The sequence below is a fragment of the Camarhynchus parvulus genome, chromosome Z (assembly GCF_901933205.1).
Source record: "Camarhynchus parvulus chromosome Z, STF_HiC, whole genome shotgun sequence".
Classification (NCBI taxonomy): Eukaryota; Metazoa; Chordata; class Aves; order Passeriformes; family Thraupidae; genus Camarhynchus; species Camarhynchus parvulus.
Genome location: NC_044601.1, coordinates 9,876,361 through 9,991,429, shown reverse-complemented (window position 1 = coordinate 9,991,429; position 115,069 = coordinate 9,876,361). Strand labels below are relative to the sequence as shown.

The following is a 115,069-nucleotide window of genomic DNA, read 5'->3' as shown; positions in this document are numbered from 1 at the left end:
TGTGGTTTGAATATTTGTGTTTTCTCCAAGTACCTGATATCTTATTTTTTTCTAATTAGCACCCACAACCTGGGCTGGTAGTGGTAGTTTCAATTTGCAGCCAGTCAGAAGATGAGAGAAAATCAAGTCTGGTCATGCCATGCCTCTGGCTGTCCAGAGGCAAAGACAATGACCATGAGCTCATAAATCAAGGTTTTCCCCAAACAGTTTAGAAACAAAATACTAAAATCCAATGAGATTTTTTCATCTCTTGGCCTGAGAGGCAGCAGGGTAAGAAATAGTGCCTGTGGCCAGACACCCAGGGGTAACACTGAAACCCTCTGGGGTGTACTGGGGTGGGTGGTTAAATTGATTTCTGGAGCTGTGGGACCATTTCTTAATTCCAGGTTGGATTGTGCAGGAAGATTCGATCACAAATTCCTTTCTAAACTGTGAGAGGAGGGGAAATGTCATAATGGAGAAATATTTCCAGAGTTTTGTGGGTTTCTCCAGCACTCTTGTGATAATGAGTCCAGAGAAGGGCACCAGAGGGGTGGAACACATCCCATACAAGATTGTTCAGCCTGGAGAGGAGAGGGCTGTGGGCAGACCTAATCCCCATACCTGAAGCAGCCAACAAGAAAGATGGAGAGAGAGAATTTACAAGGACCTAGGGTGACAGGGCCAGGGGAAATGGCTTCTCACTGGCACAGGGCAGGGTTAGATTAAGCATTGGGAATAAAATTCTTCCTTCTGAGGGTGGTAAGGTCCTGTCGCAGGTGGTGGTGCTAGAGGGGATAAAAAATGTCTTCAAAGTTAACAATCTTCATGTATTTTAGGCCAAAAAGAAATGTCACAGACAGAAGACCCGAAGGAAACAATGGCAAGAAGTTGGAGGGGGAAGAAATACTTCAGGCCCCCAAAACAATAATGGACCAGCTAGGGCAACCACAAATAATACAAGTAGAAGTTGCATTTTATCCATCTCCATGCAGGGTGGGGAATTAGATGCATCTCTTTAACAATTTTTTCTTTGAAACAAGGCTTAGAATTTTAAGGGAGGCATTTTTGCCTGAGCAGTTTTCTTCTGCCACCAAACACAGTGTTTCCTTACACTTTACCCCTGAAGCATAAACCAAGAGTTAGCCTCACCTGGCCACCTCCAAAAAGCACTTACTATCTTGAATGTCACAAGAAATAGAATATTAACACACTATTCTTGCTGCTCCAGGCGTAAGATAAGGCTGTTTTTGTGGTTTTTTCAAACAATAGCCGGACCACAACACTTTAATTTATTTGCAGTGCCAGATGAATGTATATGTAATGTCAGGAGGCAGCAGCTTGTTGCATTCTGTATGGAAGAAGGCTTGGAAGTAGTTAAAAATTACACAAAAACTCTTTCTGAGAAACCAAGCTAACCAAATAACAGGAGAGGAAGAAGGCCTTTATGACGCAGTAAATATTCTTTAAGCTGGCTTTGAGAAGCAGCTCTAATGTGCAACTCAGCGTGGCTCTGGCACCAGCTAACCCCTCTCCCTGGGCAGCTCCAGGTCACTGTGCCTTTGGAAACCCTTTTTTTGGGGTGGTCAAACTAAATCTGCAATCACCAACCTGGAGCCTTCCTGTGTTTTTGGGGTCTGTAAGCAGACAAAGCAAGGAGTGAGTCACAAACTGCCTCAGCAGGCTCTTCATTGTGCAGGCTTTTCTTGCATGCATCATTCCTTTCTTGGTTTTTCCCTATTTTGTCCCTATTTGGAGAAGGCCGGGAGCCACCAGCACAAGCAGCCAGCCAGGGGGAGGTCGGTGGAGCAGCAGAGAAGCCTCTGCGAGCAGGGCATGAAATAATCTGAGAACCATACACTTCCCCGGTTTTCCACCCATCAAACTACCTGGAAATGGCTGAGCTGCCTGCAGGGAGTCGCTGTGGGTGGGCTGGAAGATCATGACAATGCTTGTTTATCACTTCATTACCTCGATGAGCAGCAAAGCCTCTGAAGTCACTCTGCTGATGGCTCGTTTGTCTTCGGATGCAATTAATGCAGCGTTTCCATCACAACCCAAGAAAACAAGGTTTGTCAAGTTCCCTGCTTCCCACTAACAGCTTCTGCAGCCTGTTTCGTAGGGTTCTGCTGCACAGCAAGAGCAGAGGGCTGGGCAGAGGACAACAGGCTTTCCCTCAGCTCTCTGAATCAGCCCTTGCACTGGAGGAGGCACAGTGAGGTTTTATTTGTGTGCGCGCAGAGAAAGCTGTGACTATCAGATCTGCTTTATTGTTTCTACTGTAGGCTCTGCACCTATTTGAATTTAAAATCTGCACACAAGCACAGCTCTGTGATAAGAACTGTGTGTTATGTACCTACACTTAGTATAGCAGAGCTTTGATTCTTCATGGGTTTTCTCGGTAGTAATTTCCAGTTAGAAACAGGGGAAAGTAAAATGTGTTCTGAGACTTGAGCAACTGATTTTTCTCCCCTGGAATTCCCATTGAAATCCATTTCCTTTCTAGTTTTATACACATATTGTAGTTTTAACTTCACCTTGGCAACCAACCATCACACAGCCACGCACTCACTGCCCCACCGGCTGGATGGGGGAGAGAATCAGAAGCATAAAAGTGAGAAAACTTGTGGGATGAGACAAAAAAACCCACAAACCCTGAGATTTGAATAGCTCTTCACTTAGTGCTACCTTCATGCCCAGTATAAATATGGTGTCAAATGAGTGTTTGAATCTTTAAAAATAGTATTTTTATCATTTAAAGCACTCCAAGTCAGTGGTAAAGCTGTCGCCAGTGGAACTGCAAGGAGGGAGGAAAAGAGTTTAGTGAGATTGATGTAAAACCCACAGTCATCACTTAGTGCATCATAAATCAGGATAGGTGGGATGAAACCTTTTTGTCCTCAACCCCAGCTTCACATCATCAATGTGACAGAAAAACTTGGGAGTCTGAACCCTTTAAGGACACATCCTGTACCAGGTAGCAGCGTGGCTGTCCTAGCTCTCTCCCCACCTGCTCCCTGCAGCCTGGAGTTCAAACTTTGGATATTTCTGAGGGGAAGGGAAAAACCCCAAAAACCAAAACCAAACAAACAAAAAACCCCAAAAAAACCAAAACCCCAAAAAAACCAAAACCCCAAAAAAACCAAACCAAACCAAACCAAACCAAACCAAACCAAACCAAACCAACCACCAAAAAAATAAAAAACAAAAAAACCCCAAACCATCAACAACAACAACAAACAAACAAACAAACCAACCAAACAAACCCCCCCACCCCCAAAAAAAAAAAACCAAAAAAACCCCCCACACACAAAAAAGGAAATGTGGCATGGAGCACTTCCTTTGTCAATCACAGCACTTGGATTTGGAAGTTTTGCTGTTTGCCTGGGTAGAAACCTGATTCCTGCAAGCACAGTGATCTGGACAGACAGTGGATGCAGGACAGGCTGGCCCACAGGAGCTCCTGGAGGAGAGAATTTCTGACCTGGTGTTGAAACACAGCCTCTTCCAGAGGACATAAACATCCTGCCCCTTGCAGATTAATTTTGTGGGTTTTTGTTGAAAACACCTGTACAGGCTCCTGGTACTCCTTATGTTCTTACAAATCATTCTTACAATTAAAAATATTCCAGAAGAAATGACAGAGAACCATAGCTAAACTAATCAGTTAGACGCCTTGTGCTCTCCAGAGCACATTTTATTGGTTAAAATCCACATTCCTTTTCTCTCCCACTTCCCTAGGTTTCACACTCTGGATATTGACACCATGCATGACTTTCCCTTGAGCACCACACACCATTTCACACCCGTTTTTTAAGTCAGCTCCTTTGTCAGACCCTGGTCCCCCTTTGAGACAAACTTCTACCATGGCACCAGAGGTGTCACAGAGCCCCTCAGGGCTGTGCCTGGGTCACAGTCCTGTTCAGAGTGGTAACAAAAACTGCATGTGGCTGCAGAGGAAATAGGTGCTGCACGTTTTGGGTACATCCAAGCCTGCAGGAAACAACCTTCAGTGCCACAAGGTGGTACAGAGCTCATGGTAGCCAGGACTGAAAGAAAATAGACATTCTCCATCCTTGAAAATTGGCCTGGCATTAAATTTCGTGAGCTGTGGGGATAAAAGGGAATATCCAAGCCCAGCAAAATCAGTTCTGCTTATGCCATGCATTGCCCTGTGCTGCTCTGGTATCACAGCAGTGCCTTGACAAGGCTTGTGCCATGGCTGGGACATGGCCCTGCTGTGAATTTCTTTTTCCTACTAATCATTCCATTGGGTAAGTTTCGAAGGGACCCGGTTCAGTCGAGTTTGGCCTTCAATTTCACTTAACTACTGTGAGTTTCTTTCTTTTCTGACCCCTCTCACTGTGTGCTGTGAAACGGCTTCAGCAGTTAAAGATTTGGGTAGTGGGAGTGTGGTTCATCCCAGAGTGTCTGAATGGTCAGGCTGGAAAATTCCTTTAACAACCCCTGAGAGAGAGAGGGGGAGAGAGAGAAAGAGAGAGAGAGAGAAAGAGAAGCTCTTAGGAGAGAAAATATTTGTATAAATATTTCCTTTATAAATAGGATATACCTATTTCCTGTATAACTAGGATACATCCACATACATGGCTCAAATTAGGCAGAGCCAGAGGAGTCCATGAGAGCTGCTGGAAAGAAACAAAAATACTCATTCCATGGACAGTGGTCAGGAGTCACCCACCCATGAAGCTGAAGTCTAAGTCCTTCAAATCACATTGCTTTGTCAGTTTCTGAAGTTTTCTTTTGCTCTCATGCCAAAGCAGCTCTTGGAATAAGCTTTGACCCACCTCAGAGGACAGGGAATAAGTGCATTTTCCTAGCCACTGCCTGTGAAGGCTTGGCTCAGAGCCACACAGTCAGAAAATCACTTTACATTTTAAAACCAGGTTTGAGATGCCCTGCAGCCAGACAGCAGCAGAAGGAAGGCAGGCAGTGAGGAGATAAACTACAGAGGTAACAAAAAGAGGGGAAAAGAAGAGAAAGGGAGTTTGTTGGTTTTTTTTACCTGGCATAATAGCAAGCACACCTGGGGAAAAGGGTGTGCAGCTGCCTGGCTTTTTCATGTAGCAGAAGGTAAGAGGAGAAGAGAAAATAAGAGCTCTCCCCTTCAGGGAGGGATGTGCTGGCATACTCCAGTGGAGAGGCCAGTTGTGGTTTGGAAGACAAGGAGCACAATTAATGAGGTTTTCAAGGCTGTCTGCACTTTTTGCTGGGCTATGCACTCAGCTGCACTCCTCTGGCCATTAAAGATTAAGGAATACTGCTTCTCCAGCTTGTCACGTGGACCTCCCATTGCTTTTTCAGAGGTCCCAGAGCAAATTGTGGGCAGAAGCTTTTGCCTCCATGGCAGATTGCTGCTAGGGCCAGGGCCACCACTGATGTCACTGATCGAACCCTGGCCAACAACTGCTCACTCACTGTCCCTGCACCAGGACTGGGGAGAGAATTAGAAGGGTAAAAGTGATAAAACTCATGGGACAAGATAAATACAGTTTAAGCTTAAAAAAGTTTAAAAGTTTAAAAAAAAAGTTCAAAAGTTTAAGATAAATTCAGATTTTTTTTTTCTCCCCTGGAATTCCCATTAAATTCCATTTCCTTTCTAGTTTTATACACATATTGTAGTTTTAACCCCACCTGGCAACCAACCATCACACAGCCACGCACTGACTGCCCCACCAGCTGGATGGGGGAGAGAATCAAAAGTGTGAAAGTGAGAAAACTTGTGGGATGAGACCAAAAAAAACCACAAACCCGAGATTTGAATAGCTCTTCACTTAGTGCTACCTTCATGCCCAGTATAAATATGGTGTCAAATGAGGTTTTGAATCTTTAAAAATATACACAAGGAAAGCAAAATGAGGAATTCATTCACCATGGGCAGGCAGTGTTCAGCCATGTCCAGGAAAGCCAGGCTCCATCAAGGTGGCTTGGGAAGACAAAGGCCATCCCTCCAAACACAGCCCCTTCCTCCTTCTCCCCCCAGCTCTGCCTGCTGACCCCGACACGATATGGTCTGGAATATCCCTCTGGTCAATTGGGATCAGCTCTCCCAGCTGTGCCTCCTCCCAGATCCTTGTGCATCTCCCCCACTGGCAGGGCGGTGTGAGAAGCAGGAAAGGTTTTGATGCTGTGCAAGTTCTCTTCAGCAATAACAAATAGATCCCTGGGTGTGGAAACCTTCCCTGAGGATCCCTCTGATGGGGAGACCCCTAAAAAGTTCTGTGCCAGGATTGAGAGATGGATGGGACTTTTGGTGGGTTTTTTTTTGGTCTTCAGGTTGTTGTTTATTTTTTCTCTTATCAACAGTTCAGCACTCCATGGGCACACCAGACGTAGTGTACAAGGAGAAGGGGATCAAAAGTCACAAGACACACATGTTCAAGGTCTTTTAAAACTATTTTGTCCAATTAACTCTTATAACATATTTTGTTTCTACCTTTCTACCAATAATTAATTTGTTTGTTCACGCAACATGTGCATTGCAGCTCTTTCTAACCAATTACTCAGTGCTCCCAACACAGCAGAAAATGGAGTAGATGAAGAATCTTGGGGTCTCTGCTGGTCAGAGTGACCCCAAGAAGTGTTAGAAAGTCTCTTTTCCCAGCCTGGCACTCAAAGAAGGAGTCAGAACTCTTCATTTCTCGGTCTCAAGGTTGTTGTTCCCTATCTGTAAAATTCTCTCTCCTGTCCTGCCGAGGTCCGTCCAGCAGGACAGTTCCAGGCACACTGCCCGCCTCAGAGGTGGTGTTAGCTTTTTGTATTAAAAACTACATGTACATTATTGACCATAACTTCCCAATACCTATCACCCATGTTAGACAGTGAGTTTCTACTCTAAACCAATCTAAGACTGCCAGCATCACAGCAGAAGATGGAGGCCAAGAAGAAGAAGGAGAAAGGCTGGACACACCCAGATTCCTCCATCTTGCTCCCTGAACTCCCATTCTAAAAACCCCCAAAAATCTATTTTTCACCCCGTGATAAGTTCACTATCATTCTGCTTAAACTGTCATGGCTTGTAATTCTTCATATAAACGTTGGTAATTGTTTTTTCCAAGGGCTAAATCAAAGGCACAGGGGTCTTGGGCTCTGTGCCAAGGTCTCTGAGCCCCCTGACAGTGTTTTGAGTCCTCCAGGGCAGCCAGAGGAATTTCCTGGGTTCCCACAGAAGAACAAGGAGATCAGACAACACCCAAAGTCCTCCATCTTGTCTTCTATCTACCTCTGTATTAAAATCCCAAAGCTCTAAGTTTTTTCACCCTGTGATAACCTATACTACAATCTACTTCACACACTCGTAGATTCCAATTCATCCCAAAGTCTTGGAAGCTTTCTCCGTGGATGAAGGTTAAAAGCAGTGTTCACCTGGCAGTCAGGACTTCTCAGGACAGGCAGGGAGACACTCCCTGTGCCCTGGGTTCCAACACCTGGGCTGTCAAGACTGTTTCCAGCACAGAGCCAAAACCAGCCCTTCCCAGCAGCCTAGAGGAAAATTAACTCAATCCCAGCCCGAAACAGGTAATAAATGCTGGTGCACCTTGCAGGACACAAGGTCCCTAAAGCTCCTTTGCAGCAAGGATTAGCTGCTGTCCTCTTAATGGGCTCAGGAGCTGCTAATCCTGGTTTTGTGCTGGCTTGCTCTCCTCACCCGGGGCGGGCACAGGCTCTGCGGGTGCTGCTGTCTGTGCGAGGAACTTCTCCAGGGAGGGGATGCGGTGGAGTGAGCTCCTGCCACCCTTCCTGGCTGGAAAAGCGCTTGCATGGTGGCTGCCAGTGCCCAGCTGATGGCACTGTGTCCCTTCAGTCTGCCCGGCCCGAGGATGTAAAATACAAAGCTGTGTTTCGTGTCAGGTACATACAGGCAACGTGTGTATTTGTGATTGTGATATGTGCAGAGACCAACAATAGGACAGTTGCGAATTCTAATAATAACTGAGGAAAGTAAAGCATGGAAGAAGGCCTTTGAATCTATCTCTTGTTTGCAATTAACCTTGGTTTATTTAGGAGCACTGGAATTAAAGCATTAAGGATGTTGCTTTTTGCTTGTAGTTAATCCTTAAAGAGCTCTGCAATAATAAACTTTTGAACTATACTTTTAGGATATTGCTGTATCCTTGAAACTATAGCTTTGGAATATAAATAAAGGAAATATGCTTATCTCACACCTTAATAAAGCAGAGAAAAACAGCTTGAGATAGGAAGATGAACATCACCTCAAGGATTTATGGTTTCGACCAAGGGAAGCTGGACATCACTGTTATGAGATTTATAATCCTTGCAATCAAAAGCTGGACCCACATCTGGAGAGCTGGACCTCACCAGATGGGATGCTTCTTCCTTCTTTCAGAAACCAGACCACCACCATCTGGGAATACTCCTTTCTGGGATACATCCTGAGAAAAACTAAATCACAATAGTGTATAGAATTGTGATGTAAAAATTGGGAATAAAAACTGCTGAGAAAGCTTATGAGTACCCCTATAAATACCTGTAACCCTCAACTATCAGTGTGCAGTTGGAGGGAAAACTTCCCCCACTGTACCCAGCATTGTATTGCTCATACTTTACCATATTAATTAATAAATTGATTGCTGCTTGCATATTGGCCTAGCTTCTTATTCTTATTCTTATTCTTATTGGTCAAGCTTCTTATTCATAACAAGGAGAAGGCGATGCATCTTTTTCCTGGATGGAAAAGCCAGCGTGTCTTTTGCTGGCCGAACGAGCCGCAGGGTTTAATTAATCCGCCGGGAATTTTATTTTTAAAAGTGTTTTTACCCCGATCCTCCTGGGGACGTGTGGCTGCAGCACTCTTCGCAAGAGAATTGCTGAGTCTTAAAAAAAAACTGCTAAAAAAAGTTTCTAACAACTATTTGAAATTAATCAGGTGTGACAGTATACAATTATCAGGTACTGTTGAGAAAATCTCTGGAATGCCATGGCCACAGCCTTTAATTGAACCACTTGGGCCAAGGTTGGCTTGTGGCTTTCCAGTACTTTGAGCTCTTCTGAAGTAGTTGCAGTTTTGCTCAGGCCAATAGAAGTTGTTGGGCACATTTGGACGACTTTGTCAAAGGTCTGAGGAGCAAAGACAAGCCAGAGAAATGGAGGGTGTGAATTTGCCAGCATTTCTACTGGCTTTGACATGGCCTGCACCATCCCAGGGATTCTGCCACATCACCACAAGACCTGAGTCTGGATTTTGCCTCTGAATGAAAACGTAGACAAAGTGCTGCTTCTATTTGTGTTTTTTGTTGTCTTGTGGAGAATGCAGTGCTAACAAGTGACCCTGCATCTTCCACTTCCACATTCACGGTACCTGAAGGGTTAAGTTCAAACCCACCCTACATAAGAGTTCCTTGTTTAAGTAATTTTAAGGTGGGATGGTTAAAACTACTTGAAAGTGCCTTTCTGCCCTCCCCTTTGTTTGCTGAGGGGGTCAGAGCCAAGAGCAGTAGAAAATCCCACCAAGACATTTTATGGATTGGCACCCCTGGTTTCCTCCACAGAGAGAGGAACTGCAGCAGGGATGTGCAAGGAACTTGCACCCACTTTAACTGTTGCCAGCAGAAAGCAAGGAGATTAAAGCTTAAAACAGCTGCAGAACAGGTCATCGACTGATCTCACAAAAGGCAGGGCAGAGATTTCAATACATTTCCCCATCAGGGCAAGCCAGAGTTGGAGACAGCTTCCATTCTTTTTTCCTTTCTCTCAGGTGATGTTTAATCTGTGGGACAGACAGATTTTATATCTGGCTCGACAAATGACAGAGAGAAAGAGAGAGAGGTGGAAAGGCGAGGAACTTTGTCCCAAGTTTCAGGAGCAGAGCTGGGGTGCGCAGCCGTGGCTGTGTGACACCTCAAGTCTGAGATGGAGGAGAAGTGACCTGGGGGAAAAGTCGGGGTGGAGGAGTGTCAGAACCCAGGAAATTCCTCTGGCTGCCCTGGAGGACTCAAGATCATGTCAGGGGGCTCAGAGACCTTGGCACAGAGCCCAAGACCCCTGTACCTTAGATTTAGCCCTTGGAAAAAACAATTACGAACCTTTATATTAAGAATTACAAGCCATGAAAGTTTAAGTAGAATGACAGTGAATTTATCATGGGTGAAAAATAGATTTTTTGGGGTTTTTAGAATGGAGGTTCAGGAGACAAGATTAGGGAATCTGAGTGTGTCCAGCCTTTCTCCTTCTTCTTCTTCTTGGCCTCCATCTTCTGCTGTGGTGCTGGCACTTTTAGATTGGTTTAGAGTAGAAACTCACTGTCTAACATAGGTGATAGGTATTGGGAAGTTATGGTAAATATTGTACCCGTAGTTTTTAGTATAAAAAGATAACACTGCCCAGGGGCAGGCAGAGTGCCTTGGACTGTCTTGCTGAGTGGACCACGACAGGACAGGAGAAAGAATTTTATAGATAAGAAACAAACAACCTTGAGACTGAGAAATTAAGAGCTCTGACTCCTTCTTCGACTGCCAGGCTGGGAAAAGAGACTTTCTAACGCATCTCAGGGTCTCTCTGAGCAGCGAGAGACCCTGAGAGAGGAGAGGTGTGGATCATACATGGTGCGCAAGTCTGGGGCCATGGACTTGGTCTTGGAGGATGATGGGGCAGCAGAAAAGAGAGGGAGGCACAACCAGGTGAGAGTGTGGGAGAGAGAAGGGGCTTAAGCCAGATGATGGAGAAGGAAACTGTCAGCAGAAGGCCAGGCTGAATTTTACATGTGGCATGAGGACTTCCTGCGCGTTCAAAGAAAAGAAAAAATTAGGACTACAGTGACTGAGGTAAGGTAAAAAGCAAAATTCAGGGTGTGTGAGCCTGGGGGACAATAAGAGGATTACAGAAAGGTTGAAAGTTGCATTTCTGCACCTCTGCAAAGGCAGTGTTGTGTGTTCTTGTGTGCCCTCTTAGAAAAGCAGCAGTGGATGATGGACCTGATGCCTTGGCTTGCCGGATTTTGCAGGGCTAAAGACTGGCAGCAAGAAGAAAACTCCACAGTATGGTTGGGCATGATAAGGTAACACAAATCTGGGGAGCGAGAAATGGGTGTTCTGACCCTGTCCTACTCTTTATGTAAATGAAACAGGCAGATGAGCTTTGTGCCAAAGGCTGATTCTCTGCCATCTCTTGGAGAGCAGTTTGGTCACACAGGAGCCTGGAGAGATCCTGACTCTGGAATAGCTGAGACACAAACTTCTATTCTTCCTATTTCTGGCAGCACTCCTATATTGGAATTAAATACCAATATAGCCAGAAGAGAAGTGCCTGGGCTTGTCTGGCCCTTGCTGCTTGACCAAAAGGCAGCAACTGTGGTGTTTTCACTTCAGAGACACCTTTGGCTAAACTGGATGCTGCAGCTGGGCGCTAGAGACAAGTCTAGACATGCAGGAGCTCGGGTTTGCCTTGGCAGAGAAGCTTTAAGGTGAGGATGAAGGAAAGGAGTCGATCCAGAGCTTTATTCCTGGCCCACAGGCCTCTGAATCCAGTAACAGCTCTAACAGAACTTCTCGAACTGCATGATTGCTGTTCCTTTTAACCCTGGGGAGAGGGGGAGGAAAGGGGCAGGGATCCCACCAACCAGGTAGGGGGGAGAAGTCTCAGGGGACAAATGACACCAGGATGGCCCCATGTCCTCCAGGGGTGTAAGGCATCTTTTGAACTCTGCCAATCACTTGATGCCCTTCTGGAATGCCAGGACTGACAGACAGCACTCAGCAGGGGTCAGGGTGGGGGAAAGGAGAGGTGATTGACACACCTGGGGAAAAGAACCGGGATAACTGAGACAGGCTATTACATCGCACCACAGCACTCCTGGGCTGCCTGCGTACCAGGCACACTGAGTCACACAGCCCACCTCACTCAGAACAGGGCTGTCCCCAGCAGCAGCTGCTCCAGGAAATGCCTTTGAAGACTGGAGACTGATTATTTGGATTATTTTTTTGGTCAAAGATACCATGTCATGGGCTCTCAGGGCACTAACAGCCCTTTGCTGGTTTGTTAGAGGCCTAGAACAGATGTAAGAAAGAGCAGTGGAGGGAAAAAACCAGAGGCAGAAAAAAATGTCACTATTTCCTTTCAGAGAGTTGTGCTCAGTCTCCAGTTGGAACAGTGGGAACACCATTGCTGTGGGGCTTCCAAATCCAGGGGCTGCTATGTGTCCATGCATGCTGTGGGAAGCAGTTGTACACTGCCAGGATGTTAAATTAGATTCACTAATGAGCTCTGAGCTGCTAGCAAGATCCAGCAGTCCCAGAAAACTCAATTTTCAAGGATCTGCAGCAGAATGAGCAGGTCTGGTTCAGTTTCCTGATCATGCATAGGGTAAAGAGCAGGCCAGGAGTGTCCCAGAATAATAAGTATGGGTCAAATGCAATTATTTATGGAGGATTTTACAGAGCTGAGCCTAACACTGGGTGGCTGCAGATCCATGTGGGCAGCCTAAAACCTTTGCAGGCGGCTTTTATAACTGTGTCCTCCTGGCTGTGCTAGGACAAGGGTTCCACACAGAAAGTTTGGTCTTCATCACTGGTCTGAGCACAGCATCCTTCAGGGAAATCCCTCTTGCTGGCAGCCCACGATGAAAATTCCTTCCTGGCTTCTTTGTGACACTGCTCAGATAAACACTAAGTGAGTTTCAGGCAATATGCTTTTGCTGTCATGCTGTTTCCATGCCAAAGTTACTCAGCAGCCTGTTTAAAATGGGGTTATGATGAAGCATTACCATACTCATTGGTTTTGTTTGCTATTTAGTCATTGTGTATTTCACAGCCACGTCACAAAGGGTGGCAGTGTAGATTATATTTCCCATTTCTCGTGGTGGTAAATTCCTCTCTGTAATGAAAAATTACTTAGTGATATAATATTATTATCATTATTTTATGGTAGCTGTGGAGCACCAAAGCCTGCTGAAGCTTTAGCATATAAAGACTCCTGGAGAAAGAGTCAGGTTTGGTGTTTTGTTACTATGACATAGATCCATAGCAAGGCAGGTGCCATGGATACCAGAGGGCCTATGAACCTGTAGACCAGAAGGTCAACGTTTTAGCATTTCAAGGGAAATTTAAAAGATATCAGCAATTAAATAAATAGTCCTTCTTATTTACAAGTGAGGGAATGTATTGTGTGACAGCCAAACTGTTGCGGTAACCCTTTATATAAAGTTAATTTGCTTTGATATTATCTTTTCCCCCCCACAGCATATTTTAACAGGTCATTGGGAATTGTTTCTCAGAATTTGAGGGGTTGATGCTCCTGAGTGCCCCCATGAGCCCTGACCCCAAACTGGAGAGCTCAGGAGCTGCGTTTGTTCTCCTGTAAGAGGAATTTATTAACAGAGACTGCGACAAACGGCCCCAACAACAGACAAACACAAAAATATTTGTAACGGGCAACACAAAAGTATTTATAATGAACAAACAAACAAAAAAGCAAATATATCAATAAGCAAATATACCAATATACCAAATATACCAATATACCAAATAAGCAAATATGCCAATAACCAAAATTTCATAGCAATAAACATAAAAATATTTATCATGAACAAACAAACAAATAAGCAAATAACCAATAACCAAAACCCAATATATCAATATACCAAATATACCAATATACCCAATAAGCAAATATACCAATAACCAAAATTTCATAGCAATAAAAACAAAAATATTTATAACGAGGAACACAAAAATATTTATAACAAGTAACACAAAAATATTTATAACAACAAACAAACAATTATACTAACAACCGAAAAAGCATAACAATAAACACAAAAAATATTCATAACAATAGACAAAAAAATATTTATAACAGCAAACAAACGCAAACCCAATCCTAAATACCCAATACACTAAATACCCAATCCTAACGCTAAATACCAATCCTAACACTAAATACCATCCCAAACTCATCGACAAGCCAGCCCAAGCTGAGGTGCATCCCCCATCCAAGGGAACCCTTCCTACAATCCCAGCTCCGGCGTTCTCCCGGGGCGCTCAGAGGATGGAGAGTGCCCGCCGCCCGCGCCGGCTCTGCCCGCGGAACTTGCGCAGCTCCTCCTTGAACGCCGGGTGCTCCATGGGCCGATAGTCCCGGGGCTCGCAGTGGCCCTGCAACCCACGTCCCCGTCAGCGCCGAGATCCCTTCCCACGGCAGGGAAGATGCTCTGAGCCAGAGCCGCCCCTCCCCGCTGCCCTGTGCCCCCCATCCATCCCCTCCCAACTCCTGCCCTCCTGCCATCGCGGGGACACCGGCAGGGAACTCACCGGGAACTGGAAGAAGAACTCGCGGTACCCCCCCTTCAGGACGTAGAGCTCGGGGTAGTGCAGCTGCGGGTACTCGTGGCGGGAGCGATCCCTCTCCCGCAAGAATTTGCACCTGCGGCCGGGCAAAGCCCACGGCATCAGCCCCGGCCGGGGGTGCGGGGGGGTGTGGCAGGTACACACACACACCCCTGTGGGCCCCCCGTGCCCTCACTCACATTTTGGGCCCCCGCTCGACAGATAACTCGCAGTGGAAGATGATGATCACCCTCTTGCCGCCCTCCTGGGGCACGATGGGGCGCTCCAGCAGGAATTCCTCCACGTCCCGCTGCAGCGGCAGGTTGACAGCGCCCTGGGGAGGGACACCAGGCGCCTTTTCCCCTTCTGCCTCCAATTTCATTTTCTCCAGGGACCCAAGAACATTGCCCCCCAGCCTCCCCCACCATCATGCTCCTCGTTCCACTTGGGAATCAACCCTTTGTGGGGAGGCTTGGCACTTTTCAGGGGCTGTTCCACCCCTCCAGGTGACTCGGGACCCTTCATGGGGGGCTGCTCAACCCCTCCGGGGGCTCTGGAGGGGCTGCTTCACTCCTGTCTGAGAGCTCAGCATCTTTGGGGGGGCTGCTTCACTCCAGCTGAGAGCCCAGCATTCTGGGGGGGCTGCTTCACTCCTCTCTGAGAACTCAGCATCTTTGGGGGGGCTGCTTAATCTTGGAGGTTACTCAACAGATTCTGGGGCATCCTGAATCCCTATTGTCTCCACACCTCCCAGGATGGGCTCAGCACTCTGGGGCTGGTTGGAGGTTGGACACCCCCCTTTCCTCCCAGCCCCGAGGCCATGGGGTGGGGTTCTGACCTTGACATGGCCTCCCTCGTACTCGTAGGGGTACCGGCAATCCACGACGACGCTGCTCCCGATGAAGCTGCTGTAGTTTCCCGACAGCACCGCCGCCAGCTGCGGGGGAAGTGGGTCACCAAGGGGGGACACATGGGGCCGGGCGGGGCGGGGGGACAGGCGGAAGGGTGGCTGTCCTCTTACCGTGCCAGGGGAGATGTACTTCAGGCCCGGGTCCTTGCCCTCCACCGTCGGCAGGAGGTGAGGCTGGAGGAGACAAACCCTGGGCTCAGCTCTGTCCCAGGGGGTGGGACTGTCCCCCCAGCCCAGGAGCCCCCCGTGGCCGGTTCTGCATCCCTGGGCGGGGAAGGGACAGACGAATGTGCCTGTGGCACGGGCACGGAGCAGAGGAGCAGTGAGGGGGCTCTTCACTCCCTGCAAGGTCACAGCCCCAAGGCCCCGTGTCCCCAAGCAAGGGCCACCAGCTCACTTTGAGCTCTCTTTGGCGGCACTGCGGGGCTCCGATGATGGTCCCTGCTCAGAATAACGGGGACAGCACCCCCGGAGCTGCCCCATCCTGGTGGCCCTACCTTGGAGAAGTCCCCAATGAGCTCCTGGTCATCGTTGGCCAGCAGGTTCTCCATCTCCTGGAGCTGGGCAGACCTGCAGGGCTCCAGCCGTGCTTCCTGCGGAGGCACCAACCAGAGACAGCCCCAGATGTCAGCAGGGGCCCTGGCACAGTGTCCCAGTGCTGCCAGGAACAGGCTGGCTCTCCCCCCACACCTTCGCCATCACCCACCGGCTCCAGCGACGCCTCCTGCTCAGGGCTTCCGGCCCCCCTGCTCTGCCGCTGGGCATTGGCAGGGCTGTCCCTGTCCGAGGGGGGTCCCGGCTTCGGGAGGGGCCCGGCGACACTGCCGGGAACCGAGGGAGAGAGGAAGAGCTGCCGGCCCCGGCCGCGCTTGCCCGGACGCTGTGGGGAGAGCCCGCGCTGCTGCCTAGGGGTCTGGCAAGCCTCCAGCTCCAGGGCTGAGGCTGCTCACCGAGCTGCCCCCAGCCCAGGGACCCCCCTTCGGAGCCCCCAAGAGGGGACTGTGGGGCTCCATCCACTGCCAAAGGTCGCCACGTACCAGCTTTGCCTCCTCCTTCTTCATCACTGGCGTGGACACCGGCTTCTCCATGCCCTGGGGCACGGTGGCATCGCTCTGCCACGGCGGCAGCTGGGGGAACTTGGGGAAAAAGCAGAGGAGATCGTGAAGGGGATTCCAGCTGCTTCCCACCCCTCGGTCAGGGACGGATCCCGTACCCAAGATCCATCCACCTCCCAGTGCCTCGCAGCTTTGGAGTCAGGGTGTCCCCCGGGTGACCCCAGGGTGACCAGCCCACATGCACACGCCTCCAGGGCAGGTTGGAGCAGCAAATGCCAATTTGCCCGTGATCACCCATCCGTGACTCCTCCTGATCGCTCCAGCCTCTCTCACCAGCAGCTCTGGAGCGCCGCAGGGGCTCTTGGCAAGGAGATCCCTCCTGGCAGCCCCGTGGCCGGCGGGCAATCGGCTCCGCTGGCCCAGCCTCTGCAGCTTCTTGGGGACAAAACCTTCCTGCAGCGGGGGGGGGGGGGACGACACGGCGTCAGCACCCCAGTGTCCCCTCCCTGACCCCCACAGGTTTCACCTGGCGCCCCTCACCTCATCCTCGGGCTCGCTCTGGCGCTGCTGCACTCTGTCCCTGCGCACCTGGAGCTGGGAGATGTCCTTCAGCACCGGGCTGGCTTCCAGCTGGCACTGCTGCGGGACAGCCAGGGGATGAGCGGTGCTGCACAGCCCTGGCTCCATCCTCCTCGTCCCGGCTCGGCCGGAGACCCGGCAGGATCCTGGAGCACTCACCGGCAAGGAGCTGATCCTCTGGCCAAGGAGCTTCCTGATGCAAGAGCCGGGAAAGGGAAGCATCGAATGACTGCAGGCGTCCCTGACCGCTGTGTCCCACCCCTCTGCCATTGTCACCTCTGTCCCCTATGTCTCAGGGTTGGGTAAGACCTCCCCAGGGCTGTTCCCCAAAGGGACCTGGGGCAACAGCACTTCCAGGCATTGAGCGAGCACCAATGGCCTGAGTGAGACACCAGGAGGGACACGGGGACAGCCCGGCTTTTGGGACAGGGACAGCCTGGACACGGGACAGCCTGGCTTTTGGGTCTGGGACAGGGACAGCCTGGACACGGGGACAGCCTGGCTTTTGGAACAGGGACAAGGACAGAGCACGGGGACAGCCTGGACACGGGGACAGCCTGGCTTTTGGGTCTGGGACAGGGATAGCCCGAGCTCGAGGACAGCCTGGCTTTTGGGATAGGGACAGCCCGGACACAGGGACAGCCTGGCTTTTGTGTCTGGGACAGGGACAGCCCGGACACGGGGACAGCCTGGCTTTTGGGACAGGGACAGCCTGGGTACAGGGACAGCCCGGCTTTTGGGACAGGGACAGCCCGGACACGGGGACAGCCTGGCATTCATGTGCCGCAGGGACAGAGCCCCCCGACGTACTCTTTGAGAGCTCTCCCAAACTCCGCGATGGTTTTCTGGAAGCTGTGGGGAGAGCAGAGATGGGATTTACGGGGGGTCCATCCGCGTCCCCCCCAAGCAGCCCAGGTTGTCACCCCCAGACACAGATGGGGGTCACAGCCAGATGCGCAGCCCCCAGCCAGGCTGAGACCGAGCCCTGCTGCTCCGGAGAGGCGAGGCAGGGACAGCGGCTGTCTGTCTGTCTGTCCCCGGGGGGACACAGGGATCGGGCCACTCACTCTTCCTGCACGGGGCTCTGCTGCGTCTGGGAGTCCGGCCCCGATCCTGCGGGGGAACAAGGGACAGGGTGTGGGGATGGGATCCCGGCCGCAGCCCGGAGCTCCGGGCAGGATGTGGCCAGGCCGGGAGCCGCGAGTGGCAGCGCCGTTGGGAGCAGCGGCGCCGCACGGGATGTCGCGTGTCACCCTGAGCGGTGTCCCCAGGGGAGCGGTTCCCGGCAGAGCTCCGGGTACGGGTTGCTGCCCAACGCTCCCCAGGAGCTTCCCCGCCACCACCCCCTCGGCCAAGCCCTGCCGGGACACCCCCGACCCCTCTGCGACACCCTCGGCACGACTTTGGGGACGGCCGTGGGGCGGAGCGGCCGCATCCCTCACCTGCATCCCTGGGCTGCCAGGACACCGAGTCCCGGGGACGGGGACGGTCCGAGGCCAGCGGCTCCGGGGCCAGCGGGTGCCACAGCCGCCCGTGTCCCCTCCTCGGGGTGTCCCGGTACCTGCGGGCGGTCGGGACGGGGAAGGGTCAGTGGCCCGGCGGCTGGAGGTGAACGAGAGCATCCCCAAAAGAGCCCTCGGACACTTTTGTGTCCCATGTCCCATCCGGGGAGTCCCTGGACAAAGCCAGCCCGATCCCTCCCCGGTCACCCCCTCACCTGTCCGGGCTCTCAGCCCTGTCCGGCGGCAGCGGCGTGAGCGGGGCCGTGCCCGGGGAGGGCAGCGGGGACACGGCCGCCAGCCCGGGCAGCCTGCGCAGGGACATGGCCCGGGCGAGCGAGGGTCGAGCTCCGGCAAGCGAGCGGCGACAGGGGACAAGGAGTTGACAAGGAGCGAGCGGTGAAAATAGGTAACGGGTGAGAGATGAGGCGTGGTAAGAGGCGATAAGAGGCGGTAAGAGGGGACAAAAGGTGACCAGCGGTGATCAGCGGTTACCAGAGCTGACCAGAGGTGACCAGAAAAGACCAAAGGTGATCAGAGCTGACCAAAGGTGACCAGAGGTGACAGAGCTGGCAGGTGACACCGCTCCGCTCCTGTTTACAGCAGTAACAGCAATAACAACAACAGAGGCACCCGCAGCCAATGGGAGGCCGCGGCGGGCGCGAGCCGGCGCCGCTGGCCAATGGGAGGTGCGCGTGGCGCTTGAGGGCGGAGGTTTCGGAGCTGGAAAAGGGGCGTGGTCACGCGAAGGAGGCGGGGCCAGTGGGGAAAGGGGCGTGGCCGGAGCGTGTCACTGCAGGGGACACTCGGCAAGCCCTGGTGGCTCTCGTGTGTCACCTGCAGGGCCATGGAATGCTGCCTTTTATCCGCCCCTGACAGCCAGTGCCACATCCAGTCCCAAAAAAGGCTGAAACCTTGGAGGTTGGTTGGGTTTTTATTGGTGGAGTTTCTGTTTTTAAAGGCACACTTGCTCCGTTTTTCCTGCTGAAAACTCTTATTTTTCTATTGAATTTAAACCCAAATCTGTTAATTGCCATTTGTGCTTGAGGGCACTTGATTTCCTTGCTCTTGCAACATGCCCTTGACATTGAGTCCCTGGTGTTTATTTCCTGTGTGCTTCCAGCCTGTCTCAGCTTCCTCATGGCTGTGCCCAAACAGTTGGAATTTTAACAGAGGTAAAGACTGAAGAGGGGAAAAAAAACCCCATAATCTAGAATTAATCCCAAGCATTTGACTTGACCATGCCTCCCTTTTCTCCCACCTGGAGATCAAGCCTGCCCAAGGAGTCCAAACCCTCTCCCTGTTGCACTGCTGAGAGCCAGCAGGTCTGACAAAACCCTGCAGAAAGCACCACTTCCTCCTGCTCATGCCAAATTCCATGCATTTTTAAATATATACATATATTTATATGTAAATCAGGAATTCTGAGAAAGCTCTGCGTCACGCCAGTGACATTTTGTGCTATTCAAGCATTGTCAACTGCTGCTTTTAAAGCATCTTAAGAGCCTAATGGGGAATTTGACAAAAACTCAAATTGCAGGTGATTTTTCTGCAAGGTCTTTTTTTTGTCCCCTTTTGTGCATTCACTTCTTTTTTTGAGCAGTAAATGTCATTTCTGCTTTCTGCTTTTAACTTCTCAGTTCTGAGGGCAAAATTAGGTGGCCTTCCTGGTACCCCAGAGCCCTCTCTTATTATTCCCTCCCCACCCTTTAACTTGGGATGTGCCTGTTCTCCCAAGTGCACTGCAGCCCTCCTACAGAAGAGATGGGACCTCACACACAGGTATTTCAGGACCTGTCAATTTATCTGGGCACAAACAATTTCAGTGAATTGCATCTTGCTCTTACAGCTGCCTCCCAGCATGGTAGCAGTTAAAAAGTTAGATTTGCTCTTGGTCAGCTACGATGCAGCTTTGAAAGGCAAAGGAAAAGGGGCAAAAAAAAATGTAGCAGGGTCTTGCTGATCTTGTGAAGGCTTTCCTGGAGCCACCAACATGGAAAGTGTCACCAAAATGTAAAGAAAGATGGATTGGGCACTGGAAGGGGCTGTCCAGGGAGGTGGTGGAGTTGCAGGAGGTGTTTAAGAAAAGGCTGGATGTGTCACCCAGTGCCATGGTGTGGCTGACAAGCTGGTGTTCAGTCATCGCTTGGACCTCATGATCTCAAAGGTCTTTCCCAACCTACCTGATTCTGCAATTCTGTATTTTGCAGGATTATTTTTGAAATGTTAGATTCAATTTTAATATGCTAACATTTGTGAAGTTTTTTTTTATTTCTAGGCTTTCTTCTGCCTGACAGCAGCGGTGATGAATGAAAAGCCAGGAAGGGCACAGTGCATCCTTAAAACCTTTATTGGAGTGGCACGGTGCAGACTGCAAGTACAGTCACGAGTCAAAATATCCCCAACTTCAGTCCCTGTGCCATCTCTGCCTGCAGAGCCCGGGCTCTGCTGCCAGTGGCCTCCCCTTGCCAGCCCAGGGCAAAGCTGTGCACGTGTCAGGATGAGCAGAAGGACATTCTGCAGGGCAGGGAGGCGGAGGAAAGCCCACGGAGGCCCGTGAGAGGCGCCTGGCCGTGCCTGTCCTTGCAGGGAACAGCAGGAATGGGGCTTTGCTCCCTGCAGCAACACCTTCAGCCCCATCCCCTGCATTCCCTGATGGAGTGCCAGGAACAGGAGGACTGGAAACAGTGCAAAATAAGATAAAAAGGAGCCCAACACTGGACCTGAGCTTTGATCGCTGCTGGGGCTCGCGCCCCTCCTTTCATTCCCCACCCTCTGTGTTACATTTGTGATTTGTTCAGTCCAGGAGACTCCTGAAATTATGAGATAACAGTACAGATACAATTGGAAATAATGGTAATAATAATAGTTAAAAAAAAAAAAAAGAAGTCCTGCCCTAGTGTGTTTTAACTACTGCTAAAGGCAGCATCCCAAATACCTGCTTGATGTCCAGACGTGCTGGAAGAAGCAGCTAATCCCCAATTTCTCACTCTTTAGCCACCCCACAGCTGGCCTGCAGCTTCCCACCAGGAACTGGCCTGAGCAGAAGGCTGCACAGCCCAGCTGAGAGTAACTAAAGCTCACTATGTTCCAGAATACTTAATGCATCCACTGCAACGTTAAAAAATGCTAGCACATATGAACTCTTCAGAGATTTACAGGCACTATGTGAAGATTATGTGCAAAAGTCTGCAGATATTTTTTCTCTTTTTTTTTCTTTTTGGCATAGCTCTTCATTGATGCAATATATTTCCTGCAAATAGAAAGCATTCTTTCCCCCTGAATGCTGAAGGAAATTACAACTAAGTCAGACTATGTGAGTCCAAATAAACTGAATTGCTGGGGGAAAGAAACAAACCTGAGTCTACTACTGGGAAAAAAAGAAAAGATGAGGAAAAGTCCAGCAAGTATCACTGTACAAAAACCACCCAGAAAAACTATGTGCTTTTGCCATCAGCTTTTGTTCCTCAGGAATAATCATCCACCCACAGAAAGAAGACATTTTACACGATGCAGCAGGATCCTGGTGGGGGGAGAAAACAAACAAACAAAAAAAATAAAGTCAGAGTGCTCATCTTCTGTTAATTGGAAATAAAACTCACAATGTAAATCTGGGAAGAATTATGGAAACTAAGCCTCCAGATGGGTCCAGAGCAGAGGTAATGACACAAGGTCAATATCCTAAAGATCAAAACTCCCAGCTGAGATCCTCATTACTCTGTGAAAATGTCTTAGGGAAGCAGCATGTTACACCTTGGAATGCTTGGAATTCCACCAGCCTAAAGGAGTTTAGTTCCGTGAAGTAGTTCTGTAAATACTGAATGGATAATGGGTGTGAAAAAGCTTTCCTGCCTGGGAACCCTGAAGTGCAAAGTCATCCCAAGCATTCTGATTTAGCAGCAGTTTTAACCATGTCTTGGTTTGGCTCAAAAACTGCTAGCAAAACTCAGCTTTAATTCACAAGCATGAAATTGTCTTTGTGGTAGCCCAGGGAGCAGGGAAGAAGAAATCTCACCTGGCAAGGTTAACGTTTAGCTTGTTTTCTGCTTCTCAGATTTGCTGCTGGAGGACTGTCCCTTTGCCTGAAGAGAGGATGAGACAATGAGAAACTGAACCAAGTTAAACCTGAAATCAGGCAGTGACAAGACACTCGTCAGAGTCACAGTTCATACATAAATACAAACTGCGCCTGAAATACAGATAGTTTAGCAAGAGTATTTGTGACTCCTACTGTGTACAAATATTTTCACCTTTTCACCATCAATTGCTTTCCTTCAGACAGGGTGGGTTGTGCCTGACCTCATCATTCCCTGTTCCTAAACACCCTTTTATCCACAACAGTGATCAGGCCACAGCTCAGAACATCCTCCTGAAGAGGAGATAAAGACACCCCTCAATTTTACACTGAGAGCTGCAAGTCAGTTCTGGGGTCTCAAAAAAGGCACCTGTGGTGATTTAATAATAACAACAACCAGAAATCCCATCACTGACATGTGAAATGTAAAACTCCCAGGACAGATGCAATCATCTGATTCAGGCATCTACTGCACATACCCTCTGTGAGAACAACATGATGGAACAAGCTTCACCCTGACCTGAATCAATTTTCTCTACTTCTGGATAAAAAAAACTAAACAACCCTTTTTACCTTCCCCTTCTGCCCCCCCTTTTTTTTTTCCTTTTTTTTTGAATATAGAAACAGCTGCCTACCTTTCCCCACCATGTTAATTCATACTCTTTTAATGAAAGTATGTAGGTCTTCATTAATTTTAAAAAATAATTTATTATAATAACTTGGGAACCTGGCTGTAGTTGTTGGAGCACTTTTTAATCACTTTTGGGACGCTGTTACTCAAAACTGTCAAGAAATGAGAGAGGTGGTGGGGATCCTGCCCAAGGCAGCTATAGACATGCAAAGTGGGACTCTTAGATCTACAAAGGGAAGGAGAAGCCTGTGGAGCACTGAGCAACCCCCTCAGAGGACAACACTCTGTCTGAAAGATATGTATATTTTTGCCCCTGTTTAACTGCCAATTTCTCTTGAAATAGAGAGGGGCCTTTCTCCTATATGCATATTTACAAAAATGGATCAAATTCAACATATTGATGTAAAACTCCCCCCAAAATAACAACCCTGTAATTTGAGCCCAAAATCCAGCTGCTCCTCTGCCCCTCTTGTAGTATGACTGTCCATACTACAATAAATGTGTTTGTACCGTTTTAGGGTCTCTGGGCTTTCCTTTATCCTTGGAGCCTGGTTTAGTGGTCGTAGATTCCTTTCCACTTTTGTCCTACACTCCAAAGAAAAAAAAATAATTACAGTTACAAGGAGAATAGAGCACTGGTGGCTCCTGCTTTGACATCTGCCAAAACACAATCTTTTGAATGGGTCTGGCAGCAGCACAGGCCGTGCTGACAGGGGACTGCATCAGAAAAACCTGGTAGAGATGGGCAGATTTTGTATTTACCACCAGCAATAATGCTGCAGCAGCAGATTTAGCCCTGGATTTCACAAGCAGATGAAGCAGCACTTGAAAGACCAATGGACCTTCCTTCAGCTGACTGAGGGAAGGCCCTGGGGGAAGCACTGCAGTGGCCAGCAGAGCTCTTTGGAAACAGCTCTTTCCTCCCAGGAATTCAGCTGATTTGAACCTCAGTTTCAAAGCTGCTGCTCCTTTTCTCAGTTGCAGGGCCTCTCCAGTCCATTCCTTCTCCTTTCTTCTTGTCAACTCTACTGTTTTCCCTAACACATCTGAAAGTCTTTGCTGCTCCCTGCTTTTCTCTCTACAAAACCCTCTTGGGCTGTGTCTCAGCTCCAGCCAACAACCATTGCTACACAGTGCCTCCTATCATTGAGCAAAGGTTTCTCTGCCTCTCTGCAGTTTATGAACACTTAAAAAACTGTTACCACATTTCTCTGCTCAATTTACTTCTCCAAGCCTGTCTGAAAGGCTATAATTACCACAAACATTCCTTCTTCCAAATATTTAGAACACAAAAATACATCCAACAATATTTAGTACACAACAAAGTACATCCAACTTCCACTGCAGAAATGACACAACCCCTGCATCTGGACAGGCTTTCTGTAAACCTAAAATGAGCTACTGCAAGGAAAAGCGAGGAGTGAAAAACTGTTTATTTTACAAGTTATTAGCAGAAAATGTCCTACCTTTGAGTGCTGGGGTGCAGCAGGAGCCTTTGCACAAGTATCAAAGTCACCTGATAAGGCATCAATAGCTGCACTGTCATCCATAGGTTTCTGCAATAATTTTAATTTTGAAGTTACAAAATGTGCAACCCAGCTTCCTACAGTCAAAATAGTGCTTCAGGAATTTATGTCTGCTTTAATTATCCCTTTTCTTAAAGAAAAGCACACCTGAACTCCATACATATGTTAGAGATATCTATTTGAGGCTCCCAAGAGGCATGATTTCCTGAACATTCATAATGCTGTTGTACATAAAAACTGCATTTTTGTGAAGAGTTACTCCTCAAAAAAGTTTTACTGTCCACTACTGCTCCTGTTCCTGCCTTCATTTATGAGTATTTGCAATTAATCACCCCTTAAGCCTACAGTGACACAACTTTGAAACAAAATCAAAGACCACAGCATGAAAAAAACAGAGAATAAATATCATAAATATAAAAAAAACCCCTCAATAAACCCCATCATAAATGTTACCTTCTTTCCTTTGTGTTTCACATCATCCTTTGCTGTTGGCTTTGCTGGTTTACTCTTGGGAAGGAAAAAAAAAGCAGTTCCTCACTCATTTTGAACCAGACAGATTAGTTTTAAAATACAAGTATTTACATATGGCACTAATGGGTGTTCAGAGCTTGCCAATGAACCTGCACCATTCTGAATGGATTTCTTTAGTAGTTCAAAGTGATTTATTTGTTCAGACTGCCCAGGTGAAAAAGAAAAAACCACCAACAAAACAAGACCAAAACTTTTTTTTCCCTCCCTTTTGTTTTTTGATTTATAAGCATGTGATGATAGAGCTACTCTCACTGAAGGATATTTCCATGTTTTTTAGCATAACTCAGTACAGACACTCACTTATTCCACTTGTAATCCCAAAGAGGACAGACTGGCTCAAATAGACTAAATTTCCTCCGTTGCAAATAAAAACTAGGGAAGTTTTTCCTTACCTGCTCACCTGACTCCAGAAGTTTCCGATAGTCAGGTGGGATTGTTTCATCCCTCTCTCCAAGCTTGTCTCTGCGCTCAGATTTAGCCTTTTCCTGAAAAGTATTTAGATTTTAAAAACTTTAATACCCATGTTAAAAATACTAGCAATCAATAAGTCAGAGGGCATATCACACTCAGGACAGATATCCTTTTTACTTTAAAATTTTAAAACTACTGAGAAATCCCCCATATATTCATTTCCCTATGAAGCGTGTTTTATGCCTGAAAGTTTTTAAAACTCCATTTATTTTTCAACTTATGCTGCTCTGATTTTTGGCAGCATACCAGGAACACACCATACACAGAACACCACAAGGATGTTTTTCAGCAGACTGTTAAAGAACATTTTTGTCTTTCTTAATGCAGACATTTTAGTATATCTTTTTTCTTTTTTCTCCAGCTAAGATTCCAGCCTAAACTTATGGAAAGCAGTATATGGTGATTTTGATTTTCCCCAGTAATGTACTTTACCTTAGCTATTTCAAATTACAATTTATTACTACTATTACTACTATTATGCAGAATTCTATTTTCTTGTTAGCAGAAGGGCCTTTATAGGATTTTATGAGAGACTAAATGAAGACAAAACCAGCAGAAACAAGGAAGTTTAAAAATGTGCCTGATTAAGTGAACTTATGGTTATGAAAGTCAAAGCTTGACAAAAAGAGGGCCAGAAAATCGATTTTAGAAACTGAGGCCTGAGAACACACCTGAAAAATGATGAGAATAATGGCAATGAAAGGCACTGAACTAAAATTATTTCAAATCTTCCATAACATTTCAACACTTGCCTCAAGTGGCTGAAGTATATTAACCAAATCATCATTTTTCACAGAACACAGGTAATCCAGAAGACTAAAAAGTGGTTGATATATCTATACGTAAGAGCATGGACTTTTTTCTCCAATAACCTTACTCTTACAACATCTAAAATCCCAATGCCATATACTCCTCTGAGCGTATGGGAACCATTGCAGATTCTGGGGGGTTTGGAGGTTTTTTTTTTGTTGGTTTGGTTTATTCCCTCCCACCCTTCTTCCCAAATTGCTTAAGTTTCAGAATGTCTTTTCTTACCTTCACTTTATCCACAACTGGTTTGTTCTCATCAGGGTCAGGTTCCCTCTGTCCCAGGGAATCAGACAGGAGATCCAAGGCTTCATCCATCTCTTTTCCTCCCTAACAAAGCAGAAACACATTTGTGAAAGCACATCTGCTGCAAAAATGATGTAATTCATGAATCTACTGTAAGTACTAGCTAATGAACTGTAGAACTTGAGTGAACAAAGAGCACTCGTGTTGTACTTGCAGTGTAGCACAATATCTGGGGAAAATACAGAATATTTCTGACCTGCAGAAAACATAATTTCAAGAAGGGCTTATGGAATTGTCTTCAATGGTTTTCTTTTTTTTTTTTTATAAATAAGCCTAGCTGCTGTAATGAGAACAGATCTATGAAATAATTGGCAATTGTGTGGCAATTATTGTTTGGCAGTTACCATGGATTTTGCAATTTTATACAGAAGTTGGATAGAAAAAAAGCCCTTAAAGCCAACACAGGTAGGAGCTTTATATTCCCTTTCCAAGCCAGGCTGGGAGCACCAGGGGAAGATCCCTCAGGATGGATCAAAATGTGTGAGCAACATTACAAGAAACACCAGGAAGGAAAGTTCCCCTGGTATTCAAAGGGGGTCATGGCACTACCTGTGGAACTCTGTTGAAAATGGAGTGTCCACTCATTCTTTTTTTCTCCATTTTTTTTCCCCCAGGGGAACATTTTTCCTTCTCTGCAATAGCCATTTTTAGCAATAAGTTATTAAATTCTGCAACAGTCCACACTGGTCACACTGTCCAGATCATGGGGCTGCCTCTCCTCACTAATCAGTGCCTTGTTTTGGGGTAAGAACCTACAGGAGAGGTTTCTTACAGTGGCAGAAGGTGCAGGGGCTGCTGAGTGCACTGAGGAAACTGTAGCAGCAGAGATCACATCCGAGGAACTCGCAGGCTTGGCACCACCCTTGGATTTCTGGAAGAACAAGGCACACAGGGGAACAAGAGGAAAACACTCATTAGACCCAAAACCACATCCAAAACACAGCACCCACACAGCTGATTTCTAGGATTTAATTTCTTGAGAAGCTTTGCTTATTTCAGATTGAAACACATCCCCCACACTGTGCAACTGTTCCTCATCTCAGTTTGTTCTTCCATCTCAACCACTGGGTTAAACCTCACCACAGCTGAAGTTTAAACAGGTTTTACAGGACTCTAAAAGAACTAAGATCTCACCAAGCCATCTAATATTCCCAAAAAACACTTTTAAAATCCTCAGCTGGAAAGCAGTACTCATGCAAGCAACTAGTAAAAAATATGTCACATAACTAGTTTTTGTTTGTTTTTTAAAGTCCTGATCTTCTATTAACTTACTACAAGACGTATTTTAAATTTTTAGTTATTGGATTTCATTTAAGGAACTTGATATGAAGAAAACATAGAAAATGTCATGATTATTCAAACAACTTGAAAATAAAACCAGATTTCAGAAATCTAACATACCTTTACTACAGTTGATGTAGGTAATGGTGCAGGTGGTGATGGAGAACAGGAGAATCCTTCTGTCAAACCCTCTAAAAGGTCATTTTCACTCATAGGCTGCCATTGGAAAGAAAAAGAAGAAGATTATAAATCTCTTTATCTTGTAAAAAGTAAGCATGTAATGTATGCCATTTTTAAACTGAACACTGCTGGCATTTGGTAAGCAAGTCTTGAATGAAACAGTTGTTTGAAATAATCACTTTTTTTACCTGTGACTTCTCTTCTGGTTTTGGTAGGAGTGGTTTTCCATCTTTATCCTATAAAGAAAAAAAAAACCCCTTGCATTAACCCTTAAACAGCCATGCAATTCAAGCATCCTGGGAGCATTCTCTGAGCAACAGAAAGTGTTACAGGGGACAGGGACAAAACCAGCAGCTTCTATAGCATCTACTGCTGCTACTCAAAATGCCACTTAAAACATCCAGGTCCTTGGGGTTTTCTTAACAGCTTTAACCAATCACAATTTAATTATTTCTAAAGTACCAGAAGCTACAGAAAAACGCCAGTGGACTAATCTCAGAATTATTAATCTGCAGGTACCTGCATCTAAACTACTTCTGTGCCCATGCAGGCATCCAATGATAGATGACAGATATTTGTGGGAACTACAAACCAGAATTTCTAGATATTATAAAAATGGCTGAACCAAAACATCAGCGTTTCAAAATGAAATGGGAGTCTCAGTTTCACCCACAAGTTCTGAGGAATGAAAGGGAAGACTAAGCACACTAAATAAATTACTTTGGCTTCTGTTAATCTGTACTCTGGAGGAATTGTTTCTTCTTCTTCACCCAGTTTTTTGTGTTGTTCCTTTTTGTTTTTCTCCTGTGAAGGAAAAATAAGAATCACAGTAAGAAAAACAACTACCCATAGAAATTCACATGAGCAATCTTCCAGCCTTCAGTCCTCTGATTCTAGCTGGTCTTTCTCATTCAATCCAACCACCACATACAAATCTCATGAAACTTAAAAGAGAGCATTTTCTCATTCCCCTGCCTGTTTCTTCCTCTGTGTATTAGAACTAGCTCTACCTATTTCAGTGAAGCTAGCAGAGGCAAGTGAATAGGCAAGGGTCAACCAAAACCAAAAACACCTCTGAGTCTTAATTCTTGACATTTTTGCAAATTCACTCAACAGCTGTTGGGGCTGCATGCAAAGGAAGGTTGAAGAGAGAAGTCAGTGGCCCACTTCAAAAATTATTATCCCCATACAAGTTATGCTGGGAAAATGCCAACTAAGAGAAAAGACTAAAACCAACTTCGGGAACTTCTGCCTGACAGAGTTCCAGCCTCTAGAAGGGCTGTTTCTGACTCCAGCCAATTCCATCTGGTTTAGGGTGGCACATGGGGGCATTCAGTCTGTGCCTATGAACAGCATTACCTTGGACAGGATTTCAGTGATTTACTTATGGCTCCCCACTTAAAATACATAAACCTCAAAAGTTTTGTGCATAATTCCTAATTTAAACCCCTCGTCATAAAGCTGTTTCCTGCAGAAAAAGAACCATACTGCGTGGTACCCATGATGTGCATCTTAATTCTACTTCAGTTCAGCAAGACACAACAAAACACAGTTTTCAGAAACTGAGGGAACTACTGCACTGAAATAGTCAGAATTATTATGAAAGTGTATTCATTGTGCTGAAATCCTTCTAGTACTTCCTAATCAGAACAGAACTGCTTTCAACAGTACATTTTGTTTGTAAAGAAAGTGAAAATGTAACATCTACTTTGTTTGTGACCTGAGGAAATGGAGTAGCGCTGAAGGTAATTACATCAACAGTCTATTTGTTGAGGTCTGTTTTTTTTCCTCTACCTTAACTTTGTCCACAGCAGGCTTTTTCTCATCTGGATCAGGCTCCCTCTTTCCTAGGCTACTGGACAAGGCTTCCAGTGCTTCATCTGACACAGGACCAACCTGAATGGGTGTTGATACAGGAAAAAACAATTTTTAGTTTGAAGAAACCTGGTTTTGTCTTCTCCTGCAGTCCCTACTAGGTTCACAAACAGCATCCCCTTTAGGGCAGTAAGAGCACAGGACACCGCAGAATGATCAGTTTGGCTCCCTCTCTGGGGAAGGTCACTGATCATTCAGTTTGTGCTTGACCTGGGTTTTTTTTAGGTTTTTTGGGGTTTTTTTGTGGATTTTTGGTTTTTTTTTTTTTGGTTTTTTTGTTTGTTTGTTTGTTTGTTTTTGTTGTTGTTTTTTTTTTTTTTTTTTTTGTTTTGGTTTGGTTTGGTTTGTTTTTTTTTCTTTTGTGAACCACTCAGCCTTTGTGGGTTACCACGATGGAGGAAGAACATGCAATAATGAAATGAGCATCCTGACAACATGCTCTACCAGTCCCTAAATAAAACATTGAATTTTGCTTCAGCTCCGGCTGAAGGGGCTCCACTACTTACTGAAGGCACAGAAGCTGCAGACTGCACAGTGCAAGCTGTGGCTCGGGGGACCACCTTATCCTCAGCAGCTTTTGCAGACACAGAATCTGATTGCTTCTGAAACAGAACAATTTACACTGTATTTTAGTGAATATGCTTAGAAAACATAAAATGTGCCCGTTAAATGGCCTATTTTTTTCTAAATACAGTACTAAATGAGAAAGAAAAGTCTGAATTTAAAGGCTGAAGAGACTCAATAAGGAGCTGACTGCCAATACTTATGTTCCACTAAAGGCAATTGGAAGGGTAAAACAGGAAGAGAAGAAAACGGTTTTTTTTGAAAGAACAGTAGCACTTCCCAGTATTAGCAAAACTGTCAGTGTCAGCTTCTCCAGTGAACCAGAAAGACTTACTTTGGATATGTTGTTGGGCTTTGGTGCTTTGGATTGTACTGCAGGCTGTGCAGGGCAGGCAAAGTCCTTTGAAAATTCATCAACAAGATCAGATTCACTCATAGGCTGCAAAAAAACCCCAAAAAACAAACAAAAAACGTGACACAGGTGACTCACTGCCTCTTTTTAATTTACTTTTTCAAGAACTGTATTACAGCTACTCATAAAGCAGGAAAACATCTGTAATTTACACTGAAATAACCTTTCACAATTATGTGCAACAAAACAGAATTAATTTTGCAGTGCATAAAATTAAGAAAAACACTTCAGATTAAGTTTCTTTGTTATCATAAGTCAATATAATGTTGAGAATTGTACATATAATATAAAACATAATATAGAGAACCAGACATATAATGTTCAAGACAGGGCTACTGAAAAGGAAAATACAACTCCTTAATTAGGAAGAAAATGCTAATATTTACTAGCAGAACTAGAGCTCCCTCAAAGTTCCCTTAGCCGGACCACTGACTGCTGAAACTCAGTTGTTTTCACTGTGTGTGTTTTGGTGAATAAAAATTCAGTTTTAGTTTCCTGCTGTTTGTGATATATTACAATCTACTGATGCTATGTGAACTAGGCCTCTGCAAGCCATATATCCTTACATCCATTCATCTGAAGTTCCTGGGATCCTCTAAATTGCTGTTCAAAGCTAAATGTTTAAATCTTTGCTAGCAGTGATGGCCCTTCACCTGCTGCATGGAACTTAACAGCTTAGGGACAGACTCATAATGCATAAAATGACATTTCTGTGAGAGAAATCCCTCCCTCATTCCCTTTCCTTAATCCTTTATCAAGTGTCTCACACTTGATAAAGTCTGAGACACTTGATAAAGACATAAGGCCCCACTTGATAAAGACATAAGGCCCCAAATAAACACATAAGGCCCCACTTTCATAATGCCTGAAATCCTCCTTCAGACACTAAATAAGAAAAGGCATTTAGGTAGTAAATTTTATTCACTAAGAGTAATGCCGCTGCTTAAGGCCACACAGAGGGGAGGCCCAGAAAAAGACAAACACCAGCTGAACTCCTGAAGGAAAGACTTTGCCTTCACCAGAAATCATGGAAGAACGGCAAGTGGCTGATGGTTCCCAGCTATTAGCAAAGCTTTTAACATAGCTATTAACACAACTTTTCCAATTTTGCTGATTTTGGTTTCACTGATCTCAATACTAGTGGTGATCCCTGGCAGCAGGGCCTAGTTCCCCCCACAGCAGAGCTGCTCCCTTTTCCTCCTCATGACAGGCCTGGTAGGAGTTCCCTTCTGTCCAGCTGTCAAACATCCACCACTCACGACAATCAACATGTCTGAGACCTGAAATAACAATTTTCAGAGACCTAAAGTCTTTTTTTTCCAGCACTTTGCCCACACTTTAACCCCAAACTTCATATTTCAGTCCAGAAGGGACTCGAACTGGTCCTGACCTTCACCCTCATTTCAGGAGAGCAGAGATTTCCTTTGCTTTTCCAAATTTTGGCAGCACTCTCGAGCTCACAAAGTGGAGCCCTCAGTTTCTTCAGTGCACAGTTCCTTTGCTTTCTTTCTTTCTGTGCCTTTAAAATTAGTATTCACAACTGTCTTTTTCAGTATTTGAATCCTCTCTTGCACTTTCTAGGCCATGATGGATACTCTTTTCCTAATCACAAAGAACAACCTGGACTTTGCAAATGTCCACAGCAGTTTTTTTTCCTTCTTTCCAGTCAAATTCCTTTATATTTGATCACTAGCAAGAGGAAACTGCAAAGAAAACAAAAGATTTCCCTGCTTCACCTCTCTCTATCCTTAACAGCTCCAACAGAAGTCTATAGAATACTTTATAGTAACTCCTCACACAGCCTTTTTTTGAGTCAGCAGTAATTTTTGTAAATCTCTCCTGTCCTGAACTCTCTAAACTTTCTCCTTACATGAGCTCTTCATTCACAGACAAGTGAATTTCAATAAAACCAACTTCCACCTGATGCTTCTGACCAGCAGGTTTTGTGCAAGGAAGTAAAAACACACAAGCAGACCAAGAGACTTACATCACGGTACAGAGAGAAGTGATGACAGAGAGGGAAAAAACAGGATATCTAGCCACACTCCTACAATATTGTCAGTTTTCTAACCTTTGGTTTTTCTTCAGGTTTCGGCAATATTGGTTTTCCATCTTTATCCTAGAAGGAAATTAAGTATTATTGACATTTTTCTCTTGTTACAAGAAGTGCCATACTCTGTAATCATCAGCAAAATAAGGTAAAGTAAATCACATACTCAAGAATTAATCAGTGACAGGAATTCCCCTGACTGGGGAATTTTTTACATGGCCAGATATGTCAGATATGTAGATCAAAAAAAGCAAATGGGATGTCAGGACATTACAAGAGACCAAAAAGTGTTCTGCTGTTGTTTTGGTTAACTTTGACTCAATCTCCATCACTTTGGGTGACAACCCAAACAAAAAACAAAACAAACACACACAAAAAAAAAAAACAAAACAAAACAAAACAAAAAAAACCAAACAAAAAAAAAAAACCAACCAAAAAACCCCAAAAACAAACAAACCACAAAAAAAACCAAAAAAAAATTGCAATTTTCCCATCAGTTCCCAATAATTTCCCACTATATGACATCAGTGCTTCAAGGTTACATTGCAAAGTGATACCAAAGAGCACTACTGCAAAAGGATGGATTTTACAAGGCTGAGATTTAATGTCAGAAACACGAAACATCACTCTTGGAGAAGGAATGGGTGACTTTGCCATTTGAGATTACTCACTCATCTCATGGATAAGATGAGATCTTTGCCCAGAGTGCCTGAAAAAACAGTGGTGCCCACAAAGGAAGAGGAGGAAATAAGAGGTACAGGAATCACCAAGGAGAAAGCCATTGATTAAATACTAGTTTAGTTTGTTTTGCCCATGTTCTTTCTCTGTAATGAAAGAAAGGGTCAGGCACAGTGCCTTGCCTGCAAAGCAATGGAGATATGAAAAACTTACCAACTCTGGTGTTAACCTGTACTCTGGAGGTATTGTATCATCACGTTCTCCAGCCTTTTGTTCCTTTTTCTCTTTGGCTTTTGCCTTGAAAAGAAACAACATTAAAAAACCAAAACCACTCAAAGAAATTAAAATAAAAGTTCCTTTTCACAACTCCACTATCAGGATTATTCTGCCTGCTGTACAAAAGGATTGGCAACAGATGAAATTATTCTGTGTAGCAAGATACTAAAATCCCTCAATTTATTCTTGTCAAACGTCTGCAGTAATATCATAATGGTTTAAGATTCAATGCCATGTGTGAATACAGCTAAATTATTTTAAATCCTAAAAAACTCTAGACAGTATTCAGAGCTCTTTGTGGCAGCCACTTTTAGAATTTTGTGTGTACAAAATTGTCAGGTTTCTTGCACTTCAGCACTCTGATTACAGAACCCATAATTCTGTGTATTTTTCCATCACTGGCACCAAAGCAAAGTATTTAATTCTCTGGGCCTTCTTAATGAATAAATGCAACTGCTAAATTATCTGAAAGCCCAGATTGACTAAATCTGCAATACAAGAAGCTCTTTTTTAGTCAAAATTTAGCTCAACAACAGAAGAATTTTTTTAGTATTTCCCCATTGTTTGCTTGGTCTGAGCTATAAGTGAAGACAGAAAAAACCTGCTCTAACTATTGTTATAGATAGAGTTTGAAAAACTAAACCAAAAAGTTAAAGCTTAACATGCAAACACAGGGTAACTGTTTAAATTCCATCTGTTGGGGAAAAACAAAACTCTCAAAAGACAGTGAAGGCAGGACTCAAATTAGAAAGATAATGGAGTTTGACGGAAAAAGGAGCACGCACACTGGAAGTCAAAACTCAAACAGCAAATATGTGCGAAATGAAAGCTTGCTATAAATTGTATAGAGTGCTGTGGGAAAAAACCACAAAACAGAGCTGTATCTACCCATGAATGTATGTATGTATATATGTATGTTTGCTTGTATAACCAAACAAATTACATGCTCATAATTTTCCAGACCGCCTTACTGTGTTCTGCTCTACCTGTATCCACTTGGGATTCTGAATGTTTTTCATTTTCTTAATCACTGAAGGCTCACACGTTCCTTAGGCCTTTGATATCAAAGTCACTTTCTTGTTATTTTACACATTTTTCCAGTGTCTAACAAAGAAACTTAGGATTCCACAGCCAGAGCCTGGAAGCCAGGGTAAAAAAGGAGTGAGGTGTTACCTCTGACACCTCCACAATAGGGGTAAGATCTTCTTCAGGTTCAGGTTCAGGTCCTCCAAGAGTATCAAGAAGAGCATCCATTGCATCATCTTTCATTTCCTGTATTTTAAGAAAATGTGCAAACCACTTTGTAATTTCTTTAAACTGGCACAGGTTTTTACCTCAAGTATTTTTATATTGTATACAAAGAAAATAGCCAGCACCAGATTGGTCATTTTTGTTTGGCTTTTTGTTACGTGAACCCAGTTCACTTAACACCAAATTAAGTGACAGAATTAGCACAGTTTTAGTCAAACATTAGGCTTTTCTTAAGAGGAAAGAATGAAAAAAAAAAGGAAGTAAAAACCCCCCCCAAAAACCACAGTGTCACAATGTCATCTAACACAATTCTCATATGCTTTGACTTGGCAAACTGAAAAAGTGTAAGGTCACACTTGCTCTTTTCTGTTTTCAGAGGGAAAAAACAGAAAGTTCATAAACCATGAGAAAGTTACATCATATCCAAGTTTTAAACACAGATCACAGAGCTAAGAAAATTTTCCTACAAATATTTCTACTCTACTTCCACTAGTGAGAAGAACCATAGTAATTTCTCAGAATCCAGAAGGAAAATCCTCTGATACACTAAAGTAAGATCTTTAAGGCACAATGGAATCTGGGCAATGGCATTTCATGTAATTCCTATATTTTCTATAATAAAGAGGATTTACAATTGAAAATGAGAATGATGAGCATCTTTATGGGAACAAAAACACATGACAGCAGCATATGCCTGTAAATTTTAATTATAAGGTAACCAGTGAAAGAAGGATTACGCATACCTCTGTTGATTTTGTTTTCTTCTCCTTAGGAGGAACTGAGGTCTTAACTGAACTTGCTGCTTGTGCTTGCACAATTTCTCCTTCTTTATTTGGTTTCTACAAGTGACATGAAATTACAGGCAAATTTGCAAATACAGAAAAGAAGCAGGAAATTTTACCTACTTTAAAACGAAATATGATAACAGTGCCAACTTTTCCACACAATAAATGCATGCAGTGGCAAGGAAAGTGTCAGTACCTCTGTCAGACTTCTCTTCTCCTGAGCAGAATCAGCACTGCAGGTGAAGTCAGATGACAGGGCCTCGGCAAGCTCATCATCCGTCATTGGCTTCTGAGCAAGGAATTGCAAACCAAGTTATGACCATGAGAAACTTCAAATATCATCATGGGTCAAGCTCAGTTTACAGCTTGAGTGTGTCCCACAATTACTCACACAGCAACCTCACTGGCACAAGTTCCTGACACAACAAAAAATAAAGGTGCTTGCCCCCACTGGTTGATTCATGTCTCAGATAAGCTTTTATTTTTAGTATGTCAAACTTCCCAAACAGCAAAATAATGCTGGCTGACAGAAATCTCTGGCCAAGTGTAGAAAAACAAGTAGTCTTTGCTGAAGGCATTGCAGAGAGACTCCTGCTTGCACAGTATTTCTCCCCTTTGTTATTTGTATGCCCAATATTTCTGTAAACACTTATTTGACTCATTTCAGCTTAAGCATTGCAAAATTCCCCACAGCTTTATTAAAAACATCTGTGCCAAGTTCTATTTATTTTTATCAGTAGCTAGGTTATTTGGCATCCCACATCCCCCTGCCATTGCCTGGGACTTTTGGAGAACAGGTAACTTTATATTTTCCTAAGAATTCAGTGATAACTGGGTTATTTCCCCTGGGTTACTTTCACCTTCCAATATATTAAAAAAAAAGTCTTACTTCATCTTGTTCATTCGGTTTCGGTGGGACCACGTCTTTGCCATATCCTTTGCTCTAAAATGAGAATTAATTTTGTAGTAAATGGGAAGCAGAAATATCCAATATTATAGAAAACACACACGAAGAATGTATTAATTTTTAACTCACTCACCTTCAACAGTTTAACATACTCTGGAGGGAGACTACCTTCCCGTTTGCCCAATTCTTCCAAGTATCTTGAATATATATCTTCCTGTGAAAATAATTCCCACATTAATATTTGTGTACTGCTCTTTATCAGAAATAAGTTTCTGATAGAGCCACCTACAGTGATATCACCAAAAAGAAAATGCAAATATTGACTGGGGCACTCTACGGTGTCTTTCAGTACCTACTGTCATGCACATACTTCCTCACCTGCTTCAACAGCGCTCATCATCCAGCAGAACATTCCCAGATTCCTAATTTAAGCCATTTCTCTGTCTCAGACCATATGATGTATTGCTGAACCTAGATTGCTTTTTAAATATTTATGTATTCCAAAATTTTGTCATGTTTTACTGAGCCATTAAGCTTGTAATCTAATCCTTTTTACATGATTCTCCCATTCACACTCAAAAAGTTATGCATTCTTCAACAAATTCTCAAAACTGTGTCATTTCCATATTAACAAAACCAACATAAATATGTAACTGTGCACGCTCAGTTTTAACTCTTCACAGATCACGGGTACAAGTCCTGGATCAACACAGTAATGAGCAACTACAGATGTAATTTAGAGATGAATCTTCTAAGAAATAAGAATGTGAAGTGTAAAATACCGTAATTTCTGGGCCAGTGTAAACAGGAGTAGTAGGCACGTCTTCCTCAGGTCCACCAAGGGTATCTATTAGGCTATCAAGCGCTGACTCATCCATACCAGGCTAAAAAAATAAGCAAACAATTACAGCAGTTACAAAGGTGTGCACAGGGGAAAATGAAAAACTGAAGCATTTGGTGAATCTGTAGAATACTCCTAGAAACAAACCTAAAAGCTTTCTTTTAGCAGGATGTGTACTTGCCAGATTTTTCAGTGAGAATAGTTCTAAACTCAATTCTCCAGTGTTATTAACAAGGTATTTAATTTATTTATTTAATTTATATTTTTATTTGTGTATCAGTGGACACACATATATATTCAAATATAACCGAAGACAGGGAGTAACTGATTTTAAGCTTGTGTAATTCTGAGCTACCTTCTAAAGAAGTCCTATTTAACAAAACACAAATAACACACCAGTTGTTTTTCACCTCTTCCTGCAGATGGCTCTCCACCACCATACATACACTGAGGATATATCAGCACTTCAGCAGTTACCCATTCATTTTTTTTTCCTGAAAACGAAGTATTTCAGAGAGAGAAGCACCCTCTGAGACATTATTACAAGCAAATCCTTTGTCTGGGGCTATGTTTACCAACCTCAGTACTTGATTTGTCAGCAGCAGCAACCACACTTGCACCAGCTGTGCCTGTCCCAGCAGCTGCACCAGTCACTGTGGACATCTCCTCGGACTTTTGCCGGAGAAGAAAAAGAGAAAAATTAAGAGATAGTTTATCACAATGTTAAAAGACAGACAAAACAAAGTAAAAATCCAATGCTGAGGCTGTGCACAATGTTTTTGACTCAGCAACTGGCTGGTTCTAATGCACAGCACCCAGATATATAATAATAATGCACAGCACTTGGGCAGAGTGAGCTACCACCATAAAAGCTCTGTTTCCAGTGAGATTCTGCTATGGGAAAGAAAGCTTTCTATTTTAAGCACTCTACCTCCTTCTTTTATTCTGCCAGTGAAAGAAATCTGCAGGGCAGGAAAGACTTTGAAGCCCCTTCCAAGTCTTTCTGGAAAGCTGTCATTTACTTCTGGTAGCTCTCAATGCACCATTAAACCCCAGCAGCAAAAGGTGCTCAAGCAAGTGGGGTGAAAGCTGCTGCAGGCAGGGAAGTGGAGAGGCAACACCACGACACAAAATGCAGACTTCTGCATTACTGACACTGTCATTTACTGCCAAAAATATGGGTGTTGGAGCAGAGCTGCAGGAGCCCTTGTGTTACCCCAGCCTTGTCACCAGACATGTGCACCCCAGCAGACCAAACATCCACATCTTGATGCCACCACATGCTTTTCCTTCACATTTTTTCTCCATTTACCCTGTGGAAATTACCCCTTCCCAGCTTTTTTCCCCAGCTTTCACCACTTTAATTTTTTTCAGAGCCTTGCATTCAGGGCTGACTTGCTACGTTTGGAGCCAGCATTGCAGTGAGGGGGCAAGGGAAGAGCCTGACAAAGAACCAATGACAGCTGTGAAGCTACAAGGAACTTAAAAAAAAAAACACTGAGAGAAAAACAGAAATGCCCCCAACACACAGAAACTGTCTGTCTAAAACTGTGATGTTCTTACTGTTATTTCCTTGGCCAAAAGCTTAACTACACAGTGATTTTTGGGGGCCCAAAAGTCTCACTTGACAATACTCAGCTAAACAATCCATATTGATGTGGATTCCTAACGCTCCCTCAATAAAATAATAAAAAAATAGCTTAAATAATAAAAACTGGTTGTGTTTCTATGATACCTTTGCTGTCTCTGTGGAGGTTGCTGGTGGAGGCTGGCCAGCTTGAGTTGTAGTTACTTTTCCTGTGTTATTTGGTTTAGAAGCTGTTGACACAGTAGGTGTGGTTTGGTTTTTTCCCTGTGTAGAGATAAACTATTATCACTAGATATGGAGGGCTAGTTTTTGGTTTTTTCAAACTATTTCTTTTAAGTGAAAGACAGAAGTAAAGTACGAGAAGAAACCCTTATTAAAATTAAAGTAAAATACCAGAAGAAACCCTCATTAAAAAATTCAAAGAGAGACAGAGATACAGACAGAGAGAGAGGGAGGTAGAAATTACACAACTTACATCATTGGGTTCCTTTTGCTTCTCTTCAGACAGCTGTTTATTTTGAGAGTCTGTTGGCTGTCATAAAATAAAATATTGAGATAATTTACCATTTCCACCACTCAGTGCTAGAGAACGTGATCCATGCTAGTCCAAACAAGCACAAGACAGATCTAAAGATGTTTAAGAGGACACTTCTTGGGCTGTTCTGAAGTTTATGCACTGGTCACACACCAGTTTCATGTGACACAGAAACAGCCAAGAGTTCAGACTCTTTTTTTCAAAGTTAGTAAAAGACCAAAGTGCAGCAGCTCTGCAAAGGTGAAAGGTAGGTATTTACCTTGTCTGACTGGGTGTTTTTTTCAGTTCCTGCTTTGGTTGTCGGTGTGGACTGAAATATAAACAACATTTATGCAGAGATTAATATGCATGGTTATTTGCAGAGGATCAGATTATGGAAAGGAGAAGATCAGATAGGTTCACACTTGTCAGCACACATGCTAACTACTACACACAAATCTTGCAGTTCACAACATCCTAACAGAGGCTGCCAGTGATTTAAGAGCACTCAAATGTGTGCAAACATCCACACACAAACACACTCATTCCTCACGCAGGGGATTGAGAGGGGAAGATGTTAAAATATATTAACCAATTTGATACCAAACCCAAATTGCCAATAGTAATTTCTGAAATAGCCTCAAATATTATTTGGATTATATGGATGAAATGGATTATTTTTCACTAATTTATCAATAAAATAATTATAATTGCAAAGCAAGTAATTATAAAAAATATATGTAGTCCTGATGGAAAAGACATAATTACTTTGATTCCAGAGCACATACATAGGGTGGGATATGTTCAGTTAATATCCTTATACTACACAGTAGAAATTTTGTATTTTTTCTTTCCTCTGTAACCTTCTAATGCTCATATTTTACAACAGAGCTGGGCAACCTGGCTAGGATAATATTACATGACTGCACTTCCAGGGTTTACACCTGAAAATCTTCTGCAGCCATGCCACAAAACCAATTCCTGTGATTCATCCAGTCAAAGTACAGCAAGCAATAAATTACAACAGTAAGAACTGAAAAAGAAAAATTATAGAATTGTTATGTCTGTTGAGAAGAGAGAAACCCAGCCTCCTCACCAAATTTTTCTTCCTATTTTTTTCTTGCTGCTTCAACTGCACTATAAGCAAGACAGAAAGAACCACTAGCCTGCCAAACATTTATTACCACTTAGAATCACCCAGCTTCCGTTTTCTGGCTGACCACACAGAGAAATTTGCTAAGTTTGTTTACATTTTGTTACGCAAGTATTCACACCCCCACGCTGAACTGCAGACACTTGGCTGGGAACCCTGAGCACACATTAAATGCAGATGCCTGGGCATAATCCTGGCAAAGGTCTTCAAGTTTTGAGGGACACACCTCCACACACAAATGGGGAAATACTGATGGAGAGGGAGAAGCAACAATTCTCAAACTGAGAAAAAGATATTAAAAGTAAATATTTCACTTAAGGTCACAGATTCCCATCTTCCCCCCAAATTCCCTGCTTTATATTTTGCCTTGATGCCTAAAACCTGATTAAAGCACAGCAACTCTTTAGTTCAGTCATGCTTTATATGCTCCCATTTGTGTGTCCTTATTAATGACAACTGCTAACTCAAAGACACACATCCATGTTTGCACCTGTACACGAAATAATCCTGTAATGAAAGGACAATCCAAAATTTTACTAGTTTATAAGATAAATTAAGGTTGGGTATGTTTCTGTAACATCTATAGCAAACAGTCAATGAGATGTGAGGTGTCCTTCAGCAGCAAGACGCAAAAAATGTGACAGAAGTGCAGAGATGAAGTAGAAAAAATACAGAGTTTGACTCTTCTTGCTCTGTGACTACTGTTTACTCAGGATTCTAAGCACCCTGCTGTTGGAGTACAAATTCAGGTTCTTCTTACCTGCCTTTCAGAAGAAAACTAAACACACCTTATTTTTGCAGGACCATAAAATACATGTACTTGCACTTTGCCCACACCCAATAACACCTGTACAGAACATTGAATACAAATTCTCAACCTGCCAAACCAGTTATGAACAACTGTGAGTCTTCTTTTTTATACTGTAAATGTTATTTTTATGTTTACTTTATGCACGTTCTGTGTGAGGTATGCATCATTCACTATCCTTTTGTAATAAATTTAAAAATATCGAGAATTGACCATACTATAAATTTATGTTTGGTGATGCTGAAGAATAAATAGACCCATATGGGCAAGGATTTTATTCAAGTCTTGCACATGAAAGCTGAGGCCACAATAAAACATATTATTATAAACACCTGCTCACACAGAGGACACATCCATTTAGATATACTTTTAGCAATTACAAAGTTCAAATATAATTTTTTTTAAAAATCAAACAAAAAAACAGGTAATCAAACCAAAAATTTTAGTATGAGACTATCCATTCAGAGGAATTGTTCAGCCATCCTTTAAACAGAGTCAGCAGTGTGCGCTGAAGCCATGGCATCAGCTGATGGTGTGCACTGAATTTCTGAGGAGAAAAAGATGTTCCACCTCCCCTTCAACTGCCTACTTCCACCTGCACTGTGCCAGGATCCAACAGGCTGCATTTCAAACTGACTGAAATGGTCTGGAAATGAAAAATAGCAATTTTTTCCACTGGTTCCCTGGTTCACAGTGCAGTTGCACAAACGTGTGCAAAAGGAAGGCAGATGAAGGGGACGTGTTTGTGACAGTGCCAGTGGCAGCACCCTGTTTGCTCCAACCCTGCCAAATCCGCAGAGTGCTGGCTCTACACCCTCATCCTCCAAAACGTCCACCTAACCTCAGGCTTTGCCCACAGAACAAGAAATTCCACATTCCTTCCTCTGCCACAGTGAACTCAGGGCTTGCTCAGAGAGGACACAACTCTGAGGGTTCATTGGAGGCAAAGGATACACACACAGAGAGAACTGAAGGTTAAGGAGGGGTCCAGAGCATGTTTAAGAGCAGTGACACACTAGAGAGACTTCAAGAAGGACAAATGAGATGTGGTTATAGCAGGCAATTGGGAAAGATCTGTTAATTTGCAAGAAATTTAGGACTAGAAATTGAAGTGACTCAGCAACCTTACTTCTTTTGAAAGAAGTCTACTGTCAAAAATGCAAATTACTTGTTTAATCCAGCAGGAGAAAGACATTAATAATTCAACAGACATCAAGAGAAAACATTAATTATGTTGCACATGCAAATGCAGGCCACTGTTTCAAAGGGATTTGTGTTTACCAGTCTTACAGTGCTGAAGCATGCCTCTGCTACTCTATTTTTGGCTCATTTACCACATTCTTCTGAGAGTTGTTTTAAATTTCAAATAGGGAAAGACCATAGCTGTCTGGGTTAGACCATATGGAGAACCACAGCAGTAATGAACATGACACAAATGAGTTTGCCCACAAACACAACAGGGAGGAGAAACCAGATGCTGGCAGATGCCTCCATTCGTGAGTAATGATGATGGTGCACAAACAGAAAATTTGTTTAATTGCCATTCAGCTCTTAGATGTACATGTGCATGGAGGAAAGGGGTTTTAAAAGGCTGAGTGAAATGTAATGGCTAATGCAGAGATGGGGATGTAGGCCAGAATGAACAGGAGGAAAAGGTTATCACAAAGCAACTTCCCATTTCACAAATGGAAAAAAAAAATTATCACTGTGAAGGTAACCAGACCTCAGCTCTGACTGTGCCAACACGCTGTAGGGTGCCCAAAAGGTGCCTGGCAGGGCCTCCAGCAGTGCCATTTACCTGCAGAGCTGGCTCTGCCTGCACCAGAGCACCCACAGGGACCCCTCCCACCCTCACCCCCCCATGCACTCCTTTTCTGGCATTTACACAAGGTTCGGGCAGCCCGAGCCTTTTCCACCACACAAGTCCCTGCTGGCCTGCTCTGGCATGTAGCTTTTGTTGGTTTTGCTGCTATGGCTGTGGAAAATGGAAGGGGTGGGGGGAGAAGCATTAATCATCTGTTTGAACAGCACAGGTAACTCCTGTTGGGCAACGTGAGGACAATGACTCTCTCCTAACAAGCAAAGGACAGGACTGATGACACAGCCCTGACACTGAGGAAGCCTCAGTCTTAAAACAAGACAGAACAAGCGTGAAGAGCAAAGGCCGGGGAGCTGTCAGACAGAGAAACACAGGAGATTAATGAGAAGATGCAACTGTACGTATAGAGAAAGCTGAGGCTCATCCTGGCTTTGTTGAGTATGTGAAAAATCATCACCAGGTAAATAACCCTGCAGTTACACTGGAGGGAGCTATACACATGTCACAAAACTGACAGAGCAAAAATTTAACATTGCAATTAATTGTCTTTTTATTGCTGTTGTAAAAACCTCTGGCTGCTTTGAATAGCCCCTTTTTAGGTTGGCTTTTTTTGTTTTTTTGGTTTTTTTTCAGAGGAAACTAAGCTACAATAAGAAATATGGGTAAAGTTACTCAGTATCAAAGTGTTAAAAATTAAATTCCATATGAAGCCACTCCATGGCATAAATTTATGTTTGGTGATGCTGAAGAATAAATAGACCCATATGCTAAAAATTAAATTTCATGGCTTCATACATGTGCCATGCAAGCATTATTTCTTTCTGAAATTCTTACCCTAGTTTCAGATGGCTTCATAATTTGTGGTTTTGATGCATCCGCAGAAGGAGACTGCTTCTAAGAGGAAAAAAAAACCAAACTTTACTTCTGTAATAAATACTTGTATCAAGCAAGCATAAAGAATCCGAATTCACTTGTTATCCAGATGAAAATTAAGAATGAATAATTTCTGAAAATTAGAGTTATTATTTGACATCTTTTGCCTGGCCTGTATTTCTACAATGCATTCATGTAGAACTTTGACAGTTTGATGATGTCCACAGACCTTCTTTAAGCATTATTTTTTCTCCTCTGACATGCACTGACAGCAAATTTTCCAGCAAGTACCAAGGCAAACTCAAATCCTGTTCTCACTCTGAAGCACATATACTTACTTTGCAGGATTCACCCACACTTTTTTAATTTTTTAAACAAAAATTGCGCCTTTGGATTTACTGGTTTGTTACAGAAAACTTTTAATACTAAAGAATCAAACTCAGATATGTCAAGACAAAAAGAAGTAGTTAATATGTGAGCCACACATGTCCCCCTCAGTCTTCCTATATATCATCTGACCTTTTTGGAACCCCACAAAGGATATGGTCTGTTCTCCTGGCTTCAGGGATGTCAGTCCAAAACCACCATGGTGTGTTGCTGTTGTGGCTATATCAAACTTCAAAGCCCAGAACATTCTAGCTGGCTCATCAATACTTTATAAAGAAGTAACACTACGCCTCTATTCCTGCTTCATGCTCCTCTGCTTAAAGGTGTATTTTGTATTTTTGCATATGCTCAAAGCTGTATTCTATGATTCTGTGATTTGCCATCTCTGTCACAGTAACACATTAATAGGTCACATTTAAATTTACAGCACAATTTATCAATTTTTTTTTACTTTTTCTCCTTTCTATCAATTTTTTGACATTGTCTCTGTTTACCATGCTACTTGGAGTATGAAAACACACACAAAGTTTGAATGAACAGAAGCCATATTACTACTCTAGACCCCAAGGTGGCTTCTTACTTCCACATGGAAAAAAATTTAATTCCCCTAACTTTTTGCAGCAATAAGGATTTTTCAGCAATAAGAGAAAAGCTGCACAGAATTTAAAATGCACACTATGATGAAAACAGCTGGTCTCCCCACCAGCTTAGTTGGTGTCTCACACACCTCAGTGAGAGGTTTGATTGTCCCAAATATATATAATAGAGAATCTGCAGTTGTCACACTGCAGAAAAATAAACGAATAATTGCTGCTTCCATATACCTACAGATTGACTACTTGACAGATAGCAGCTTTTGCATGGGTGGAGACACACAGAGGAATTAAAGAGCCTCCACATCAGGGCGAAAAATGAAGTTTTTAATAACCTTTTAACCTATTTCTACTACCACCATCAGGTATTTTTTCTTAATTTGCTCTTTAACAGTCTTCCTCTCCTTTTCTTTCCTCAGCAAGAAATTAATCTGAATTCCTTCTGCATGACTAACAAGTAGGTATCTGTTCTACACGTTCATATTAGTCACCATAGTCCCTGTCTGTTTAATAATGAGAACATTTATCTGAGCCCTTCCTTCCAGCCCTCAGGAAACTCCTACCAAGCCACAGTCTTAAATTCTTTTTCTCCCATGTCTCAGCACAGCAGCACCACCACAACCTGCAGGGATGAGTCAAAACTTCCCAAAATCCCATCTGCTTCTTCCTGCCCTGTGCAGCTGGAGGGCAGTGACCAGCAGAAGCAAAGAGGTGAAGAAGGGAGGTACTCATGGAGGAAGAGGAGCTGCCTGAAAATAGAAAACAGCTCAATGCACAGCTGCTGACCAGGGGCTGTGGAGGACACCAAGCCATCCTCCCTGGGGTCAACCAGGGGAACAAAGCCCTGAGGAGCCAGAGGAAAGCAGGACAGGTGGGAAGAGAGCACAGGACAGGTGGGAAGAGAGCACAGGGACTACGACAGAGCACCTTGCTTCACTTTCCCCACTTCCCACTCAAGTCCCACAATAAAGACCCACAATTTTCCACTCTCTCCCCTGAAAGAGCCACTCCAAGGAAGAAGCAGGGTCCTTGTTCTGCCAGCCCTTCAGCCAGCAGGGTCTGCAGCCAGACTGACAACACCAAGAGCTCCAAGCCCTCTGTCTGGTGTGGTCACCACTGTGCCACCTTGTCACCGCCAGCCTGGCTCTGGGATCAACCTCTTACCCCACGTTGCTGTGGTGCTCCTGTCCCCAGGACCCTGCTCTGCTGCCAGCTGTGCCCAGATGTTTCTGCCACAGCTGCCCAGACGGACTGCAGAAGGCGTGAAGCAACACCAGGATGTGTGTCAGGTGTGGAGGTAAATAGCGAAATGCTGCCTGGCAACCTGGCAACAAAACCCTCCTGAGGCAGAGGAGTTTTTTGTTGTGTGGCTGTGGCACACCCTGCTCTCACCCTGGTGTGCTCAGCCCCTCACAGCAAGGCTGGGGTGTCAAACAGTGAGGGTTTAACCAGACCAGGAGGCAGAGAATGTCAGGAGATGCTGCAAAGGGAGAGGGGGTTGTCCTCTGAGCTGTCAGGGATCCCTGGAGAGGAGAACCAGCACAATCAGTGCTGGCTCCTCTCTTCCGGCAGCTGCACCCCCCGTGGGTCATGCCTGAAACCAGGCATGAGCTCTGGAGTCTCGGGTGTGGGATGTCTCTGCTTCAGCCCGTGTAACTGAAGAAAGAGCCTGAACTCTTCCGTTTCCAGTCTTGAGATTGTTTATTAATTCTTATCTATAAAATTTTCTTTCTGCCCAGCTGAGATCTGCTCAGCAGGGCAGCCACAGGCACTCTGACTGCCCCAAAGGTGGTGTTATCCTTTTATACTACAAACTATGTATAACATACTTACACTTCATTCCCAATACCTATCATCTATGTTAGACAGTGCACTTCTACTCTAAACCAATCCCAAAGTGCCAACCTCACTGCAGAAAATCGAGAACAAGAAGAAGAACAAGAAAGGCCAGACACACCCAAGTTCCTCCATCTTGTCCCCATAACTCCCATACCAAAAATCCCAAAACCTACATTTTCACCCTGTGATAATTTTATTATTACACCATTCAAACCTGTGTGACTTTCAGGTCTTCATACAAAGTTGGCAACTTGCTCCAGGGGTCATAATCAAATCTCCAGGTGTTCTGGGCTGCATGCCAGGGTCTCTGAGCCCCCCTGGCAGGGTCCTCAGCAACTCTGAACACCTGGAGGGATGTACTGAGTTCCAAGACTGGAGGGTGCTGTGCCAGCCCTGGTGCCCTGTGAGTGAGGTGCAGGAGGGATCCCAGCTTGCGGGATGGCTGACACACAGCTCTTGTGTCAGAATCCAGGACATTCCTCTGCCTGCCCTGGAGGACTCCAGACCCTGGCAGGGGGCTCAGAGACCCTGGCACAGAGTCAAAAACAGCTGTACCTTCGATTTTAACCCATGGAAGCAATTACCAACTTTGCCACAAGAGTTTGAGTAGAATGATAGTGAATTTATCACAGGGTGAAAAAGCAGAATTTTGGGGTTTTTAGAATGGGGTTTCAAGAGGCAAGATGGAGCAATCTGGGCATGTTCTGTCTTTCTCCTTCTTCCTCTTGGCCTCCATCTTCTGCTGTGATGGTGGCACTTTCGGATTGGTTTAGAGTAGAAACTCACTGCCTAACATAGGTGATAGGTACTGGGAATTTATTGTAAATAATCTACACATAGTTTTTAGTATAAAAAGATAACACTGCATTGAGGGCAGTCAGTGTGCCTGAACCCAACCTGCTGGACAGACCTCAGTGGGTCAGAAAGACAATGTATTAGATAAGAGAAAATAAACAACCTTGGGAATGAGAGCCAAGGAATCCTGTCTTCTTCTTTGGTATGGGGCTGGGAAAAAGAGACTTTCTAACACTTCAGGGTCATCTTGACACCAGAGACCTCGTCACTCTTGTGTCAGCTGGGACGGAAATCCACAGCACAGCATCCAGGACCACTGATCGCCCACCAGGAGCTGCTCCCTGCTTAAGACTCCCAAGACCACCACAGCAGGGACTCGACATACAGGGAAGAGGTTACAGGACGGCATGGATTAGGAAAAGACTGATCCCTGTTAATTACCCCTGCAGTGTGGGGTAATATCAATCTTTGGACAGAAGCTGACCAAAGGACCTCAGATGCTCTTGAGTTAGAGGACGGCTTTACAGAACGGACTGATGAAGAGATCTGGGATGTAATTTGATTGAATTAAAAGAAGGAATACCCTTGGAAACTCATTTGTTAAGTTAGCAGGGCAGTATTTGCGCTGGTTGAAAGAGAACTGTCACAGAAGCCAAGCAGTAGGTTAGCAAAAGAAAACAATCAAAAATTGGTTATCCAATCTCACTGTGAGTATTACAGAAATCTGCATGAAAAATGGAAAGTGTAACAGGAGAAGAAGAAAATAATGACAGTGACAACATCAAAATTAAACATTTGAACAGCTCAGAGAACTGGATGCAGATGCCCTCTGAAAAAATAAAACAACAGGCAAATAAATCCATGAGTGCTCTCAGTTTCACAGACCTAAAAATCTTCGAAACTACCCCAAGTGCAGTGAGAGCTAACATCAACTAAAATTATAAATTCTGGAAATTTGTGAGGAAGATTCATCAGGCTGAGGAAGGTCATTGCCCAACCTCAGAAAAGAGCACAATGCACCAGGTGGAGCTCTTAAAAACCAGAAGAGATGCTGCAAACACTTAGCAAGCAACCCATAGAGAAATGCTGAGATGGCAACAAGAAGATGAATGAGAATCAACAAGAATAAAGCAACAAACCTCCTGAGGAGGACACACTGTCAGTGCAACTTTTCACTTTAGAGGTGACATTTTCTCCCATAAAATGGAGAAATTGGTCTGTAACACTGGGTTACAATCTTGCTTTCAGATAGCTGAATAAAGCAATGCTCCTGATCTCTGACACTGGTGGTAGGCTGAAGGCAGCAACACAAAAATCCAAACCAACACCAAACCCTTCCAGACAGGCAGCAATGCTGACAAAAACAGGCGAAGGCCATAATGTCACAGACTGAGATTCTCCTACCAAAAACAAACAAGGGAAGAGGACTCTGGGGAAAAGCCATCTGTTGCTGTGACAACATAAATATGAATGTAAAATATAACTTCCAGCCTCTTTGGCTTAAGCTCCTCTAGGTCAAGTGCTAGCGGAATTTTTGCCATCACACTGCAGCAGAGATGAATATTGAAAGATAAGAGGACAGGTTTAGGGGGAAAAATTAAGAAAAAGTATGTATGAGGGAATTAGTGGCAGGGAAAGGTGAGTCAGGACCTGATGCTTTGTACTCTGGTCAGGGCCCCAAGAAAATGGGAAACAAAGAAGTGACTTAGCCTTTAATAAAGAATCTTTCAGGTCTGTGCTCAAAGATCTTCCTTCTGGAGACAAGAGTCACTCTGAGGCAAAGGCTACCTGGATAAATCAGGCACCTCCAGCTCCAGCAGCCTTTGGGGGAGCTTGTATAAACATTTTTAGAGTGATCTAGCCGGTCTAGAACAGAGGACTGAAGAGCTACCCAAGTTCTATTGTGGGATCCCACCCTTTTGGTATGACTGAGTGGGGGCTGCTCCTCAGGCTTAGAGCTCACAACACCTATGATTTCACAACTACTAACTCACAAGGTGTGTATTGCTAGGGAAAACCTAATCTACCTGCCTATGAGTGGCTGCTTCTCTCCATGAATGGCCCTAATACCGAGCTTTAATTAATGGCGCTTGTAAGATGTGGGCAGCAAAAGCTCTTCAGAGAACCATTGTGAAAAATAATGGGTTATTTCGCTGAGGTGTGAAATACCACTTGAGCTGTTAAGAGGTTAAACCTCTCACTTGCTTTGATGGCGTGTGGCAAGGGCTGTGCAGCCCTCCCATCCCTGGACACACTCACAAAAGGCAGAAGGTGGGACAGGGATATCACCAAGGGGGTGTGTGTGCACATGTACAAATAAATATATAGATCTGTAAACATGTATATTTAAAGCTACACAGCATGTCAGACATGCAGTGACTCAAAATGGGAAAAAAACCTAAGCATTACCCCATTATATATCTTTTATTGCTACAGTATCTATAATAGCTGAGTTAAAAAATTACAACTTTGAGTAATTTTGGAAATATTCTACTGTTTTGCAACTGCTGCTCTTATATGCAGCTCTGCTATTATGTTTCTAAGAAAAACAACAGCTTATAAAGAGAAAAATAAAAAATACCCACAACAATCAAGAAAATAATATTCTTAAGATTTCAAGCTCAGAAAATTTTGTGGAGGCTTAATACTAAGAATCCAATTAAATGGGAGAGCGGGATGCAGGTTTCTAATTAGTACCTGTGTATTACTGAGACACTGGTGTAGTTGTCGGTAGAGATGCTTCCTTGTACTTTTAGCATTCATAAATTCAGCTGGTGTGAATATAACTGAAAAATATCGACAATCTATTACTACCATTATTGTTCAAATTTCTGCAGCTACTATTGTGAAAAAGAATAACCCTTAAATTTAATTATTCTGCCATTTTCTCACCACGCAGAGCAAGCATTTGCAACAATTATTAATCTATACCCAGAAGCAAGAACAACCACCATTTAGAGATGGTAACAGACACAGAGGAAATACAGCCATTTCCTCATGAAACAAAAACATGACAATTTTTTCAAGGAACTGGCTTGAACCAGGAGACTGAGGTGCTGATTAATTTGTAAAGACACTTATATGGCCTCAAGTGCTACTAAATTTATTGATGCTCATGGAACACTGAGCCAGACAACTTCCATTACACAGATTCACTGGTTTCTTTCACTTTGAATATTAGAATAAAATTTCTGCCATTCTGGTGTGGAGATGAAACTCTTCAATACTTCACTACTGAATTTTATGCATCAGCTAAAGGTGGTTAACCACACTACTCAAATTTAATGCAACAGGTTTTTAAGCAGTGTTTTTAGAAACAACCTACTTGCATTTGAATTTGGTCACACTAAATGAAATGTTAACATGCAAATCAGTGAGTAAGACCAGTATTATATTTACCACAGTGTAAAACAAGGCTTCACACCTCCTAGAAACTGCCAAACCACCTTTAGCTGAGATGTCTGTTTTAAGATGTCTGGATTGCAGCAACCTAATTCAAGGCTTAATACTGGCATGTTTGTTTTTCTTTATTTTAGCAACTCTTAAGACTCTGAAACAGCTTTATGCTGGAACAAAACACAACTGAGGCCAGTGAATGACAATTCACTTTAAGTAATTTTTGTACTATTTCACTCTTCCTTTAACTTCCAACGCCTCAGTTTATGCTCACTTATATGCAGGAAGATAGGACTGTAAAAAAAAATTTGTAAGTCTCCCACAGCTGATGGCAAGAAGCACTGTGCCTGTTTGCTTCTTCTGGAAGCAGAGGGAAAGAGTCTGCTAGCTGATATAGGTCATGCAGAGTATTTATACAGTAAAAACTTTACATACAGTGCAATTTGTGGCCATGAGGAATTACTTAGACTCCAGCATACAGCTTGGCTTACTGCTTTAAAGACTTTACTATATACAAAGGCAATTTCTATTTAATGTCCTTCCATGATATTGGAAGTGATCTGGAACTAAAGTCAGTATATTCCAAGCAGAGTCACAGACTTCATCTGCTGCCTTCACATTCTGTGTGTCTGCAAACAGACCACTTCAGTATCTCAGGCTGAATAATCCTTGGTTCTTTTAAATTAATCAACTTTAAACTAACTAATCAATTTTAAATTAATCAGCTTTAAACTCCTCATTCTTGTTTCTCTTTAAAATGTACTCTTCAATTACCTCCTCCTGGAAACTTCCTGTTTCTGTGACAACAAACTACAAGCTGGCACGCTCTGAAATTTCACTTTCACTCAGTCATATTCAGATATTAGAAGCAGTGCCCCAGTCCTGTCAAGCCTCTTCTCAGGTTCCCACTCTGCACAAGAGTGGATTTACAGTAATGTCTGAGCTAGTCACTGCAGAAGAGCTCCCCTGCTTTTGTGGGCAGCTCAAAAATCCTCTTTTCACTTTCGCCTCATGTGAGCATTTAGTTGCAACTTTTCCAGCCAACTGTTTCCATTTTCTGCATGCTGTTTCAAACACCAGGAACATTCCACAGTCGTCTGCAACAGCAAGCTGCAGGCTGACAAATAAAAACCAGGAAAACAGGAGATTGGGTGCCAGCCACATGCCACGCTGAGCTCAGCTGGGATTTGTGTCACTTGGTCTGCAGTGTCACGCCACACTCTGCTCTGCAGGGCTGGGATGCAAAGGAGAGCCACAAACAGAAGCAGTGCTCCCTAAAGGGGAAGGTTGGAAAAGACACTGAAGTTACATAAAACACAACTTCATCTCGAGGCTAAAAGTCTCTGAGGTATTGAACTTGATTATTTCCACTGCAGCAATCAAGCCAGGCAATATCAAATGTGAGAGAAGCCCTCAGAAGAGAAAATTTGGTTTTCACTCCCAGAATGCAGAGAAAATGGAAAGAAAAAATTATTTGTGAATGGCTGTGTGGACTGACACACACGTGGCTACCAAAATGAATGGAGAACACAGGAGAATAAATAAAAAACACCAAGTCAGGGAATCTTAATAGAGCTTGGTTGTTAAAATATCATCTAAGGGCAGCACTGTATAACCAGGGGAGGTGGTGTGCCATTGGGCTTTGTTTTTAGATAATTTTAGAAAATTTCAACATCGCTTTATTATTCCCACATAAAAAGAGGCAGATTGGGGCACTTCTTGCTTCAGCATTGGCTTCTACTTAAAATCACTTCACAAGGGCCTTCAGCATGCTCTGGAGGAATAACTGCATTATGGTTCAGTTAAAAAATATGAAATGTCCACTTTGTTGGGGCTTTATCCTGCCTCACAGGGGTGTTCCCTCCTGGGGATCAAAAATGTTCATTTTCTAGGTGGTTCCAGCACTTCAGCTGAGCATGGCATAAAGGCAGGCACAGACCTGACTTCTTCCATAAAGCCAGCAGGGTTTCTGAGCCTTAAGGAGCTCCCAAAGAGTGCTGAAAGCTACCACCCTCCTGTCTCCATGCCAGGTTCTCCCTTTGGCAGAAGAGACTCTGGAGAAAGCCCCAAAGTTTTAATGAGCACAAGCATCTTCCTCTCAGGGAAACAAAGGGCAAAAATGGTGACAGGGGAGAGGCTGGAGACCAACTCGGTGAAAAAACAGCTCCTTTGCTTTCTGGAGATAGAGGTTTCTTCTCTACCCTCACTCCCAGTCCCCCAAGGAGCACCAGGGCAGCACAGCCTTGCCCAGAATTCAAACTGGGAGTGTCCCCCTAATGTGCAAAGCTGTACAACCAGAGCCATGAGGAAAAACCAGTCATGGAGCTCATTTCTGCAACTCCAAGATCAGAAACAGAATTTTTTGTAAGCTCTACATACCCCATGTATCTAACCACTCAAAGGAAACAAAAAAACCCCAAAACCCAAAAAACCCAAAGCCCCAAACCAAAAAAGCACTCAAGAAAGCACTGTTATATAAAAGACTGAGTGTAATAAATGTTAGTCTAGAAAAGAGAATGTCTAATGCAGAAATGCAGAAGTAGCTATTATAAATTGTATTATATAAATCTAAAAAAATACACTATTGAGGAAACTAGTTACCAAAAAAAAAAAAAATCAAGAACTCAGCAGAGGTGTCTTCAATGTTTAAAAATTCTGGGCTATTTCATGCACTACTTAACTGTCTCCAAAGGAGAGAGAACATTACCAGCAATAATCAACCAGTGGCATTACTTAAGCAATGCCTAGCTATCTAATTTTCACTACTGCAGAAAGAATACAATTCATTCAAAAGTATTATTTTTTCGAGATGTTTTAGTATATTTTAGATATGCTAAAACATATCTAAAACATATATTTTTAAGCACAATAAACTACTAATACCTGAGCACAGTTCAAACAAGAAGTTGCTCTTGCAGATCACCACACCCTGACTACGCAATACTCTGCACAGAAAAAAAAAATCACACAGGTCTTGGAAGCCAGAAGAGTGTGGGCTGTGAGCAAGGAAAAAACACCAACCCCGCCCCAAAACAGAAATGTAAATACAGAACAACTCAGACACCGCTTTCTCTTCCTTGTCCCTCTCTTCTCCAAACCGCCGTGTCACGTGGTGAATGAAAAGGCCATTTCCAGTACATTCAAGTAAATAAATTCAAAAGCTTACTAACTACATGGTGGTCTGGAATGCCTGAAGCCTGCTGACAGTGGAGGCACGCCAGAAAGCCCCGGAGCTGGCAGCTGGCGTTATCTCAGCCTGCAGAATTCCCAGAAGAGGGGGAAGAAAGGGCAGAAAACGATCAAAGGAAAAAAAAAAGAAAACTGCAACATGGACAGAACAAACCTCAGGCAGGGGCAGCAGGACAGTGAAGCAGGAGCAGCTGACTCACTTGGTGGACGTGAGGCTCCTGTTCTGCTGCAGGGACACGGCTGCTCCTCGCTGGGGCTTGGGGCTGTGGCTTCCGGGAGCTGCTGGCCAAGCCAAGCCCTTGGCAAGCCTCAGCGCTGAGCCACACAATCCCCACCCAGCAGCACGGGGAGGGCACCCAGACCTGCAGGTTTGGGCTCCCACACTGAGCCACAGTGAGCAGAGCAAACCCCTCCTGCTGCTGTTCCTCCTGGAGCTGCCCAGACCAGGGTGCCTCAGCAGGGACAGCTGTCACTGAGCTGTCACCGCGCAGCAAAAGCAAGGGGTGAGGCTAAATTCAGCATCCAAAATGCAGTATTTGCCTCCCACCTTTTGGTTTCTCAGCGCTGGTGCAGAGGGGAGGAACCTGGCTCATTTCCCCTCAGCCCCATTACAAGTTTACAGTCTCTAAATTTGGACTGACTACCCAGACTCTCTGAGTACATGGATGTTACTAATTGAAAGTAATTGAGATGGGTTTGGCCACTTAAGGCCTAAACTTCACTGAGTAGGGCTATTTTCAAGCATAACAAATCCAAATGATCTCTATTAGTTTAGAAATTAACAGGTAGTTCTTGAAATACTAACAGTGATCTGCTCTTCAATTTCTTTTTGCCATATAATCAAATTTTCAATATCTGTGGTATTATGGGAGGGTTTGTTCTGTTTTTTTCAAGAAAAAGGCCTGTGCCACTAACAAAACCTTCAGCCACTTTTTCATAATAGCCTCAGTATTGTACTTTTTCATAATAGCGTCACAGGGATCTTCCCTCTTCCCCCTTTATCTTGAGCGAATAATAAGAAATAAGTTAGCCCTGGAAGGAAATTAGAAAGGAATAAACATCTGCAGACTGAAGAAGAAAATATCCCACTTCTGAGTGAAGTAGAGAATTTTTTCTTTGTGAAAGGGTTTGTGCTATTTTGACCGCTGCACAGCTCTACAAGTTGCAAATCCTGTATCTTTACACAAAGCCAGCTCTTCTATCCACCAGACACCTTTTGTAGTCCAGCAGCTTCCAATTTTTAATGTTTAGGCCTATTTTTAGCGTGCCTCTGCCACCAAGAGAGCCAGCACTGTTCTCCACACAGGCACAGCCCTCCTGATTTTCACGTGCTGCCAACAGCTCTGAGGGCAACTTCCAGGAAGAGCCCCATGATTTGCCACAGTCCTGCTGCAGAACACCTATAAATTGTGATTCTGTGTCATGACAAACACCCACCCCGGAGAGAACATGGAAACTAAGTCCTCAGGTAGCCTGAATTGTTGTTTTTCTAAATGACCTCAAATTTTAGAGGTAGCCTTTCCAACCTTCACAATATGACTGGGAATGTAAGAATAAATTTATGCATTTCTGTGGACAGTCCCAAACAATCCTGTGACTTCAGATGCCTTCTGCTCAAAAATTTCTTCCTTCACAATAAGGTGCCTCTCCAAAGCTCACAAAATAAAAATTTGGTGGCAGTTAATAAGGTGTGTAGCAGAAAAACCACTGACAGTAGGTGTCACTTTTGATGATAAACTAGATAAATTTGCCTGCTGCAAAAATATTAGGGATTTCACCCAAAGATACCGATCAATTTCTCTTCTTTTTCCTTGTTTTCTTGTTTGTTGCATGAGAAAGCAGAAAGAATTGCTCTTTAAAACAATGTTAATTTGGGTGCCAGCTAAAAGTAATTAACCTTAAATTTCTTAAATCATTAAGGTCAAGAAGCTTCCTCTGAAAATTGGAAATAACAGTAATTATTACTGCGTTTCCACCACTGTTGTTGAGCTCTCCCAGCACTGCTTCAATAGGCCATGGAAGTAATACAGATTCTCACTTCTCCAAGCTATAGCAGCCAGCCAGAAAAAGAAAATAATCACTCATTAGGAGCAATGCAAAAAAATCTGCTACATAAAAAGCAGCAAAACTCCATCTGTTATCAACAGAAATACCATATAAGAACACAAAGATCCAGGAAGGGTGGCTGGATCCAGCTGTGTTCGAGTATTAGTGCCTTCTATTAATAGACACGATTGAACACTGAGGTGGAAATTGGCTTTCCTGGTGGCTGTGGAACTGGCAAAATCTTCATTAAAGGCTGTGAAAGGGAACACAGCAGTGCTGGCAGGAGAGGGAGGAAGTGAGTTCAGTTTTTCCTCCCCAGTGCTGCCTGCTAATCCTGGCAGCCATGGCCTGGTTTGTGCACCTTGGCAGTCAGTGTGTTCATGGAAGAGGCTGCTCTTAGGCAACCCAATAAACATTCCTGATGATGACAGCCTTACCTGATCCTCCCTTTCCACTCCATCTACCTGCCAAGCCAGGAGCTCACTGAAACCTCCCCCTGGTACAAACCAGCAGTCAAACAGCACTCCCCCATCAAAGAGGAAAGAAAGCTTTGTCACAGAAACAAAGGGTCAGAACACCCGCCTCAGTGAAGCCTCTCTGAATTATCCATTTGGGTTTGAGTCACACAAAAACTGGGCACGTCCAGGTTGCTGACTGAGCCTCCTGAGTGGCCTTGGTGCAGACCAGAAGGCATGAGGGGCAGGCACTTTCTCGCACCACAGGGACACTTAGGCAGGCCATTAACACCCCTGCAAGAACACAGGGAGCAGAGGCAGCGAGTAAACACTGGCTGCAATTCCAGGAACTCCAGAGTGACACAACAGAGAGCAAAGCCACAGAGAACTGCATTTCTGATGCACAGTGTATGAAAACAAAGCTGAGTGCCCTCCCTTGGACAATCAGACACAGTGACAATCCTTCCCCACACACAGGCTCCTGCATCTGAAAGCCAGAAACCCCAGAAGAAACAAGCCATCAGTTATTATGACTTTCCAGCTGAAGGAAAAATTACTGAGGTCTGTTGTGCAGGTAGCAAACTCCCTCTTGGCTCTTCAGTTTAATTGATTTCGCCATAAGGTAGGAATTGGTTAAAAAAAATAAAAAGCTTGAGCTGGAGCAACTTAACTATCTCACCTCCCTTGCCTCTGGTAAGGATTTAGAAATGTATCTGGGATAAGTAATGACAACCACTGACCAGCAGAATTATTAAAGCTACATCAGGGGGAAATAAATAATGGAAGAAACAGCAGTCACAAACTGTCCAAAAACTGGTGGAGTATTTCTTACTGCACTAAAAGATTTGATCTGGTTTTGCAGAAAAGCAGAAAGTGCTGCCTTGACTTTTCAAAAAATACTTCCCTTCCTGTAAAATCCCTGTTTAAAAAAAAAAAACAAACCCAAAACCCTGCAAAATTATTGTTTTCAATAGATATTTTAGAGAGAAAAAAAAAAGGCAGAGAAGAAGACAGACAGACAAATGGCTTGAAAAAAGGTACAGGTGGCACAAACTACAATAAATCTCTGAGTTTTCCTCTATTTTAAGTAACATTAGAGGATCACAGGAGATTGTTGAGAGCAAAAATTACAATTAACAGAAGATATAGCCTAAGTGAAAAAAGGTGGAAATGGCTGAGTGGGAACTGAAAAGGCTGAACTTGAATTAGCTACTGATTAAAAGTCAATATTAGGTAGTATGAGGTGAGTATTTTCATAGTACATAATGTTTACCACTAAGTATGCTGGAATGTCACAGAAAATGGTGAGTACTGCTAAAATACACAATCCATGTTGCCAAAACCTAACATAGAGCAATTCCTGGCAATTCCATTGCATTATTTTCATGACACTGCCCTCCAGTTCCAAGGCTTAATAGCATGTACGAATTGTGCCTTCCACACTTAAAACCTCTTTCTACTTATCATAGAAAGAACATATATTGAAAAAAGAAATAAAAATTAAATGTGTTAGTCAGCAAATTAGATGTAAGCATCCCTGGGACATGCAGCTGGTGACATCCAGGTTGAGTAGGAGGAGTAAACCTCGGCAAAGTGCAAGGAATAGAAAGAAAAAAAAAATTAAAAATGTCGGGCTGTCTTTAGTAATAGATAGCAACACAGAAAGAAAGGGACAACAGAATTTTTATCTTTGTCTCCTCCTTCAGTGAGTAGAAAGGAAAAATAAATTACTTAGGAAGCATGCAGGTATCTTTAGGTGTATTATGTTACAAAAGCACTGACTGAGAAAGTAAAAAAATCCCATTCAAAAGCAGAAACAACTTCCTGCTGTTAGGATCCTTCCAACAACAGGCTCCCTCCAGACATGGAACACTGTGGTGGATTTCTGGACCCTTCTCAGCCAGCTCCACATCCTGGGTGTGAACTGAGGAGCTGGAAAGCCCCTGGCTCACAATGGCAGTGAAGGTGGGTTGAGAAATACGTTAAAAGGTGCTTCTGAAACCCAGAATTTCAAGGTAATTAAAGTAGAGAACACAGTACCAGAAGTAAAAAAAAGACATTGATCTTGTCTGCACTGCTGACCAGCACCCGCCTGCCTCACTCTTGCATGCTGCCACCAAAATGGGCCCAGTCTGAGTTCTCCCTGGACTGCAGCTGGAGTTAAACTTTACCATCAAACTTCACTAAATTCCATCAAAAATATTTATTTACCTCAATAAAACACACTGCTGCTTCTCTTTTAAGTGATCTGCATTTTAGTCCCCTGTGACAATTATGCACCTAACAGCGGCTACCAGGTGCAGCATCAGCAAGAGCATTTTCAACACTCTCTTTCAATACCCTGCAAGACCTGAGCACCCTGCCTCCCTTCAGAGAATATCACCTGCACTCCTTTGCAATTCAGCTTTAAAATGCTTCTTGAATGATCAGCTGGACTGCTCTGGGGGCAATGAAAGTAAAGACAAGCTGCCAGTTCTTCAAAATCACCAAGTTCAGAACAGAACCCCAAAAAAATACTAACACCTCAGGGTGAAAAAAGAAACACAGCACCCCCAAAAGTCAAATAATGAAGGCGCCCACTGACATCAATAGGGCCAGGATTCTTTAAAATAACTGGGAAACTAACAAAAAACATGTGAAAAGGGAGAATGTTACCATTTATTTCCTCGCTATGTCAACACTGGTATTCTGCTGCCTTGTGCTCCCCTTTCCTTTCAGCAGGTTACAATTTCTAGCAAGTCATGAGGAGCACCCCCGCGGTGTTGAATGTGGGCAAACAAATAATTTTCCATCCCAATGAAGGGATGGAGACACAGCACATTCTCTTCACTTGTAAAAAAAAAAATCACAAAAAAGTAAAAAAATATAATTTCCTTAAGTACACACGTTACCTTAGCAGAAACAGCTGCTCCCCTTGTCTCTGTTTTGGGTGGCTGGCTGACATTAGCACTTGCTTGTTTCTTGTAGAAAGAAAAATCACAAATATAAAGGTCAGAAATGTTGATGAAAGAAAAGAAAAGAAAAGCCAAGTAAAACTGTAAAACAAGCAAAAAACCCCCAAACAAACAAACAAACAAACAAACAAAAAAACCCAAAAAAACCAAACAAACCAACGTATTAAAAAAAGAAAAAGCACACTTTAAAATGTCCCCTAGAACATTTTTGCAAAGCGAGTCATCAAAAAATGAATTCTCCTACGTAACTTTAATTCACACAGGCACATTTCAGAGCTCAGAAATGTGCACACCCAAAACAGCCTGAGTTTTACTGCAGTGTTTTACAGACGATACATAAATCTGTGCCATTTCCTGTGGCACCGTGACTCCATTTTAAGCTAACAGTTAAAGCAACAGTATCTATACAAAAAATATGAAAACAAGAGGGGCAAAGCTATTGCTGCTCAGACAGAATGTGAAAGATCACCCAGGAGGTAACATCCTCAGGCAGGGAAGTAAAGATGCAAAGTTAAGGGCAAAATTATGGTTTTTTTCTAAGAAGCACAAGATTCACAATGCAATTAAAGATTTCACATTTCAACAGGCAGGGCAGGCTGCAGAAGGACCAGAGATTCAACCAGCAAAGTCAGAAGCACCAGTTCTCAATAGATGGGACACCAGAATTGTAATAATCTGGGAGATCCAGAGATTTCTGCCATTCAGATAATTCCACCTTTTCTTCCTGATTTTGTTTGAAAAACAGAAAGCTTGAGCAAAGATGCACATTCAGCAGTCACCTGCAGAGATGAGGCAGAGGGCCCCGTAGACAAGATTAAAAAAATATGACCCAAATGAAAGCAATAAAAGCAAAGACAAGCTGTCAGTTCTTCAAAATCACCAAGTTCCACCCAGTAAACAGAACCCAAAAAATACAAACACAAAATATGACCCAAATCTGGACCAACTGAAACTAAGAAGGATCTTACATCCAGGATCACACTGGAAAAAAAATGACATCCCAGTAAAACTCCACAGGATGCTGCAAAACCCGAGGCTCACTCTGCTTTTTGCCTGTTAAAAGGATGTTAGGAGGGTTCCAGCCCAGGACCTTCCTGCTCAGCCACTGAACTCCAGTGGTGCTGCCTATTACAGACCTGCCCAGAACCTGGGGGCTATCCCCAGGCTGAGGGATGTGGTTAAAGGAAAAAGCAGCAGCAAACCCCAGAGACACCCCAAAAGTACCCCAGAACCTCACCACAACCCCCTCCATCATGCGTCAGTCAGGTTTGTCTCTATATTTTCTCCACACATGCCTAAGGGAGCAGACAGCCTCCTTGCACATATTCTGCAACTCTGGTTAAAATGAGCATTTTTAACTCCCTAAGGAAGGAAGCAGTGCTCCAGCTGAGGTGGTAATGATCCTGGAGGCAGGTGATGGAAGTGTGATACATTTCTAATTTTGTAGAGACAGTCCTGAGATGCAGAGCACCTTGGGCTTTGTCTCTGACACTGAAGACTCTGTAATGAGCATTACCCACAAATCCTACAACTTTTAATTCAGTTGTCCAAGTAGCTCAAAATCTGAAGTGCTTGCTTCCCCTTTTCAAAGAGAAAATTTTAAAAAACAAGAAGTCAGCATAAAAGAATCACAAAAAAAAAGAAAGAAAAAAACTCTGAAGAGCAACCAGAATTGTGGGCAGACATTCAGCACCACAGATCTTGACTGCCACCTCATGCTCAGCCTTTGGTTCAGGGTTTATGGTGTTCAAGATTTACCTTCAAGACCATGTCTGACAGAACTGTGATGCTCTGAAAATACCACAGAATCACAGAATTCCACAAATCCATAGACTACTGTTTTAGAGAAGGGAGTCTTTATGACACTTTACCAACACACTCAAGAGTTTCGGGCACAAGAGTGCTTTCCCCACCTCCCAGCAAGTCTGAGCTACAAAAAAAGTCCCCAAAACCAAACCAAACTAATAATTAGAAAAAAACAAACAAATAAACATACAAAAAGCCAAACAACCCCCCAAAATTAAAACCAAAAAGAACCCCCGAAACAAAAAAATCCCCAAACTGAAAAAACAGACCAAAAATCAGAAACAAAAAGTCCCACCTCCCAAACCCCCACCAAAAAAACCCCCAATGTTCCCCTAAAAAACAATAAAAACAACCAAAGAAAAGCCTCCTCCAAAATCAGAATCAGCTAACAGAGTGAAAAAAATCCTTGTTCAGAGTATGGAGTTGTGTTAATCAACAAAACAGAATAAAGAAAAAAATGTTAATGCAAATAATTATTTGTTGGTAAACCAAACAGCAATAAAAGATAGAGAAGAAAAAAAAAAACCAAATAAATTCTCCTCTGCAACTGCGAAAGACTCCTTGGAGATAAGCCATGTGGAAGTAGAAGCCACCATATCAAATGAGTATCACTTGGTGAATACTGACCACAGCACATGGAGCAATATATATTTTAGTTCCCAGAGTCATCTTTCAACAGCAACTTCTTTGGTATCCAGGTATCCTTTACTACATTTGTAAAAGCAGAAGAACTGGCCCCAACATTCAATGTTTATCATTCAATGTTTATCATTCAATTCAGGTTCATCCTTTTTTCACCTTTATTAAAATAAGGATGTTTGGGTGTTTCCCAAGGTGCTCCCTCCATGCAAACCAGCTCAGATATCCTTTACTGACAAATACATCAAAGCTGTTCTCATCTTCTCCCCCTCCAAGAACTGGAAGAGTACTTTTCTTCTGTGACATTCTCAGACACAAACAACTGAGGAATTACCTTGCAGCTGGGCTCACACCTTGCTTCCCAACCTGATATTAACAGAGACAATGAATTATCAAAACACAGCTTCTTTATGGAATGAAATAAATGGATTATGGACCTGTATTCCTGTGTGAAGGAATAAAAGCTGTGGCACACAGATACTCAGAATCTACTCTTCACTGTTAGCAGCGGCTAACAAGGCAGAGCACTGATTCAGAGTGGAATATTAATTCTGCAGGTTTAATAAGGGGAGATGAAACATTCTTCTGCTAAATGGATTTGCTCAGGAAGACATGTGTTAAGACTGGCATCCAGAAAAGTGGACTTAGTGTTCATTTTGGACTACAACATTCAAGTGTTCGTTGTAAGATTGCAGTAAGAATGCTTACAGCACACTTGTCTTGAGGGGAAAAAAAACCCACAGGAGGGAAGGATGTGCAATCTCTGTTCTGCAAATGCTTTTGACAACCATCAGCAGCATTTCAGCCTCCCCCTATCAATCTTTCATTCAAGAACAGCTTGAGGAGCAATCACCCTCTATTCCTTCTGAAGGCAGACACTCACATCGCAACAGCTCTCAGCAAGTGCCAGAATTTAACTGAAATAATGTTATTTTTCAACTACCTTTGGCATTTCAACCAAAAGAAGCACCAAAACAGAAAAGGGAGACAGATAAAGAAGCTTCTGCTGTGCTTCCCATAACCTTCCTACTCCTCTACTGAGGATGGATTAAGGCCACAATCCCCTCTGCCAGTGCCGAGGCACTGTGAGGCACAAAGGGGAAGGAAAACAAACAAACAGTGCAGATATAAATTAATAATTTGGCACCAAAGTAAAAAGAAACCTCACAAACACTGCAGGTAAAACCTACCCATGCACTTCCACAGCTCAGACCAGCAGTGGGCACCCCAATGAGATTTTCACCAGTCATAATGCCTTGACTCAGCATTGATGCTTTTTCTGGATAAGGAATCCTAAGTGGCAAGCCTCAGGATTAAAAACTATCACAGACACACTGATTTCAGAGCAAAGAATCAATTCTAAAAGGACAGAGATGCTTTAGCACCAATCATCACTGTCATCCTTTCAAAGTAAAGAATATATTTCCTGATAAGTAAAGAACAATGAGCTGAAGAAGCAGCACAGGTTCAGCCTACATTCCTGTAAAGAACAACTCAAAATGCCAGGACACGTTAGAGAGGGTCCTGTTTCACACCACACCTGGTGAAATATGGCCTCACTCTAAGCTGGAGCTTCATATTTCTATAATGTATGATGGTCTTCCTTTTCACTATCACATTTTCACATCCAGACAGCAGCCATGCACAGGCTGGGCTTTTACACAGACACAGAATCTCTCCCTGGCATTTCCCTCTGACAGTAAAAAGAGAACAGATCTTTCTCCATATTATTAACACGGATCAACTCAGAGCAGGGGGGTTTCACAGCACAGCCACACACAGTGTGAGCACTTGTTCTGCTCTATTTTTATGAATTTCATATGGCTGTGCAGCAGAACACCCTGTGCCCCAAAGGCAGCCCTCTGACAGACAGCACTGACTGCAAGGTTAGGACAGCAGGACCATGTGCCTCACCACAGTGCAAGACCTGCCTCCCCGAGTTTGGATAAACTTCACTTTTATCATCCCCATGTCTCTAGCAGTGGTCAGCAGCAGATAGGAAAGAAAACAAAACCAGTGATGTAAAAATAGTTCAGGTCTATGTTGATGTTTCTCCTAAATACTCTTCCAGACTCAATCTGTGGGCCAGTGATTTCTTAAGTTCAGTGTATTTTATAAACCATCCTGGGTTTTTCTTCAGTGATTTTGTGCCACCTGCCCTTGAAAGCATTTATATTTTAGCATCCAAGAGCTTCTAGAGCACTCATGCCCAAAAGGCCTCAAAAGTGGAAGTGATCTGAAATTGGTAGAAAGGCACACACATAGGTAAGCTGAAGACAATGCCCAGATGGGGAATAAAATAAAACCACACCAGCTGTCCCTCACATGCTGACAAACTGCTAAAAGCCTTGGCACACCAGGAAGCAAGGGGAAGAAAGGAAATTTACTGTTCCATACCTTTGCAATGGCATGCTGCAAACACCTTGGCTCAGGTCCACGATGTCCCATCACAGTGAGAGAATAGAGGGACAGATCTGGGAAACCTGCAGGACACCACCCACTTCTGCTGGGTGGCAGCTGCAGCAATATGCCACAGCTTCACTTGCATGAGCAACCAGCAATTGCAACAGCCACCAATTCTCCTCTTCTATTAACACCCCCCTATTATTATCGGCGCTTTAATTTGAAGGGATGGGACTACAGTTGGGCTAAGAGTGATTTATGGCCTATATAAACATCAGTCTCAAAGGCTGTGAGACTTTAAAGAGCAAGCAATTGGTGATAGCTCAAAGTAGTCACAAGTTCTTTGTTACAAGACCATATATAACTTTCTAATCCAATGGGCACTTGCTACAAAGTTTATTTTGCTTTTTAACCTATCACTTTTACTTATTTCTGTTGCAATGAGTGTACTTTTATCCAATGGGCCACTATCACAGCTACACACATTTCTACTATAAATTATAAACTCTTAGCTTACTCTATACAATTACATTACTACACTATAAACCCTTCATCATCTTATCAATACAGTTTCTTACTTACTTAAGGCACACTCTTACTAACAACTATAGAAACATAAGTTTATACTTTTCCTGCTTAATGTCTGTGTACTTTATTTTTACATCAATCTAAGTTTCTTCTAAGGCTGCAGATCAAATCCCTCAGCATCTGTGGAAGTTTCTATTTTTCCATTTTCCACTTCCCCCATACATACACCCACAAGGAATGAAAACATTTCAGTGAAGCTGAAATGAGATTCTCAGCTGCTTTTTTTTTTCCCAAGATTTTCAGCAAGTGTCTGATTCTCCCTAGAAGGTGAGCTCAATAAATGTAAGGTTCTAACAACCAAGACATTAAGATTTTAAGACAGATCCCTATGACTTGAGCTTTTGTCCTGGAGCAATGCCTAATACAACACAGCACATCCACTTTTATTGACATCTGCAATGATGAAGAACTGCCCTTATTTTTTTCAATTACATACTGTACAAGTCTATCTACAGCAAACCTGCTGTGTTTTCTTCTGTCTAGTTTTAAGTCTCCCTTGTCTTTAAGAAGAAAGGGTTAAGAAGCCTCTTCTACACCCTAACAGTATTGATGCAGAGTTCCTCTTGATGCTGTGGCTAACTGGCATCTCCCACTCAAAGCAGTGTCAGGCCCTTCCTAAATTTGCTTCTCAAAGCCCTCCTTCTCTCACTCCCTCAGGTGTATAGTCCTGAGAGAGAATCTGAGAGACAAAAGTTGTTTGTTGCTATTTTTGGTTAAACAACAACCATGCTGATTTTACTGTTTTCCTTTCAGTATGGATACAAACTCCTCATAGACCTCAATATTTTCATCTGATTTCTCTAATGCCAAACCTTTTCTAGTAGGCAGGTGAACAAACTCAGTATTTTAGACAACGTTGCCCAAAGCTGTCTACAGAAACATTATAAATTTCTGCCTCAAAAAATTGAAGACTATAGGAATTATCTCTGACTTTTAAACAAAAAATGTAATATTGCAGACTCTTGGGAAAGCTGTTGAAAGATTCTGAGTTGCTTCCTCAACTGCTTAACAAATCAGAGTGTTTTGAAGGTAGGTGTGAGTCACAGTGGAGTCAATGCTCCTCAGTGGGTCTCTGGAAGAGGTTTTTGATCTATTTCCAATTTAAGGACTTAAAAGTGGAACTAGATCATAAACCATGCAGAGCGCATGGAGCAAATAAAACACATGAAGAAATTCACAAAAGGAAACATACATGCAGTATTCTAAGGACTCAAAAGAAGTGTCCGGACAATAAATTTTAGTAAGAGTCTTGTTTTTGCTGGAAACAGATCTTCTCAGTAAGAGGTCAGAAACATTAACCCCAGCACCCTGAACTACAGGCCTCAACTCCCACCCTTCCCACAAAAAAATGTCAGTACTGCTCTAATAGGAAGAACAATGTGCAGTCAAAGAATATGGCATTAAACCAAGATTATATAAATGCACAATGGTATTCATGAAAAAAACAAGCTGTCTGGAGAGGAAAGGTGGAACATATTCTCAGGCTGGAGAAGTTTTCCTTGCTTTCTGGACAGGAAAGAAAAGCAATTGCTTGAATCATCTACTTCAGAGGACTGTAACAAAAGCATTCACTGACCCTGATTTGCAGTGCAGTCAAACAGGCTCAGGCATAGTTATTTCCCACACAGCTTCTGCTGAGGATGAACCATCAGGTGAAAAGCATCAGGGCGTACTCCCTTCACCTGTACTTCTGGGCAGCTGAAAAACCAGGGCCATCAGATGTGGCCCACACTGTACCAGCACTGCACAGCAGACACCACACTGAGGTAACTTCCATGGATACCAAGTATTAGGTAAAATATGAACAGAAAAAAAAAAAAACATTTCCAGTAGGCTGCTCAGCAGCACAAACAAAACTAAAACTATTCCTGGGATGAATAATAACTGTCTGGAGTCACCAGTTTATTGTCCAAAAACTACTACTTTTGCTATCAAAAGGCAAAAATCAGCATAGGAGGAAATTCATTGCCAGCTTTTCTTAATATATTCAAACACTTGGATTTACCTCTTCCACTTCTGCTTTCTTCTCTCCTGCCTTGGAAGAAGCTTCATTTGCCTTCTTGTCATGATGCTGTAAACAGAGAAAATAGATGCGTAGTTATTTAGATCTTAAATCTTATCTTCCACACAAAGAAATTCTCAAACTTAGTGCAAGGATGATTCCTTTCAGCTACCACAAAATGACAGCAGGGAACACTTGAAGTTTTTCTTCTCACTAATGGAGAGGATTTCTAAAATGGCCTGCTGGATAACTTCAAGAGAAATCAGTCATAAGGTCATGACACTTAGGGCTGTACATGACTGTTCTTGTGAAAAGTTCTGGAAGATATTCAGCTTATCACCCATCCCTCACCAGCAAAACACTCTCCAGTGCTTGTTTTGGAAATGTCAGAACCACAGGCTTCAAACAGCTCTCAGAGGCACCAACACGATGTGTGCAACCCACTCCAACATCTGAACTCCCCTCCAACACACTGAAATGTTTGTTATGCGCAGCCCTCCTCGCCTGCAAGAAAGCCCTTACCATGATTGCTGTTATTCTGGTGCTGATACAGGAAAAAAAAATAAATGCTCCAACAGTTCAGGCATGGGCGCACGTTAGGAAATACGATTCTTCCAGGATCCCTGAACCTCCTGCATTTTTTGTCTGCTCTTCCTTTCACTTAACCTGATGTACAATCCCAGTAGCTTCCCATGTGCAGCAATGCAAAGAAAGACACATTTTTCTCACTGGCATCCAGCATGTTGGAACTGTCTGCATCTCTGAAAAGGGGTGAATGTGGTCCCTCAAAACATCTCTTTTCAAAAATAATAAAAGCAAAAAGCGTAAATTAATATAAAAGGCAACATAATACAGCTACCCTCTAGTATCTCAGCTGGTGCAACTTCCCACTGCAACTGAGACATCTGGGAGGGGGGATTCACGTCTGGTTTGTTTCGTTAAGTAAAGACAGGAGATGATTCAAGACCCATTTATTCCCTTCTGTTTTCGGGACTGAGCAGCAGGAGGTAGAGCCTGCTAATCCACTAAGTAATGAGTTCCTGCAGATTTTTCTTTACATGGCTATAGGGAGAAAGCAATGATCCATGTATCACTGCACTATCTTCAACAGAAATCAGTTCCAGCACATCAGCAGGAGAAAATGCAGGCTGAAAAAAGTACTACAGCAACAAAAATTTCAGTAATTGTTTTGGACAACCTCTAACAATTCAAGTTTTTAAAATGAGTTTGGTTATGACTAAGACACTCAACGAGTTTTAAAATTGGAAATGCTATAGTCATGTTCCAAATGTGCCTCTTCAGAGGAAAGACAAGCCCCACTGGTTGTTTATTCAGGTAAGAGATTAATTGATTCACTGCTCCATAATAGCACTTCCAGTAGAGACACAGTTTACCCAGCTATCTGTGCTTTTTACTGCTACAATAAAAGCACATTGCACACATATCAGTAAGAGCAGTGCCAGTGAGTCTCCTGTTGCTCACAGAACAGGAATTTCAGAGCCGGCACTTGCTATAAGGCTCAGGAGTTAAAGAAGAACTCTGTTGATCAGGCTCTCTTCTTGCATGGATACCCTCAGCATCAAAATGCTCCAAAAATAAAGTATTATCCTGAATCCAGCTATTAAATAATAATAATCATTACAATAATCCAGCTAGTATAGTAATTATAATAATCCAGCTATTATCTTGCTTTCATTTGTCTCCTTCTTGAAATTCAGACATAGCTTTAAAAGCAGTAACACCAACTGAAGTGTAGGGTCTTTTGGTTTTTTGGTTTTTTTTTACTTTTACTAAACCACGTCAGGGAATGTAGGAACTAAATATTTGCTTCCTACTAAGCATGCCAGGCCTTCATCAGGGCTGAATCTGTGAAACCCTTCCTCCCTGAGTCCACCTCCTCATCTTCACACCAAAGAAACCCACAGCAGACAGGACCTTGGCACCAAAAGAGCATCCAGACCCAGGACTGGGAAGAGGGAGGTATGGAAAGGGACAGGCACGATTCCCTCATCCTCAGGCAGATCAGCTCCCTGAGGGACTCCAGGGCAGCTTCAGTGCTCAGAGAGGATGCAGAACAGACCAGGACAAGGACCACAACTTTCCTACCCCTGAACTCAAGTCACAGAGACACTAAAAGCATGACATCTTCCCTCCAGAAGGCAATGCCAAACAGCATCTAAAATAAAGAGACTTTGACTTGGAGGCCAAATATGTTTATTCCAACTTAGGGACCAAAGCACATGTGGTCAGACCAAAGTAGTTTTGGTTTTTTTGTTTTTTTTCACAGTAAGTTGAGTAATGCACTGTGTACACATAGAGCCTTGATAATTCATTCCCTGGCCTCAAACAATAAAACAGCCTGTGAAAGTTCTGCCTTGCAGGAAAGTCTGTCCTGTCCTGAGGAGGTAACCTGGGAAAGCAAACCTTCACACTACACCTGAAGAAACCATGCTGGTTCCCTGAACAGTGGATGCATAGGGTATGATGAGGGACCCCATTTCAATAATGCCCTTCAACAGCTCTTTTCTTATCTGGATTTTCCAGCTTTGAACCCTCCACTAAAAAATTCAATATACAAAAAGAAATAAAACAAAAACAAAACCCCCAACAAAACAACAACAAAAATCAAAACAAAACAATCCCCAAACAACAACAAAAAACAAACAAACAAAAAACCCCAAAACCCCAAAAAACACCAAAACAAACCAAAAAAACCAAACAAACAAACAAACAAAAAAACACCCAAAACAAAAACCAAACAAAACCAACAAAAACCACCAACAACAAACAGGCAGTAAATCAATCTGCTTAGTCAGAAGGCTAAGCTCAGGTTTTGTGAGACAGTGCACATCCACTGCTCATTCATATTCACAATTCATGAAGACAAGCTGACTTTTTCTTTGGGCACTCTTTCCTCTTCCTGCTCATCTTCCAGTGCCAAAGATTCAGATTCATAACCAAGGCAGTGGATCAGAGCAGCTCCAGCTCCCTCACATCAACAGTGGGCGTACAGCTGAAGTGACAATTTTAGTTTAACACATGAGCTAACAATTCCTTGTAGCTTTTAAGCTGGCTCAAAATATTTTCCAACCTTACTAACTAAAAAAAAAAAACAAACAAAACAAAACCACACAATCCTACCCATAATCACATGTTCACAAAAATACATAAGTGTCATGAGCAAGAAGGTTTACCCTGAGATCTTCATCCAGTTCTAAAGTGCACAAAAATGTCACCACACTATTAAGACACACCTTTAAACACCTGACTCAAACAGCACTCATAAACTAGAGAGTAACTGGTGAAACAGCACAGAAAAAAATTACTAACAACTGAATAGACACCTATGTGCACAAAAATCCAACCCCCACTAAAGGCTTTGCTTGCAAGAAATTCCTTCTAAACCTCAGGAGATTTAGAAGGCATTAACAAGCCTTTGGTTTAAGGCCACTGTGCAGCATCTCGGAGGACATGCAGTAACTGGGCGAGAAGTGAAGTCTTGCAAGATTCTCAGCTAAAGTCAATCAACTCAGCATTACAGACATTTAAGTAGATGAGAATCTGACTTTTGCTCTCAGCTGGAGCTGGGAGGAAGACAGAGATCTTTGGCACTGCTTGGAAAACTGTCAGATGTAAGGAGTTGCCAGGGGAGTTACAATCAAGCCAGGTAAAGAATTGAAAGGTGAAATCCAGACTCTCATTGCATCCAACCCCAGCTTTAAATACACCAGCCAGTAAAAACCTTAATCTCCTTTGTGTCTGTCCCTCTCACCCTCCTCTTCTGCCTCTCCTACCTCCCCATGCATGGGAGAGGACTCCAGTCCCAAGTGCCAACAACCACTGCCAAGGGTCCCCAAAGGAGCAGCTGTGGGAGCAGTTTTCTTACCTGATCACACACAGCCATAGCTTGGTATCCTTTCTTTCCCTGGATGCAATGACACAGAGCTAAGGAGGCCTTTTAAATCCATTCCATAGCTTTGTGCAGTAATTCTCAAACTTTTCCCTTTGTGATTTTGTAGCACCTCCACCACACTGATTTGACCTGACACAATGACTGATACCTGAAAACACTGATCCAAGCTACATGGAGCAACTTGAAAGTACAGTTATCACTTCAAGAGGTTTAATCTTTCTGATCATGAATTTAGGAAGTGCATTAAAGTGATATTTTCTCTGAAACCAACATTTCACAACATGTGCTTTCTGTAAAACTTTAACAGAATGCAAACTTTTTTTTTTAACCATTCTACATAGAGGCCAACTGCTTCCTCCTATGTGTAATAAACCATAAAGGTTTCTTAAAGGCTTTTAAAAGTCTTTTAAAGCAGTCGCGGGTTCGTCAAAGTAATGAGCAGCGACCCAAGTCCACCCAAACCAAACGGAGCCGTCAGAGACCTGTGGTTTGCTCGGGGAGGATCAGGCAAGCGACGGCAGCACCGCCACCACCCACCTGCCGTGCAGAACACGCTCCTGCGAAAAGGCGCAGCGCAGTTCTTCCCAAAACAGGAACATTCCCACACAAAAATCCCGTCTCACTCTTTCTAGCGCGGTTTCATCACTCCGCGCGCCTGCGTTACTCGAGCGACGATCACAACAGCACCAAAACCCCCAGTTTTCTGTGTCGCTTTCTGACAGCGCATGGGATGCTACAGCGCACCGCGCTTCCACCTGACCCGAACTATTTTTTTTTTAAAGCTCTGTCTCGCCTCCATGCGCACCATAACCCCTTTCCTTATCCCCTTCTCCACCCCGACCGCCGCGGAGCATCGGGAGCATTCCGCCCGCCCCACCCCGCGGGGCTCCCGGCTTCCCACCCGGGTGATCCCGGCTCCCCACCGGGTCCTTCCCCCCGCACTCACCATGGCGTACCACCAGCGGGCGAAAGCCATAGCGCCGCGGCTGCTCCTCCTGCCCGCCCTGCCCGGCACTGCCCGGCACTGCCCGGCCCGGCCCGGCCCGGCCCGCGACGCGCCCAGGGCGGTGCCGGCGCGGAGCCGCTCCCCCGCCGGGCCCGCGGGGCACCGGGGGCAGCCGGAGCGGCATCGCCGCCCTCCTCCTTCTCTGCAGAGCCCTCCCCGCATCCCGGAGCCCGCCTTACCGCCGCGGGCAGCGGCTGCCAGCCCGTCCCGGACATGCCGATCCCGGGCAGGAGCGGCTCCCGGTGTCCCGCAGCTCCACGGGCGGCTGGAGCGGCCGCGGGTCCCTCCCCTTCCTGCCGGGGCAGAGCCGGGACGGGGGAACCAGGGGGGGCTGCCGTGGCGAGAGTGGGATTTCTTTAAAAGAGCGTTGTTTTGGAGGGGGGGGCTGGCGGGAGGAGCGCGCAGATTTTCTTCTTCTCACGAAAGTGATTCCCCTTGGGAAAGCATTTGGGTGTCGACAGCCCAACCTAGGCGGCTGCAGGCTCCATGGCAGCCCCCAGCGAGGATTTTGTCCTTCCCCCGAGATGGAGCCGGCGGAGGGTTCTTGGGGCTGGTCTGACACATGGCTTCTCCGCCGGCTCCTCGGCCAGCTTGCCTCCAAATCGGGCACCCTGTTCCTATGAGAGCCTCCTTCCCCAGCCTTGGCATCCTGGCCCCTCCACCAGCCTCTGGCTCCTGTGCCAGCTCCCCCAGAGCTGTGCCGCCCCAGCTTCTCAGCACCTTCCCACCACACAAACAAACACGGCTGGTTTGGAAGTTGGCCGCGCATCCCGTGGCTTGGTGTGGTGCTACCCCTCACACCCAGGGCATTTGTTGCAGGTCAGGTTATAAAATGGAAAACACAGGTATTGTGTGCAGGAGTGGGCACAGTTTGACGGGATTGTCTTGCCAGGTTGTGTGCCACAGAAGGAGTCAGAGTTTGGGGTGTTCTGTGCCAGGAAGCCCCAGGCTCAGGCTGGATGGGTGGGGCAGTCTCGGGGTCTCTAGCTGGGCACTGTCACCCCGAGATAAGTTAGAAAGTCTTTTTTCTCAGCTTGGCGGTCGAAAGAGTCAGAGCTCTTCATTTCTCAGTCTCAAGGTTGTTTATTGTATCTTATTTATAAAACTTTTTCTCCTGTTTTGCCGAGGTCCACTCAGCAGGACAGTTCCAGGCACTCTGCCTGTCCCCAGGGTGGTGTTACATTTTTATACTAAAAACTACGGGTACAATATTTACAATTTTCCAATACCTATCACCCATGTTAGACAGTGTGCTTTTAATCTAAACCCATCTAAAAGTACCAACATCACAGCAGAAGATGGAGGCCAAGAAGAAGGAGAAAGGCTGGTCATGCCCTAATTCTTCCATCTTGCCCCCTGAACTTCCATTCTAAAAACCACAAAAGATCTATTTTTCACCCTGTGATAAATTCACTATCATTGTACTTAAACTTTTGTGGCTTGTAATTCTTCATACCAGGTTGGTAATTGTTTTTTCCAAGGGCTAAATCAAAGGCACAGGGGTCTTGGGCTCTGTGCCAAGGTCTTTGAACCCCCCCAGACTGGGGCTCGAGTCTTCCAGGGAATTTCCTGGGTTCCCACAGAACAGCTGTTGGAGGAGTTGCACTACTCTGAAGGGGTAACAGCAGCAGCTTCTGAGCACATCCTTGGGTCAGGAGGCCCTTTGTATAAGCAGAAGGAAGGAAAAGTGTCCCAGTCTTTAGGGAGTGCTCGTCAGCTGCTTCCTTGGGGAGCAGGCAGTAGGTTAATCTAGGTGGTTGGAAGCCTGTAAACCCAATTAGTGCTCACGCCCTCGGCTGTCAGACAAGTGGGTGAGGCCTCCCCTCGAGGTCTTGGGAAAGGACTTTGTTCTGCAGAGAGAGGGGGAATGTTCAGAGGGATCTGCCTGAAGCCACCCCTGCTTTTCCTTCCTGATTTCAGCCTGTGACACTCAGCCAAGGCACTCCAGAGGATGTGGAGGAGCTGATGTGTGCAGGTTTACCCCTGTGCAGGTTTACCTGGGGTCACTCTGACAGGTCTAACAGACCTGCATTCCTCCAGCTGGCTGCAGGCAGCAGACCCTCCCTGCTGGCCCCAGGCAGCCCTCAGGGAGCGTCGCCCACCTCACTGCCTGATGAGGAACAACTGGAGCTGACAGTAATTGGAGTGGTGGAGCTGCACAGGAGCAGGGCAGCCTGAGAAGAAACCCTCGGTGATGTCAGCCTGCATCATTCTGGGCATTCAGGGTCCTGCTGACCCATAAGCACATCATTCCAGCTCTGCCAGTAGGTTCAAGTTATAAATGAGGTCTAAGCACTGCTGCAGGAAGGAGGGGAGCTGCCCAGACGCTTGCCCCAGGTCCTGCAGTTGTTGCAGTGTTTTGTAAACTGGCTGGGCTCCATCCAGCCTTGCAAGGAAATCTTGCTTTAGGGCCGAGGGCTTGGCATTGTTGCTTCTATTAGAAGGCTCCTCTAGCCTGCCACGGCTTCAAGAAACCATTGTTTATTGGCAATTTCTGCCCAAGTTTATTCTTAGCTGTATGTAGTTTATATGTAAAGGATGCAGGCAGCGCACATTTACCTGGGGATGGAAAAGCAGGTTCTTGTTTGTCTGACAGGAGAGTCAGCTGGATGCCTGAGTCAGCTTTTTAAATACTGAAGGCTTAAACACCACTCCAACAGTTTACTCATTTGGGTGAAGATTTGGATGTTTGAGTAGATGAGTAGAGCAGTCGTAATTATCCAAGTCAGTCTGACACTTATTATCTTTAACTAGGAAAAAATAAGTTTTTCATGCAGCAAACAAGTGTGTGGTATCAAAATCACACTGTGTTTTCTGTCACAGTGTCTACTTATTCCTTCAGAACATTATCAAGTGAACAAAGCCACTGAGGCTTGCTGAGATTTTACATGGCATTAGCCATGGAGTTCTGCACAGGGCTGATCAGAAACAGATGCAAGAAGTGATGGACAGCACAAACATAATTTTTTTTTCAATGTTTATTGGCTGGAAAAAGAGCAGGTGACTGCATCAGGAACACACAGGTTGTTCTTTACTGCAGTTATGTGTGATGTGAAGAAGTACTCAAAAAGAGTTTGTGTGCTTTTAATAGTCATGGATATATTTCCTTGTAATTCAAGGTATTAGAAGTCTAAAATTGGAATGGAGAATCACAGACTCATTTTCCCCACCATGCCTCATCTCCAAAGGGCACCGGTTGACGTCAAATGCCTCCCAATAAAAAGGTGCTCTAAATTCTGGCAGGATGGGATGAAATTTTTGCCAGGCATACATATTTTATTAATATAACTTGCATAATGGTATGACTGCAAGCTTATGAGTCATTCACAAAATCTACAAAATAAAGTACAAAATCTCTTGTGTAATTGGATTTTTATCTAGGATAGTTTAAAAGAAGTCTTAGTATAAAAACTAGTTAAAAATAGAGGGTTTTTTTCATCTCTTTCATCCTCTTCCTGTGGTTTACAAAGAAATTCATTGGAAGCTTTTGTTCTCTTGACTTCCTCTGAAACCCAAAACCATTAGGATTTACTTTTTTTTCTCTTTTTAATTGATGCATTCAGTCCCACCCTGTTTTATCACACCCACAAAAACAAAGTACATTTAATTTCTTCTTCTACTGTTTTTGTTCACAACACATTCAGTAAATGGAAATTGGAATTTTTAAATATTGGAAATACTGGTTGTTGATAAGCCTAGTTTGATGACATCCTTGCTCTAGAAGGCAATAATGCCAGTCCTTATTATTGAAAAGAAAGGTTTATTTCCTTATCTATGGACACATGTATTTTTGCACATGTTATAAACATCTCATATCATATAAATTTTATGTCCTCTGCTAGTTTAGTGCAGTTTGAAGATTTCCTGCTGGACTTTATCCCACTGCTGAGTGGGGATTTCCTCTCCTGAGACAGAAGACATAAACTTTGACACCAACCAAGAGAAAATTAGTCTTCCTTGAGATTTAATATTTTGTAATTCCCTAAATACCGAGCTGAACTTTAATTAAAAACCAAAACCATATAGAAATTAATCTTGAATAATTTCTGGAGCCAGATTTGGGTGATATGTATGAAAGTTTTTATCTATGCAAATTTTCTCCTTTGTTACATTGAAATGCAGCAAATCCCAAAGTTTAGTACAAGGTATCACATACAACTATGAGGGGAAAAAATCCAAGATTGTAGCCTTCATCATCCAGGATTGTGTTCTACCCACCTGTTTGGTCCTCTCCTCTCTCTCGAGTTTATACTGGGGAAGGCAAAGGGTGCTGTCAGTTCTGGGAGTCAGCAGAAATTCAAGGTAATTGACTTGAAAATCACGCTATAAATTAAGCTTTTAACAAACCACAGGCATTTTTCTGGACTGGGTACAGATCCAGATGAGGTTGTGACCCCAAAGTGAGTGCAAAAGGAAGAGCAGCATGATGAGTGAGGCGTTTCCCCACTGAATGTCAAGCATTGCAGCTATGCAGGAGTGGCCAGCCTGCAGCTCACTCTGTCTGCTGCCTTTATCTGAAAAGAACTTTCCCAGTGTGAGGTATGTTCTCTCAGATGTAAACTGAATTATAAAAATACAAAAATTATATGGACTAGGCCTCATTGAGCCTGATTTGTAAATATTTATACATATGAAAATTACAATACCATTCATCTTGTGTTCTTAAATTGTAGGGTTAGAATGGTAGGTAGAATTCTGTAGGTAGAAATTGCAGATTGGTGAGTCTTGTGAGAGGTGAGACAGAAAAGCCTTGTGCTCTTAGAAATATACTTTAAACTCTTTATACACTAGGGTTTCAAAATCGATAGAAATCCACGCTCACAAAATAAAACACATTGCTTTTAAGTACAGCTTACACTGTCAACGTGCAGGTTTTTGGAAAATGCTTTGATCTGTGCCGAATCATAAAATCCAAGCAGGAGATTAAAAATTCTACGTACTCCTTCGACATTTTCTCACTTAGTCTCCGTTTGCTAGAGAAACAGTAATTTGCCTGAGACTGATAGTATTGCCTCCAGTGCCACAGTGCCCTTATCCTTAATCATCAAGGTGAACAATGCTCCCCTCAGGGCAGTTCCCTTCTTCAGGTGAAATTAATCCTGAGATTCTTGGTATTAAAAGGCTCCCCAGAGGAAGGGCTGTGAAAAAGGGTTGTGGATTTCTGAAGTGTATCTGGTAAAAGAAGTGAAAAATTGCCTACTTTGGCTTGCAAAGGTGCAGTGGGTGAGTTTTGATGCCAGGGTGATGAAGGTGAGGTTTTACATGTCATCATACCCCCTGTTTGTGTTTTGGTTTGTCTTTTCCTCACTGTCTAACCCATGCACAGATTCACATGCAATCAAGGCTGAAAAAGCCCAAGCCAGATTAAAATACAGTTTATAACTAATCCAAAAGCAAAACTAAAGCTAATTCTCAACTACTTTATGTATAATGTACATATGCATTCGCCCATACATAAATATCTTGCAATTATTTTGTACAAGATGTGATACACTAACCAATGCTCCCATGATTCACAGGTAGAAAAAAACACTAGTGACTAAACACTGAATAAGAATAACTCAAAACAGCACTGGTAGGTATAATAAATTTCCAATGAAGTTACACACCAAAATGTTAGCGTAAGGCAGGATTTTGACAGAAAACTTTGAGATCATCTAGGGCTAGGAATGTGAGGAAAAAAATCTCTTCCACCTGCCTCCACTCAGCTTTTGCAAGGGTTATCCAGAGCTGCAGCCTGGATATCAGCTGTAGCTGTCAGTGACAAAAGCAGCGCAGAGTGGCCATGACCCTGTAATGCGAAAAAAAGATTTTGCAGCTGTTCCTTGGGGATTTTCAGGACTGCTTCTGGGAAAGACCTGGACAGTGCTGATAGCTATAAAACACAAAATGCTCTTCTGCCAGGACTGCAAAATACCTCTTTTACTTCCTCCTAGGGAAGGAGGATAGGATCTTCCCTGATCCTATGTTGTTTGGACAGTGATGCTGCCTAGGTGGAGTCACCATCCCTGAAGGGATTTGAAAGGCATGTAAATGTAAAAAGGCACTTGGGGACATGGTTTAGTGTTGGGCTTGACAGTGCTGGATTAACAGTTGGTCTCGATGATCTCAATGGTTTTTTCAACTTAAATTATTTTGTGATTCTGTGATTCTTATTGTATTCTTTCAGCAGCTGCCTGTGAAACAAAATGTCAGTAATTACAAGAGTACTTCCATAGTGTTTCCTCCTGCACTTGTGACAGGGTATGGGGAAAAAAAACTTCTGGGAAGCAAGAAATTCCTGTTGAGAGGCAGGGAAATTACAATGCTGGGCTCTGTCTGCTCAATAATTGCAGACTGGCTGGATAGGGGTTGGTGGATGTGGAGCAATTATCAGCCTTGTTAGAGTCTGGTTCATCCTGTGTTTAACTTGGTTAACTAGGGCCTCATCTGAAAATGACATTAATATGTTAAAAGCTGCATTAATATTGATAACCATGTATCTGCTTACAGCCTGCCTTCCTGAATCCATTATATCCACTGCTCTGCCATTACTTCCCTCTTCATATCTTTTCTCAGTTGCACGGATCAAGTTCTCCTCCACTGTTGGCACCATGGCTCCCTCCAGATAAAGTTTCTCTGGTCTTTTCTTAGGTTAATACCACACTTGGTGCCTCTTAAGAAGCACAACTTCCAGTCAAAACAACAAAAAGGAGGCCAAACTAAGGACAGGCCAGCACAGGAATATTTTATGGGAAATTGCAACACAGCTTCTCAATAAATCATTTCTTGTTTCAGAAGTGCGTGAAAACACGGAGCTGGGATTTCTTGGAAAGGAAACATGGGTAGTATGGGAAACATTTTACAGCTGAGTGTTGCTCTGAAGGCAGCAGACATTTGTAGTAGTTAAAAAAAGCCAGCAGGTTGAACAGGCATTGGGCTGAAGCATGGATAAGTTAGCACCAGGGTCACAGCACTCACTGGGTGAAAGGCTCTGCCATGCACTGCCCGAGGACATCCCTGCTTGCAGCAGCTTCCCTTCCTGCTCATGCTCCTCTGAACACAGGCATATGGCATTAATGGAGCCAAAGCATGGACAGCTTTCCCCTGGGAGCAGTTCTCAGCTCCTCCTTTCTCTTTTAATCTGGGGATTTGTATTTGCCCTGAGATGTGCAGTGGGGCAGCCCTGCACTGCAGCAAAACCCATTTCCGTGCATGCTCAGGAGCAAGGGGAGCACAGGAGTGCAGAGAATTTGATTTGTGGTGAAACCACTTGGTAGAGCAAGCCAGCACGATTTACATGCCGCTGATGTGCAAATCATCATGAGCTGTGACAGGAAGGGAGGGGGTTTCGCACATCCCAAACCGACAAATCTGTCACTTCTACGCAGAGCTGCTTCTCCGAGGCAAGTTGGGGGGCCAGACAACCCTGTGAGCTGAGGTGGTGCTCTGCTCCCTGTGGACCACCCCAGAGCTGCCTGTGGGTGTCCAGTGCCCTGTGCTGGGCTGTGAAGGTGAGAAAACTCCATCTGCACATACACCAAATATGTGCCACAAATGTGGGCGGGTGGAAAATGCACAGCGGTTCTGGGGGAACTTAGGTTTTGTGAACAGCAGCCCCAAATGTTGCAAAATCCGAAGTAATTCAAGTCACCACGGAGGAGGAGAGGAGAGACAGGAAATCCTCTGCTTGAGGAAATGAATTTGGTTTGTGTCGAGTGGCACTGACAGGGACAGAAACACCATGCCCAGCCAGAACCATCCTGGCCACCCTGCTCATGGTGATTCTCTGTCCTGCCACCAACAGAGCACCCCTGCCCTGTGTCCAAATTCCCAGGCCGCTTCTGGATGAGGAGCAGAGCAGCTCCCTGGAAGGGGAGAGGGGCTGGATCCCCGGGATCCATTCTGGGAGGTGGATGACACTCTCACCCCATGGCTCCTGCTCTCCTCACAGCTCTGCTCTGACTCACCCCAGTGAGCTCCGTGACAGATCTGTCCTGCTCTGCTCTCCTGAGGCACCAGGCCAGCAGCACAGCAGCTTTGGGGTGGAGTAATAAGCTAAATAATTAATGTGCAATTAAGAAATATGTCAAAAATAGCAGCCCTGAGACTGAAAATGAATGCATCCTGCTGTGTAGACCCTGAACATCAATATTTTTGCAAAGAGCACAGTATGAGTGCAAGTGCCCACCTGCTAGGGACACCAGGAAGTCAAAATCCTCCTCCACTCCTCAGAATTTGCCACAGCTGGAGGAAATGTGGTCACTTGTTCTTGACAGGGACCAGCTTCAAACCTCTCTGCAAGTATTGGCTTTCTACTGCCACTCAGTGAGTTTTAGATCAAGTAAAAAAACCATCATTTTTGCAACAGCTAAATGTGGAAACAGTATTTTGTATGAGCCAGGTTAAGATATCTACACCTGTGAAAACCCTCTCCCACTGTAGGGAAAATACTGATAAATCATGATAGCAAATTTATCCTTTTAAAAAAGGCTCTGGAAAGGTCTACCAGCACTGTGTACTGTTGCCAGAAGATAACTGTGAAAAATGCATATCTGATGATTGGCTTTTTGCAAATATTAAAATGAATATTATATGTGTTATGTTAGAAAGTTATACTGTAATAATTTTCTTAAGATGGGTGTTAAATATAGTTTTAGGTTATAATGTAATATTAAAATAGAAACTATGCTATGTAAGATTTTTTTTTTTTAAGAAAGGACTTGCACTGAGATAGCAGCCACAGGACACCTGAATCTTTCAGAGAAAGGGAATTTATTGCTCTCTTATCAGAAGAAACGAACTTCTTCCTGCCTCGCTCAGTTAGGACGCTGCTGTTAGGATTAAGAGGAAGAAGTTGACACTGACGAGACAGAATCATGTATGAATGGAATTTATGCATCATGTATGAGGTGTATGAACATGCAACAGGCTATTGCTTTTAAGGGTTAATCCTTTGTTACCGAGTCTCCTTTTTCAGGTTTATTTTCCCCAGGAAAAGCTACCTGGAGGTCCGTAACTCTTTGTTTCTGTTTCATATTTTCCTCATTCAAACTGTCCAAATTATTATTACTCTAATTATATTGCTATTTTTATAACCATTTTATTATTATTAAACTTTTAAAATTTTAAAAAGAAGTGATTGGCGTTTTTCACAGGAAGAACAAGGAGTTTGGAGAGTTCAGTGCCAGTATCTGTGTGGTGATGCCAGCCCAGACATTTCCTCCACATCCTCTGCCCCTGCTTCCCAACCTAGGTTTGCAGCAGGAGCAGGGGAGACTGGCTTCGCCTTCCCAATGTGAGAAACAACTTCTCACTTTGAAAATTTAGAAGGGTTTATTAAACCTTGACAAAAATACAACAAAAGGACTATGTGAAAAATGCCAATCACTTGTTTTTAAAATTTTAAAAGTTTACTACTAATAAAATGGTTATAAAAATAGCAATATAATTAGAGTAATAAAATTTTTGGACAATTTTGATTAGGACAATATGAGACAATAAAAACAAAGCGTTACAGGTGTCCAGGTACCTTTTTCTGGGCAGCATAAGCCCGAAAAAGGACCCATGTTAACAGAGGATTAACCCTTAAAAACAACAACCTGTTGCATATTCATACACTTCATACATGATGCATAAATTCCATTCAAACCCAGGATTCTGTCTGGTCATCATCAACTTCTTCCTCTTAATCCTAACAACATCTTTAGGGTTGAGCAAGGCGGGAAGAAGTTAATTTCTTCTGATAATGGAGTAATAAAATCTCTTTCTCTGAAAGATTTAGGTGTCCTGTGGCTGCTATCTCACTGCAAGTTCTTTCTTTTAAAAAAAAGTATCTTACATAGCATAGTTTCTATTTTAACATCATGTTATAACCTGAAACTATATTTAACACACTACTTAAGAGAATTAATACAGCATAACTTTCTAACAATACACCTATAATATTAATTTTAATATTTGTGAAAAGCCAGTAATAAAATATGCATTTTTCACACTCCACATCCTCTGCCCCTGCTGCCCAATCTCCAGGGTTTGCAGCAGGAACTGGGGGACTGACTTTGCCTTCCCAATGTGAGAAACAACTGCTCACTTTGAAAATCTAGAAAGGTTTATTAAACCTTGACAAAAATACAACAAAAGGACTACATAAGGAAAAAGTTGCAGCCCTGTGAACTGCCCCTCGTGCAGAACACGTGGCTGGTTCTTCTTCAAGATGGATGCTCAGTGTTTTATACACCTGGGGGTTGCATCAGCCAACCCTGGCCCTTCCCAGAGTCTGTCAGTCACCTCTTTGCCATTTATCGGTGCAAACTGCTTTCTTGTAGCTTGATTGGAGGTCAGATGTTGCCCTGCCTCACCCCCTAAGCACCAAGCTTTTCCATTCCCAGCTGCCCCATGCAGGGGGCACATGTGCAGCCTTCTTTGTACCTGGTCTAGACAACCCCGGCTGTCTGATGGCAACAATACAGGGGCGAAAAGGGAACTATGGGGAGAACAGAGGACATCTAAACCACAATAACATAACTATACATCACGAAAGCTTTTCTTAATATTCACACAATAGTTATCCCTTAATTGCGAGAGCCAATCCTCTCATTATCCATCTGTAACACCAAGAAGGAATCCCGGGGGGGCCTCTGGGGATGGGAAATGTGAAGTACAGACCCCCAAAGTGCCAAGAGGAATTCCTCAGCGCTGTCGGAAGGCTTGGTGAAGTGATGCAGCGGTCCGGGGCGGGGAGCAGCGCTTTGCTCGGGCAGTGGTTTATCCCTGTTCCCAGGGCTGGGCTAAGTGGGTGCTGGGCTGCCGGGTGCTTTTCCTCCCCCTGATCGCAATCCTGCCATTCCCTGCTGCTCCTCGCTGCCTGCCGTGTTTACAGAGCAGCTCTTTGTGGGATGCTCAAGGCGTGACTCACCCGCAGCAGTGCCCGGACCTTGGCAGAGCTGTGTTGTTAAAGCTGAAACTTTCCTTTCCTTGACTCTGCAGATGAGCCGGGCTCTGCTGCACAGACCTGTTGACAAGACTGTGCTTGTACCCTTTGTTTTTCTTGTTTGTCTTGCCAGAAATCCTGTGCGGGAAGGTTCCTAAGAGTCATTCTAGCCCGGATGTGAATTTCTGAGCAGAGAAATGACGAGTTTGGGATGAGTTGGGCGCTGCTGTGCTTGTGCTGTTGGAGGAGTCTCCCGCCTGTCGGTGGGGCTGCACTGCCTCCCCTCCTCTCCATCTCCTCACCCTGTGGACCAGGGCTCTGTAAAAAAAAACCCCAAATCAGCTGCACCACACACCCAGGAGGTAACAGACTTTACACCCTTGTCTTTCACAGCTATGTGTTAGACATATGTGTTAGATATGTGTTAGACATTTCTAGACCTTGCTCAATAAATTTCACCACAGTGCTTTTCACCTTTTGTTTGTGTATTTGTTGGTTTTGGTTTTGTTCTTATTTTTAATGGCTACTGGATGCTTCAAATTGTCCTGCTGGCAGTGCAGATTCATTCAAGATAACTCATACCTGGGTTAATATTTGCTGTACACAGGCTTTTGTGTCCTCAGCCCCAAGTCCTCCAGAAAGAGTCTGTGGTACCCTGGTTTCTACCATTCCTGGGAATCAAAACAGGATCAACTATGCATCATTACTTTGGGTAAATTACATTATTCATCTCTTTTCCCCCCATAGTGTGATGGCATTTGAGTCTCAAGCATCTCCCTGCCTTACTGAGAAATACTGAAAGATGTGGCAGAAAGACAGAATCTGAGGAATTTAAACTCTTAGACCTACACAGCCCTTTCACATCTCAAAATGGCTCCAAGCATTGGTGGCATGATAGTGGTGTGTTCTCCTGAGCCGTGGTACACTTTGTCCCAGCTGTGTCTCTTCTTCTTCAGGCTGCCCCAGGAGGATTTGATTTCTGCTGTCTCTTCTCTGGGGAACTCCCTTTGCCCCTCTGGGGCTGTGACTCATTTCCTCCCTGTGCCTCATCTCATCCTGTCTGCTGCCAGAGCTCACAGCTCCCTCTTCTCCTCTGCAGCAGCAAAACTTGTTACAGAAACAAGTGAAGCTATCACGTTGCTGGAAATATTTCCCCCTTTCCTGCAGTATGCAGAGAGTCTTGTCTGTGGGGCTCTGTGATTGATGTGGTATGTAAGGAAAAGTAGGGAAAATATGTGGTTATTTGCATGTAAAGCCATTTTATGTTCCTGTTGTGCAATGTAGGGGGAGACACAGCCAGTAATAACTCAAGTAGTAAAGTAGCCTCAAGCTTCAGCCTCCAATTTGTTAATGTAAATCAAAATCTTGAGTAGTGAATGAAGGCAGAAATAGCCATGCTGGCAGTACCAGTTTTTGTGGTGAGAGGCATCTTGAGAGTGAGCTGGCCAGGAAATTGGGGTGCACATTTCCCTGCCCTGTGGGTGGGACCCTTCCCTTGCATGTGCAGCCTAACTTCTATCTTTATGTTGTTCAAGATAGGTGATCTTTCTTTGCCTAAGGAACTGATCCTTTCTGAGACTGAGAACACAAAAATTATCATTGTTATCTTGCCTTGCCTAAATTTGTTTTCACCTCTCACTCAGATTCAATTTGTGTCATTATTTTGAAAAATTTTGGAACAGGAGGCAAAGAAAATGGAGTGGTAGGAATCTTAAATGATGCAATCTCCTTTTAATAGAAATTAACTCTGGTTGGCTTCCTACAGGGGAAAATAAGGACTTCTAAGGTGTATATATATATATATTTTTTTTTTTTTTATTCTTCATCTGGCTGTAAAGCCCACTGGGGACGCGCCAGTGGGTCTTTTTGCTTCTGTGAAGAGTTAGTAGAGCTTACCACATCCAAGGAGCTGGGCTGAGGGATCCTGCAGCTGCAAGTGAAGAATTGCCATCATGTTGGGCCTGAGACAGGATGCAGCAGGGCTGTGAAATGTGGAAAAATTAAAATCATTCTGTGAAATCAGTGTCCAGGCTGTTCTCAGATCATGTGGAGAGAGACCCATGGGGAAAATATCAGTCCTCTTACAGCTGAGAGAGAAAAATCTGCTGTTGACTCTATCAGATGCATTCTGTTTTTTCAGATTTCAATTTAACAGGTAAAAGGCAGCACTGTAAAAGTGATGCTTCACTGCTACAAATAAAGGCATCAGTGTTCTAACCCCAGAACTGATTGCAATTAAAATTTGATGCAGAGGGTATTCTGCCAGTATACATGTGAGGACACAGCTGAAACACCAGTAACACAGAGCCTGTTTAATTTTTAATTTTTTTTTAAATGTACTTGCTACTAATTCCAAACTGAAGCCAAGCTGGCAGAAGACAGATTATAGTCATGGGGCATAGTCTGTTGATACATTCCTTATCTTCTCTTGAAACACTTAAAATATGTGCCACCTGGGGAAGGCATGGAATCTGCTTGATTTTTTAAAAATTTTTACTCAGTTTCCTTTTCCTTCTTATTTTCCTTTTTCTCTTTTATTTCTTTCCCCTTCTCCTTCTCCTTCTCCTTCTCCTTCTCCTTCTCCTTCTCCTTCTCCTTCTCCTTCTCCTTCTCCTTCTCCTTCTCCTTCTCCTTCTCCTTCTCCTTCTCCTTCTTTCTCCTTCTCCTTCTCCCCTCCTCTTCTTTAATCTTTTCCCCTTCTTTGTTTTGCCCTTTGTTTTTTCTCTTTCCTTCCTTTTGGAGGCAGAACAAGCAGCTAGAAGTTAATTCAGGGTCAAGAGATTTCTACATGCAGGTCTGTGCTCACACTTCACCCCTAACACAATGCTTTCAGTTCCCGGCTGCAGTGAGCTAAAAAAAGCCTTCTCCAGGCAGGGGTGCACTTTGGAAAGTGCAAATGGAATGGTGAGCCTGCCAAGCCATGCTGGGGAGTGAGACAAAGCTCTGGACATGGCCCAAGGACACCCTTGTTGTGTGTCAGCTCTGTGGTGCCCCGGAGATGGAGATGGTGGGGATGGACACGGCTGTTCCTGTGCCAGCAGCTGGCCAGGGAGTGGGGACAAGAGCCCTGCAACCACAGTGAAGTTGGCAAAAGGGCTCAGTTCTTCCTTCATTCCTGTAACAGCTCAGGATGACTTCACTTTCCCATTCCAAAGTTGGCACGCAGCACCTGGGAGCTGGGAGCCCTGGAATGGCTGATGGCTTTTGGAGGCATCAGAGCTTCTCTGGTGGTGGTGCCCCCTGCACAAGGCACTGCCACAGCTCCCCTGGTGGCTGTGGACTGGCAGCCAGGCCAGATTTCATCTTTTCCTCCTCAAAGCAGCTCACTTGGTAGCCATGGCAACTCTCTGCCAAGCTCAGGCAGGCCCCGGGCCTGCAGCAGCTCTGGGCCTGCTTGCCATGGCTGGCCAGGAAAGGGAATTTCCAGGAGTCTCCTCATCAGCTTACAGTCAGTGTTCTGGTCTCCCAGAAGACATCTATGAGGCTGAAATCAGAATGAGAGTTTGTGAGCATCCTTCGTGTGCCACTCTTTGTGAGGTGCAGCATCCCCTCCATGGCCACAGCATCCCCTGAAGGGCCACAGCATTCCCTGAAGGGTCACAACATCCCCTCCATGGCCACAACATCCCCTCCATGGTCACAGCATCCCCTCAAGGCCCACAACATCCCTCAAGGACCACAGCATCCCTGCCATGGCCACAGCATCCCCTCCAGGGCCACAGCATCCTCTCAAGGGCTCCAACACCCCTCATGGTGTGATCCCACATCCCTACCAGGGTATGGAGCTGCAAGCCTTGGCTGAGACTCATCAGTAAATCTGAGCAGGGGAACAGGGCTCAGTTCTCCTCAGAAAGACTGTTTGGGTTTGCTGCTGTCACAGAGAGCCCTGTGCCACAGTGCACCTTCTCTCTGTCTCAAAAATTCTCCGTTGAGATGTGCATTCTGTTGTGGAGCAGAGATTTCATCCTGCTCCAGCAGTGAGCTCTAAGGGGTTAAAGGATGGAGTCATACAGCCTGGGAGTTTGCTCATCGACTTCTGGCTGTTGTTTGCTGTTGCAGACATTTGTAATACCCTGCATTAGTCAGATTGTCCTTTAAGACACAACAGCAGCCTTCCTTAGTGGAGATTTCTTAATTAGGATTTCTTAATGAAAACCTTTAGGTTGCTCTTCTGTATTCACACAGGGGTAGCCCAAACCCTTTCCTTTCATTGGCTTGAGGAGTTCTCCTCCTGAGGGGAGAGAGGACATAAGAGAAAAACCATCACATTCTCCTCGTCTCAGCAGCATGTTTTTAGGGCCGGGAGGGGAACTAGGGACAGCTCCCTCCAGACACCACTCTGAGGTGGTTAGGAGGGAATCATGGGCACATTTTGACCTTGGTGTGAGGCGCTGGCTCCACTCTTGCTGCTCAGTTCCCGCAGCTCATCTCGTGCTACCAGAAAGCGTTGCTGTAATCAGGAGCTGCAGCTCCACAAGTCTGGTATTGCTCCCTGGGGAGCCGTTCTGGCTCTGCTGGAAGAGGCTGCGCGGTGCCTGCGGAGCAACACTTCCAAGAGCCAGGAAGAAGGTGGTGCTGGAGCCTCGGGTCTGCATTGCTCATATCTGCAGTGCTGATGTGTCTCTGTGCCCGAGTACCCACCCCTGAGTTTCACGCCAAGTGTTGTTTCTAATACAATGATTTCCCTGGAAAAGGGCAAAAATCTCCAGCTTCACACATCTGTTATGACAGGAGAGATGGGGACTGGCTGAAAAAAATGACACTTGGAAAATAAAAAACAACTGATGGGATTTTGTTATACCGAAGAGCTGCTGGCAGATTATCGGTGCTGCCATATAGACACTCATTGGAATCTTGTGAGGATTCACAAATGAATCATAAATTGTTGACTGGAGACTTCAGCACTGGCAAACATCACACAGTCAGCCTGATTCCAGCCTCACAGGTGTCTTTGGGAAGAGAACAGTGTGAGCTGCTGAGGAGGCTCCTGAGGCTTCCTTCTCTTGACTGGCCAGCAGCCCATAGTGAGCAGAACCAGAACCAGGGCTGCTGCACTGTCCCAAAGAAGCCACTGCTGCTGCAGTGCAGAAGGGAGCAGGGCTTCCCTGGTGCCACTGCTCCCCTCAGTCTCCTGCAGGAGCCTAGTCATCTCCTGATGGAGATATTCCTTGTGCTCCTGTATCCCTTTGGCTGGGGACACATCAGTCTGGTGCTTCAGGTTCAGGCTGGGCTAGATGCCCAGCAGAGCCAGGATGAGAGTTGTTGTTGGCCCTAGGGCCTGGAGGAGATGGGGGGAGAGGGCATTCAGCATGTCTGGCTGGGAGGGAGCAGGGAGCTGGTGACACCTGCAATGTCCCCAGAGCCTCTCTGGGCACCTGCCATGCTGAGAGCCCCAAGCCCCACTTCCCCCAGCCCTGGAGACAGTGCCCTGCCCTGAGGGTCCCCACTCTCCCTCTGGCTTTAAATCCCTAGGGCACCTTTCCCAGCCCCCATCCAGCTCAGCTGTCCCCCTGTATGTGCACTCACTTGTCACAGACATGCTTTATGAAAAATCCTTTCCTTAGGATTTTTCTCCTGAGAAGCTGAAAGGCCTCAGGAACAAGATGTAAACAACGATTATCTGCTGCTGTGGAATGCAACAGGTGCATCTTTAATTGGTGTCATGTGGTTGTTTCTAATTAATGGCCAATCACAGTCCAGCTGTCTTGGACTGTCTGAGAGTCACAAGATTTTATCATAATTCCATTCTTTTTCCTTTGCTTGCTAGCCTTCTTATTAAATCCTTTCTTCTGTTCTTTTAATATAGTTTTAATATAATATATATCATAAAATAATAAATCAAGCCTTCTGAAACATGGAGCCAGATCCTCATCTCTTCCCTCATCCTTGGACCCCTGCGAACACCACAACACTCACTGGCTGCCAGCATCCAAATGTGCTGGGGCTGGGGCTGCCTGGTGATGTCCCTGGCACAGCTTCCAGTTTGACACACCCTCCATGATATTGAAACCCCCAGAGCCACCATTCCCAGCCCACGAGCCCCAGCCTTGGTCCCCACTGCTGGGCTCAGAGGGTCCTGGGCATCCCCACCCTGGGCAAACCCAGCCACAGGATCCCCCTGGGACTCTGGACTAAGGGGGCCCTTGACCAGACCCTCCAAAGTTGTAGTTGAAAGGAACACAGGGAGTGTAGGCAGATGTTGCTGGCTTAGGTGGAGAGGTCAGAGGTTTTCTGGGCCATGTCATCTTACTCTGAGTTTTATTGCAATGAAAAGTTATGTCCCCTTGCACAGAAACAAAATTCTCATCCTCCCCCTCCTCTTGTACTCTTGGATTGCTTTTACTCCTGTAATTTGTTGCCTTGGAGAATGGATCCATCCCCACCTTGCTGCCATCTGCTTCCAGGGCATTGTAGAGAGTGATAAGGTCTCCCCTGAGCCTCCTTTCCTCCAGGATAAACACTTCCAGCTTCCTCAGCCACTCATGGCTTAATCTCCAGGCACTTCCCCAACTCCACTGAGCTTCTCTGAACACATTCCAGTACCTCAATGCCTTTCTTGCCGTAAGGGGCCTAAAACTGAACACAGGATTTGAGATGTGACCTCAGCAGTGCTTTTCCCTCACCCACTGTGAGTGGGTCACCTTGTCGCAGAAGGAGATTGGGCTGGTGAAGCAAGGCTCGCCCTGTGGTCACAGTTCTCCTCCGCAGTTTAGCTGCTCGTCAATGCATTGAAACTAAATCCGTGTCTAGTTTGCATTAAAATGTTTGCACGATGAAACTGATTCTTTCATTATTGTTTTGTGGTTGAACTGGAAGCACCAGTGTCAGCAAGTGACTTGGACTGCAGGCAACTCTTTTGGGTCATGGTCATATGCTAGTGGTGTCTATATTTGCCCCTTTATTGCAATCTACAGTTTCTAATCTTTAGTACAAACTACAGATGGGTTTTTGTTTGTTTGTTTGTTTTGTTTTTGTTTTTGTTTTTGTTTTTGTTTTCAAACTACTTGGATTTTTTGAGGACAAGGTAGGGTCAACATATGTAAGGACTTCAGAGCTCTTACTGAATGTTTCCATATTCTCCTGGAAAAGAGGAAGAGCTGAATGATAATAAGCCAGCCAGCAATGAGGAAGGTCAGATTCCAGCATGATAACTGCCCTCTCGCACTGCTGGTTCACCCACTTTTCAGCTCCTTACAAGTGCAACCCAACAGAGCAACACGTGGAGCAAGGGTGACACGCTGTGATAATCCGGGAGAAGTACAAGGGCGTTTCTGCGGTTGTCCCCTCTGTGCTCAGGATGGTTTCAAATGCACAGAGGATGGACTTTGTTCACTGTGGCTCTGGGCCAGCTGAATGTCCACCTCACAGGGTCTGTGAATGGAGCAGTTCCACAGGAACAAGCTCAGCCCCAAAAGCAAGTGAAGAGGAAACACATTGGCCAAAGCACAATCTCTGTTCACCTTAGCATGGCTGCCCATCCTCTTAAGGAAGAGAAGAATAGTTTTAAACCCAAAGGCAGAAATTTCCCAAATAAAATCCTGTAAAACAGGTTGCTTCTTGATCCTGGGAGTCAGTCAAGTTTGGATTCTCAGATTTGTGCCTTCTAGTTCTTTCCTACTGACTTTCAATAAAGCTGCAGCGGAAGGGCCTGCCTTGCAAGATGTTAAGGGATGTGAAGGTGTCATGAGATGAATCTAGAAAGGCTTCAGCCTATTAGAGTCAAAAACCTTTCTGACCATCAAAAATAGTTAGGAAAGAAACCAAGCAGAGTGTCCTCTGGTGCCTAATAAATTGTGAGCTCTGAAGGAAGCTTTCTTTTCAAATAATACCACTTAAAAACAACTGGGAAAAGTTATTCCAAGTATGGACATACCCACTGCCACTGAGTCTGTTGTATTTCTTGAACAAATAGAAAAAAAATAAAAAAAGCTTCACAGGGTTCAAACTTCTTTAGGAAACTAGACTAAGAATGCAAGATAGGTTTTGTTTTAGGAAAATAAGAGCCCAGGAAACAAACATATTTAATAATGATGAGTATCGTGGGCAAGATTCAGCTGGTTTCCAGCATTGCTTTGGGTATCTTTGCTTTGTCAAAGCATTGCTTTGTCTGTCTTTAAAAGGAGGCTTAAATTGGCTTTTTCACCATATCTGAATTCCCAGCGTCTTTAAAAACAGCAGATCATGGAGCATGGCTGCTGTGACCAGAGGTGTTGGGGTTAAAGCTGGAAATGAAGCTGAATTCCTGTGGGACCCTGAGAGCACAGACAACATGTTCCCACCCCAGAAGGGCCTTGCTTCTTTTCAGATTCCTGATGAAAAAGGCCCCCAAGCTGTTGCAGCTGGATGATGATAAAGTAGAGCTGCTCCTCTCTCAGAGCAACACAAGTCTGATCTCTGTCCTGGAGCTACAGCTGAATGATGTTGCCTGATTTCCAGCATTTACTGAAATACAGAGCTCTCACAGACAGAAAAAGACCATTGATATGTGACAGCCCCTTCCCTTGCATAAACTGAGTTTTCAGAGATTTTGCTTAAATCAGGATAAGAAACCTGATACCAGCTCTCATCATGCTTTCTTTGAAAAATAAAGGAAAATCTTTCCTAGAAAAAAATCACATTCATAAAGCCTATATAAATTATTGCTGTGTCTTCAGTCTGTGTCTGTTTTGCATTATTAACCAATCTAGGTTTTATTGTGAAGTTCATTGATCATTTGCATCTTGCAGAGGCAACACAACTGGAAAGCAAATGAACTTCACCACTGCCTCTGCAAGTGATTTGCATTTTGGAGCTGTTGGGATGGTGGTACAGAATAAATTTCAACCTGAAATCCTTTCCTTGGGGCTTCCCACTGTTAATGGAACCTTTTTCTCTTTCAGCACCAAGTATTTCCCTGCAGATGTTATGCTATATTTCTGTTTTAACTTCTCATATATTCATAATATACTCTGTCTTATATGACTATCTCGAATGACTGATGCCAAACTAGAAAAAATTATCTTGCCCTGGACCTTTGCAGATGCTCCAGACTGTTAGGAACACAGCTCAAGCTATTCATGTTTTCTTAATAGGAAATGTTACCCTGGAAGATTGAAGCTATTACCTCCCTGCTGTCATTCTCTGGAAAATCGATCAATTTGCTAAGTAGGAGGAAGAATAACCTGCTCTACTCACCAGATTTTTTAATCAGTGGGTACGTTCTTGGCTTGTTAGCAGAGCCTTGGCTGCCTCTCTGCATGCTGCCAGCCTGACACAGCATCTTCTTGCCCAGACATTCCCTAAATCTTCATGGGAGAGCTGTTACTGAGAGAGGCTGGCTTGTCCTCGTGGTTATGTGATGAATTTCTCTGCTGCGTATGAGTCAAGGGATGTGGCTGTTTCAAAGGAATGGCTACAGCCTTGGGTACAGCCAGGATGATGTGAAAGCAGCTTTTCAATTCAAAGCAGGACAGTTTTTTCTTTCCTCCCATTATGCTGGCAGCCAGACCTCTGAAAATAAATCAGAGGAATTCCAGCAGCTGGCACAGAGGGTTGGTAATGCTGACTTGTGGTCAGACTCTGAGGGCCAAGCTCCTCCTGGTGACAGCAGACACAGTGCTGATGGGTTTCAGTGGGCACAAGAGGGACCTGGAGAAGTCCAGCATGCAGTGATGTGGGTTTTGGTCCTACCATCTTGTGTGTAGGCACATTGTCTTGGTTTGGAAAGACAGGTGTCTGCTAAGGAAGGCAGGAGCCTCCCCTGAAACGGAAAATGTAAACCCCCTCCCTTTGAATTGTTATAATTTTGAAAATAAGGGTCTCTCCAGGCAAAAATATGGGAGCAGGAATAACAATTCTTTATTAGGAAAGAAAATAAATTTTGAAAAACAAACAAACAAACAAAAAAAAAAAAAGAAAAAAAATTTGAAAAAACACCGATGCAATAATACAAAACAACACTGGCAGAGTCAGGATACAACCTGACACCCTGTTGGTCAGGGGGTTGGTAGCAATCCAATTGAAATGGTGGCTGCCGTCCTCCTGGAGCAGCAGATGTGGTTCTGTTGAAGCAGTGATCCTGTAGAAGGGTGTGGTCTTCCTCTGAAGATCCAGTGGTGGTGTAGATGGGCCTGGTCTTCCTCTGGGAATCCAGCGAAAAGGCTGTCCTGGTGTCCCAAAATCTCAGCTTCTATCCAGTCAGGAATACTTGGCTCCTCCCTCTGGTCTGAGCTTCTCACAATGCGGGATAATGAAATTTTATCAGTCATGCTGTGGCACTCATTGGCACATTAACAGAAGATATTTCCCAGAGGGAGGATTGGTTGTGGAAGAGATGAAGAAAACTGCCCAATTAACAGAAGATAACAGAGCCACAGATAGGAATAGAATACAACACCCATTTCCAACCTAAGATACACATGAAGATGAGTGTGTGGCACTTGGGGATGTGATGGGCTAGGCTGTGCTGTGTTAACAGTTGGAGCTGATGATTTTAGAGGGCTTTTCCTACCTTAACTGTTCTATGATTCCCTGTGTCTGTGATTCTGTGAATACAGACACAGCGTGAGCATTCCTGCTAGCTATGGCTGCATCCAGCCCTGATAAAGGTATCACAAAACTCAGTTTCTCCATGCTGAGATGACTTACTAAACCCCATTTTCACTATGGCTAAGCTTGGCTTAAAAAGGGACCCAACTGAACCCAGTGAAAAGATTTGCTTCTAAATTTGTGGCAGTATTTTAACATAATGCTTCAGACCACTGAGATTTGCCTTCCAGCACTACCTGTCATCTCTGGTGATCTTCTGGTAATTCTCCTTTGAGTCTACTTTCATTTTAAGGTTTATTCCCCTCTCTGCTTCTTCCCAGTAACCCCATTTCATAATCCCTTCCATGACTGATTTGTATTGCCTTGAACTTCCCATGATCTTCTGCAAAGCAGCAATCAGACCTCTGCAGGCTTGTCCAACACCTGTTCCCCCATTCTCTCTTCTGCCAAGCTGCAAAAGTCTCAAAAACACCCCTGTCCTTTCCTGCTCTTCCCAGACATGGTTCAGACAGAGCTGCACACCCTGACAGAGGACAGCCAAATTACACTGGTGCCATGGAAAGGATTCCCAGTGCTGATTGCAGCATTGTAAACTTTGAGGAAAGGTTTGTGAAACCTGTAACTGAAACCTGGCTCTGTGGAACCTGTAACTCACACCCCGTTGTCTTTAGGAAGATCAGGAGGACCTGACAGTAATTTCTGCAGCATTTCTGCTGATTTTTTCTCAATGTTGCCTCCGAGGCACGGTAGTGAAAGACAGTTTTTAGTGTTTTATAGAAAAGTCTATACAAATTAAGTTAGGGAAGTCCCTCTTCCACATGAGATGATGTGATGTACTCTCTGTACTCCCTCTTGGTGAAAATGGGGCTGCAGCCTTTTGCAGACCCTGACCAGAAGAGACTGAACTGTTTTACAAGCACTAATTTTCCTGATTTGTGCCTCAGCAGCATGGATAAGCGCTGGAGCTGTCTCTCTTTCCCAGGTTCTCCCAGGAGTGGGAAGAGCTGTGGCCAAGGGGCTGAACACCAGAATTTTGGCCACAACCCTGGCCCTGCGTTCCCAGCCCAGGGAAGAGGCTACAGATCCAGCCTGCAGTGCTGCCCTGGAGCATCACTGTGCTCCCAACAGCAATCAGGAAGGATTTCTGCCTCATTTGAATAATGGGTTAATTAGTGCTCCTCTGCTTAAAATTGCTCTGTTTCCCAGTCCATCAAAGTCTGTGAAAGCTTTGTCATGTGTTTTATGAGGATTAGGAGGCAGCATAATTTATAGAAGATATGGAAAAATGATACAGGAAAAGGAAGAAATTATTCCAGAATAGAAGCCATTAGCACAAACAGTAAAAATCACTTTCTTTTTTTTTTTTTTTAAATCTATTTTAAGAATTCATATATGTATTTTTGGGCCTCATTCTCTCTCCTAGCACCATGCAGTGCCATGGCAGGACCCAGCTCCATGACAGGATGTGCTGGGCTTGTTGTGTAAAGCCCTTGGGTGACCTGGAAGCATTCTCCTCTTATAGGGCAGGTGAAAACTGTCAGGAAACATCTGGTGGTAGGGGTGGTCAGCTCCATGAGTTTGTTCTGCAGCAACTTCAGCAGAAGAGAGGAGGAGGACCTCTGTTTGAAGGGACTCTGTAGGTGGTGCAGAGAGCACATGTACATCTTTCTTTTTTTTTTTTCCCTGAGAAATAAGTGGAGATAAATAATTCATCAGGAGAAACAGCACAGAGAGTTGAATTTGTTGCCATTCCTCACAGAGCAGGCTGTTAAAACACATAGTACTCTCTGCCAGGACCAGATGAAAACTTACTGTCTAAATCCACGAAAATATATTAGGAATCCAATTCTTTGCATGGAAACGACTGTGGGTGAAGACAATAAAATGTTATGCTATAGGAAACAAATTCATGAGGTCTTTGCATAAATGAGAATTAGCTGGTTCAGGCTGAGCACACGCTGAATCCAAGCATTGCCCTCGATCATCACTGTGAGTGCAGAGTCTCTGAGCAGAGCAGGAGCCTCGCTGCCTCCACTGGCAGGGCAGGCTCTGCAAGGCAGGGAACAAACAGGAGAATCACAGGATCATTCATTCAGGTCAGAAAATTCCTCTAAGATTAGGTTGGAAAAGTGCTCCAAAATCATTGAGTCCAACTGCCAACCCATCACTGCCAAGTCCACCACTAAGCGTTATCCCCAAGCCACATCTACATGTCTTTTAAATCCCTCCAGGCATGGTAACTCCACCCTGGGAAGCCTGTTCCAGCACTTGACAACCCTTTGAAGTGAAGAAATTTTTCCTAACATCCAAACTAAACTCCCCTGGAGCAACTTGAGGCCCTTTCCTCTTGTCCTATTAGTTGCAACTTCTGAGAAGAGGCTGTGCAGGGGAAAGATCTGGATAGCAAAAGGCTCGTTGGAAGGCAGTGAGAACCCAGTATTGATAAGCACTGATCTTTGTTAAAATCTAGCCACCAACATCACTAGAATTTCTATTAATTTGAACATTCATGATATGCATACTGGCCTGTCCCTGTAAAAAGTGATGTTTATGGCAGACTCTTGGTGTGGGGCTATCACAGCTTCACCAGGACATGTGGGAGCCACTCAAGAAGACAAGAGAAGATGCTGGATGCTGATTTACCTCTGGGGATCTCTCGAACCAAAGTCCAAGCCACCCTCTTTGCACCAAAGAGTAGGACCATGGGCTGTCATGTTGTCTTTTAAGCCAAAACTTTAAAATCTGTTCTAAATTTGTCTTATCTTGCCCATCAATGACATTTCAGTCGAACAGAAGTTTGTGAAAATACCCTGATGTTGTATTTGTGGGGTGCCCCGTGACAGGAAGGAATGATGCATCTGACTCATTGTTCTTATTAGGCTAATTTATTATTTTATGATCTATATTATATTAAAGAATGCTAAACTAAACTATACTAAAGAATACTAAAAGGATACAGACAGAAGGCTAGAAGATACTAATGAAAACTCATGACTCTCTCTTCAGAGTCCAACACAGCTTGGCCCTAATTGGCCATTAAGTCAAAACAATTCACAGCAGAAACCAATTAAACAATCACCTGTTGGTAAACGATGTCCAAACACATTCCAAAGCAGCAAAACACAGGAGAAGTAAATCAGACAATTATTGTTTTCATTTTTCTCTGAAGCTTCTCAGCTTCCCAGTAGAAAATCCTGGGCAAAGAGATTTTTCAGAAAATATGATGGTGACACCCTGACACCAATTCCTGTATTTAAAATAGCTGCAGAGAAGCCAAATAACAGGAATATCTAGGGTCAGCTGGCAATCACCTGTGTTCCCAGGTATCATCCTGCTTCAGCATCTGATCACCACCTTTGCAGATGCTTTTCAGGCCAAGGCTATATACTGTTCTAACTACCCAGGGAGTTTGTCATGAGATGTCCCACTGGCAAAGAGATAAGCATATCTGAATGCATTCTAGAGGTTCCCCTCATAGCTCAGCTCATTTGCAGGTGGCCATAAAAACCTGTTTGTGAGTAACAGCTTCAGCTCTACTTATCATGGTTATACACGGACTGGTTACAGCATGAGGAAACAGAAACAGCAAGGAAACATCTTGGGAATGCCCAGTTTTCATAGCTCCCTTCTTTCTTGGCTTTGTGGTAGACTGCCAAAACTGGTACCCTGCACTGAGCATCATCTCTGGGGGTTTGTGAGGTGGGACCCTGGGCTGGTGCCAGCTGCAGAGCTGGGAGGATCAGCCCATTCGTCAGAACAAGGGATGTGGGAGTGCATCAGTCATTCCATACCCTTTACACAGGGTCAGGGATGATCTCAGGCACCAGCAACTTTCATTACCTTGAAAACCCTGGCTGACGGTCCAAGGCATGATTCCTTGTTTGCAGAGATAATGTCAATGGCTGGAATAATCCATCGACCTGATCCAAATGGAAAAGTAAACACTTTATTTCCATCCAGAGCCCTGTGTGCTAGGTTGTAGTGCTTGTGACACACTGGAGGATGAGTTCATACTCATGAAATATTTCAGTTCCCACTTCTATTGTCCTTTGCAATGGAGGCTCTCACCTATGTTTTAACTATAAAACCCTTGTGGGCGACAGATCATTCGCAGTTCTGACTCAGACCATTAAGGGCATGTTGAGAAATAACTTTCATTTCCCAGAAGACTAATTTACGTCAGCAAGCAAGAATATAATCAGAGTCATAAATCTTTGTCCGTGTCCATATCTCCTGATTGCTTTAAAAATATTGGGACAATACTTTCTATACCTTAACCAAATGCAGAAATTCAGCTTGGTTTTCCTAAGATTTGCAGAGCATGGTAGTTAGGCTGGTTTATATTTGCCTCATTTCCAGCAGGCTGGGGTTAGGCATGGCCTGTAAATTATTTGTAGCTTTTTAACATTAGTGACTCCCATAATTTTACTTCATTGATCAGTTCTTTACCATAGTTGGCAACAACCCATGAGGAAATGGATGTTTTACATCAGGCAAATGGGAATTTTATTGATGTAGTATTGGGAAAGCAATAGGTATGATTAGCAAGCTTAAATGTTCATATCCTTGATGTTTGTGTGAGAGCAGTGTTGGTGTCCTCCTGCCTGCATTTACCTGGGATCTTCATATGAGTTAGAAAACCTGCTCTATTTAATATTTAGAGGGAAGCTATCTTATCCATCTAGCCCTCTATTAATATTAATCAAGGTAACCCTGTATGTGCCCTTTATTAAAATTAATGGCAAGTGAACACAAATGTTGGTGCAGGGATTCCAATAGGACTAGCAGCCAATTTTTCCCTTCCTCTGTCTCTCCACCTTCATTCCACATACTTCCTGAATGGCCACACAAATGACCAGCTGCAACAACAGTCTCTTCTGCTGATCCCATGCTAGAGGAACAGCAATTCCTTTCACTTTAGGAGGAACAAACCCACCATGAATAATCTGGTTAATAAAGGCCGTGTACTGAACTACAGCCTTTGCCCTCATGTCAGCTGTAAATCACAGAGGCACAGAGCCATTCAGGTTGGAAAGAGCTTTAAGATCACTAAGCCCAGCCCCAGCTCTACCTAGGCTGCCACTAAACCACATCCTCCAGTGCCACTTCTACACATCTTTTATATTCTCCCCCGGGATGGTGACTGCCCCTCTTCCCTGTGTCAACACCTGACAACCCTTTTGGTGCAGAATTTTTTCCTAATATCCAATCTAAACCTCCTCTGGAGCCTCTTGAGGCCATTTCCTCATCCTGTTGCTCACCTGCCTGTGAGAAGAGGCCAACTTCCCTCTTACTTTGATCTTTTTTGGAGGGTGCTGAGATCCTCACTGAGCCTCATTTTCTCCAAGCTAAACAAGCTCCCTCAGCCTCTCCTCACCAGACTTGCACTCCAAACCCTTCTACAGCTGTGTTGCCCTTCTTTACACATGCACAAGATTTAAGACACATCAACAGCCAAAAAATCAATATCCAGAGAGGAGCCACAGCCATGTCTCTGCTGTCCTTATGTTCAGATCATGGAAAAGGAGACACGGATCCATTTATTCCAAGGGTAAACATGGCCTTTAATTAGATAAAATAGATTTCTTGTTCCTGGTTGGACAGGGTGGCATCAACCCTTTTATTGCTTTTTAAGAGTGAAGACAGACAGTCTTCCTGGTGGGCCATGTAGCAGAGATTTTTAGAGGCTTCTCCCAAAGAGCAATCATGATAATAAAGCATTGATAGCAACTTTTCATGACTCCAATTGTACGTCTGTAGAGGTAAAGATTCATAGTGTGAGGGCAGTTAAAGGAAATTTAATTCTCTATATGCCCCTCCTAAACAAATTTAACGTGCCATTTGCATTCCTTGCATTCTGCTTTGGGAAGACACCTGATTATGTTGATAAAGGTGATTCGGGCAAGAGAGTCAATCCTTTGTCAGTTATTGGGTGTCTGTAATGAGATAAATTTTCTTATTTTATTTCCTGCTCATCAATCAACCTTATGCTTGTTGGGTGTAACTGAATTTGTGTCCAACAGCAAAATGAAGATATTCATATTTACTCTAATAAAATCTTGTACCAAGGTTATATTAAACTGCACAGAAAAATGGAAATTGCTCTAAAACGTTGTAACTTGAGGTCTGCATATAGGGAAAATGCTCATTGTTCAAGCAAAACTTGCCTTTAACTTCTCATTTTTCTCCAGAGTGCACATAACAGAAACAGAAAAATGGAATGACCTGAGGCCTTTTTTTTTTTTTTTTTTTTAAGGAAGAGGAAGGGAGGGAAAGAGCTGCAAAATAGTTGATAGAAACCCCTTAATTGTGGGCTTAGAAGGTCTTGGATGGGCTTGCACCTCATACAAAGTACAAGTCTCTGTAGTCTGTGTTAAAACTAAGAAAGGATGATTAGGAAGAGAAAAAGGCATTGCACACAAGTAATCCTAAAAGTGAAGTACAGGGTGCATTTAGTATCCATACCGGCAGGGAAAACTGGTGTAATGCATCAGGCATGTAAAGGATTTCTTCAAAGTTCCTGGAACCCAAGAGCAGATTATGGTAAAGTAAAATGGCAAAAGAAAATATAGTCTTCACCTGGTCCAGACATTTTTCAACTCTTTAGGAAATAAAATCTATAAAGCAGAATCCTCCCCACACCAAACAAACAAACAAACAAACAAAAAAACCCAAAAAAACAACAACAACAAAAAAACCACCCAAAAAACAACAACAACAAAAAAAACCCAAACCAAACCAAAAACAGAGAAGGGTTAAAAAGGAAACAAAACCCCCTAAAACAGAATGTGTTCAGATCTGGTCCAAGGGGATTTGTTGTAAAACAATCTTTGTGAAGGTATCATCAACCTTCTTTGGAGAGCAGCATTCACAGACAGCTTTTTTTGGAGTAAAATCAAACATAATGTCCAATATTTTAACTTATTGGCCATTAATAAATGGTTTTTGAGAAAACCATTCTTTATTACACATTATGTGAGAGAACACGTGTCTGGATTTTTGAGCTTTTGGAAAGCAGGGAATGTAGTGAACATCTGATTGAATTACTGACCATTTTCTTGGACATGGGGAAATAAAACACTTTGGTTTTTTCATAAATAACACTTTTACCCCAGGACTACCTAATATTACACAACCAGAGCATCAGAGGGCACTTACCACACTTCTTCCAATGCATGTGATCTTCATCGTAAATTTGCAATTATGCAGAACTCTTCATAAATATTTAGTTCTTATTATTCTGCAGGCACAAGTGCCAGGCAAGAGTCAGAAAGTGACTCATTGTTTCTTAATAAGAGATGAGGGACAAAGGAGCTCTTGCGTCACAGTGGGAGAGGGTTCTCAGTGCTGCTAAAAATTTAAAAAAGTCCTGTGGAATGAAAGAAAATTATCTCTTACACCATCAGTGAGGGTATGTGTGAGGAAACAAGCACAACTCCTCCACTCTATAATTAAAAAAAAATGTTAGCAGTAAAATAATTGTAAAAACAATAGGAGTAATTTCTTTCATTTTTCAAGAGCTTTAGCTATGATATCGTGGATAGAAATAAGAAGTAAACAGTGTGATCACACACTAAAATAACTGATTTATCATTGAACATTTTATGCAAGGTAGAACCATTCCTGTGCCCTTCTGGTACAATTTAATTGACTTGTGTTTATGCTCACATTTTTCTGGAATCTGTCTTCACTGATTTGGTGGCCTACAGCAAATTTGCCATAAATGGTTAATTTCAGGATGGCTCTGAGACAGTTCTGAGCATTAGCTCCACCTTTTGAGTTTAGCTGGTTAAATAAGATCAGGTGCACTGACAGCTATGAAGATCCTGCAGGAAAAATCGGTGAAAAAATATTTTCCTGAAGTGAAATGTGCATGAGGATTCCCATTCCATCCTCTGGGTAAGAAGGTTACAACCCACATTCACTCGAGCCACATACAGAGATGGCTGAGCTGTCTGTGATACTGCATGGAAAATTTATTTACTATTCATTTTAAAGTCAGTAGGAACCCTTTTAAAAAACAAACAAAAAATACCCCAACCAATCAAAAAAAAAAAAAAAAAAAACAAAACCAAAAAAACCAAAAAACCAAAACAACAAAATGAAAACATCATAACAAAAAGACCAAATATGTCTACAAATGGCAGCTGGTCAGTGACATCAGCCACCAGAGCAGGAACAGCAAGCTCTTCCTTCTCAATGCTGCCTCTTTTGAATGCTTTAAATGTTCTTGAAGATGACTCTAAGAGGATTTTAGCTACCTTTTTTTTTTCCCAGAGTTTGTCAAAGTTTCCACTCCATAAATCAATAGATATTTTATTAAGAAATGGCTATGTAAAGGATATCTGAAAAATGACAAATCGTCATTACGTCATCCTCCTTGGCTTATCCTCATTACCTGACACTTACTCTCTTTGCATATGAAGGTTTTCCTCTGCTTTGCATACCCTGGTATTAAATTCTGCCTTCAAGCAGAAGTTTCAGCAACAGCCCAGGAGATAAATGGTCAGGTGTACATTGCTAGAGTAGCCATATATTTCTATTCTTGGCTGGGCTACATTTTGAGTTGCAGCACCACCCCTGAAAGTGATGTCTGATGCATGACAGTTATTGTTATAAATTGCTTTTGCAGACCTTTCAAGCCTGCAGGATGCTATCAATCCTCAGGGAAAGCACTGAAGGGGAAATTCCACATCAGTTCCCATTTTAATTTTAAATTAACAGTGCTTTGATTGCGTGGAGCTGCACACTAAATGAGCATCCACCATTTAATGAAAAATACCCTCTTGTTCCTGGCTTTTGTTGGTTCTGCTATCATTTTTCCTGCACCAAGAGGTCAGTGCTGGAGAGTTTAACCCATCTCCTGGGGATCTGCCAAATGCTGCTCAGGGTGAAGGGAGGGTTGAACATGGAGATGCTCCTACCTTCACGTGGAAGGAGCAGGAATTATTTTTACAGCTTCACTGAGCCTCTTCGAAGGTTATCAGTCAGCCATGAAAAATGGGAGTGCCTTCAGAAACAGATTCTTTCCTATTATCCCCTACAAAACAGATCAAAGAATGTGGTGCTACAGCTAATGCATGTATCTAGTGTTTCATGAACCTGGCATTATCACAAATAGTGTGTCTTCATGCTACGGTAACATCTCAGGTGCTGCATAAAGAAAAGTGCAAATCCCTCAGGGTGGATTAATCCTTCATGTTCAAATCAATCCTTCATTTTTTTTATATCTGCTAAAATCCTGATTCAGTTTTATGCTATGATATCACCAAAACTCATTGGGTAGTGCTGCTGCATGACTTTGCTTTGGGCTGCTGTGTAACCTTGGAATGGCCCCAAAAGTCAGAAGAAAGTTGTCCTTTTTTATGGTGCATTGAAAATACAAACATTTCAAGGGGCAGAGAGGCCACAACAACAACAACAAAAACAACAAGCTAAATTGCCTGAGCTGCTTTACCAGCCAAGAGGGTGACAACTTTGGGGTCAGATCAGTAAAACCTGAAAGGCTGTGTCAGCACGGTGGATGAGCGCTGACAGCAGGGCCAGGCAGGCAGACACATTGCGGCCTATTTGTAGAACTCCTCTTTGGCTCAGAGAAGCTCAAACCCCGAGGAGAAGGTGGGGTTTGAGTGGTGCTTTTGGTCCTGCATGGCCTGGAGCTGGTAAGGGAAAGCATCCCCAAGAGGATCCTGGTGGCATCCCTGCCCTCCCTGCTGCCTGTGGCCTTGCTGCTGTCCAAGAGATGGAAATTGTCTTTATTGCCCCTGGATGAAGAGCGCTGCCTTTTTCTCTATCTCACAGCCATTCAGGCTTCCAAACTTCTGCAAGAAGAAGCAGTAAAATAAGACATAAAGTCAAGACACTGCTGTTTTATTCCCTGAGCAATGCCAAAAGAGCTAAAAAAGGCATCATAAATATCTGCCTGCAAATGAGAAGGCTGCTGTGCTTGATGCCAGTTTTATGATGCCAAGGTGAAGCTGGTTTAAGTCACTCCTATAACTTACACAGGCATGACACAGACTTTTGACGCTCATTATTTTTTCACTCCACCAAAACTTATAATCCTGAAAGTGTGGATCCACTTTCTTTTCCTATCTTTTCTTGGAAATAATCATACTATGTAAGAGTTCTCAAAAACAAGGTGCAGGAGAAAATCTGGGCTTATTTCACCTGTAAAATTTTCTAACTTTTCTGAGCCAAGTTTTGTGTCTTAAGGCTAGCACTGCCTAATATATAAATTATACTCCCATAAATACGTGAGAAAAAGCATTTTCCTTATTTGAAATGTGTGTTTACTTTGTAGGAGAGGTGTTTACTCAGTGTCAAGGAGATGAAGATTTGAGCTTTGTGAGCTCAGAATGAACTTCCCACTACCTGCTGTGGGGGCAGAAGAGGGTCCTGGCCCAGCTGGAGCACCCAGTTGCTACTTTCTTTCACAAGAAAATAGTAGAAAAGGGACAACTGAAGAGGACAATTGCTTTTTACTATATAAATAAATATAATAAATCTGGAAATACAGAATATTTTGCTTATCTTGACAGCTTTGAGGACTAAGATTCCCAACAGGAAATTATCACTGGTCATGAGGCAGTGTGATTACCAGCAAATTGCATGTAGGTAGCCCATGCTCTAAAACAAACTAAGTTTCATTTTATACATATATGTGTATGTATGTAGGCACTTAACACACTGAACAGCATCAGATGGTTCTCTTTCAGTGAAGGCAAATGCAACATTAATAAGTGATGAAGTAAGAGAATTCTATCCTGGTGGAAGAGCTTGCAAGATGGATAGCCTGTAGGAGGGGCTTTGGAAAATCAGTTTAATTTTCCCAGCCCCTTAATCTTTGAGTGATGGATTAAGAAATAAAGTTCATTTGTAAAATACCTTGCAATATTGATTACTAGTCCTGCTGTAAAATGCACCATGATAAAGATGGTGTGCTGTTTTCTGTGGGGGGGGGGGGTAGGGGTGGGGGTGATTGGATTTTGTTTGTTTGTTTGTTCCCCGTTTTGGTTTTTTTTGGGAGGGGGGTGTTTGTTTTGTTATGGTTTTGGGTTTTTTTGAGTAGGACAATCATAATGATTTTGATTGCAAATGCTGCTGCCCATTTTAAAGAGTATTTAAAAGCTTTTTTCCCCTCATTCTCTACAAAACCATCATTTTAAAATTCCTCTCCCCTTAAAGCCGGTGATCAGAGTGCTTTGCACATGAAGGATACTATTGACATATTCAGTGGGATATTTTTAGCATGGTGGGAAAAATAAAATCTTGGGAAAGGTCAGCTCTTTCAGTGCGCTAATTAAATTTCTGCGGAAGGAGATTTTGTCACGATGGTGACACGTGGGCTTGTAGGGACGTCAGGCAGCAGCCTGCAGCAAGCAGCCTGGCTGAGAGGGGCTGGCAGGGCTGAACCTGCACGCCTGGCAGATCATCTCTGAGTCAAGCAGCACCAGATTTCCTCCCCTGGTGTTTTCATTATGGCAGGGATCTCACAAAAAGAGGTTTCCCATTTGTTAATGGCAGCTCTGAGCATCCTCTCTGGCAGCAGTATGGGCTAAGGTATTGGAACCCAGGACATCCCTCTGGCTGTCCTGGATGTCTCAAGCCCCTGCCAGGGGGCTCAGAGACCTTGGCACAGAGCCCAAGACACCTGTGACTTTGATTTTGACCCATGGAGCAAGTTACCACCTTTGTACGAAGAATTACAAGTCAGGAGAGTTTAAGTAGAATAATAGTTGTCACAGTGTGAAAAAGTAGAATTTTGGGGTTTTTAGAATGGGGGCTCGGAGTCCAAAGATGGAGGAATTTGGGCATGTTTTGTCCTTCTTTCTCCTTCTTCCTAGCCTCTATCTTCTGGGTGATGCTGGCACTTTTGGATTGGTTTAGAGTAGAAACTCAATGTCTAACATAGGTGATAGGTATTGGGAAATTATTGTAAATAACGAACATGTAGTTTTTAGTATAAAAAGACACCACCACCCTGAAGGCGGGCAGTATGCCTCTGACTGATCTGCTGAATGGACCTCAGCAGGCTAGGGAAAGAGTGTTATAGATAACAGAAAAAGAAACAGCCTTGAAAACCACAGCTGAAGAATTCTGACTCCGTCTTTGGGGTCACTCTGATCAGCAGAGATTCTGAGACTAAGGGAGGGATGGGGGTGAGGTGGGGCCATCAGTGAAACTCTGCTGTCCTGTCTGCATTTCTAACACAGCCTGGGATAAAAATTCCAAGGATTCAGACTGGAGAAAAGCAGGAAGTTTTCTACAATGAGAGTGGTGAGGCTCTGGCACAGGTTTTCAGAGGACACGTGCATTCCTCATCTCTGGAAATGCTGCAGGCCAGGCTGGACAGGGCTTTGACCACCCTGGTCTAGGGGAAGATGTCCCTGCCAGTGGCAACTGTATGGTCTTTATGGTCCCTTCCAACCCAAACCATCCCATGATTCTATGATTTTGGGGGTGGGATTCAAATCTAAGGTCACTTCTAAACCAAAATGATGCCAGCATGACCACAGGCAGAGTTGGGACTTGACACATCTTGGTATCAGCAAAGTGCTCTGTAGAGCCTGGAGTTTCAAAGCTCTGAACAGTGGTGATTATTGCTTGTCAGTAAACAACCACCTTCTCCTCTCTTCAGGGGGCAAAACCAATCCACTCCAGTGGACAAATTAAAAACATGCTAAGTAAGATATTTCAAATAACTAAGCTTTTCGGAAAACTGACTTCCAATGGATACAGTGAAGGAAAACTGCTTTGTGTTTTCTGTGGTAACGCACTGTCTTGACAAAGCGAGGCACAGAATATCTGCATCAGGAGATGATTTGTGTCCTGCAGAGAGCAAGAGGAGCAGCCTGGCAGCAAAGCCAGTGGCCCTACAGTCATCTGCACAGGTCCTCCCAGGCTTTGGATCCCTGTCTGCACCTGCCAGGACATAAAGGATGCCATCAATTTGCCTCAAAGCACTGTCAAAGGAGGACGTTCCTGCAAGATGAGCTGCCCCAACAGGCACAGATGGAAAGTGGGAAGGTGTCAATGTCAGACGTACACAGAGGTAAAAGGTTTGGAACCACCACACAGGACAAGATTCCACTGAGCAGCCTTGTGGAAAAAGGAGGGAGGGAGCAAGAGGAAGATGCCAGGCCTGGTGAGGCAGATCTGGGTAACTCATCCAGACAAAAACTCCCACCGTGGCAAACTGTGGGAAAGGAAACAACTGTTTACACATATTCCATCCCAAGGTGTGGGAGCAGCTTATATGGCTCATGGGTACCTTGGAATTGGTCTGTATAAGAGTGACACCTCCAGACGACGACTCAGGGATCCCCTCCACTGAGCAGAGGAAGAGGGGCCAGCAGGGCACCACAGGAACCTGTGTGGTGGTGACTATCTACTTAATCTGTCTCTCCCTCTCTTTCTCTCCCCCTCTGTCCCTTTCTCTATCTCACATTTACTGATAAATAAAATCCATACTATTGCCTCCAACCTATGGTCCCGTTTACACCTTAATTCTGACAGAGGCATCTTTTACTTATCAGATCCTAACACTGTTTCAGAAGTGGATCCTCACATTATTCCAGGGGTTTATAACAGCATAGCAGCATGCAGGATGCCTTCCCCAGCTTGCCGCCTCTGCACCCACCAGTGCTTGCTGCCTCATTCATCCCCCAGTCCTGCTGTGGCCAACTGGAGCCAGCACAGCTCCATCCACCATTCCTGTCCAGGGACGAGCAGAGACTTATTTTTCCAAACATGTTCACTGATCTCCTGCCGAGCCCTGTGGTAGCTCAGCAAAACCTTCGTGGCTGGAGACAGTTTTGGTTGGTTACCAGCTGATGGCACAGGGGCTGCTCACCTTCCCAGCCGAGTCACTGTCACTTCCCAGCAAGTGTGAACCCGTCTTCACGCTCCCACAGGCAGACAGGGCAAGTTGCCTGCGTTGCTTCTGTTCAGTGGGGGATCCATCCTCCAGGGTGGAACTGTCACCATCTTTCAAGACTCAGATTTTTAATAAAAAAAATTCGGCACAAAGCATCTTAACTCTGAGCTGCTTTGATCAGAGCAATTAAGAAGATGAAAGGGGGGAGGGTAGCCCTGTGCTTCAGGAGAGCTCCTGGGGTGGGTGTGATGAATCCATGAGCAAATAAGTCTGTGCAAGAAGATCAACAGAGTTAAACCTGGGTGCTGGAGTCCTGGACCCAGCAAGGGGAGGTTGTGGCAATAGGATCCAGGAAGAATTTGCTGGGACTTCATTTAGGCAGATTATATTTAGGATCATTAACTGCCTATGAAATCCTTGAACGCATTGTGTTTAAATTCAGATTAATTGCTCCAATCTGCAGTTAATTTCAGCGCTGCTGTCAGTGTGTTCTCACCGACACGGACATGAAGGAGGCTTCTGAATAAAATGTCTGTGGCTGAGCTTTTGCCCCACAAATGAGTGAGCAATGCTCCCAGCATCACGTCATTGGCCTCTGCCCCATTTTCCGCAGTCTTTTCAGGTTGGATGTGCAGAGGAATAGCAGCCCAGCATTTCCGAGAATGCTTCATGGCAGAGATAATTACATGGTGAAATGCAAACTAACAAGCTGCATCTACTTAGTATTAAGGATTAATGATCTCAGCTTTAGTCTTTGCTCCCCTGCAGGGTGGCACATCTCAAGAAAATCATGCTTCAATAAATACAAAAATTGTGGTGTGCAGCCTATGCAGAGTGTATGTATAGAAATATGATTCTTACTCTTCCCACCCATCATCAGAAGCTGGGCCTAATGTTCTGCAGCTTCACTTGCCTGACACAAAACAAAGATGCAGACTAAAGAATCATGTCATCACAGCATGGTTTGGGTTGGAAGGGACAATAGAGAATATCCAGTTGCACCCCTGCCCCTTCTAGTGGAAGGGACACCTTCCACTAGAGCAGGTTGCTCCAAGCCTCATCCAGTCTGGCTTTGAACACTTCAAGGGACAGGGCAGCCACAGCTTCTCTGGGAAACCAATGTTTCGTCGCTCCCACAGTCAAGATTTTCTTCCCAATATCTAACCTAACCCTTCTGCCAGTTTAAAGCCATTCTTCCTTGTCCTTTCACTCCAGGACCTTGTTCAAAGTCCCCTCCAGCTCTCTTGGAGCTCCTTTAGGCACTAGAAGGGACTCTAAGATCTCCTCAGAGCCTTTTCTTCTCCAGGCTGAACATCCCCAGCTCCCTCAGCCATCACCAGATTTGCCATCCACTGTGACACAAACCCAGCTCTGCTCTCCACTCTCCAGGATTATTTATCCCCATTTCCAAGCTGCCTTCACCAGCCCTTTCTCACTGTTCTTTGTGCATATTTCAAATGGTGAGATGATGAACACTGTGGGGCAGACCACACACCCAGTTCTTTCCTCTTAAGTCCTCCCCACATTTTATAGCCAAGACATGGTGTTTCACCCACCCTTGGCTGTGACCAGCTGTCTCTGGAGCTTCCCTATGAACCCAAAAATACTGAATAGCTTGTCTGCTGACTCTTTTGATCTCACTGGCATCCATTTCCCAGCCACCTGCTGATGGTGGGCTCCTCTGGAGCAGCCTGGAACATGCTGGATGAGTGTCAGGAAGCAGCAAGCCCAAATGGCAGAGAGAGGCTGGGGAATTGTTGGCCAGCCTGCTTCAGTCCAGCTCAGTTTGTCTTCACATCCAGGTTTTCAGTCTTCTCCAAAGCTACACTACCGGGGGAATGTCACGGAAGGGAAAATGTGGTTTAATAGAGCATTTGCAGCACAGGTTATGAAAACATCTGCCATCCCCATGGAGTTTCTGGTGCATCCCACATTGCCTCTGGCAGGCAATGTGTGTGTAAAGGCTGCTTCAGGTTATCGTCTCCCACAACCAGAGGATGGAGGTCCTGTCCCTCACTCAGTTTGATTTCAGTTTAAAGAGATTTGACACTTCAAAGTGAGCTTCAGTCTCCATGTGGGGTGGTTTGTGTCAGACACTTACCAGAGACAGCACATCCATCAGTGTTCCCACACAGCTATGAGCTGGAAAAACCCCTTCAGAGTGTGAGCTAGGGCCAGAAATGCAACCAAACCCTTCAGATAGGGGTTTTCCATCTGTTTTTTTGTAGAAACTACCTAAAAACACTGTTCTTCCTTACCTCCATTTAGTAGCTACTGCATGGTGCATTTAATTTTCCTGAGTGTGGCCCTGAAGTGCCCCCATGGTAGACTGGACATGCATCCAGCTGGCAGATCTTCCCTCCACCACCTCTGTGGGAAATGGTACAAGCTCTCAGACGTACTGACGCATCCAGCTTAATCATCTTAAGCCTGTCTGAGCAGGAAGGAACCCCAGGTGGGATAAAAGAAAAAAAAAATTTCTGTGTGCAGAGAAAGAAGGGTTGATACAGGCATGAAACACCAGATCTGCCTGGGATGCCAGATTTTGGATTCCCTAAATGAAGACCTACAGCAGAAGTGGATCCCTCCTCTCCTGGAGCACAAACCACCTTGTCAGGCTGGCTCCCCAGCCAGGATATCTGTATTCTGGAAATATGCTGAAGGATTTTATTATGTCGTTTCTGTGGCTGGTTGTGTGAGTAAATCTTGTAGTCAGGCGAAGCGTGAATAGTTTGGCACATATAATTTACTCAATGTATTCAGATGTGGTGCCCTGAATACTAAGCACTGCTCTCTCATCAGTGAAAAAGACTGATTTTAAATGTTGGAGGCTTTTTGTCTCTTTCTTGGCAGTCAGAGGGGGTTATATGTAAATCCTGCACTAGCGCGTATGTTTCAAATAAATAGATCTGGGTTAGTTTTTAGTTTTTGGTTTTTTTTTTCATTTTAGGAAAAGAAATTATACAGACTTGCAGTGACACAACTGGCCTGTTGAGTCAGACTCCAAGGGGAAATATGGGAGGAAGAAAGAAGGCAAGTCTGGACTGACATGGAAGGGTAGTCTCTTGAAGAAGGCTGGAGGAAGCATGCCCTGTCTTCCCAGCCCTTGGAGGCAGGACATACAAGCTTTTTCCAGCCCCTGGGAGGCAGTGCCCAATCTCTATCACCCTCACCCATGCCCATCACTGTTAGCCACCATCAGTGACTTCAAAAGGTTCTGCTCCCATGGCCATATCTGGCAACACTTCTGCTCCCTGTCCCTGGGGAACAACTGGAAACACATCTGTGCATCCGTGCTGACAAGTGGAGAGTGTTTAGTACGCAGAAAGCTTCCCTCCTATTTGCTTTTTTTTTTATTCTTGCTTTTTTTTTTTTTTTGGAGAGCGCTGAAACAGTGAGCAGCTATTATGGCACAGCCTGTCAGCTGTAGTGCTGGCAGGTGGGTATCTGCAGGTTGTGTCTTGGGCTTGCTGATAGGGACCTTACACAAATAATATCTCCTGCCTTCATCAGTCCCTCTGAACCAGCCTGTCAGCTCAGGAGACAGTGAACAAGGCTCAAACTTGATTGCAAGCCTCCAGCTCCCTGCTGGGGAGCTGAGAGGACAGGAATCAAACCCTGGGGCTGATTTCTAATTGGTAAGATAAGGAGATGTTTTAAATGAGATAGCTGCAATTAGGATGAGAGGCACTACAGAGATCAAGAGAAATGCTTCTTCATAAGAACAAGCTGTTGCTTCTCTCAAGGGGAGAAAGCAGGGGAAAGGTAGCCTGCCTGAAATGGGTTAGCTGCAGCAATTAGGCAGGAGACTCAGTAGACAGAAAGAAATATCTTCCTTCAAGCTTGCAACTGATTTCAAAGGAATCAGGGCTCAATGGAAAATAAATTAATGTTATTAATCTGACGGCTTAGCTTGGTTACTTTGCTCTTACCTTCATGTTGGGAACATTATTTTTAATTACTTCCATAATTTTTAAGCCTGCATGGAGGAGCATGGGGCTACTGCATTGTTTGAGAAGAATGAGATAATATTTATGAATCCAGCAGGGAAAGCTAATGGTCTGCTAGGCCAGTGGTGCCCAAGGGGCAGTGGAGTTGTTGGCAGTGACCCCATGTCCTACGGATAGTGACCACCATTGGCCTATTCCTTCATTCACATTGTTCCTTTCAAAAAGCCATCAATCAGCTCTGAAACCAGAAGGACTCAGAAATGCTGTTTACCCCTAGAAACAGGGCTAGGAGGACAACTGCCAACTGTTCAGCAGTGGCAGATGACAACTGAGATCAGAGCTAACACCAAAATTCATGGTAAACACACCTCCCTGAAGTAGTGACAGAAGGTATCCTCCACTACCATGATGCTCTTACCACAAATCTCTCTTCACCTTCTCTATTTTCTTCAGTGCTCTTTTTAGTCTTCCATATTTAACACAGTCTGCAAGTTTCTGATACCTATAATTTTCTGGTGCCACTTCAGTTATGACACAGTTTAGATGTGACCTGTTCATCCACAGGAAGCTGGAGATAAAATTTCAAGCATTTGAAGAACGCCGCTTGAACATATGCTGAATGCAGAGCAGCTGACTTTTCCCTAAAAGTTACTTACAAGCAGCACTAATTATCTTATTTTTCTGAAATTTTATGAGTGGCGTCAGTGCTTAAAAAAAACATCAAGACAGTCTGGAGAATAAGGTTTTGCTGGAAATGTTGAGCAGAGCCTCAGAGCTGTAGATGATAAGGTCACAGCAAAACGGAGCTCAGAAACTGAATTTCTTCTGACAGCCCTCCCGGAGCAGCAATGCTGAGCACCAGAGAGAAGCAGAGGTTTCCATATCTAAAAATAAATTGAAACAAGAGCATCTTGTGGCCTGCTCAGTGGCATAGAGCAGCAGCAGCAGCTGTGGCACTTCCCTTGGTCTCCCTAAGGCTCCAACTGGGAGGATTCAGGCCACTGCCTTTTGTATATTGTTTAAATCCAAGCACTCCAAACAAGCAGCTAACAAGTGTTTTGACATGAAAAACTTGCCTTTAGGGCTTCTGCTTTTTCTCATGCACATTTTTTTAATCCTTCGTGCCTGCATGTGCCTTGTGCTGCAGCCACCTTATTAGCACAGCAGAAAAGGAGCCAGGGATAGTCTTGATTCTCATCTATTTCAGATCAAAGGGAAGAGAAAAACGGGGCAGAACCAGCATTTCCTGGACAGAGCACAATGGATCCTTAAAAATAAAAAAGAAAAGGCCAGGATCAAGCACTTCTTTATGTCACAGGAGTGCAGCAGATAAAAATGGGTTCACAATGACCCAAACGCCTTGAGCAGAGACCTCTGTCCCTGTGCTGCCCTGGCCCTTTGCTGCATCCAGCAGCAGATCCGGGGGCATCATGGGGTTACCGCTGGCAGGTGAGGGGCCACACATCCCCAAAAACCTGCTGGCACCCTGCTGCTGTATTCCAAGGGTCTCTGTGCTCTGCTCAAGGCATGAACCCACACACGTGGGCAGGCCCTGGAGCCACACAAGGCAAAACCAGGCAAGGTTGCCGTCAAAGCAACACAGCGATGGATTTTCCTGGTTTTAGATAAAAACTTGGTTTAAGAGAAATAAACATTTGAGGAAATTCTTCACCGTGATGGTGGTGAGGCACTGGCACAGGTTTCCAGAGGAGCTGTACATACCCCATCTCTGGAAGTGCTCCAGGCACTGGATAGTCTTTAATGTCCCTTCCAACCCAAACCATTCCATGATTCTATGATTCTATCATTCCATGATTTTATGACTCTATGATTCTATGATTCAATGTTTCAATGCTTCTTTAATCCCATGATTTTGTGATTTTTGGAGGAGGAATTCAAATCTAAGGCCACATTTTAACCAAAATTATGCCAACATGATCAGAGATGGGACTTGACATATCTGCATTATTTAATCTCTGCCCTCAGTATAGTTTGAAGAGGATTTTGAAGGAAATCCTAGAAATTAGGTTTCAGTAGATACCAATGTTTGCTGTTTGCTGGGGCTTTTTTTTACCAATATTGAATATATTGCTGCTGTTTGGTGGATGTCTGTTGACTCTTGATGGTACCAGGATAATGCTGAGTAGAGCCTGGGATTTCAAAGCTCTGCACAGTGGTAATTGTTGCTTGTCAGTAAACATCCATCTTCTCCTCCCTTCATGGGGGTAAAACAACTTGCTCCAGCAGAAAAATTAGGAGTTAACTGGGCAACTTCAACACTTGAAACCTGGCATCCAATGGATATGAGGAATGAAACTGATATTTTAAGTTAACTCAGTGTCTGGATAAAGCACTAGCTTGTCCTCTGAGTGCTGAGATTTCATCTGTCTGGCTGCATGGTCCCTGAAAAGTCATGGCATCTCCCTGTCCCTCCAGTTTCCCTCTGAACAAAAGAGAAATAACAATTCTGTTCCTTGTAAAGAGTAAGTTGATGAATCATGCTGTCTTAGTGTTTTATCTCTTTACTTGCCATTCTCCCAAAAGGAATTATAGAACACCGTCAAAGTACGTATTAAAAAAAAATTGGGATTTCTCCTCAAGATATTCTTAGCATTTGTAAAACCAGAACATATGTCATTGTTTATTCAGTTGAAAGAGATCTATAATTTTTGGCTTTCTTTCCAAACTAAGAGCTGGCACACTGGTCCTAGCAATGCTGCTGAAACCTCATGTGTGAATAGATTTGGGAGTTTTGTTACCTTGCAGCAGTGAGAAAATTCTGCTTTGCAGCTCTGTGCTTGTGCTTAGTCCTCTTCCATTGTTTGCACAAGCCAAAAGAAGAGGCAGAAAGGAGGACTGGCAGCCTCTCCCACCTTTCGAAGGACCATCACTGCCCTGGATGTGCAGCCAGGGAGGCACCCAGAGAGATGGACACTGTGGTGTGGCACACGAGCACCTGATGGGCACGGAGCAGATAAATGAGATACCAGGACGCCTGCCTGTAACATCCATTGCTCTGGCAACCCAGATGGGTTTTTGTTCAAGGAAGCAACCTGAAAAAACACCAACATGCTGACACAACACCTCTTAAATTTCATCTGTTTAAGGAGGAAAGGCAAGGCAAGGCAAGGCAAGAGAAAAAGTAGCACCTGGACAGAGCAGCAGACACACAGGTGCCTCAAAATCCAGAAAGAGAGCTGGATGCCAGGATGCCAGCAAGGCCAGATAATTGCATCAGGGACAATCTCCTAAACCTACTAAAGCCCACA

At 44.0% G+C, this 115,069-nt stretch overlaps 2 protein-coding genes across 13 annotated transcripts; both read right to left on the bottom strand.

The window, feature by feature from the left end:
* Nucleotides 1-13,883: 13,883 nt before the first annotated feature.
* LOC115915336 (M-phase inducer phosphatase 2-like) lies at nt 13,884-18,644 on the bottom strand. Its single transcript, XM_030968690.1, has 15 exons — nt 18,538-18,644; nt 18,263-18,381; nt 17,888-17,933; nt 17,631-17,672; nt 16,980-17,013; nt 16,782-16,880; nt 16,575-16,694; nt 16,224-16,322; nt 15,893-16,066; nt 15,684-15,779; nt 15,298-15,360; nt 15,115-15,213; nt 14,477-14,610; nt 14,262-14,373; nt 13,884-14,105 (listed from the first exon to the last, which is right to left on the bottom strand). The coding sequence occupies exons 1-15, from the start codon at nt 18,642-18,644 to the stop codon at nt 13,992-13,994; spliced, it is 1,458 nt and encodes a 485-aa protein (XP_030824550.1). The 3' UTR covers nt 13,884-13,991.
* A 2,014-nt stretch (nt 18,645-20,658) lies between these two features.
* CAST (calpastatin) lies at nt 20,659-72,841 on the bottom strand. 12 transcript variants are annotated; one of them, XM_030969277.1, is made up of 30 exons: nt 72,712-72,841; nt 67,617-67,682; nt 60,113-60,181; nt 44,483-44,542; nt 40,149-40,199; nt 39,830-39,886; nt 39,502-39,618; nt 38,346-38,438; nt 37,708-37,809; nt 37,059-37,139; nt 36,908-36,961; nt 36,215-36,307; nt 35,977-36,072; nt 35,156-35,254; nt 33,920-34,003; nt 33,050-33,097; nt 30,901-31,005; nt 30,509-30,604; nt 29,922-30,023; nt 28,848-28,931; nt 28,316-28,363; nt 28,068-28,163; nt 27,439-27,537; nt 26,589-26,690; nt 25,475-25,567; nt 25,005-25,058; nt 24,492-24,581; nt 23,536-23,615; nt 22,335-22,401; nt 20,659-21,842 (listed from the first exon to the last, which is right to left on the bottom strand). In XM_030969277.1, the coding sequence occupies exons 1-29, from the start codon at nt 72,745-72,747 to the stop codon at nt 22,344-22,346; spliced, it is 2,313 nt and encodes a 770-aa protein (XP_030825137.1). In that variant the 5' UTR covers nt 72,748-72,841; the 3' UTR covers nt 20,659-21,842; nt 22,335-22,343. The 12 variants fall into 12 exon arrangements, with proteins under 12 accessions (XP_030825137.1, XP_030825138.1, XP_030825139.1 ...); XM_030969278.1 differs by having other exon boundaries at nt 30,509-30,601; XM_030969279.1 differs by having other exon boundaries at nt 44,483-44,539.
* Between the last annotated feature and the right edge of the window lie 42,228 nt (nt 72,842-115,069).

Bases quoted from the DNA above. Each gene is read 5' to 3' on its own strand.
- CAST (XM_030969277.1), bottom strand. From the start codon at position 72,747: ATGTCCGGGACGGGCTGGCAGCCGCTGCCCGCGGCG. The intron at 27,538-28,067 runs GTATGTTAGATT...TTGTTCTTCCAG, and splicing joins CTACATCAACTGTAGTAAAG to AAATCCAAGGGTGGTGCCAA. The intron at 25,059-25,474 runs GTAAGGAAAAAC...TTCCTTCCCAAG, and splicing joins TTCTGGAGTCAGGTGAGCAG to AGTAAACCAGCAAAGCCAAC.
- LOC115915336 (XM_030968690.1), bottom strand. From the start codon at position 18,644: ATGTCCCTGCGCAGGCTGCCCGGGCTGGCGGCCGTGTCCCCGCTGCCC. The intron at 16,067-16,223 runs GTACGTGGCGAC...CTCTCCCCACAG, and splicing joins AGAAGGAGGAGGCAAAGCTG to CGTCCGGGCAAGCGCGGCCG. The intron at 15,214-15,297 runs GTAAGAGGACAG...CTTCCCCCGCAG, and splicing joins AGTACATCTCCCCTGGCACG to CTGGCGGCGGTGCTGTCGGG.